The sequence below is a fragment of the Temnothorax nylanderi genome, unplaced genomic scaffold (genome assembly GCF_030848795.1).
Source record: "Temnothorax nylanderi isolate EJ_2023f unplaced genomic scaffold, tnyl_v1.0 TNYL_tig0269_pilon, whole genome shotgun sequence".
NCBI lineage: Eukaryota > Metazoa > Arthropoda > Insecta > Hymenoptera > Formicidae > Temnothorax > Temnothorax nylanderi.
This window is the reverse complement of record NW_027249331.1, coordinates 16,869-138,874: the sequence shown is the minus strand read 5'-3', so window position 1 is coordinate 138,874 and position 122,006 is coordinate 16,869. Positions and strand designations below refer to the sequence as shown.

At 37.9% G+C, this 122,006-nt stretch overlaps 5 protein-coding genes across 22 annotated transcripts; 3 read left to right on the top strand and 2 right to left on the bottom strand.

Moving 5' to 3' along the window:
* Window positions 1-559: 559 nt before the first annotated feature.
* On the bottom strand, window positions 560-13,784 carry Alh (coiled coil domain containing protein Alhambra). 6 transcript variants are annotated; one of them, XM_071718773.1, is made up of 15 exons: window positions 12,871-13,783; window positions 12,706-12,785; window positions 12,072-12,236; window positions 11,764-11,961; window positions 10,977-11,657; window positions 9,570-9,901; window positions 7,695-8,156; window positions 7,434-7,617; window positions 7,102-7,300; window positions 6,688-6,840; window positions 6,339-6,600; window positions 6,132-6,260; window positions 5,892-6,044; window positions 5,077-5,122; window positions 560-4,778 (listed from the first exon to the last, which is right to left on the bottom strand). In XM_071718773.1, exons 1-13 carry the CDS (start codon window positions 12,977-12,979, stop codon window positions 5,894-5,896), a joined length of 3,105 nt encoding a protein of 1,034 aa, XP_071574874.1. In that variant the 5' UTR covers window positions 12,980-13,783; the 3' UTR covers window positions 560-4,778; window positions 5,077-5,122; window positions 5,892-5,893. The 6 variants fall into 6 exon arrangements, with proteins under 6 accessions (XP_071574874.1, XP_071574876.1, XP_071574878.1 ...); XM_071718775.1 differs by lacking the exon at window positions 5,077-5,122 and having other exon boundaries at window positions 12,871-13,784; XM_071718777.1 differs by having other exon boundaries at window positions 560-5,122; window positions 7,102-7,297; window positions 7,494-7,617; window positions 12,871-13,784.
* A 1,321-nt stretch (window positions 13,785-15,105) lies between these two features.
* Window positions 15,106-110,062, top strand: LOC139780237 (adenylate cyclase type 5-like). Of its 5 annotated transcripts, XM_071718788.1 has the most exons (9): window positions 15,106-15,506; window positions 15,777-15,827; window positions 61,552-61,804; window positions 71,437-71,703; window positions 73,668-73,826; window positions 82,023-82,236; window positions 83,376-83,734; window positions 108,969-109,118; window positions 109,436-110,062. In XM_071718788.1, exons 3-9 carry the CDS (start codon window positions 61,649-61,651, stop codon window positions 109,454-109,456), a joined length of 1,326 nt encoding a protein of 441 aa, XP_071574889.1. In that variant the 5' UTR covers window positions 15,106-15,506; window positions 15,777-15,827; window positions 61,552-61,648; the 3' UTR covers window positions 109,457-110,062. The 5 variants fall into 5 exon arrangements, with proteins under 5 accessions (XP_071574889.1, XP_071574890.1, XP_071574886.1 ...); XM_071718789.1 differs by lacking the exons at window positions 108,969-109,118; window positions 109,436-110,062 and adding an exon at window positions 94,984-96,600; XM_071718785.1 differs by lacking the exons at window positions 108,969-109,118; window positions 109,436-110,062 and having other exon boundaries at window positions 83,376-84,055.
* Window positions 16,377-19,916, top strand: LOC139780239 (uncharacterized). Of its 2 annotated transcripts, none has more exons than XM_071718794.1 (3): window positions 16,377-17,457; window positions 18,360-18,648; window positions 18,854-19,916. In XM_071718794.1, the coding sequence occupies exons 2-3, from the start codon at window positions 18,376-18,378 to the stop codon at window positions 19,364-19,366; spliced, it is 786 nt and encodes a 261-aa protein (XP_071574895.1). In that variant the 5' UTR covers window positions 16,377-17,457; window positions 18,360-18,375; the 3' UTR covers window positions 19,367-19,916. The 2 variants fall into 2 exon arrangements, with proteins under 2 accessions (XP_071574895.1, XP_071574894.1); XM_071718793.1 differs by lacking the exon at window positions 16,377-17,457 and adding an exon at window positions 17,469-17,773.
* Window positions 20,712-23,630, top strand: LOC139780238 (arylalkylamine N-acetyltransferase 1). 3 transcript variants are annotated; one of them, XM_071718790.1, is made up of 4 exons: window positions 20,729-20,939; window positions 21,502-21,782; window positions 22,212-22,310; window positions 22,869-23,630. In XM_071718790.1, the coding sequence occupies exons 1-4, from the start codon at window positions 20,837-20,839 to the stop codon at window positions 23,247-23,249; spliced, it is 864 nt and encodes a 287-aa protein (XP_071574891.1). In that variant the 5' UTR covers window positions 20,729-20,836; the 3' UTR covers window positions 23,250-23,630. The 3 variants fall into 3 exon arrangements, with proteins under 3 accessions (XP_071574893.1, XP_071574891.1, XP_071574892.1); XM_071718791.1 differs by lacking the exon at window positions 20,729-20,939 and adding an exon at window positions 20,954-21,026; XM_071718792.1 differs by lacking the exon at window positions 22,212-22,310 and having other exon boundaries at window positions 20,712-20,939.
* On the bottom strand, window positions 23,909-120,407 carry LOC139780236 (uncharacterized). Of its 6 annotated transcripts, none has more exons than XM_071718778.1 (13): window positions 119,687-120,407; window positions 119,463-119,587; window positions 119,087-119,207; window positions 118,414-118,776; window positions 118,191-118,314; window positions 117,861-117,912; window positions 89,209-89,481; window positions 32,493-32,804; window positions 31,514-31,789; window positions 30,851-31,086; window positions 30,169-30,435; window positions 29,449-29,704; window positions 23,909-29,033 (listed from the first exon to the last, which is right to left on the bottom strand). In XM_071718778.1, the coding sequence occupies exons 8-13, from the start codon at window positions 32,749-32,751 to the stop codon at window positions 28,858-28,860; spliced, it is 1,470 nt and encodes a 489-aa protein (XP_071574879.1). In that variant the 5' UTR covers window positions 32,752-32,804; window positions 89,209-89,481; window positions 117,861-117,912; window positions 118,191-118,314; window positions 118,414-118,776; window positions 119,087-119,207; window positions 119,463-119,587; window positions 119,687-120,407; the 3' UTR covers window positions 23,909-28,857. The 6 variants fall into 6 exon arrangements, with proteins under 6 accessions (XP_071574879.1, XP_071574880.1, XP_071574883.1 ...); XM_071718779.1 differs by lacking the exon at window positions 89,209-89,481 and having other exon boundaries at window positions 118,414-118,657; window positions 118,725-118,776; XM_071718782.1 differs by lacking the exon at window positions 89,209-89,481 and having other exon boundaries at window positions 118,414-118,633; window positions 118,725-118,776.
* Between the last annotated feature and the right edge of the window lie 1,599 nt (window positions 120,408-122,006).

The following is a 122,006-nucleotide window of genomic DNA, read 5'->3' as shown; positions in this document are numbered from 1 at the left end:
CCCTCAGCGGAAAAATAATACCGTGAGCCGAAGTTGCCTTACACGACAGAACGAACAACCTCGCGATATATCTTCCTCTTGACTGTCCATTTGAGTCGATCACATATCTCTATTCCGAGATTGTAGCTCGACATTTAATACAAGTAATCCATATGTCGTAACGCTAAAAAAATATTAGAAAAAGCTCGCAAAAATTTGAATTAAACGAGACGGAATAACTACGTTTGACAAGTTCTTTCTTATATGCACATTGATAGAAAATAATTAATAAAACGCGCGAATATTTCTTGTTTAGTATAATTCCAGTGCCAAGTACATAGGTTTTGTGCGTGACGCTACATTTTCTGCGTAAAAACCATAGTTAACTAGTTTTTGGCATAACGCCATAACATATATGATGTAAATTTACATAGATATAAGTATATAATAATTGTCAATTGAAACTAATAATTTTCAACAAATGAATGTAGATTACATATTAATTGTACTGTCAAAAGCGATTATCAAACGAAAATTAAGAGAATTGTGGAAGGATTGCTGAAACAGGTCAGGATTGGCCTAGTGGTTTAGTTTTCTTTTATTACATATTCATATGCACATTTACATTACAAAATTGTATGCATAGCAATTTACATTCCTCGTTCTATACGGCCGATCGGAGAACCGAGCAACCAAAATTCCTAATAAAGACGAACGAGAACGGCGTATTCACTGCCTCCCGAACTCTTCCTTTGTCTAATCGAGAAGCGACTTAAATACATATCTCCGACGATCGAATTCTATATTAAATTTAAAGTACAAATGAAAAACGCTTAGAGCACATTTGGCGATAAATGTGGCAGTTTAATCCCAAAATTTAACGATAATTTCGACTAACCTCCGATTAATTTATTAAGTAATATCTTTGTAAATAAAATAAGTTTGCTTTAGATTGTTAATTGTTGTTTGACAAAAAAAAAAGTATTAGAGATCCTTACGAGTAAATTAAGAATTTATGAAGAATTAAGCAAAACTAAAAAAAGAATGGAAGAGACGGCCTCGGAAAGACGTTTCTTCCTGAATCTCGGGAACATGATTCGGAAACACGATGAAAGCGCACTCGTACTCGGAAAGTGACAATTTATTTGGTAAAAGTGTCCATTACATAAGATTTAACGCATCGCTCTTAGATGAGGTCTTATCTACGAAAGTAAAATCTATGCGCACAATCGCTACGTCGATGTGACCGTCAATGATGAATTTCTTCATCTTCTCCGCGCCGCGCCGTCGGAGAAGGCTTTGGATACGAAAACAGGAAATTACCTAATTAATTTAACGCTCGCGAACGCGAGAGCCCGATGCTCGGATGATTAGGAACACAATTGCTTTGCTTTGTATCTCTGGCAGTTGGAGATTGAACACAGAAGCGAAGAAACAACGATCGACCCTTCCTCTTTTTTTCCTCCTTACACCACCTGGCAGAAATGACGCGACACGATAGGTAATTCAACGGGGAAATTAAAAAAGAAAGAAAGAAAAAGAAATGATCAATGCTCGCAGTCTCGAAGGGAAAGAAAAGCCTCGCCGACTCACATATACACACATGCTGCACACACACGATGCGATGACGATGACGATGACGATGACGATGACGATGACGATCGACTCCTATCCGTGTAAATGACTAAAGAGATGTGCAAATAGAGATTTTTCTTCTTCTTTCTGTCTCGCGATATCGCCGGGTTCTTTCCTAGATTCTACGCGTACGCTTCGACATGAAAGCCTAAGGAATCGAGAAGTTTCAATGATTCGATTGAAAAAATTTGGCACTGATCCAGCTGTGAAAAAATATCATCGTACTGCTCTGTGACTTCAATTTTTTTCTTTTTTTCCCCTCCCTTTTCTTTTCTTTTTCGTCTCTTTCTCTCTGCTAGGATATCGTACAACTGTTATTCCCCGCCGTTTTATTTCCTATAATTGCCTCGCGCGCGCGTACCATATATATATATAATATATATAATATATCCCTTAACAATACAGTCGACTATATTGATAATGCATAAAATACTCTTCAGTAGTACAAACGCGAGATCGCGCCGTAGAATCACGCGTTTCTTCCTCTTTTTTTGTCTTTTTCTTCTTTCTTTTTAGAAATCCTAGCGAACTTTCGACAAGGTCGTCAATCATGAAATTCACCAAATCAGTACGAGCAATACGCATTGGAGTTCGATACCTCTCATCGTACATTCTTGAGAGGCTGTGAATATCGAGTGTTCTTCAAGAACATCGTAACTGGATTGTCATTCGAAGTACTCGCAGAGACTTTCCTGAGATATTCGTCAAGCAAAATTTTCAAACTCACATGGAGATGCAATGATGAAAAGATGCCTCGTAACAGCAATTAAAAGTCAGTTTTTATGTTTGAGTTTGCACGACTATTTCACAATCGTGTCTTATTAAACGATAAAAAATGACGCGATAATAAACGTGGCTCTCAAGAATGCACGATAATTCGACAAATGTTGTCACGTACTCGCGCGCACAATCGACGCCCACAAGGAAAACTCGGCAGAATTTTGCGTAGTAAACTGATTCTCCCTGAGTGGTGATAAGCTATTCTGTAGGTTTGGTGTTTTCATGTCTATCCCTCCCGCACCTCGCTCGTCGAATATACAATATTACTTTTATCATACAATTTATAAATCTAGAGATCCCTAATTAGTTTTCTCTTTCGCTTAAAAATTTTCCGTCACTATTCGCTAATCGGACTTACAAATTTAGTCGACAGTACAATCGATTCCCTTATTTATCTTATTGTCCCTCAACCACCCCAGTCGTGTTCCAGTCGATGCGAGCTAATACTTTTACGTAAAACGCAATTACATCTAGTGTCTTGTAAACAAAAATGCAAGGGGGAAAATTGATATATATCGATTTTGAGAACACATCGTCGGATTACGACAAAGAACACAATGCGGTAAAATGTTATCAGTCGATCCCTAGCTCTTCGTAAATCTCTGAACTCTTTTGTGCCGCTCGACAAGCAGTATATCGTAATCACTGGAAGGTGGTCTCGGGAAAATTTTAGTTTTGTACGACAAACTCGAACATACGTACGTATAATCATATTTATTATAATTTCGTTTAACTAGTTTTGCGAGGCTGAGAAATCTCGTATTATGCTCGTAACCACGGTGCAAAAATAAAGCGACAGCATGGGACGTATCATCCTGCGAGTGTACCCCCTTATTTCATTTTCTTTTCTGCGTTTTTCGACGTCTGCGAATACTATGCCATCCCCCCCCCCCTCCCTCGTCTTCCGCAATTTCAACGACACGAAGAGACGTTATCCGTGAATTATGCATTCGGGCCGATCGCAGCGGACACTTGTCGATCCTCTTTTTTCCCCCCTACCTCTACAGCTGTCCACTGTCGTTTTACATTGCATGTCATTCTGTGATTTGTTTGCGGTATCACATGCAAATTTCTTCGCCGACTTATAAACGAGCTAAATTATATTACATATACCGTAGCCTTTGAGCGAAATACCTTATGTTTTCTTACCAAGTCTTATATCCTAAAAATGTTCTACCGTACCGTCTAGCACTTTTGATTTTGCGATTTGCACACGGCGTCGCACGCTCTCGGAAATCATAGACACATGATGGTGCGAATAGAAAATCGAAGGCTATTTTCACGGAAACGCACAGCAAAACGAATTTCAATTCCGACATATACGAATATTACATCATTCTTAAGCAACGTAGCTCCGGCTTTATACGATCGTGCGTCCCATATCTTACACGATTATTCGCGTGTTTCGCGATCTCAATACATACACATATACATATACAAAATGTATCGCACAAGCATTCACAAGTTTTTTAAATATTTGCATTATCAAGATCTGTGCCGTGGTTCGCGGTCTTGTTTGTAATTTTTTATTACGCCCTTGATTAATATTACAACCATAATTTCGAGGCTGTAAGATTGCCGCAGAATCTGATTACTAAGAAAATAAAATTATCAAAACAAAACTCCCAATTGCTGTAAATACACAATGTCATAATTGCTCTTGTGGTTGATGCTGTTCCACATGTAAATTGACAGAATTGATTTATTAACGAGTTAAGTAAATTGAATTAAATGATGAAGAGTGGATTTAATTTATTTATAAAAATTGATAAATCAAAATTATATAAATAAATTATTTAATTTAGTAAATCAATTTTTCACTAATATCACAAACTTCAATGTACAAATTATATTATATGTGCAATTATAATTTTTTTTCTGCAAGTATTGAAATATTATTTATATTATCGACCACAGAGTCATTGTCACCAAATTAACATGCAATTAAGTAATTGATATAATAACATGATTGTCTTTAATCATGTTAAACAGTCGAATTGTCTTTAATGTTGTAGATCAAATGATGGCACAATGTCTCCTTCTATTTGCATTCCTCGAAAATTTATGCATAATGACGACACAGTACTGATGAAAACTACAGGCTGAAAAAGGGAAGTTGAATGGAGAGGGGGAATTGGATGACGGCAAATAAAGTTGAACGAAACGATTATGCATTCGTTAGAAAATGTCGAATTGGGATCAACCTACTTCACAGCTCTTGTTGGCGAAAGGCAGTGCTCGTCTTGTACATATTTGGGTATTTCCCCCCTTTTTTACGTGTATGTATAAGATTAGAATATACATTAAATTAGCTTTGAAATAGGTTGCACTCGATGTCATCATTGTCGTATAGTATGCACGCTGCGGTGCATAACGGTGGTACGCTAAAGAAATAGAAAAGCTGCATAAGTGAAGCACGTCAATTTTAAAATTACGATTCTTCGACAGAACATTAGTATATAACAAGAATTGTTGACATGCATGACAAATTTATCATAATTACTGCAACCAGTAATCTAATTTTCTCTTTTCTTGATCCCCGGTTATTTTTTTTCTCTTTCCTTTAATTTCTTGCAAAATTTCGGGTATCCTTTTGTCGCACCACCAGAAATACGCGCAGTTACCGTCGTTAGAATGTACACCTACCGTATTATTGCTATTTAACGCGATAGATTAACTTACAGTCTAAGATTTGTACATCTGTGGATTTGCTGTTCAATGATGATGCCTACAAAGAGAGATAAAGAGCATGTCTCAAACGTGCCTAATTTTTATAATTAAAGAAAAAAAATAAAATAAAATTGTTATGTTGTTATAATGTCCTAGCATAATATTTTAACATCCTAATAAATTATCAAAATTTAATAATTTTATTTAATTTGCAAAATATCTTTGCTAGAGAAATCTGCGAGACAAATCTTCCTAACTGCTTCTTCGTCTAGAATTGCAAGTTTTTTATTACATTATTATACATCTCCTATTTGAGTCTCTAGAATATTGTTACAGTTGCAATGTACATATAGCTCGTACGTATAAAAGTCCAACAAGATAAAAATAGAAAGATAGTAAAAAAACCTATAGTGAATACTTGATTTGATGCATACACACGAACACAGCGTTTCAATGAGATCCACGGTAAAATCGCTATCAGTATACGTACAAAATATTTAGATTTGTACAGTGTATATGTATATATATGATTGATATATATATGTAACAACTTTAAAATACTTTGTGAAAAGATATACAAATCGAGATATATGTCTGTACATTGTAAGCTGCAATCGACATCACTAAAGTGACATTTCTTATCAAGTAGGAAAACGGTTGCCGATAAACGTGGCGTAGAAAAATGTATATCGGTTAATATCTCGCGAAGAAGCGCAGTTAGGTCTCTCTTGCGGTGAGATTTGGGTCCTTTGATGTTGAATAATATACGTAGCAACGAATCTCGTTTTAATAATTAAGACTCACGGCTACGTCGAGTTTGTATCTACCTTCAGCTGGGCTTGCCCGGTGGCCCGTGGCTAGTCGGCGAGGGTCCATGCGAGTGAAGATTGTGAACTCCGCCCACTTGGTTGCTGGTGAGGCTGGACATGGTGGGCTGATACATCGACGGCATATAACTGCTCGATGGTTGCGACGCTGACCTGACAATCAATGTGTTACGCATAAAATTATGTCCGTAATAACGAGATAAACAGAATAAGAATGAGATGAAAATACTATTCACTTACCTCGGCATTCCACGCAATGGATCTGGCGTGACAGATGAATTTCGTACCACGCCGGAAGTGTTTGCCGGCGCCGGCGATACTATGTTGCTTGGTTGACCCTGCAGATATCCAGCTCCAGCCGGACTGTGCCTATATTTAATTGTGAGAATAAAGGATCAGTTTAAATCGATGTTTAACGGTATTCTACGCGAAGAACAAATACGTTACCTCATTGTTGGGCTTGGTTGAGGCGCAACCAATGATCCTCGGTGATACTGAGCGAGAGAAGCAGCCGCAGGCAGGGAAGGATCTGGCGGCAAACCGTTCTCCAATGTCGTCGGATGATTACTAGTACTGGAGTGAGGTATGTACGTGTTGTTCACTCGCGGTTCGCGACTCACTCTAGGTACCGGTGCCGGAGCGCCGGGTGGCACTTCCGAGTGTGAAACATTGGGATGAGACGGATTTACCGTTGGATGTATATTATTCACTGAAAATAACGAAAATATACATTATGCGCGTTGTCTTCTCATGAACGAGATACAAAAAGTATCGTCAAGTAGTTGATCTAACTAACCTGAATGTGAACTAGGTTGAGTTGTCAACGGAATAGCGAGTCTAGCATTCACAGCCAATAAATGGTCTCTCCTTTGCAGGAGATTATTTACATGTTCCTCTAGCCTAAGGTTCTCAGCTCTCAACTGATGTAGGCAGGAAAGCAGGGATGCAACTGCAACAGATTTCAATAATGTTGCTTTCTGTCATATTCTGAATACGTTTACTTTTTATTTGAGGCCAAAGCAATATTGTACCATTAAAAATAACAAATTTTAATTAAGACAAGTTTTTTATAAGACAAAAGTATAAACGTAAAGCGTGGCATGCAGCTTTTTTCGACATTATTGCATAAAATAAAAAACAAAGCATGGTCCTCTCACTTTGTCAAACCCATGCAACTTTAAACATGTTTTTTCCTTTGCCATACACTTACTGTCAAAATGTTGGGCTTGCTCCATTAGAAATTGACTTCCCTGCTCCCACTGTCTCTCCAGGAGCTGATCTAACGTTTGTGGGATCGCTCCACTACCTAAAACTCCACTGGTATTGGCTGTACTCGTAATGCCGCCGCTCGTGGAGAAAACCGAGGCGAATGAAGTGGGTGGGATGCTTTGTTGGCCACATCGTATCTGCTTAAAAAAAGAATAAAACATTTAAAAAAATTTATCCTAAACAATTTAATTGATAAAAATAATGAATTACACCATAAACCAACAAGATTTATGTTTCTTCGAATTCAATATGGCAATTTGTCTTTTTACGTACAGATGCTAGTACTCGATTGTGCAGCTGCGGTCCAATCATGTTTGTATTGGAGTTACTCGCCTCTGTAAATATAGAATGGGCCTCGAGCTCCTGCGAAAGTGTGTCCGACATCTTTTGCGCCATTGTCGAACTAGGATTCAACTGATTCCCCAACATGTGCGGTGCGCTGACTCCATTTTGAAATCTGAGAAAAAAAAGGAAGAAACATTCACATTCCTGCATTTATCCACGACAAAACGTTACTTTATTTGCAAATCTTACAGTTTTATGTTGTTCTCCTCCTTTATCATGGCGTTAGCAAGAACGGTCGGTGTAGTCGATGCAGATAGGGGTGGGATAGGAGTGGATGCGGCTGTTTTCCTCTTTCGTTTGCCCGTGTTACTACTCATACTCTCTGATCCAGGACTGCTAGGCGGTGATTCCTTGACAGTCGGCCCCATAATGCTCGCAGAGCAGCCTGCGCCACTGATGCTACTGAAGTGCCCGACAGTAGCCAATGCAGGGCCCTGAATAATTGACGACACCGGGGCCACCGTGGCGGCGGGTGGAGGAGTCTGGTGATTGTTCCTCCCACCCCTCTTGGACGTCGACACGACTGCGGTGCTGGATACAGAGGTTACGATTGACGGGTTTATCGTTTGTGACCTCGGCAGTGGTGGTTGGCTGTTGGACGAACCGCGCTTGGGTTTGCGAGGCTTCTCTTGCTTGTCCGACGATTGGGAACTGAAAGTTAGCGAACGATATCAAACGGTTAGCGTGGCGAATCACATCAAACTTGACACACATCTTCCATCAAAATACAAAACGTCCATTATTTTATGTAACAACTAGCTAACAGCGTGATAATAAAAAAAAACCCGTTACTTTAACACACGGCCAGAAATTATCCCGATGGAAAATACAATTCCCAAACGTTCTCAAACAGTTTAATAAAACAAAAAACGAGAAGATCAACGCACGCTGAGGCGGGTCGTCACGACGGAGTGCCATTTACGATGTCACGTTACACCTTTCCGTCGCTCGTTGCCCGTGAGGCGCCTTGCCGAGGAAAAAACAAACATAACCTCAATGCCTCCTGTTCGCCAAGACCCGCGCCTCGAGTACGTGAACCGAGTCACGGGGCCACTCAACACCGGGGTGACGTTTCCTCTTTCTCTCTCTCTCTCTCTCTCCCCCCCCTCGTCTTACCGAGGTTACAGCGTTACAATGTTAATATCACACACAAACACGTCGCGATGTATTGCAACAATTCCGCGATGCAATTATTATGCAGCGCGCGCGCGCGCACGCGAGCTCACTCGTCGAATGACCCCGAGTGAACTACCGTGCTCAATACATAGACTATAGACAGAACACTGATGTAAACACGCTCCATCTTCCGTCGCACTCGCGACTCGTCGAGCCTGCTTCCGCTCGCGGCACGAACGCGCGGCACCCGGACCCGCGTCCCGACTCCCGACTCCCGACTCCCGACTCCCCCGACGACCGTCCCTCGCTCGACCGATGGACCGCCCGAACACTCGTTCGGGCGAGCGCTCCGTAGTCCGTACTCCGTACTCTCCGTAGACGAATGGCCGATTCCGGCGTGGGAAGAGGTTAGAACCTCGACCACCTTGTTTACTAATCGCGCCCGCCATTTTGAACGCACGCGGCGCGTGACACTCCTGGAGCCGCGTGTCGTTTCTCCGACTGTCCCGGAGCATCCCTCACGCCTAAAACTCGAGGCACTTCGTGGCACGTCGTCAAATTTTTATGCACAGTCACTGCACAGATCTTCACTATAAATTCAATGTTCACAATTTCAATTGCAGTATTAACGGCAGCGATAAACAGAACGTGAGATACGCATTTTCCTTTCATTTCCCTGATATTCCCACTGCAACTTAACTAAACTCCAAATATAATTTCTCCGTAGCGATTTCTCCCTCTGCGGCAGATTTTACACAGTAAAAAAATATATATATGTTACAACACAATTACGTGATATAATTATACTTACAGCGAATACATTGATTTAATCTGTATTTTTATACACTTCCCTGCTTTTTTTAATGCATTTTTTTTTAACAAAGAATTTCTAATTGCAAATGAGCTCCCTCAATGAATTCCAATTTTGTATCTACGGCGAGAACTTACCGACATCGTTTTATCGGTGCATCCTCCGCGGCGAACTTCTCAGCGCTCGATATTGCACTCAATCGCAGCTCGGTATTGGCAGCCGTAGTGATTATGCTCTGCTGCAGCTGTTGATACATCGTCAGCGAGGTTGTCACCACGCTCTGAACCGCACTGGCGAGCGAGGTGGCAATCAACGGCACGGATACGACGATGCTGTTTGACGTAGTTGTCGGTGACTGGGTGACGGCCGAGGACTGGGACTGCGTCACCGTCATTATCACAGGCGTGGTGGTAGCCTCCGTGGCGACCGGCGTGCTCGACGACGATTGAATCGGGCTCTCGGCTTTCATCTGCAATCGATGACAAACAGAATGCGTTATCGCCACGTCTCATATCCCACAGCTAGTACGATATTTCTACAGATAAATGACTAATTCATGGTAGATGTGCTGAAGAAATACCGAGATGAAATAAACAGCGCGATAACTGTCTTCAATTATACCTTTGATAATCATTGAAAAGTAATGTGACGGTAATAGTTCTTTCACGTGTCATTACTGAAATTAGTTGCTTCGGTTAAGTCAGATAGGTTTGCACAGAGAATTTTTCTATTGAGACTTGCTCATTGCACTTATCAAATATTTTGTTAATTCATGATATAATTGGTATAATTTGTTCAGAGATACAATTTCCGAGCGGCAAGATCAACCGCTCGCTGTCGAATAAAGGATTTCCTGTTTATTTTATTTTTATCACAGGCAAGGTGATTCTGATGTGACATATCCAACAGATCAAACAAAAAGTGGTAAATATTTATATTTATGCATGTAAGACTGTACGATTCTGTAGACAATGTTTTCAATGTTTAATTTTTCATGACATTTGCTTTAAAACTTTATAAATTTATTCTTAATGTTTGTAATATTAGCATAAAAATTTAAAATTTTGATTATATTTTAAAGATAAACAATACTTAAGATAAATGTAAAAATAAACGTTTTTCTGGCTTATCAAAGATCACTAGTCAAATTTTGTTAAGCCTGTTGTCGCGAGATTTTGATAACAAACCAGTCAAAAGTAAACATAAGCAAATACTTATATAATGTTATATATGAATATCGCAAATCTCTCAAATTAATATTAGCTATTATTATATAATGTTACAATGTCTCTATAAGTTACAGTTAGACAATACAAAATCCATGTATGGTATATGGTATTATTTCATAATCGTTATTTTTTATGCAATCAAAATAATAATTAATTAAATATCGCAATCAGTTGTTCGCATTAGTTATACCGGCAATTTATTACAAACCATATAATCTTTATTATTGAAATAGACTAAAAAAGATCTTAATGTTCAAGTTCAAGAAGAGCAAGTGCTAAACCAATTCAATGTAATAACATATGTAAGACTTTTACCTTTTTCGATTTTTCCGGTTCCGTCGTTACGCTTAAGCTAGTAGCTTCGGTGATTGTCGGCTGCACATTGTTGCTCGGGACGATCTGCTGCGCCATAGAGCTGACCGTCATCACGACCGATCCGCTAGCTTCGGAGCTGGCCGATTGATTCGAGTTTTCATTCCCTATCACGGTCGGCGTACGCGCTCCGGTTTTTCTCTTCTTACTGGTATGACTCGTCTTGTTAGAAGTCGACGAGTTGGATTTTCCCTGGCCCCCAATGTTCTTGTGCGCCACGTTTGAATTACCGGCGTTCGTCTTCATTGCAGGGGCGGTTGCCGTCGTGGCGACGGTGGTGACAGTGCCGTTGCCATCGTGTCCGAACACGCTCTCCGACTGTGTGACAATAGTCTCGACAAAGTTAGAGGTCGTGAACTTGCTGGAACTTGTGGAATTGTCTTTTGGTGTATTACGACCGCTACCACCGCTCTTGTCGTCCGCGACGCCGTTTATCTCTAAACTGGGACTAGCATTGGATTTACTTTTAGAATTCGCACTTGACTTGGAACTCGAGCTTTTCCGCTTGCCACTCGACGATTTTATCGGTGTCTCCGCCTCTTTCTCCGGCGACGAGTCCGACGAACCGTTGTCGGCGGGTATTGGTTTGTATGGCGGTATCGTCTTCACGTTGCCGCCCTTTTTCTGTAAATTAATTAACGTTATCCAAGAAATTTTCACAACATTAATTAATACCTAATTAATACTTGATATCCGTTGATTAATACATACTCAATAGTGAATTACTCACCAACTTCGAATAGTGATGCTGGCAGTAACCGCAATATTTGACATTGTCGAGATAGTTGCCAGCTTCCTCGCAGAGCAAGCCCAGAGCCTGTGCACAGGTAACATGAAATTGCTGTCTGCAGCCCGCTTTGTTACATTGCATGCAGGCTCCCACGTTTGCTCTGCTACCTCTGCCTTGTTCCTCGCAGATGTAACATGTCTAAAATCATCAAATTTCTATGATACGAGGTATAATAAAGTATATGCGATATTAAACACAGTGAATAACTTGTTTCGTAGCCACATCTGTGACATCGATGAAAGCTTTACCTTGCTAAATCTTTCTGTAGGAATGAGCTCCAATATAATTGGTTCCATTGTAGTCACGTTACCGAATCGAACTTCCGGAATATAGAGAGCGCACACGACGTGCGCCCATCCAGCCTGGTTCGTTCTCTTAAGAGCTCCATCCCGACTCGGACATAACTCACAGCGCTATTTAAATTACATCCCCAACAAATTATATATCTCAATAAAAAAAATATTTATATTCTATCGTAATAAACAAAGAAATAGATTGGATATTTAGTCCATTATAAAGATAGAAATACAGTACAATCTCGGCACTATATTAAAAATCAGATTACACCAGATTAATGGATTTGCCGGGCTGCTAGAATGTAAGGGATATAAGAGTAAATAAAACAATTGGGAATTTAAAAATATTCTGAACTTACAGCACAAATAAAACAAGAAAAGCAGCGACGTATTTTCGCAGAAACATAAAGAATGCTTCATCGGCGAAGGTCTAACGGTCTCACGTATGAATAAATAACCAATACGTATAAGTGTTAAACTCGCCTCTCGCCCAAGGGGCCGCGGAAGCTCGCGATAGTGCCAGATTAACGAGATTTTACTGTACTGAGAAAAGCATTCTCATGCGCGAAGAAACAATTCTCCCTACCACTCGAGCGCTGCGTTCTTGAGACTCGCACTTCCTACAATACCAGGGTCCCGTTGGTACAGTGACGATGCCATAGCATGCTGTGAAACAATAACGCTTGTTACTCCTCAATCGACAAAGGAAAATGTAATAATTTTGCAAGGAGTGTTGACTGTGAACAAATACCTTGGTGCACAGCAACAGTGCAGCCCTGTCCATCGCAATACACCAACGGATTCTCTGTCCAGCCCCTCTCGTCAGAACACACGCAGCACCCTCCGAGCATCTCCTTCATGCTGTGCCCCAAGCAATTCGGAAGACGAGACTAGCATGAGGAGCTAGGCGACGGACCGCGGGCATTGGCTGCGTAGGGCGAAGAGGCTCGTGTGTCGCAAGATCGCATTCCGGAGTCTCCGCGGTGCGGCGGCAAGAGGTTGAAGAGGCTGCTCCCGTCGGCGGCCTCTCCTCTCTTTCTCTCTCTCTCTCGGACGGCTCTCGGTGGGGTCCCGCCACCACCGCGTGTCTTCGGCACCCCCGGCGCGACTCGCGGACTACGCGCGGAGCGCGCGGGACGCGCGCGTCGTCGCGCGTCGCGTCAACGAAGAGGCGAAGGCGAAGGGCGGAGGAAGGATGCTCTCTCGCGACTCGCGAGCGCGCGAGGATCAACGCGGAGCCGGAGCACGCTGAACGCGAGCGGGCGAGCAAGCGTGCGTGAGGGCACACGCGCGAGCGCGCGCGCGCGCGCGTTTTCGCACAGTGGAATCACGCGGGGAACGGATGCCGTCGGCCGAGCGGACGTCGCGGATTGCCGACCGCCAACCGGGCGTACGTCGCGCGAACCGCGAACGCACGTGCGAATGTAAGCGGCCCGGCCCCCACGATCGGAACGTGTTCGGACGTCTCGTGTAACTCGTGTTATTTACGACGGCGCTCTATTTGTTTCCTTGGTCGGCCATCTTACTTTTGCTTGTCGCGCGCGACCCGCGCACGCGCACACCCGCCGCGCTCCTCCGCAAGGCACGTCCGTATCTCGCGATATATTCTTACAAGCGAATCTCGCGTTGTTTCCGACGCGGCGCGTTCGATTGGACGCGGAATGATTCCTGCGTTTCTGAACGAAACGAACATACCGTTCATCTCCCTGGGCTGCGTTCGAAAACTTCACTTGGGTGCACACCAGCGTCGTTCTGTCCTTGTTCAACTTTTAGTAAATAACAAAGATAGAATGACGCGGGGTGTGCACCCGAGTAAAGTTTTCGGACGCAGCCCTGTGATATGCCGCCAAATTTTACGATTTATAATCCGCGTCAAATTTCAAAATAGAATCTAAATGATCTAAATTAGAATTCTATCATATAGTTTGGTATTGGATGCTTTTTTTAACAAAAGACACAGAATACAGTGTAACAAATAGGCATGTTTGTTTTAGCTGAACTTGTTGCACAGTTAAAGGGTCGACAGGAGTCATTTATTACTAGAATCGTTAAATCCGTATTTAATCTTTAATTCTCTTTTTCTCTCCAACGTGAGAAGAATAGCGCCCGTCAGTCCCGTCACCGTGCTTCATGCTGTTTTCGGAACGCGCTCGTTTCGGTGATTGGCATTCCTGCTTCCTCGTTTCGCGGGCCGCGGGAATAATTGCTACGCGAGTACGCGCCGTGTGCGTTCAATAATTAGCGAGTGTATAAGGTGTTTGTCGGAATGAATAACGTACGTGTCGCGCGAATCGCTCACTCGAGACGTCGAGGCGAAGGTATGTACGGCAATTGTGAACGATTTGTGCAGTTTCGCTGTGATATTCGCGGGTGATAGTCGCTCGTCCCGCCATGTCTGAACTCGCGAATCGCGAATGTGGCGTTCATTTATCTCGTGTCGTGTGCTTTGAACAACGTTGTGCCGGAATTGTCGTGTCGTTGTGATTTATCTCCGAGTCTCTTCGTAGGGAAAAAGAGGGCTGAGTGACAGTGTCGTATCGAGTGATTCGATGAGTAACGGAACGCCGTGATACATCGCGCCCGTTCGTGAATGCTTCATAATCTCCGTATTTCTCGCGTCGCGTAAGTTAGCGGCCGGCAGTCACGATTCTTCGTCGTGCATATTAATAATGCAGTTTTACTTTCGTCAGATTTACGAGTTTGATATCGTATGTGTATACTGTGAGTGCGATATTTAATTTCAATAGCGTATCTTTGATTAACCAAGTGCGTGCCTTTATTAACCGTCCGCTCGACTTGCGTAGTAGGTATCGCGCCAAGTTGCCGGACACCTTGGAACATTTCGTCGCATTAACGTAACGCGCGGTGATGAACGCGGAACAAATCGGGGCAATCGGCGTCGCGACTCCTTCAAATTTGCACGAAAAATTGTTACCTAGCTGCTTTTGTATTACAAAGTACTTCCTTCCCATGGGTACGACCTTGGCGAGGTGGGAAGGCCCAGTACCCAGTACGAGGATTTTACCCAAGCAAAACTCTTGTTCTGCTTGGATAAAAATCCAAAGACGGGGAAGCTAACGTACCCTCGCGTCCGTCGATTTAATTGAATAAACGAATCGCAGCCGATTCGTCGCGTTTGCTTCGGGAGTGCCGTTCAAGTAATCGGACTAAAGGACTTTTCTAAACGGGAGTGCCGTACAGTATCGCGCGAGAAAGACTTTTACTGTTTATTAGTCCGCGCGCGATTGTAGTTTATTATCCGCGAGTGTTTCTCGCGAGTGTCCTGTGCGGTGAGAGAAGGAGGAGAAAGAAGGAGGAGAGGCCTGACGTCCTGGGAGGAGGAGGAGGTCTGAGAGAGACATCGAGCACCGGCGGAGCAACCTTGGGGTAAGTATCATCTTTTAGCTACATAAAATTAATAATTTGTTTCTATTTATTCGAATTGTTTAATTTTAATTTTGATAAGTTAAAAGTAATTAAAGAAAGAGAAGTTATATAAAATTTTATTTTGTAAAGATCTTTTCTTTCGATAAACAGATAATTGTATTGCTAAATATTTTATTGAAAGACGAATTAGAGACGCGTAAGAATTAACTTTTCAAATGTTAATAATTTTGAGCGCTTTTTAAATTTAAATCTTATGTTTGTATGTTACAGTATCACCGTAGCTACGTGGCTGCATAACTCCGCCCGTTGCGCATCGAATCGGTGAGTTAATGCACTGAGAAACCCATTTCGTTGAATCAACTAAATCCTTGTTTGGATATGGGCAAACAAATTCTTTAGTTAAGGACGTTCTCCGGTCCTTATACTAGATAAAATCGATTTTCTTAGGATTTTCTTGAAACTGTGAATATACGTTAATTTAGGTGTGCTTTATGCGTGGTATAAATTTTAGTACCTCTTCCGGTATAAAAAATAAAGATACTGAGCCTCAAAGTTTCAAAAAAAAATTTAATTTTAATTTTTTTTAGTTTTGGCATTTTTTCCTTATAGAACTCGACGAGAGGAGCAACTTTGGTCCTCTTGGCCAACCTCGTATCTCTTACCGTTTGGCCTGAAAAACCTTTTCATTAGTAAAAGTTGAAACTTTGAGGCTCAGTATCTTTATTTTTTTATACCGGAAGAGGTACTGAAATTTATACCACGCATAAAGCACACCTAAATTAACGTATATTCACAGTTTCAAGAAAATCCTAAGAAAATCGATTTTCTCTAGTATAAGGACCGGAGAACGTCCTTAATATGCTGATATATGGAACTCGGCTCATTTGTTGGAACAAAAAACTATTACACGATTTATCGCCAACCCATCAACGGATAACATTCTATTATCATAACATATGTAATAATTATTTTATATTTTACGAGTAAAAGTCATGATCATTTAACTCTTAAGTCCAAGCACGATTTTAAACAAAAATTCGATGCGCTTTATCTCTCCAAGACCTATAACCCATGACTGATATAGATAATTTGTCAAGTAAATGATAAGAGTGACTATAGGCCATCTGACTGAAATTCCTTGCTGAAGCTAAAACTAAACATCTCGCTATCTCATTCGAACGACTTCAAATAACTGTTTTTGGCTAATTTATGACTTTCAAAATAAATGCTTTCCGCTAACGACTCTATCAATGTCGAAATTACATTGCACATTTCCGGGCTCTCGCACGATGTTTTTTTCATCGCACAGTTTTCATCGACAGTCAAAATTTCAAAATTAGCCATATAATATATGTTCTAATTGTAAGTGTATCTCCGCATAATTATTATTGTTAACATACAACTATAAATGCGTCATAAATTATTTTCTTGCATAATTAGTTACTCGCATATACGCGTCACGAACGTGCCAGTGCAGAACGTTCAGAACGTGAAACATTTTGATTAAGTTCGAGGAGGGGACTCATGCGTGTCTAATCGAGAGTCACCCATATCTCATTGTGAGAGAATGATTCTAACAATAAGTGAAGTGAATGAATTCTATCGAGCGGCAGAGAGAATGATGCCGCGCCGCGTTTCTTATTGCAATGCAGATTACATGTATATCCATCAAACAGAGGTCAATGTCTTCGGACAAAATAATCGGAGCCGCGATAGAAGGGGCTGCATAAACACGCGAACGGATTAAAAGGCCGCGGTGGCGAATGCGACGAGAGAAAGTGCAGCCTCTCGAAGAGCGAATGTTATTACGTCGCGTTAGAGTGTGTGCATTGCGCATTGTCAACATATACCTACTATACAATATTATCAGGATCGTGCTTATCTATAGGCACGTTGGATGCCCGTTTATACGCGTGAGACACTCGTAATCGGAGAAATCACTCTTTCTACAGTAAGTTGCATTTATTGCTGCTTATTATTATGTTTATTATTATCTAATGATACATATTTCTTTACATATTTGTTAAATACCTTGTGCTTGTTCCTCGGTTCCTCCGTATCTCTGAATTCCAAGCATTGTTGCGCCTGAGGCTAAATATAGTCTTGAGGCCATTAAAGAGTCGTTAACTATCATTATGGTATGGTACAACGCGAGCGCGGTGATCGGTAAATTTCTCAGTATACGACAAACGGTCACTGTGTTAAGACCTCCGTGTCGAAATAAAATAATATTCTTGACCGTGCTAAGATCTCCCTGGCAAAATGAGGTAATTCTTGACTGTTAAGTTGACGATTAGTGTGTTAAAGCATCGGAATTTAACTCAATTTAACTAAAGTTAAATAAATATAACAATTAGATCAACGGCAGATCGGAGGCACCGGCAATTGTATTTCTGAAGAAGTTTCCAATTACAATCGCTATTCTATCTATAATAATTTTTCTGAATATTTTTTACGTAATACTTTTAACATTATAGTTTCTGCAGCAGTATATAAAAATGTTATTGAAATATGTGGATTTTATAATTTTCCTGGTGGAAAGTATTTACGTAATTACTAGTGTAAAACAAGCTATCATTTGCATTTATCTATGAACTTGATACTCTTTGACTTGATGAACATGCACTATCGCTCACTGCATCAAGATCGCGTTATTTCATCACAATCGTCAAAAATTCTCCTGAAAAATCATGATACTTTTCGTTACCGCTATGTAAAATAAGTATGTATTTTTATGAGTAGCTCAACATGCATGTATGTCATCGAGGCCAATCTCACTCGACAGTGTCACTAAAATGTTTTTGGTTTTGCTCTCTTTGAAATAATCACAACGGAAACGCGCTTATATTTTAGCAAGACGCGTAAAAGGATGTCCCACTATCGGCCTTGGGGCTCGACGGAGAATGGTCAGATAGAATTCGAGTCCTTAACGGACGAGACCTTGGAGGGTGCTCTCGATGCGATAAGAAAGAGCTTTTTCCTCTACGAATCCGTATCCATAGGCGTGGAATTGAATTCTGAACCGGGAGCATCCGAAGAACTCGAGGAGCTCTGTTTATACGCGGCTAAGGACGGTGTGAGTGTCGTGGCTATCGACATTACTACTAACGAAGTTGTCGGTGTCGCGTTCAACAAAATTCAAGTGAGTGAGAGTGTTAACTTTTCAGTATAATGTTCTGTACTTCGAAAAGCGTTTTTTCGAATTATTGAAAATAGATTAGTTTCTATACTTTTGTATATAATCTATAATCAAAGCTTTGCAACACACGGTTAGTTAGCATTGATGTTCCTAGGTTGTTATACCTCAAGTGTTTTTGACAGTTATTCTGACTAAGCTAATTTTTCAGGTGTCCGCCAACAGCTCTGAGAAAAGTTTCTTCGAGCGCTTCAGTGACAACTGTCGGTACAAATCGTCAAAGGCTCTGGTGGACTTCATGATAAATGTAGATTCGCGAGTAAATCTCTTCAAGCATTATTACGTCGATTGCATCCTCGAGATTATGTTTCTAGCGACTTTACCCACCTACGGGAAACGACGTATAGGCGAGATGCTAATCACCTCGTCATTGGAACTCGGTGAGGAATTGAGACGCGATAAAAACGTGAGAATACCCATCACGATACACGGCAGTAACGAGGTGACGAACGCCGACGCGGTGCCGGCCTTAGCCTCCGCAATCATGACGTCCAATTACTCGTATCGAATCGCGATGAAACTGCACTTCGACGTGCTGTTGGAAGTCTCGTACGACGAGTTCGAGTTCAATGGAAAGAAGTACAGTGAGAGAGTAGGCCAGGAACATCGACAGGCAGTTTTGGTAGCCAAGAGACTCTCCCCAATTTTGCCAAAAAAACAATGATCGTGCGAGTAGTTTTATGGACAGAGAACATTCTCACATTGCGATGCTCAATCGAATTTAGGAATAACATAAATTAGAAATAGTAACAGATATTATCATATAGGAATAATAATTATAGATATTATTATATAAATGCGTATTATATGCGCTGCGTGCATATAAATGCATCACAGCGGAAGAATAAATTGATGCCGCGTTCTTGGAAGAATATATAACATCCGAATAGAATTAGGATAATGCTCGACAGATATATATTTTATGACACAGACTTTTTTTACGTAGTCAAAATGTGAGGAAGAATATATTGGAGTCATATCCTATAATATTATATATATAATGTATTATATAAAATATTTTATCGTATGTATTTACTACAATTACATAATATCATTTTTATGAAGTTGCACAATATTATTTGCAAGTTGCAAGAGGCAAAAAATACAACAGCATGTAATAAATGCTGTTGATTTAGCATTTTAGCATATTTAATGAATAATTTGACTCGGATATTTGATGAGTGAATAAAAATTTAGAATGGTTCTCGCAATAATTCTGCGATTCTTCTGTTTTCTTTGCAACCTTTTTTGATTAAACAATTGCTACCCGGCAAATCAAGATCCTTGCTCATCGAGGCTTCCACTTGAAGTTTATTTATAGATAATTCGCGTCACTTTCAACAAAATTTATGTAAGGCTGATGGCAGAGAATGAAACGTAGGCTCTTACGTCTATCGTAGTCATAGACGTAAAGCAAGGCAGAGAAAACTGTATACGTAACTATGTTCGTATCGTCACGTATCGACACGATAGCTTTTCATGACTTTACGTTTACGTATACGGTTTTCTTTGCCTTGCTTCACGTCTATGACTACGATAGATGTAAAAGCCTACGTTTTGTTTTCTGCCATCAGCCTAATATACAAACAATCATTAGAATATAACAAGCAGAATAGAACGTCTGTATGTAAAATACATATCAAAATATACGATTTTGATCTATATAATATATAGATCGAAATACTTGACATATAAAATTATAGATAAAATTATAGATAAAATTATAGATAAAATCTTATCTCGATATCTAACGTTATAAACGTTATAAATCTAAAGCGAACTTTGTCCTATACTCATTAAAATATGTTGCGCAAATGCTGCAAAATGTTGTTAATCTAAACAGCGCATTGTGTGCAGAATTATAACATTATTAAGCGAAATAAAAATCAGGTCCCCTATTTCACAAAGGTTTAATAAATCAGATCTAATCAGAATCTTGCATCTCGTTTCCGTCTTCACGGAAAATGAGATCTATCGGTGATAAGGCGCGAAATTTTTCTACGTATCTACTGTAGTAAAGTGATAGTGCGATAACGATAACGAAGAAGTTGGCGCTTTCCAGCGATTCGAATAGTCCAGTGTACGCGTAACTGGCCGATTATCAATCGCTGTGTGTTGTGATGTCTGTAATCAAATGAGACATCTACAATGGGGAGCGACTCGTGATGCAGTTTTTATCTCCCGGCGATACCCCGGCATTCCACCGACAGTAGACACCGCTAGCAAATCTCGACTCGGTAAGTTCGCTTTCGTCCGGTGCTTCAAAATGAGGTTTCGCCTTATGTTTCTTCGCGCCTCGGCCGCCTTCAATAAAACTTTTCTCCGTAAATCCAAAATTAATATAAAAAATTTGTACGATATATCAGATACGAAGAACGTGTGTGTTTCAAGAGTTGTAACCTACCCCGAGTTGGAATAGTTGGACGTTATAAGAAATGTGATAGAGCAGTGGGATACTTAACTCGCCGATATTTTTTTGTAACTGTATTATATCCTTTCAAATATCCTTCTTACTTCTGTTCTTATTTGCAACTAGCATTTAAAATATTCTGGATATAAGATTTTATACTAGAGTTCGTAATTATTTATACTACAAAGTGTTACGCTCAATAAAACGTTCGCGATTTAAGAAATGTCAGGAAGCAAACGACTTAAGAATCTCCCTCTCTTCCTTTCTTGTTGAATTCGATACGGCGGTTGATAGAAAAAAAAAGAACGGAACGGGATGCGCAAGACGAGTGTGATATAAACTTGCGCGTGTATCGATCAGCTATAGTGATGCCGTAGCGTTTCTTCTAGGCGAATCCCCAGGACGCATCATGCCCGCCTGCCTCGGCACTGATCGTACAGGCGCTCTCGAATTCAGAATGCTCACCAAGGACAGAATCGAGGATGTCCTGACCGTACAACAGTACTCCATGCGACAAGAGTGTATCGCAATCGGCATGGGCATGTACGAGGATCCTGGCGCTCCCGAAGAGATGCAGTTGGTCTTCAGGGAGGTCATCAAAGACGGATGCACGGTGATCGCGGTCGATCGATCGGATCGCGTTGTCGCTGTGGCGTTCAACAAGTTACATGCAAGTACAAAAAGCGTGATCTTAAATCATCGGCATAAATAATCGGTTTAAATATGACTTTATTTTTGGCATATCGCAGATTTTATCGTCGATTGCCGTTTGATAAATAATTCGCCGCGACTACGCTTTTGCGATTAACGACCCGCGATCGAATAATTTGCTAGATTGACATTCTTTCAATTATCACAAATGATTGCAATATCGTAGGGCGTAGGGAATGTCGGTGCTGTTAAAGATGATTAGCTGAAGAAGATATTGAATGTTCCATCATTCGTATATATAAATTACAGCATAACGTTTGTATATATATTTATACTGTATACATATATTACGGCATGTATTAAATTAAAAATGATTTGTCAAAATAATGGAAAGTTAATTGGCATTTTTGATTTCGCCGATCTCTGAAATGTCTATTTATATTTTCAGGTGCCTCCCCAGCCAGAAGAAACAGATCCCTTAGCATTATTTATAGAAAGTAACATTAAGCATCGCTCGTGCCGAGATCTGATTGAGTTCATCGACGACGTGAGTTCGTGATTTATATCGTTTTATACATCCTGCAATCGACAATGTCAACATGAGTGCTCTAATTTCCTTATAGATCTTAAAACTCTTTCGCAAATAGCGATAAGTACCGTAGCTATCGCGATCGCTTTTGCTTGTACTATTAATTAATCTTCAGAAGGCCGTAATTTGCACGTCTCGTTTGAAGAGTTTCTTGTTTGCGCATAATAATTTTCAGCGCCGACTTTCCTGTTAATTAGCAATCAAACTTAGCATTATCAATTACATTTGAAACAAGATCTAAAATACTCATTTTTCTTTTAATTTAAATACACCCTTACGATTCTACACATTGCAAAAAATTTAACAATAACAATTTTATTCAATTTTCTCATAAGACATAATTAAGAAAAATGCGTTGATTGAATTCACGAATAAATAGGTAAAGTTGCTTTCTCTCTCTCTCTCTCTAAAATCAAATAGTAACTTTTAATCATCTAATTTAAGAAATGCATTCAGCAGATTCTAATGAGCTTATCGCTTGTCAAGCATGCTAAATCACGTTATTCTCGTTATCAGATAGAATCGCGAGTAGACGTCTTCGAGAAATACAACGCGCGGAGTGCCATGGAAATCTTCTACATAGGCACGGATCCGAAATGTCAGGAGCGCGGTATCGGCCTAGAAATCACGGAGAAGAGCCTCGAGGTCGCGCGGGGCTTACGCGCTAGAAAACTGAAGCAGATCTGCGTAGCCGACAAAATCGTCAACGAGTACGTGCGACCGGAAGTGGCTTTTGCCGTCGCCGCCTCGATGTTCAGTCAACGAATAATGGAAAAGTTGAATTTCGAGACACTCGCCGAGGTGCGGTACGAAGATTACATACGTGGCGGCAAAAAGATGTCCGACAGGATAGGCAATGTTCACAAGACGGCCAAATTAACCGCCCGCAAGCTCTGACAACGTCGAATTTTATTCTGGATTTTACATAAACGTAGTCATTCGCTTTTATATCAAAATAAAAGCATTAGTATCTAAAATTCGCTCCAAAGAGAGGGAAAGATTGTATTTTAATTAAAAGGTTGTCAGGAGAACCAGAAATATTAAAAACCGCATAAAATTCAAAACAAACTCTTATAAATAATGTCAGCATGTAAATTTCTTTAATTATTTTATCAGTTAATTTTTTAGAACATTAAACAAAGTTCAAGATTCACTATAAATCATAAAATATTTATATATTGTATCTACGTACAAAGATCAGTGAAAGTGAAACTAGTTGGCGTGTTCACTGTTATGTAAATTGTTAAAAATGCATTAAAAATTATCTTTACTAGTTAACCTCATAATAGTAGTTTCACTATCCATCCCTTCGCTCATTTCTTCTACACTGTAAAAAGAATCTGTAAAATTCTATGCATAAGTGCAAAAATTGTTATTTTATACATTTGCATTGTAAATTATACCATTTTTGCACTTATAACTTTTACATTCTGTTACAGTGTGCTAATTGTAACGCAAACAGAGAAAGATTTAGTTAACCAATTTATTGTTAGCTGACATTGATGAAGTTAATTGTAACTGAATTTTTCGGATGGGAGAAAAGATATAACAATAACTTTTTATATAATTAAATACATATATATATGTATATATGTATATTAGTACATTTAATATATCATATTCACGACCGGAAGCGCTCACAACAGCGATATATGGAGACGGCATCACAAATTTTGAGCGAAGCTTCTCGTTTTTGTATATTACCTCCCACAAAATTACGCGACGCGACGTGACGTGCGTCGTTAACAAATTTCAAGCGAAATATCGGACGACAAGTAGCGTATATTATTTTCGACAATTTACAACGTCTCGACCGCGATTATTGCGATTACATCTACAGGTGCTTCGATAAAGCCGCAGAAGATGATAACAGTCATCATATACAAATAATGCAATGTTAGATTCCGCGTTTTCGCGGATATTAACATGTTCATAACAGTCGACGACGGAATCATTGTGTAGAAATAACTAGTCTATTGCTTACAACTTACAATATTCATCTTCGTGTTCGAGAAATTATCAGTTAATTACCATTAATGGCCACATTCTTTTTTTTTTTCTAAAAATAATACGCGCGTATTTCTCTGAAGGTTTTACAATCAGAACTTTGCGCAATGCATTATCGGGAAGACACCCAATATATAATTAGATTATTAATAAAATCACTTTAAAGCGTCGATATCTGAAGGGAATGCAGTAGAGGTACAATCATCTACTGTCATTCTGACATCATCGAAGAAAACTTGCTATTCCACTTCTTAATTTTCTTAATTTAGTAACGCTTTGTGTAACATTTTTGTATTATTGATCACGAAAATTCTCAAGGCATGAAAAAAAGCATTACGGAAATTAATAATTTGATAAAATGTTATAATAAATAAAGATTAAAGTACATTATCACTGCTATTAAAATGATTTCTTCATACCTTGCTTTATAATAAATATCCACATCTCTTGTCTTTCTAGGAAAGAGAGTTCTTTTGTTTTACATCTTTCGTCGTATAAAAAAAGCTATGACATGAGCATTTTCGTAGCTCATAGAAATTGGCAACGGATTAATCAGAAGCGTTATGACTTATGCATGTGTAAAACACAGGTACGCATTATTGAAGAGATCAACAATCCCAATTTACAAAATAACTTACAAACGTCTCTAATTTTTTACGTCTAAATTTTACTTAACATCGACGCATGGAGACGGAGGTAAAACTGACTCGAAATGTTGCGCCGCATCATAACGGAATACGTCAATATCGAAAGTAATATTTGTCGCAAAATTGATTAAGCGTATTTCCGTGCGGAGTCTTGACGAGAGGAAGTTAATATGATTTAATTATTGCATTTCAATGTTTACAATTAGTTATGTGGGGAGTCAAATGCATAACGCGAGTTTCGCATCTTCGCTTCAGTCTCGTTACCAGAATCGAATATGGACGAATGGGGGAACGTTGAGTCTAGCAATTTTTCAAATTGCGCTTCAATTCCTTTATCTGAACTCTTATATGTATATAGAGTATGTTAATTGTGCGACGTATATATTGGCATCTATAAATAAATTGTATCTCTATGCTACACGCCGCATATTCATTCAAGAATTAACAAATATATATATGTATATGTATGTGTAAAGTACATACGCACAGAAACGATTCTTGTACATGTTTAAAATTGAAGGGTTTGGCACATTAAGAGATTGTTTCAAATTTCACGAAAACTACTCTCTAAATTTGGGAACATGGATAGTTACGTGACGAATAAAGCGAAGACTTCGTTGGAAAACAAAAGTAACAGACTTTCGCTATAATAAAGAGATGCCAAAGTTTTTCTTTTCGCCAAAAAAGTTCATAATCTGATCTGGTCGATATTTTTTCCTGTGCCAAAGCCTTCGATTAATTATATTTATGTTAGACACAGCACAAGAGAGTATATTCAACTTCATTACGAGGGCTACTACTATGACATTCAGCGCCTTCAGCGGTAGTCGATTTATCGACGAAGCTACTGACTGCAACAAGGAGAGAATGGCGTACTAACTTTATTATCGTTGCACTCAGTCAGCGCCGTTAGTTAGTTACTTACTTTCCCTTAAAACGCCTCGCCATTACTGCTACTGTAAAAAATGTGGACGTATAGCTGTTTTCCTTCCCGTATATACGATATTGACACATATTTCCAACAAAGTTAATATCTTCTTCTGACTTACGGTCTACTTAACTTACAGCCTGAATTCAATAATCGCTGTCAACAAGCTACGCCGCGTGTCGCGATTCGACACCTGACATAAATAACGACACTTATATGTTATTACTATTGTTATTATCTTATCATCATCATCATTATTATTATTCGAAATAGTAATGCGACCACTATGCAAACGCGTATGGAATACTTAGCTTAAGTCGAGTCGTATGTGACTCGTGAGTTTTTGGCACGAATATTCTTTTTCTTTCATTCCGTGAAAATCGCTCTGAGCCGCTTTTGAACTTTTGATTTTTCTTTTTGTTCTTTCAGAAAAGTTTGATTATTTGGTTATTTCACTCCAGGGAGAAGGAAAAGTTCTAAAGACAGGGAGTAAAGAGTTAGTTCCACAAAAAGTTATGATAACCGACGGATCGCGGTGTGGCGGTTAAAAAGAAAGAAGTAGGTAAACGAGAAAAAAGTGAAGTAAAAAAATTATCAGAATAATTTTTTAATAAAGAGAAATACTAATTAATAAAATGGACAGTCGAGAAAATGTAAATGAAACATTTTTACTGACATCATTTCGAGAAAAATATCAACATAAAATGCATATATTATCAGTTAGCAATTTGTAAAAAATAAGGATGTGTAGAAAACTTGAAATATTGAAAGGAGACGTAATGTTAAAACAAGAGCCAGCGATATTTATTGTAATCCAACGGAAAAATAAGACGACCGTTCCATGAACGTAAAATCTTGTATCGACAAAAAGAAGGTAACACGTAGAAAAATTCTCGAACTTTTTCTCTTTGCTGTAAAATCAATACTTAGACAATTTCAATTATATTTATGAACGAAAGACGTGCCCTATGTTATAGTCACGCGTAATTGGCACTATGATTAGCGAAGAGGAAGACACGCCTTGGCAGAAATTTTTGCTAACGGCGCGTAACGGGCGGTTAACGTTATTTGGAAACTTCCATGGACGCGCAACGAGTTTTACAGGTTGATAGCAGGGCGAAGTTAACCGCGCGCGGCCAGGACCCAATTAGTTCGTAACAGTTTGTGCGCTCAAATTATTGATAGAGTAACTGTCTAATGTTAGCAGAAACGTAGTAGAGGGAAAATCACATACACATGCACGCATGCGTATCTCAGTCGCTCGCTTTATTACTTTATTACTTTATTACTTTATTCCCAACGTGGAAGCTGCAAACCGTGACTGCAGCCGTAACGGACCGTTCTCTTGTAAGTCTCTGTCTTTGACAAAGTGCAGTGTTGTCTACATCTGTGTGCACAGGGCTCGATGTGCGAAGCTAAGTTTACGATGCGATTTCTCAAGATTTAACTTCGTCAAGGGAATTTCTATACATATATTCGTTTCCTACTTGGCGATATCTCAGTAGTATCGTTTAGCAAACTCCACTGGGACGTTTAACAGAGATTAACTATTTGATTGGCACTGGACCTGAAGTGTCATTAATTAAATTAAATTGATATCTCCGATTTAGAAGTAGATGAATAATTGCGGTATTAGGAATAGTAGCGTAGATTCATTGTATCGTAACGAGATAGATCTTGTTTGAAAGTCATTTGTTATTCGCAAGTGGTTCATTTCTAGAGAAACATATATATATTTTAGGCAGAAATGGAAGAAATGTTCGAGATAATTCTTAGGATAATTGAGTGATTAAAACGTTTGTTAATTAGCATCATCTTAAAACTGGTCCTCGTACAAGTGTATTTCACTTCCACTTTTTATTTCCAAAACGTTGAAATTTGAGAATGACGACACTAAAGTTCGGAAGTCAGCGAGATTAGAACGCCCTTAAGGAACTCCTGTGCACACAGGTTCACAGCTAGAAACGTATTTTCTCGAGCCCTTTGCCTCGTTATCTTTCTACTCCGGTTCTCAACACGTGTAATTTGAACTTCGAAAATATATAAAACATCTCGTTATCAAAATAAAATATAAATCGGCTATAACGTTGTCGCGCGCCGGTAACGGCGCGTACATTCGCGTTTGGCAAATACGTAGGAAACATTGATCGCTTTCATTCTCCTTCCTTTCTCGCGCGACCACCGCCCCTTCTTCTTTTCGCGTATGAGTAGTTATCGATATTGCCGCTTTTTCTTATCATAAATGTGCGCGCGCTGTGAGCTCTCGGAAAAATGAATTTTACAGGCGCGCGCACGCGCGCATAAATTGCATTTAAAACAATAGCACCATTCAAAAATTTTCGGCTGATTTTTTTTAACAACGTCAACTAATCTTGGTTTTAGTTTAATTTTCGTTATGAAGATTTTAATCTCAACTAAATTATATTGACGTTAAGTTTATGTTTACAATAAATATTATTTAATATAATGAAAAATGCGATTAAAAGATTGTTTTAGAATAAATTATTCTCCTTAATAAAATTAAGTTAATTCCTTTTTAATTCTTTATTTTTAATGAAAAAAGCTAGTTGCATTATGACCAAAATTAATTGACGTCAAATCAGCCATTTGCTATTGATGCACGTGTATTTTAGCATGTGACAGAACATACGTACGCGGCTGAATCGAACATCTCATTTTACCTTGGTGACCTCGCGATCGAAGGAAAAGAGCATCGGTGCAATCTGGGAACAGTCGACAAAATATATCTGTCAAATGTACAACAATAACATTATTACTCCGGCTCAGTGAAATTTGTCTCGTTACGTCGATTCGACGTTAGAGCGACGGCTTATCTCATCAAATCGATTAGAATTTATTTCCGTGGATCATCGCACGTAGTGCGGACCTCGTTGCGAGGCCAGGCTAGATGCTAAAGAGAGATTCATCTGTGACAGGCCTCGTGCGGTTGGATGTCGGGCGGCTGAATGGTCTGGTAGGGAAGCTGGGTGTCTCTGAAGTGCGATCTGACGAGCAGGCCCAGACCGAGCAGTACGACAGGAAGACCGAGCAAGGCGCAGATCAGTTCGCCCGTCACTCCCGGTGACCAGGAGATGGAACCTGTTTCAATGTTTTCCTCAGAAGTTCGGCTTTTGCAATTACACGCTTATATCAATCGATCTTCGGAAAGCATAGCGAAGTCTCTGAGAAAATGACGTAATGTGCCACGTTACTCCTTATAAAATTGAGAGTTTAAAATCCGGATGTCTAATTTATAAATAGAACTCGTCTGATATATAATCAAATATCTTCGTAAAAAGGAACAAGTTCAAACAAATTTATTTCTGCTGCAATCAGCATCCGCGATTTTTGGAGATTATAATATTCGTAACTCCAGAAAATAAATTTCCATCAACCTTGTATCTCTATACGCGACTAGCTTCTGCTTTAATATTCATATGACGGAAAGTTTCGCGAGGCAAATCGCTGCAAAATTCAAGCGGAAGCTACAACATTCCATGCACTACTTATTTACCCCCGTGTAAACCGACGTCCATCCTGTAAATACTCCACCAGATACCAGACAGCGGGAGCGAGACGGTCGCGGTGGCCACGCTGAACACGGCGCTTTCGCACAATGACAGGAAATTGAGGATCGAGATCGCGAAGACGACATACGCGAATAGGAAAGTCCATCCGTGGCTGGAAACGTTCGTGCACAGATTGCCGCCTTTAAAGTGGCATATCAGTCCGCGCTCGACGGTACGATAAAGTTCTACGGGCGATAGACCCTGGAACACCATTAAAAGAAATTATTTTTATTAAGTAAAGTATGTTTAGCTGATATTTTCTATAGGGAACATATTTCTATGAAACATATATCTATAGGGAACAGAAAGGAAGATATTTGTTTATAGGTTTTAAAATAATTAAAGTTTTAAAATTCTACATAATAACGGTTAAAGATATGACGGATTCGGCTTTCCATGAACTTTAAAACAATGTGTTAGCACTTAAAATTCTAAATTAAAATCTACCAAATCTACACCATGAAAACATATGGTGTTTTAATTTTTAAATTTGTCTTTCTTTCAGTATACCTATAGATTTGATTACAAACTCAAGATAATTGATATAGAGTTATAGAGGACTAAAGATTTTTGCTGTTAAAGCTCTTTGGCTGAGAAAAATTCCCCAAAAATTGACTTGTCGGTAATGGGTAGATAAGCGATATGTCTCTTTTTATGCCACTCACCCTGCCGATGCCGGGCAAAGTGTCGAGCCAGCAGAGCGTCAGAATGGCGAAGAAAGTAATGACGTGTATGTAAAAAAGGGTTTGCATCACCGGTGGCTTGGGGTAGGTTTTCGGCTTTATCGTGGGATCCGGATCGGTCACGTGCAGCAGTCGGCCGCCCTCCTCCTCGGAGCCACGACGGCGAATATCGCGTGAGGACACCAGACGGGACACCGTGTATAGAAAAGAGCTGTGCTGCGTCGTCAACATCTGGCACACATTCTGTTGCTGGAAGCGGGAGATCACGGACGTCACTCGTTTCACCGAAACCAGTTTGTTCGGAAGATATGTAAACGAAAATCCGACGACCAAAAAACTAATATGTCAAACGAAAAACCCACGTGTCCGCAAATATCCGAGAAAAAAAAAGACATTTCCAGGTCGTCCGTAGCTACACAGAAACGATCTGCGATAAATGGCGATTCTTTCCATATTAAATATACATAATTAGCGAATAAAAAATCTTTAAACATTTTTCTTCTTCTTTTACTTAATAAAAATCGCGTTTCTTCGTTGATGAGGGTCGAAATTAAAAATTCTCCCGAGATTGATTTTAATAAAAATTGCGTCGATATATCATCAGAGAGCCCACGGGTGTTGCAAATACATCGCGATTTGCGCAAGAATGTCGATGATAAATTACCCCGGTGGTGTAATGGCGTTCGAGCATGGTGAAGAACATGGCGAAGGCGGCAAGAGCGCCCACGTAAACGAACGTCCAAACCGCCCGAGCACCCCAGGTTCCCCTCATGGCGGCTGTCGTGTGGGAAGAAACCTCCCTTCCCCGACAACGGAATTCGTCGCAGAGACCATAATCGACGCTTATGAATAGACCCACTATTATAGTCGTGCTCGAGAATATTCGCTGCAAGCTCATCACTGAAAACATTCGAGGAAAATACGCTTGGCATTCCGGAAATATGCATTCAAGGAAAGGATTATATGTCTCGGAAAAAAAAACAAGAAAAACTATCTCCCAAAAATATTCGAAGTTGATACAATTAAAAAAGAAAAAATTAATTTGAAAAAATAGCTTTTCTAAGGCTAACGTGCACTGTGCCGCAGAATAAATATTCAATTTCTTTCTGAAGCCTAATGCTTTCTGCATAAGTTATATATCTAAATATAAAATGCAATATTTAGTCTAAAATAATAATTGCATATGTTTAGCGAATGTTTCGTTGTGTAAAAAAAAAATGTCTACTGCGATTACATAAACACCAAGCTATTTTGTTCATTATGATAAGCTAAAGCGTTAATAACACTCAATATGATACGCAACATTCAATTTCTCTAAAGCACTCACTTTTCCGACAAAAGAAGAAGTAGTAGACGAGAGAGAAGACGAGGGTGATGCCCTTTATTGGATCCTGCAAATGGCACAGCACCCTATTCCGGTCGAGGGACAAAGTAATAAGGATTCCCGAGAGGGCGTACAGAGTGCTTATTTTGATCAGACCGCAGCGGGGTATCTTGATCCGCATGCTGTTCGGTATTAACGGCGGTGGTGGTGACACCCTGTCCACGGCGAAGTACACTAATCCCAAAATGCAGGCGGAGCACAGGGCAGTGAAAAGGAGTCCTGCGAGAATTGTGGGGACATATAAGCGCTTGAGAGACATCTTACATCGCCGCAAATTGGGCGAAAAGGTCGAAACAAAACCATTGTCACTAAATTAATTGAATCGTTAATATTAACGTCCAATTTCGGCTTTATTCTAGCCGAATAAATATTTCCATTCTCATGTTTTAGTCAATAACGTTAAAAAATAAACGAGTCAATTTTTAACAAATCAACAAGAACTATCAAAAATAAAAAGGATTAAGTTTAATTTTTATGTTTCGTTTTCTTGCATCTTTTAGCATATATATATATATATACATATATAAATATTGCGAGTTTATTAAAGATTAGGCCTCTGCTATTACAGTGCTTCGCGTAATTCGGTTGGTTCTCTCGTGATATTATTTCGCCAGCGCGAGCTGTAATTTTGGAAATGACGAGATCCCGAGAGTTATATGCCGCATTCATCTCACGGCATGTGGCGAACGTTCACGGATATAAATAAATTGTTTGCAGTAATTGCGATCCCGAGAAATTGATCCCCGAGATGTCTAATCCCGAAATCCCGGAATTGCGAGATCGAGCTTGGCCGCTCAATTTGGCGCTACACATTAATTTAGATATCACGTGTGCCTGCGCTGCTGCGATCCGTAAAGGCTATATCGCGTGTGTAGGGCGTGTGCGTTTTGGTACCCGCGTGTATACATATACATCTGTCTACCTGTATAAGCGCTGGAGACAGCGGCGACGCTCTCGAGATAAAGCGGATAGCTGATAACGAGTACGGTAACTGATACCGCGACGGACAGGAGGGTGGCCAGGAAACGGAGTTTCTGCCAATTTTCGCGATCCGTATCAAACAGCTTATCGCCACCGGCCTGATAAGCGACATATGGCGACTCCTCGGTGTCGGTATACTCCTCGATCTCGACGTCGCTGCCGGTGCAACGGAGCTCCTCCTGCTCCTCGTCATCCATCATCGTCGACACGCAGCTCGTTAGGCTCGCCAGCTTGGCGGTTACTCCTCGTTACTCTATCGAAACAAGAACGCCTGGCTCCTTCATTCTGCATCACGATGGCGAGTTATCAATACATCGAAATTTGATGTCAGAATGTCAGAAATACTGGCTCTTACACACACATACACACACACACTGGAAGTTATCTCGTGTACCTATTTTATCTTGTGTATTTTTAATAATCTCTATATTTCTCCATATGTAATTGCATATTTATGTTACGGGAATTATGCGAATCTCAAAACATCTGCCATGGTTTAAGGTGCTACTCTTACTAATAAATAAAAATAACATAGATAATTTTAGCGGATTTTAAAACCAACATTAGTAAACTGTTAAATTTTAATTCGTATATTAAATAAAATTTCCTGAATATAAAGCGATCTTTCATTATTTTTTCCTTAAATAAAAAACCTAATAATTTCACTTATTGTATGTAAATGTTTGATATTCATATTTGAAATATATCTGAATTATAAGCTGAGAATTAGACGGTCATATTTAAGTTCAGCTGTATTCATAGCATTTGAATTGCGAAACTCTGCCTTATTAGTTTGAAATATATGGTGAGAACTATTGAAAACGGATGTATGTGAATACTGAAAGGATTAATTCCCGTAATTCTAAGAGAAGCGCTCATTGTCAGATGTAAAATATAGAAATAATATAGATTCATTTCTTAACTATGTGAATATCTAATAAGCATGTATTTAAAATGTTATCCATAATTTACATTCAAATTTAACAATATTTGTCTGGAAATACGATTATTATCTTCAATAGTAATTATTATTGTCAATTTATAGATTGATATTGCATATTTATATTATTTTATTAAAATTATATTTCGAATAACTCGCGTCAGATGTCAAAATTTCAAGATTTTCGTTTATAACGTGAATTTATGCCGTGAATTTCGATACATGTGTAATTTAATATATTTTACATATAAATATGTTTCTGATTCTTCAAATGTTTTTTGATATATAAAATTGTAAGCAAAGTAATAAACAATTGCATACAAAATTCTATCCTAAATTCTGACATAAATTACAGATCTAAAGTGGGCTCAAAGTGAAACTTTCATGCGCGCTGGAATTAATTTCAGGCTACGACCCTGGGACCCATAGAGTTTCGCGAACCTCGCCCTTTTCGCGGGTACAAAGACTACAAAGCGATCCAGATGCGTGCAGCAGTGGAATGAGCGAAATTGCGGATTAGATTGCGTGCTGCTCGCTATCGTGCGTAAGCATACCGTGAGACTCAAGATATGAGGGAAAAAAATGTCCTTTCTGCATTCGAAATTATATATAATCTAAATGTATCGTTCTAACATGGTAGACAAAGCATTGGCGTAAAAAGTGTACTTTGTAAAAAGATATCTACTTCAAATAAATTGCTGTGGAACTGTAGATCTATCAGAATTTTTGCTTGAATAATTATAATTTCTTTTTGAAGCCCATTTTATATTTATGTCAGAATTCAAAAGAGAATTTTATTTATGATTTTATGCATTTTATAATATAAGAAAAAAAAAACAGAAAAAGAGAAGCAGGAATACATGTACATATATAAAATATATATTAAAATACATGCATTCGTCACAAAAGACACAGCATATAAAATTACGGATAAAATTATATCCTGAAATGCGACGTGAATTATAAATCACCTGAAATTAATAAATAATTAAATTATTGAATTATTCGGGCTTAAGGTAAGCAATAGAAAGTTTAGAAGTATAAAAACACAGGATATATATAAAATTATTATTAGACATAAGATCTCAATAACCAGAAATGTTAATATTTATTAATTTTATGTTGTATATCGGTCGCTATTTACTCATTAAAATAAACGATAAAATATTAATGTGTTCAACAGCGACATTATTTGAATTAAATAATGCAAAACTATGAAATATTAATTGATTAGATTATAGATATAAAGCGCAAGGTTTCAAAAAGTATGTTGGTACAATGTTAACTATGCCGATAAACAAATAGAGAGCATCAATTTAATAACAAACAACACGCAAAACAAAATAATCCATTCTTTTATGCGTTCTCTTATCTGTTTTTGTCTTATCTCATTCACTTGAAAATAATTAACAAAAAATTCAAGGGTTCTTGCAGCGACCAGAAAATTCAATTTTCTTTTCCAAAGAGAATTTCTTCGCTTATGGACATGGACCGTCAATTGCATTGATGCTTTCAGAGAGAAAGAAAAAGACACAGAAGGCAAAGAGCAAGACAAAGAGTGCACGCTGCTCCGAGAAAAGCGCAACGTAAACAAAGCAATGCCTGTCAACGGGAAGAGACGTAAAATCGTTTGAGCGTAATTAAGGCTTGATTACAGGCGGATAGCCATAATTGTTCATACGTTCTCTCTAATTACTGGATTATTCAGCAAGAAACGAGAAATCAATCGATGAAAGATGTGAATATTAATCGTAGTTGCATGGAATTCGGCGCTTGTGCTCCGAAATTGTCAGACTCACCCTTGGACGGGAACCTAACCTGACACCGCCCACCCTCGGTGAGAGCGTCTGACAACACCCCGGGTATCTCCTGTGAACTGTCGAGTCGCTGGCGCGAGACGCGTTCGCGATGCGGCCGACTACGACGATGACAGAGGCGGCGCGGCGGCAGCGGTGGCGGTGACGATGACGATGACGAGAGGCGCGCGTTAATCGCGAATGTTGCGTCGCGCGATAAGGCAAACGAAGCAACGACTTACCGCGACTTCATCCCATTGTGGGTGACGGCGAGGGGTGCCTCTTTGTGTCGCGGCACTCTCGCGGCCTTCGCCACCAACCTGCCTCGCCAGGACCGTAACCGGCGACTCGATAAACGAAGTCGAAGCCCGCCCACGTGCGGAGTTCGTATTAACGAATTATATCGAACGCGATATGCATCGAATCACAGGATGGAAATGAGACGAAACGAAGTTAGTGTCCCTACTGAATCCCACCACTGTGGGATAGATCTTTCGCGATATTTTGATGCATTTGTTTTTATATTATGCGCCTTGATAATTCAATTTTTAACGATAAAATTAAATTTCTTTTAAGCAACTCCTCTTTAATTATCTTTAATGTCAAGATAAACACATCCATATGATATATAATATGGGAAACTTTAAACTTTGCGTTAAACGAGATTCTCTCGCGATCGTTTATTGTATGTCTACTCTAAATATGCAATAAAGTCCAAGAGATTATTCGTTTTCTCCCATATATTAGTAGAATTATGCGATTTGAGAAATCAATTCATCTAAAGAAATTTATTTAAAATTTCCAAAAGTATTTGGGATCAAAGAAAATATCTGCAAAAAAACCAGGCTTTTCTTTCTCGCAGGTAATAAAGCCCGAACAATGAGAAAGACAATGGCGTTGGAGAATGAAACAAAAGGAATCCGAAACGATGGTGCCTTTCGCAATATGTACGGTCTTGATTTGGCGCATGAGCGTAAGATGTGCGCGACGCAAGTCACGCTTTATGCGCGCCGCTCGGGGATTAATTCCAAAAATTCTGAATTATTCGTCGCGGAGTATTGAGAGTAACGTGAGATGTCAGAAACAGAGTATGTTACGTCATTTCCCTAATCTGGTCCTAATGGACATCGCGCGGGCAAGCATTAATCATCATTATCCGCAATGGAACACGGCGAACCTACGGTAATTGAAAATGGAGAACTGTAACATAAGATCATTACTTGATTAATCTTTTTTCAACAGAAAGATTTTTACAGAGTAACGTTTTACGTATGGCAAAGTGCAAAGGAATAAAGTACAAATATTTCTGTTTATCTCCAAAATTACGTTTCTTATATGTAGAATAGAATATCATTTCAATTTCGATACACATAATTATCTAAATTAATTAGAGGTTTATTTAATTGCATTTATTTAACAGTACAGAATTCTAAAATTGAAATATTGATTATTAAAAAGCATCTCTTAAATAATTTTAAAATTTTAAATGAGATGCAATGGTAATTCCTTGGACCTTGGAGCATCCAATCAGATCATAGTCGCGCTACAGTTTTAGAACATCAAATATATGTCTGTTCCATTTTAAGTTTTATTAACATAGCAAATATATTTTTCAAAATCTTGCACAACTTCGTTGCTAAAGCTAAAGTAATTATAAATATTAAATATCTTGGAAAGAAAATCGTGATTTAAACTTATAATAAAATAAATTCCATTTGAACTTAAATAATAATCTTTTAAATTATGACAATACGCGCCATGAGCTTGATACACAATGTTTTTTATTAAAAAAAATTGACTGTAAAATAATCGTGGAGTCAATAAAATTAAAGATGAAACGTGAAAGCATAATACGTTACAAAACAGGATGTTAATTTTCGCGCTACCTGTTTTCTGTATTTAAGAGGCTGTCAGGTCTGTCATATCAAGGTGTAACAAGCGGTAATATGCACGTGCTATTCACGGATGATTGATACGAATGCAAAACTGAACTTGGCTAACTAGCCGAGTTAGCAAGCCTCGCCAGGTTCTGAAAACTCATTAGGAAATGTCCGTTAGGAAATTGCGGGATCGGAGTCGAGTGATCGCAGGAGCTGTGTGTTCAGTCATCCAACACGGAAACGGAAAGACTAGGGATCTGCACGCATAGACGTTCCGCGTTCGAATTACGTGTCGCGTGCAAACACTCGAATTCTGATTTTCAGTCACGACCGGCATTCGCGTCTGAGAGGTGTTAATCGCTAAGGAACATTGGCGCTTTTATAGACTTGCGTCTCTGTTTTGTGTGTGTGTGTGTGTGTGTGTGTGTGTGTGTGTGCAATATATTTGAATGTTGCACAAATTGACTGTGGACTAATGCAGATTTTTGAAAAAATTCGATCTCAATAAAGTAACAACGTCTAACTCTCCGATTGTTGCCTAGATAAATCTTTTTATTCTCAAGCATTACGAACCTAACTTTTTGACCCATAAATGTTTCTATTAGCAATGTAATTATAAATCTTTAAAAAAATTAAATCGATTATACGGATATCAATTACATATATTGTCTCATGTATTTTTTACTGTATAAAAAATTGGCTAAGCTCTTTAGAATTTGCCAATTAACGTCGTGTTAATTTTATTATCGGATTTAATTTTTGCGTGAGAAGATCAACGCAATCATGCATGAAATCGTTGATGAAAGTAATTAATAGATACTATGTATATCGCACACAGATTACGGTTGGTTCACGACGGCGATTACACCAGAATGTGTTCTACATATCGATGAGATTACTGCATCCGCTTCGGGATGAAAACCGGACTTAATCAATTCTACATTGTACGGTGTCGATCTCATTACGAAATCCGGACGATCCGCGACGCCGGGATTACGATAACAGATCTGCGTCTTATCCGATAAAGTTGAATTTTCCGTGAGATCGTGCATCGTTCTTCATACTAATCATATAACTTTCATCGAACGTCAACAAAAGTCTGCCCAAAGCAAATTTGTTTTTTTTTGTTTCGCGTTGTACGTGATATGGAGCTCGGCAAGAAAAAGCAGTTCGAACAAAGGGAACGAAAAGCGCAAAGTTAGTCGGACTCACGCGAAAGTTTATAAAAGCAGAAGCCTGCTTCGCGCGGTAATTACCGTTATAATGTTATAAATCTAGCCATTATCCTATTACGCGGCTCATGTACACGCGTATTTCCGGATTTAGAAACTCTGCCTCTAATGACCTGCGTGTTGACGTAAGTAAACTACGTAACATCAATAATTCTTCGTCAAGCAATCTTACGTCAATATCGTAAGCTCGATATATTTTTTCACCTCGGAGAGGAGTTCTTACAGTAATGAAAATCTTAAAGAGCATGATTTTTAATTCTTATTTGTGCACGCGCACATAAAAGCTGCCCTACAATTCAAAACCTTAATTTTATTTACAAACTTCATTCTCATGTAAATTCTTTCTCAAAATAGAAAACTTTTCTCGAACTAAGTTTTTGCCTGTCGCAATTAAGTAGGAAAATTTTACTTCGTTACGTTAAAGAATTAAATTTGTTTTCAAATCGAATAAGAATATTTATTACGTCAATAAATAATTAACAATTAAGACTTTTTAATCGACTCGATTGGTTATCATTGTCATGACAAATCGACCATTGGTTTTGGTCGTCTTGACAATTAATCCGACCAAAACCAATGGTCGATGATAGCCAATCGAGTCGATTAAAAAGTCTTAATTGTAAATTTATTTTATTATAATTTTTAATTAATACATTTATTTAAATTTTAAATCTATATATATGTAAACAAATGTCCTTACTGACTGACTCATCAACGCCCAGCCCAAACCCCCAAACCTAAAAACATGAAATAGGTATATTCCTTCCATGACGTAAAGTACCCACGATGAAGAGATTTTTAGAAATTCGACCCTTAACGGGGTGAAAAACAGTAAAATGTGTTTTCACGGATTCACTTAAGCTAGTATAATACATTTTAATAAAATTTAAAATCAAGCAGATATATGTACATTCGACGTTTTATAAACTAACTGTAGCGGGGTTACCCCATTGCAGTCGCTCGAAATCGCGATGGGCAAAACCATTTCCATTGCATCTCATTTAAGAGTTTACAGTCGCTCGGTTCGCGCTTCTTATGGTAGAGAGCTCGAGAGGTATCTCTTTTATTTCTCAGCAGGATCAAATCGAAAGAAAGGGCGTCCCAATATTGGAATCGTCGGTGAAATGGTTCTTCTAACAAAGAGTTAGCGAGGCACCCTGTACATTACTCGCTATACCCGTATTTACTCGCCGCCCTTTTTAATTAAAACGTAGCCCGAATTAACTGTCTCGACTTTTGCTCCGCTTAATTCGCCATATCCGTGGCGTCTTTGTGATCCACTTTACGGTCTCGCGCGATGTTGTCTGTCGCCGCCGTTTAATAGGAATATATCGGGCATTATATATCGAGGTCGATTGATAGGCTTCCGTTATTTGCCAGCCGAACTTCGATTATCCACCGGCTGTCGGCTCAATTAGCCAATTCTGTCCAAATAATAGCGATACGTAACGAATCGTACACACCTAATATCTTCAGCTATTGTATCGTATTACATCTATTACTTTTCGTCAGATTCAAATACAATGCCAAGTACAGGTATTTTCAAATATGTGGATATTAATGTCATTTTGCTATTATTTATACTTTAATTTTTATTTGGCTGTACTACAATTCGGTCCATTCTGTATGTACTTATTGTTAGGTATGTAAATTTATTCTCTCCCCTCTAGATTTACGGGCACTGTTTCAATTCACATAATTAAACTTCCGAAACACTCGAGAAATAATAGTTTCTTCCGAATAATAATTCTTATTTTTCTCGTTTCTTTCTCTCTCGCATATCCGTTCCAACGATTCTTTTAATATCGCATTTCTTCTCCATTCAGTACTCCTAAACTCGATTCTCGTAAGACCCGGGCTTAAATTGCGCTATTGAAAAACGCATATAACGCGGTTATTATAGACTGAATAAAACCAGCTTTCCTCACAATTCTTCTTCAATCTCAGTGGCTATTTCACTCTTTGGCCTACTTTTACATAAATTCTTTTAGTGACTTGCACGAGAATTAGACATAAATAAATGAAGAGAGAAAAAAAAAGAATTTTCTCATTCCTCTTTCCAAGAGTTGTTAGATGCAGGCGAAATTTTATTTTTGCCTCGTTAGATCCATTCCGAAAGATATTCGCGTAGTTTCTACTCTCGCTTTAAGGAGACACACCCCCTTGAATGGTGAACTCATCCTTCCTTTTAACAGTTTACCGATATCCGTCGAAGGCCTGTCAATACTTAACATCGGCAATAAATATATCGATCGTGTTAGGGTTGGCTCCTCGAGGTCGGCGAGCGAGAGAGGCCCGTCTTGTGCGCGTCGCGGTGCGGCGCGGCGCGGCGCGTCGCGACGTCGACGGAGCAGCGCGTCACGTGACGACGGAAATCGGCGTGAAACACGGGACCGCGCGCGCGGCATCGTCGGTCAACCTCAGTCAGTCGGCGCGCGGCATCCGTGTGAGGCGTATCGCACGCGTTTCTGCACTGAAAGGTCGGTCGATCGAATCGGTCGACGAACCCTTAACACGAACGCTCCGCGAAATCGTTTATTCCGTCATTCCGGAGCTGAGGAATTGAGTAATCCCGGTCGGTTTTGCTGGTCCCCAAGAAAACACACGTAACGCGAACGATCATCGATCGAACTAAGTGCGATTTATTCCTCTCGATCAAAGTGTATCTTACTTGAACCAGAGTGCACCGCGTATATTCGCGACAATCGTGACGAGTGATCGACTTCCGGAAGTAAGTCCTTTTGAGGAGACAGAGCGTCCTGCGCGAAAGACCGATGGAGACGATCGCTCGATCTTTATCGGATGCGGGAATTCGTTCGAAAGTAATCGTTCAAAGTGTCGATTAATCGTAACGTTGGTTTCGATCAATCGTCGATCGAAGAGAAAAGTGGAAAGGGGACACAATCTGGGAAAGTAGAGAAAGGCATCTCGGTCAGCCATAATCTCTCGATCCGCACAGCCATCGCGCGCGTAAGACGATAATCGTCATACGGTGGCACGCACGTCCGTGACTGCACGCATTAGGGACATTAAGGGAACGCGTGTTGCGAGCATTAAGAGCCGAGCATCGAGAACACTTCGCGAGGAACCGAACGCCAATAATCGGGATCGATCTCACATCGATTAAATTCAAAATCGGGCCAAAGGGAACGCCGGAGCGGAGTCGAGTAGTTGCGTCGAATTGCGCACGAGTTTCAAATTGCGAACGATATAATCCTGAAAAATAGAACAAAAATAACGGGATAATAGAAGGGGAATTAAAGAAAAATTGGAGAAGAGAGCGGCAGAATTCTGGATATATAAGAAGCAACGTCTGCGAGCGTTTTTCCTTTCATTCCATTAATGTAAACTGGATTAATATTTCAAGATATGATCGCGATATCAATATCGTAAATTTCAGATGAGGTTTGAGAACCTCGCGTGAGACTATAAAGAAAGGAAAGCAGAAGAGTCGCTACGAAAAAATGAAACGATCCCGGGTAGCTGATGGTATCGCTCGAATTAAAATTTCCGGATACATATTAGACATTATTTAATTTCGTGAAAAAAACAGATGGAAACTGGGGAAGATCTTGAAAATAGCTGATAACTTTGAGGATAACTCGGTGAGACAATATCATCCTCGCTCGAGCTCACACATGTGGAGTCGTTGTATTCCTGCGCACGCGGAATCTTGAGATTCTCGACGGAGGTATCTCTCGGAGGTTTGAGAAATTTGTAATAACAATACTCGTGGGATAGAAAAGCGAGGTTCCACTCCTTCTCGGCTACGTACTCACTGTTCTCGCGGGATTCGCGGATAAAAAAAAGTCAAATGTAAGAATAATAAGCTAAAAGAGATAAAACACATAATCTCGGAGAACCAGCCCGGAATTTCTTTTCTGCTATCGTACACGCTTAGTTTGCTGATGCGCGATCGAAATGCAGGGGCCATCTCGCTGGATCGCGATCCGGGTGATTTACATGTAAAAGCGACTGGTCGACGGCAAGCATCAAATTCGCGACTTCGTGAATCTGACTTATAACTTGACGCGCTTAAATGCCACCATCTCGATGCGTGCATTGTCGTTGCACTCGAGATCTCTCTGTCCGAGACACTTGACACGTGACGCTCGAACACTCGGGAGATAAAGACGACGCGACCTTTGTGCACCGTCTTGCGTTCGCGAATTCGAGGAAGTCCGCTATGCTGTCCGCCACTGTGCTTGAAAAAGCTCGACACGCCTCGTGAAAGGCTGATTCGCCATCCGATAATCGTGGAATGTTGCCGAGAAGAATCTGAAGTGCGAAAGAGAGAGAGGGGGAGAGAGAAAAAGAGACAGAAAAGAAGAGATAAGCCCATAATGATGGAAGACGCGTTAGGGTCCAGCACGATGCGAGGTAAGCATCTTTTCACGTCCTTCATATAGGAATTATTGAGATGATAGAAAACAGAATGCCGAAAAAAAATTTTTCAGATATAATATACATAAAAAAGGATAAGAGAATTTTCTAAAATATAACGTACATAAGAGGATATAAAGAATAATATACATATATGTACAATAAAAACGATATAGAAAATATACATTATGTGTGTACGATTTTGAAGTCAATTTCAGCTCAACAGAATTTTAATTTGTCGCGGTTTTTACTTCTCGAAGTCGAATAATTTCAATAATTAATATTATGTTGAGTAATCCTTCATATCGGATTTATTGAGATTATAGACAGAGTGATTTAAATCTGATAAAATCGGGGCAAGAATTTGTTATTACTACAAGAAGGGTATTATTAAATTTTTCATTGCCGTTAGCTATTACGCAACGGTGATTTTCAATTATTTTTATGCAACCTATCAATCCTGACGAGAGTTAGCGGACGTTTGTCACTTTATCGAGAAGGCAAAGGCGCGCGAGAGAACGCGATGTGCTGAATTCCATTAAAGTTTCCATTACTTAAGAACTTACGACGGGAATGAAAACTGCGTTTCACCTCGGGGATAACGGTAGACAGTCCGCGTTTGCATTATAAAGTATTTAATGACCCGATATTCGTGCTTATTTATATCGCAAAAACGCATTGACTCCAAAGTGTCAAAGAGAATTGGAAAATGTTGTAGAAAGCGACATTCAATTAGGAAATAATTAAGAGACTAATTTCATCGCTTGATAATCAATATGCAAAACTGCAGATAATCCCACGACTCGCAAATAAAATTGCGAGTTTCAAAATTCAATTATTCGAGCATCAAAATTGTTTTATTATTTGCAGCCCCTTTGAATTTTTCAAATCTACACAGAGAGAACGATTTCTTTGGATTTAATAAATTTTATTAGATTCAAAGAAATTTATCTTTTGGAATAGTCCAAACAAACAAATTTTTGATTCAACAAATACGATTGTTTGATTTTTCAAAGAATATATATCTTTGTCTTAAATAAAAAAATTGTTTGAAACGAAAAACATATTCTCTATCGCTTTAATAATACTATTGTTTCATTTAAATATCAATGCTTTATAAAAAATGTCTTAAACATTTATTTATTATTTATTTATTTATATATATGATATATGTGGTAGTCGGTTGACTGCTACATATATAAATAAATAAATAATAAATAATTGTCATATCTCCATCACTCGAGTGACTGGTGTGATGGATTCCAATGATGTGTACAACTGCGAGTGATAGACGCTTTCGCCGTGGGGCCTTATATACAGTCTCTGGTCGAATTTGACTTACGAGTTTAGCAGCCGCCTAGCGGTGAAAACGCTTATTACATTTATTGTAACCAAATAATATATTATTTGTTTGGGAGATATTACTTCAAATAATAGTGTCTTTTCCGTTAAATAATAGAGTTTTCTTGAATAAAAACAAAATTTTTCCATTCAAAAAAATATTATTTCGTCTAAGCATATGTTGTTTCAATGAAAGAAATGTCAATCAAACAAATAGGATTACTAAATCCAAAGAAATCGTTCTCTCTGTGTACACAAGATCGGTAAGATCATTTTCTATGTCAAACTGACGACAATCGAGTAAATTAATGGAGGTAACTATAATGTATACAAACGTGTCAAGATCAAACATTGAGACAAAATAAGAATGCGCGAGTTTTACCACCAATTAGTGCATCGGGCTCGCTAATCGCGTTCGCGAAGATACACGAAAGCTATGAACACGCGCAGTGTCACGAACAGCGACAGTAAAGCGATTTCTCGCTGATAGTCTCACAAAGAAACAATTTATCTTGCGATAACCAGGCTGCTTATCCTATTTACAATAGCAATTGTGTCAAAAGTTGCTTTTCTCGACTCAAGAGTAAAGTAATGTTTTTAAAACAGATTGATTATATTATATATTTCAAGCCCCGATGTCTTATAATTTTGACTTTACATTAATATGACTTTATATCGCATCTAATAAATCATATCATAATTTTAAATATTTGCATTTAAATTTGAATTCCTATTTCTCGTCGGAATATTTTATTAGCGTACGATAAAACATTTTAATTCAATATTCACTGGATAATTAAAATCTCTACATCTAAAATTTCTTTCACAGTAAAGAATTTGTGACCGGCTTACTTTCTAATCGCGATTTTGCAGTGTCCTGTAAAATAAAACAATTATTGCATGATACCTCGATGTTTGTAATTTAATTGTTATGCTCTCATTTTCCTCGAGGACGTCGGTTTTATTTAGGTCTCGCAGCAAAAATTCAATTTCCTGTTGAATCGAGAAAATCAAGTTTTTCTATATATAGGAACACGCCTGTGCGGGAAACGAAATATCAGACTACGTTAGCAATCGAAACTTTTCCTTGGAAGCGCCACGGAATTTCGTCGAGAATCGAGCGGCGATCGTGTTGGAAGTGGCCGGAGTGGCCCTCGCTGTCGCGTCGCTAACTTCCGTCCGTCGCGTGTATCGTGTCATCCGGTCCTGTCGCCGGGCGTCCCTTCTTCGAGGCGGAATATCGAGTTGGGGCTTGTTGCGCGGAACTGATCTCTCGGGCCCTGCCTGGTCTCTCGGGCCAATTGCGGCTCGACATGCCGCGTAGTTACGTGGTGCCTTGAAACACGCTAAATTGCATTGTGAATTCGGATCAGGTCTTTTTACGTGGTCCGATTCAACGCGAATTCAAAACTACGAGCGTAATCATTTTTGCGACAAACGCTATTATTTCAATTTGAACAGCACGGTGGCTATTAATTGTTCCCAATCTCACTGCAGGTCGAACAAAAGGCCCTTAAAGAAATAATCACGGCCTCAATGAATATTTACTGAACATTTGCGAGCGAACGTGACTTTAGCACGTGCTTTCGCTCGTTTACGTGCGATTCGAACCGCGCGCGTGTAATTAATATTAATTGTAACACCGGAACACCCGCGGTGCGCCGGAGATTCGGATTTATTCTAACAACATATCGGTCGCGCGATACGACCGCACTCACGCTGTTTCGCCGTGCTGTATCTCCTCACCGTCGGGCAGATTACATTACCGCTAACCGAATTCCGGCATACGAGAGCACACAATTCGGAATGGAGCTCGGGATTGAGTGCGGAACTCCATCTTGGTCATTTTCGCCTTCTACAATTGCCACGTGCTTGCGCGCGAGTGATTTAATGCCTCGTTTCGTAACGCTGCCTCCTCGGTAACGCTTCTCGGCTTCCTCCCTCCGATATTTGTTCTCGTAACATTCTCCCTCGCGCACTGAATTTATTTAATTCGTACGCACACGCGCGCGCCCGCTCATGTACACACGTCACACACATATGTAGACACGCCGATGCATGGCGCCGGTAATGTTATTATACACCTGTTTTACGCGCCTCGATCATTATTGATAACCTTCATGCGAAAATGCAGTTTTAATCACCGCCCCTAATTAAATCAATCCTGGTATGTTATTACAGGCGAACTGTGTAAGATAATAATACGGGCGGGGTGTGGAAGTTTCCTCTTCCCAATAATTCGAGCTCCGGCATCCGCAGCTGTATCGTTGTTACACGTATTATGAGCTATCATCGTTACATATTATCGTATTTGTTGTAACGTGCTATTATTATTGTATACAGATTATTATCGGAAATTATTATTACAGATCTTTGTTTTAGAACTGACGATGCAACAATTTCGTCCACGTATAATTATTGTAAATATATATACATATATATGGAAGACTCCAGTGCAATTTTCTATAAACAAGCAAGATTTAATTATAAAATACTATTCAAAGTAAGTCGCATAGGTGACCGGTGAGGGAGAAAATCCTGAAACTGATTATTATCCTTTCGACAAGTTATTTAGGAACAACTTAATATAACAGTGAGCGAGTCTAGTTAAGTTTTAATTGGAGAATGTCTATATTAACAATGTCGTTAATTGGATATAAAAGGGCAATGTAATTATATATAAATATATTCATTACTAACTAAAGTCAATACCAATCTATTATAACATATAATTTTATCGTAGATCATATCCCAATTAATATACTTTGTTGACGCGATTAAATCATGAATGGATAGATTTAAAAAAAATCACACGTGTACCTATAAAAATCAAGCAAATAAAAGTTGAATCAAACAAGAGAGTTCTATGATTTTTTTTATAAATGTCAATAATATGAAAATATCAATTTGACCGAATAAAATCTCGTGCTTTTGTAAAACAACAATTCCTCATGAATTATGCAATATCTCGTTGTCAAGTACGCTCTTGTAATTATGACGCAAATGTCGATATCGCGATATAGTTTTTCCCGATAAATACCGCCTATATTGTGAGTTCGCCAGTAGTATAGTCAGGCCTTAATCGGACGAGGCTACACGCGGTGGCCATGAGGGTACCTGCTTTCGCGATCGCGCCTTGAGCGAACGCGATTTAAGTGCGATGCCACGCCGAGAGAGAAGGGCATTAAAATCGACTCAATGGCGGAAGAGAACGTTGGCCTCGGTTCGTGACTCGTCAAATTGAGTTGAAGGAGACGTCTGAGTAACGCGGTCGTGTCAGTCCGATACGTATCGACAATACCGATGCGAGCTTATTTCTGATATCGAAATGCAGATTATACTTGTTCAATAATACATCACTGCATCACGAGATAACGATGGCATATCAAATACCGTCAACGATATTACGTTGTATGTCAAAAGTTTGCATATCCCGGTAGATTTTTCACGTTGCAGGCAATCGCCAAAATATTACTTTCTTCTCTTTTCAACGCAAAACTATGTCAAACATATAACCTGTATTTTGTTTCGAAAGAGAAAATAAAAGACCTGCTTCAGTTTTACCCGATACAACGCGATTTTTTACACAATGTTTCGCGTGGATGTCACTTGATATGTAAATTCCGTACGTGAACTCGTATTATGATATATTTCAGTTAAAAAAAAATATGTGTGTGTGTGTGTGTATACTGTATACTGATGTATTTCAGTTGAAGAAGAAAAGGAAATTGCGCGAAAAGTAATAACAAATGGAGCGACAGATCGACGATCCTCCTAATTTATGAAACGGTAAATTAACGTTTGAATGCTGCGATATTTCAGTAAAACGAGCGCCACTTAATTGAATGACACAAATTGCAAATTATTTTGTCGCTTTGACGAAGTAACGCGCGTCGGCGACAGTTACGACACTTCATTGGCGTGTCGGTATTTTCTCGCGATTTTGCCGTTCAACGATATGCAAAAATAGCGTCAATTCTGCTGGGTTACGTGTCCGTAACGAGGGAAAATCGCGACCTGCTGCAAACGTTAATTAATCATTGTTTCGCTCGCCCGATTAAATTTTGCATCGAGATAGCGAAAGGCGCAAACGCGTTGGTTCCGATATAATTAAATATCGTTATCACCGAAGTGGGGCGTAATATGGGTATCTTGTATTACATTAATTGAGCTGGCGTCACGCGTTCGCTAAATGAAGTTATTCTTGTGTGGGAAGCGCCATTGATGATCCTTTCTCAAATTTTGTTCGATGAATCTAGAGTCCCTCTAATAAGAGTCTGGCCATCAGACAGCAACTTTTGATTGGTCCGGCATTTTTTGGCAAAAGCAAGAGAACAGAAAGAGAAAGAGATATAAGAGAGAAAGAGAAAGCGATATGAATGTATATATGAATGTATATCGCTTCTCTCTCTTTCTCTTTCTCTCTTATATCCTGAACTGCAAGCTGGCCAGAGGGACTCTAGGTGAATCTATGTATAACGCATTAACAGTCTATGTAGCGCATTCCGCTCGTTACTAAACGGGACGTAAAACGCTAGCGTTAAACAACCTCGCGATCGAAAACGCGATCGAAACGTGATAACGGCTTGAAGCTGACTCGTTAATCTTCCTTAGAGCGGACAACCTTATCGCGTATCGACTTCCGCGTTTAAAGAATAGTCACGTCTACCTAAACGAGGGATGGAAGTGTGCACGATGGAGGCACACTCGCCGCTATTTGACAGCCATCGAGATTCCGCATGCAGATACCAGCGTCCGGCCGCTGCGTGTTTACTCCGTGTGTGATTTCAGATCGGAACACCACAATTAATCCTAGAATACGTAATGTGTGTCAAACCTACTATATTTACTTCATCGTCCGGTATCGTCTATATATTCAATCTAATAAAGTTTATTAGTTAAAGAAAATTAACAACTAAAATTAATGTAATTACAATACATAAATATATTATTTTTTTTAGTAATTCTTTTTAAACTATCATTTTAGAAGAGGCAAATTTTTTCCATAAAGGATCAGATAGTAAATATTTTAGACTTTTGCGGATTAAAAAGCAAAAATTACATAAGTACTTATATAACAAAAGAGAAAATTTTTTATTGACAAAATTTAAAATAAAATAATAATTACGCGAGTTATAGTTTGCCGATTGCTGCTTGAGAATATCTAGATTGAATATCTATGATGTTCACTTTTACTCTGAATTTTGTTCCTCTTTCGTCGAAACTACGAACTACGCATTACGAACTATGCATCGAATCTTTCAGGTGGTGCGATTTTAGTTTTCCTTACTTCTTTCTCGCCGAAGAAATTAATTTTCCCCGTCCGAGAAATGACTACATCTTCTACCCTCCACCCTCTGGAGACCCGTTCAATAAAACAAGATCGGGGAAGCAAACATGGTTCGAGGCAGGAAGATCACGCATGTTGTGCTGTCCTGCGCCACATTATCGCGCGTCGGATGGAACCCTCATCGGGGACCCGTACATATCGGCAAACAAGCAAACAGAGCATGCCGGCGTAATAATTCTCTTATCGCCGATCGTCGCATAATCGTTCTCGCGTGACTCGCTCGAATCGCTTAATCCAATAACTCTGTTCCGAATTCTCGTACGCGCGAGGGTCTCTTCCGTTCCGAGAGTTTTTTTCGGCCGCGAAGGGTACATTATAATGCGATATGACGCATAATGCAAAAGAGGCGAAAACAATGTACGCTCGAGATTAAAAGTGGGATGCATAAAGCACTCCAATCTCTACGCTTCATTAAGTTTCATTAAATTTCAAGTAATTAATTAATTATATTTATTATACAAAAAGATATATTTTATTTTTACTAAGCCATAAAATTAAAGCCACATACGCGCGGTTATTCATCAAATAAGTTTTGTTAAACTTTTATACTGTGGACATGGTGCACAGCTTCTTCTTTTTCCTTTTCTTCTTCTTCTTCTGTTAAATCTACAGCCCTTGGATAGGTTTTGGCCTTCTACATGGTAACTTAATGATTAGAATATTATAAAAACTGAAAATGCAAGCGACTAAATTAACAGATTATTCTATTAATTTACGTTATTTTCTGTGAAACATGACAATGGAAAACAGATTGCACTTCAATTGCATTCGTGTCAATTAGATACAAAATTATGCGAAGGCACGAATGACATTATTTCGCGCATCAATCTCCAATGGATCTCGCCGCGCAATTTTCGTACGAAACGTACAATACGATTGCAAATGGGATCACGATCCAACCTTCCGTGTCAATTAATTAACTAATTATGATGTGGAGATCGAGACTTTAATTAGCATTATACAATGCCGCAATCAAGTGCGCGTAAAACAATATATGCGACACGTGATACACGTAATGTATTATATGTATATTGCCTAATAAATCACCGTGTCGTAAAACCGATGGCGCTCGATGCATCGTAAAACGTGCTCCAGTCCTGCATCCTGTTGCACTAAATCGTTAATTTATTTACCGTCGTAAAAAAAAATATTTTTTCGAAGCAACCATTCGGTTATCGGCGTCCATCATCAAATTTCCATTATAAAAATGCACCGTGCAGCACAGTAAATTACGTTTATATTTGTTACATGTTGGTTGTATGCCTATCTCATCGCTTTGAATTTTACTTATCCGACTACCGTTTTCATTCAGCTTTAACAATTCTCTTTGTGTGAAGACTTCTGATAAAATAGGAACTATACTCTGAATTTACATTAATCTGCTTCTTACAAACTGAATTATTATTTCAATCTAGTGACATTTAATTTAAAATCGCATAAATTACTTTTTCATTTTAAAAATAAGTTCTTTTTCGCGTGACGCTACATTTATAAAAATTTCACCGACACTGAATTTAGGAGTTTACGGACCGCGATAAATATTTAAGGTATTAATGTTACCGATGGAAAAAATGTATCATTATACTGACTTGTCCCCTAAATTCAGTATAAAATTCTTTGCGTTGTCGCCAAGATGAATATATACTGGGTTTATAATTTAAGTAATTGAGTTTTTAGGATATTTTAGCTAAAGTAGGTCGCGCTGCTACTCTTGTATTTATATATCTTCTTTTAGATTTTGGAATATTCACTTTTCTGTTATTTTTTCCAATAAACTATTTGGTTACCTGCATGGTAACAAGTCTCTCAACGAATTTCTGATATGCGCGCAATATAGTACGGTAAATAAATATAAATAAAAGAATAAGATTTCCTCCAGCCGCGTCTTTTCTCACATTTCACTTGCATGAGATAATGGCGGCAAGGCTCTTAGGTAAAGGCGCTCCAAGAGCCATAAAGCCATTACGTCATTATTTATAACGTTAAACGCAGAGTAGGAGTTACAGGAATAGAAACTAGATCACGAATGTACACAGCCGCGAGAAATAATTATGGGATTTTGTAATAGCGAAATTTATATCCTCGACCGACCTTGCCGATATTAATCACCGCTTGTCTCGACCTCCCGATTTCCCCATCGATTGCGAAAAATGAGCGTTATCGGAGCGACGCGACGTGGCGATCGACGACCCCATTAAAACCCATTGCAACCTTGTTCTTTTTTTTCCTTCCTCCTTTTTTTCTCTAAAACCACCCTTGCGGAACGGATCGAGTGATATTCGCGCGAGCAATCAGGTGAAACGAGTGATTTCTGAGGCCGCGGCGGCCGCGCGATTCCGATTTATCGGCCAACAAATCACACGTCGACGCTCGCCGCAATTACAGCCGAATGAGGCTGAAATTTTTGCAAGTCGGTCGGTCGACTTTGCAATAGCAAAAGCGGGATTAAAATAACGTCGCGTGAGCAACTCGGCGTCGGAAAGACGGCAAGCCCCGGGCTTCAGTTTCAGTTAATTCTACGTAGATAATTCGTCTGTTGCATGTCCCGAGAGCACCCGCGTGCTACTGTTATACAAGTTGCAAATTTCGATTGTAGATTATTATTTAAATTATTACGTAACTACGTTCGGCTTATTTCACCGAAAGATAAAGAATAGCTCTTGGATCTCTCGTTAAAAAGCAATCAATTAAAAATCTCTTCGAATCAATCAATGACGATTATTACTGCAACACGTTTAAATAAAAAAATAAAAGTAAAAAGGGAATATAATGATATTTTTTGCAAAATAACTTTTATTGAAGAAAATCCAATCGCTAATTCCAATCAATAATTCGTACGAATATGTACCATGCATAGGCGGTCTCTTTTTGTCATATTAATGACTATTTTCCACGGAACGTTCTATTCGAAAATGAATTTAATTAATACACGCACACATAGTGACGTCAATACAATCGCTGGGAACACAACGGGAACGATCATTTCGATTAATCAAGCCCCAATTATTAATAACGCCTCATCCGGCGTGGTTCTCTCGCGCTGGTTGATCCCGAATAAGGTCACGAGAACGGAATACGAGATAAAGAACCCTCTTCTCTCTTTATTATCCGATCGTGTGTGTGTCCGCGTGTACGTGTACGTTGCGCGCGATAAGCTCGCTCACTCTCGATTGGCCGATTACCTCGTGGTCTCGCATGTGCAATGAGCCTTAAACTCGCGATCTCGTGTGCGACAAAAGCGTATCGCGGGCTTTCGACCGCGTCGACCGCGCGCTAGAAAGGCGGGAACCCGTATCTTCAGGTCGCATTTAGCGGCGCTAAGTACAATGCTCTCCGGCGGATTCTAAAACCCGAGAATCCGAGTTGAACAACCTCCGTTGTGTTTGAGACAATATCCCACCCTTCGGCATATTCGGAGAGAAAATATTCAACTTTTAATTTCATAATTCCATATGATGATATCATAAAAAGCTCGATTTCGATCTGTAATTCAGAAATTAGGATACAAATATCTATTCATAATTTTATGACGTGTAATATAAACAATATTTTAAAAACTATATACACGGAATATATATACACCTATATAAAATTAATATTAAAATAACGTATATACTAACATCAGCATACACATCAAAATACACGGCTATCTTTTTTAACGCGAATTATAGATTGTCTATTATAAAGTGGGCTTATTTTTGTGCTTTAACTTTGCCTGAAAAGCTTCTCCAAGTAGCGTTAGTCTTTAGAGGTAGAAAAAATATGGTGTCAATTTTTATAATTTTTTACGCGAGTCATCAAAAATCTGCTGCCAAATGTCAATCTAAATATATATCTAAAATGAGTAGAGAGTCGCATGCATGCGGAAAGATGCATATTCTGGACCGTCTGATTAGCTTCCTATTTCGAGACTTAACGTCACCCTCATTTGGCGGAAATTTACGATTGCATCGGCCCTTACGTGTTAATGTTATTTACGTGTGCATCGGTTTTCAACCCAGAAGTGGTAGGGTGCCTGCCACTATGCGTCCGTCGAACTGGGTTATAACGCGATTTTCCGACTTAACGAGCAGAAATCCGATTAGCGCCAAGTCGCCGATTTTTCAAACCGTCCGTTCTGCGCGCGACTGATTACGGCGGAAGTTCGCGGAACTTCCTCTTCGAGCTTCCGGCCCGGTTCGTTCGATTCCGCCCGCCGAGGCCGCTCGATTCTACCACCGATTGTGAACAATCCTCGTACATTAGCGTTATCATAACACTTTGCCGCAAATGCCGGTTCTGATTGGAGAGTCCGATAGAATTAAATTTTACTGACATATATTGAAAATATGTCAGTAATTGTATTTTAATATTAAATATAATTATACGGTTAAGTTAAACAGAATAAATAATTTGAAATGCAATTATGTTAAATGTAATTACGAAATAATTATAAATTGCCAAAATATTTAAAATTGTATATAACATTCAAAATTTACGACTTGCTTTTTGTCAGATTATTATTAATTCATAAATAATTTATGAATGACTTTAATAGAAAATTTTCTCAAGATTCTATGAGTAACATTTTAACGGAACTATTTTCATTTTAGTATAAATTTTAGTAATTTTACTTTTTATGAAAAAAGAATGTAATATTCCATAACTGTCGTAATGTACATATATAATTACATACACAAGTTACTGGATATGGCTTATTGCAAAAATCAGTTCGGCTGAAGCCAGATATTGGGTTAGAAATCTCGAACAATGATGGAATCAGTAATAATGCAAAACCAATGTATCAGTAATAATACATAATACAGATAACAGGTAGAGAGCATTTGAAGACTAATAAACAATGAGAAATTCTATCCCACTAACTAAATTATAATCGAGCGTCAACCAAACGTACATTTGAAAAACTCAAAAGTAATGAATGACCAAAATTTTTAATTTTTTGATGCAGAATTCAATCACATTCTTCAGACTGCATTTTTCCTCAAACGGTATGCTATAAAAACCCCTGGAATCGTTAAAATCAGAAGAATTTTACAAACTGATCAAATATATTCGAAACTCGCTCATGATGAATAAAAATATCCCGCTAACGCTGCCATTCAATTCGTATCCAATTCCGTAGTCGATTCCCATGAGCTTTCGATTGCGAACGATAGCCATTTTCCATGAACGCACAATTGTACGCACATATGTCGTAACTAACGCGAATAGGCACGGGACTGATAATGGTTGGCGTGGATATGGACGGGCGATGATAACTCGACGTATCGATTGCACGTGGATCAGAGACCTCGCGATTCACCTTTTTAATATTTCACCTCCGTTGTTATTTTCTTTCTGATAAATCCGCGATCCCGCAACGAACTCACCTGTCAACGGTAGGACCAGGCATTCAAGTCGCTTAGGTTACGAAGAGATCGATTCGAGGCACATATACACGGGATTTATTTATAACTCCGGACACTTGGTCTCTCGGCCGAGGGTCGTTCACTCGTAAGTGTGTTATCGACTATGGCGAAAGTTCGGATTGTTCATTTGAAGCCCAAACTTTCGTCCCCGCCCAGTATAATTGCTCATACGACAAGTAGCAAAGCCCTAAGTGAAACTTAATCGAAGACATTAGGCTTTCTCGGTTAAATTCGGGAATTAATAATCGATACGTCGGAACTTGCGAGAATTGTGCAAATTAATCCAAGAACGTTAATTACCTTTTTCTTATGGTAGTGTAATCTACATCTAATCTATTGGAAAATATGTAATGTATATCTATACACACATGTAATAAATCTTTAAAGACGGAGAGAGAAAAAGAATTTAATAACAATGCGCATCACAGAATTTATTTTAGTAATATGCGCGCGCGATATTATATTTTATATATAATATTATATAACTTAAATAAATAGGATATTAATTTCACGGGTGCGGTAACTCGATTAAATGACTTTTATCGATCGGTGGTTATTTCTTGAGAAAACTAACAGAAATAAATAACACTTAGAAATTATGGGATTAAAGGGCAAACAAGTTCGGATCGCCAAGTTTTAAAACTAGACAATTCCATTAAAGCGTTCGAGGAGAATTGATCTCGTTGTAACGGATCATAAGGAAGTTGGAAGTTTTAATCGACTTTATTAGACACTTTCGTTAATTAATCGTTCCGCGCTTCCGTGAGGAAACTGTTCACATCACGCGTTTCTCTCCCGCGCTCTTTACTTCGTTCTCGTGTGTATCGAATTATGCAAATAAATCGCACGTATAGCGCGACAGTAAATTAGAAAAAAAAGGAAATCTCTGACTTTTAATCAAACAGGATTCAAATAGAAATCCGATCGATATAGGTAAACGTAATCGAGCAGCGTGAATTCTCCGAGTTACGCAAATTTCTTGCTTTCATTACATCGAAATAACGAAGACAATGTAATGCCGCGCGCGCTAATGTATATTTGTCTAATGGAAATTTATCGTTTTCACCGAGAAATATTCCCGGCGTGAACAGTAATTACGAAGTAGCTCGTGCAAATTTAAAAGCTTCGCTTCCGCTCACCTGTATAGAATAACTTTCCAACGATACGTGCGTATGTTCGTGCAACTAATAAAAATCAGTGTAATGAAAAATAATTCGCAGATTTACATATATCGAACAATTGAACGATCTAATAAGTATCGGATAAAAGCTGTTACGAGGATCGAGTTTTCGATCTGGAAACCCGAAGAGATATCTTTAGTACTCGAGAAACTAGAAGCGGAAGCGGAAGAAAGATGGAGCGAGAAGTGGTTGAATCAATATCGTTAAAATTAATACTGTTAAATTAATCGCGTGCCGCTCGAGAATTGCAGAATTTCGTTAGACGTTACGATAGCTGCCAACAAGAATTCTAACGGACAGAACTCATTTGGGAACTGTCAAAGTCGAATCATTCCGAGCTGTTACCAATAATGATATTTATCATTTATATATTTATCCTCAGACAACTGTAATGGAACTGAGGAAGTTTAACAGCTTTAAGAACAATATCCGTGTGCCATACTGTTCTTCATTGTTTTAATTATAAAAATAAAATAAATAAAACGTCCATATAAATACAAGAATTTATTTTGTTTTCAAAACAGCTCATCAGCTTGTCAGTAATAATACTGAGGACACGAAATCCTTCATATCCTCGTTAGTACATACATCAATTTTTAATACGCAATTCTTATACGCATATACTGAAAATGTTCACGATTTTCAAAATAGGGAGACGATAATTAAATATATATATTTAATTATTATATATTTAATTATTATAATATATATTTTTTCACATGGATATTATTCTTTGACATTACCCTCTTAATTACAAGAAATGTAATTATATATTTGTACATACTTTTTTTTGTATATGGACATATCAAATATAAGGATAATATTATCCATATGGATAATATTTTGGTATCTGATATGTCCGCTTTCGGAAATCCTGAGAGCTGTCGATTCTGGTGATACAAAAAAAAAGATAGAATCTATATATGTAGAAAATTCGAATAGACACCTTTCAAATTTCACTGATGATAAAATATGTAATACGCTCTTTGTGGCATATTCAAAGGATCTATTTGAATATTTTCTGTGATAGTGTATGCATCGTAATTACGGACAGTAATCTGTAAATGGTAACGTTACGCGTGTCAAACGTGCACCGAGACGTTATCGTTAAGCATAATCGCGGCGCGGCGCGTCGCCGCTCCAATACGATGCCAAAGGTCAACAACCGTTCCTGTTAGACGATGTTAATCCTTAATCGAGACACGGGTTCGTGCTCGCAGGGCGTATTCGTTCGGACACGTCAGGTCCACTCCACTTAACTCTCGCTCGCACAGATAAAGGCGTCACGATTATGATAAATGCGAGTTCCGAGCACACGGGAGTTAGGTAGAATTTAGCTTATGTAATGGGTAAAACGGCGAATTTTATCTCTCCGCGTGTATACGAGGCCGAACGTACGATTTAAACGTTTTCCTTTGGCCTCCGCGTATATCTGTCTGTAATGTAACGTGGTATCCCGCACCAAATTACAAGTTACACGAAGCTCGAGCTCGAGCCGAGATGTTAAATGCTGCTGCAAGTTCCTACCCCGATACGCACGCGATCGTGCAATGGTTACAGTTTTTGCGTTCCAATTCCGTTGCGATCTCGCCCGTCGAGATTTCCAAATCAATCGGAGCTTTCCGGCGCAAAACGTTGGAACACATTTACTTTGCATCGAGGACACTTTCGGAATCCTCGTTGCACGAGGGAACGTTTCCGTAAAAGGGATGCCGAGCGCTATTATTAGACGAGAACGCGGGAGATTTATCGATAAGATACGAGAGACAAATGTGCCGCCGTATACATGTTATTAACATCGGAATTCCGGAAGCTACGTCGACGCGAAATATTTCACGTTTCCGCATGCTTGTTAGTCGTTACTTGATTAGGAGCCAATTAGAATGCACACACAAGCGTCCCGCTTTCACAGGCAACCGTGCATCCACGTGCAAATTTGTAATTACGCATGTAATGTAATGCTTCTCGTAGCCGTAAATTGTTTCTTGGGGAACAACATAGAATGCTGTAACAGCGCGAGCAAGAGTATACGTTGTTCATGGCGTTTCTTCCGTCGCGCGTCGTTCGTCCGTGCTTACTTTTGCATCAACCCCTTCGGAACCGTGCACCGTGTCATGATTTATCTACGGAAGGATTTGAATTTTTCACGAATTGTTTCTACGTGGATATAAGAACTTTATGCAAATATTATTAAATAATTCAATTTCGTGTCCAATTGTTTTTTATCGTTGTAGTTGCTTTTTATTTTAGTTCAAGTTCGCTTTAGACAATCTGCAGTTCATATCGTATTTCAGGATAAAATTCTATTTATAATTTAGCATTATGCATTTTGTGTGTGTGTGTTGTGTGTGTGTTCTTCAGATCTTTTTCATATTACGATACGTAAAATTATAAATAAAATTCTGTTTCGAATTCTAACAAATTATAGATCGCCAAAAGTGTGCTTTACATCATATGAATTTCATCTATATATATGTTCATTTATTAAATATGAGTGCACGCGTGAAGAATATGGCAAACAAATTATTTGTTATTCCGCTCGAAATATCATGCAGACATAAAATTTCTATTGTACCCCGAAATAAATCCGCGAGACGGAACAAAATATTACACAGAATTTCGAAACGTGCATATTGCAAATAAATAGGAATTATTATGTCGGACATAGTCGAGAGTAAGAACGTGTTGATATTGCGACGGGGAACAACACGCCGTATCTCGCTCTCGCGTCTGAAGGAGCTGCGTCATCGTATCGGGCTATCGGTCAGTAATTGAGGCGACGATAATTTATGCGTAGGGTAAAGTGTGCGGCATCTCGGCGGCGGCGGCGGCGTAATAATTTATTCCGCGGAGAGATTTCGCGGTCTAGCGGATTAAAGACGAGGGGAACGATAAGACGACTAGACTTTGCGCGCGCCGAGACGCGCCGAGACGTGGCGCAACAGCAGCGCGAACTGACGCGGCAGGGCGACTCCACAATAATGCGAGCTGACACATCTCCGCGCGACCAATCATAATTATTATTCACGAGCTCAATTAGTGTGTCACGTCGTTAACGAGGTTGGCCACGGCGGCAGCAACCGGCCGTTCCGTAGCTGCAAGCCTCGATTTAACAATGTCGCGCCGCGCCGCCGATCCCGGCGACGCGACGTGATGGTAGCAGTGGCGACGGCTTTGAAAGTTAATTAAATTTGTCGTTGAGCCGCGTTCGGTGCAACAAACTGTCGCTGTGACCGGCACTTTTGTCCTCGCGGCCCGCGCGGCCGATGCGCGCGCCGCGAGAGGGAAGACTTAATCTCGCTTCATTCATCATAACGTCCGAGTGTGCGCAATTAATTCAATGGAGGCTGAATCAAGCGCGTGATTTCGTGCATAATAAATAACAAAAATATCTGCGGTTGAGATCGATACGTACCGTAGCAAATAACGAATTTGCGGAGATTTATTATCGAAACTGTCACGGAATAAATCGAAATATATCAATAACTTGCACGATGTTAAGAATCGATATAACATATGAAGTCTAATAAGAATAATAAGAAAATTATAATATATTGTAAAAGAATAATTAAGTTAGATAATATATTAAATGAGTAATAAAGTTAAAAATTGCGAGGCTGTTAGAGGTACACATATATAGATCATTTTTGCGAACGTAAATAACATTACGGCGCGAATTGCTATAGAATTCGTCGCGACAATTGGAGTCCTGATCAGGAAAAGGAGTTTCCGAATAAGCGCGTTCGAACAATAGGAAACCAGAGAAATAATGGAACAGACGGAATAAATTATACCGGCGACACAGCGGCCGCAACTTCGCGAGCCACGCGGCAAATTACTTTCGTCTATCGATCCCGCGCAGTATACCAGTACGCCGAGTTCGTGCTGTAATATAATACACTTTGGCTATCGTTGATATTAATAATTTCTCCGTTGCAATATCACGCGCGCATCCCAATCAACGCTTTCGGGAAGTTCGCAGCACGTTGCGCGCGCCGACGACAGTCGAAATGATTATATTTGTCGTAGCTAACGTCAGCGGTGGAAGTGCAGTGTTAGGAATAACAAGCCACGAGATTATTGCGTATTCAATACCGCAGACACCGCACCGCTCGTATCATTATGACGTTTTTATAACATAAAAACAATGCTATCATTAAAGTATTTTACATTTATTCTAAATTTCTAACACGTAGCTATTTTATTTGTCCAGCCTATCAAAATTATTTTAAAACAAGTTCGAAAGATGAAATTTTATTAATTAAACATGATCTTAAATACTTGATTCATTTTTCTCTCTGTCTTCTTCCTCCTCTTTTTTCTTATTCTCTTTGTAATTGCATTCGATAACAATACAATAAAAAATAATTTATATTTCAAAATACCTTGATTTCAAAAAATATATCTTCTGTCGCGGATAAAATGAAAGAAGAGTGTACAATATTTATAAGATCGTAAATTATACATCGCATGATATATCACGAAGAAATATCAATATTACTCTTTCAGAAACAGTGTGCGGTTTGGATTTCTCTCTTGGGAGAATGTAAACAGTAAAGACGCCTGGAAATTATTTGTCTAGACACGCGATATGAGCTCTGTGAACGCACGTTACAGGTCAAATGAAACTCGCCGAGTAAAGTCGTCTTGAAATTTTGTCTGTTTGACGATTACATTGTCCGCAGGAAATTAGATTTCCTTGTCAAGATTTATACACACGTGACTACTTAAATTATCTTTTTTTTTTTTAACGAATTTATATTAATTATTTCAAAGCGATATACGTACGTTACCGATTTTTAATTATTAATTAAAAATTAAATTAAGCTATTAATTAAAATTGAAAATTTAGATTTTTAATTATAAACTCTTAATTAATTGTGCGAGAATTTGATGAGTATTTAGTGATAAATCCAGGATACTTGTTTCGAACAGTTTGAAAATGTAGAGTACATATTTATGTAAGGGTATTCTTAAAAACAATATTAGCTTCATAATGTCTACTATTAAAGATAAAACGAGATTGAAAATGAATATTATATGATGAACGTAACTTGCATAAAAGTTAGAAAGAAGTATATTGTTATTCAGTGCTCGTAGCACTAAAGACTTAATAAAAATGACCTAACATCTTATATTGCATCTTGTATTATATCATAAGCTTGCTTGAAAGCGCATTTCATTGTTTCAGACGCCTCCATCACTTTTTATTAAGCTAGATGCGAATATTCCACAATTAACGAAGAATACGTTGTAAAGTGCATTGATCCATGCATATCGCATCGCTGCAACATTGCACTCTACGTAAAGCTTATAACAAAATGCGGTATCTAAAAGCTCTTCGCGGCGGTACGCGAATTATTAATGACGTTACCTAGAACGTTAAGTTGCGCAACCAGTATTAATTAATTTGAGGCGCGATCGAAGCGAAAAGCGACGGCGAAGGAGAAAGAGGATTTTGGTACACAGCGAATTTTCTTTCTGCGCAGGAGAAACATGAAGTAACGGACAGCGACGCATTTTGCTGCCCCGAAGGGCTCCTCAGCGTCTGGAAGCAAAAGACCGGTGGACACGGAGAAATACGACATGGATTTCCCAAAGCGGGAGTGGAGACACAGGTTTAGTCTTCGTGGTAGCCGAAGGGCTCACGAGGCGGTGGACACGGAGAAATACGACATGGATTTCCCAAAGCGGGAGTGGAGACACAGGCTCAGTCTTCGTGGTAGCCGAAGGGCTCACGAGGTAACTATTTCGTCGAGAATAGCGTTTTTTGCAATGCAAACGGACTCATACGCGAAACATGCTCCGGCGAAACGCATTAAATTGAAAACACGTGCCGATATCTCGAATCCTTCAATATTTCGTCGTTCAAAATGTCAGCGACGTCAAAATTAAATTGCCACGCGAAAATCATACCGTAACTAAATTTATTAACAAGATCTTTTCCCTATTTATATTTTATTTAATTAAACGCGTCAGTTTTTAGATATGCAGGGATTGTAATTTATAATTTCTGAAAATTATTAAAATACTAGTTGGTGTCTTGGTTGTAGTTGCTTTCTCCTTGACTGCATGTCATGCCGCCATATGCTGGTGATTACGCATAAAAGAGAAAAGTAAAGATTGTGAGTTACAGCAAGGGATGCATGCCCTCGCATACATTATTCATAAACGAGTTTCTAGGCGAGACTGAGCGTTCACGTTGCTTCGCGATATCGTACGTCGCTTGCATGGGCATATAAAAATACCTTTCTACATATCGTCACAAAATATCGTAGTTGTGAAAAGGTAAATTAAACGAATTCGCCTGCATGCATTATTTCGGCGTAATTGCGTTACGTTATATATATATATATATATATATATATATATATATATATATATGCACACTTCCGGCAACGATAATTACGGATTGACATAAACGTAATTTAATCGTTGCATATGCACATTTATAATAAAATTTATATTGTTATTATTACTTTACGCGTCGATATTAATGCCGACAGACATATATACATATATTCGGAAGCGCAGAATTATTTTATACACGATGACGTAGAATAATATACATTCGCTATTAAAATGAGGTGTGCAGCAATAACGACGCTAAAGGTCTCTGTGTACAGAATTGGATTTACGAAATCCGATATTCCGTTAGTTGACAAAATTAAAGGAGAGGAAATACGTGAATCTCGATCAAAGAAACATTATTCTGCTAACAAATCGAGATTAGACCGCGCACATTTTCAATTGTTACATTGAAAACGTCACCATTGTCGCGAAATTTAATTTTAAATTGGTCTTCACCAAAGTCACGAAATTTCTCCGCAGTCACGATATAAAACGGAGACGATTATTGATCTCTCGCTGACATAACTCTCTCATTACGAGCAGTGATATATTCGGCGGTATAACAACGTGCCAGGTGGCGTGTTATCAACCTCTCGCGGAACACACATAGCACGCATATGTTAGGAACACAACGACGGAGAATGGAGGCATACGGTACCAACTATTAAATACTTCGAGTGTTTAGAATTAGATCCAATTTCGTCAGAAGACAACGAACGTCCATTAGAGCGTTTCAGTCAATTTTATCGTTGCATACGCGTGCCAAGTGGCACCCACATATATCAAGAGGCGCCTCATGAATTTTTGTCTCGCAGCATTTTGAAACACCCCGAGTAATCCGCGCCAGCGACAACTCTCGCTCATAGAGATAATATCGCAATATTTTAATATTATGATAAGATAAAGAATCGACGAACTTTAATTGAAAGAGCGATTTCAATTCAAAACCGTACCGCGCTTTGTTATAATCGTATTCTCGAACCGCAGCTTCGGAATTTTTTAATTCCGTGCCAAAGAGAACGAAATATCATAAAAAAGCTCGTTTCACGTGCCCATGATTTGACAGATCAAATGAAATGCCCCGTAGAGCAGATTGCCTGCTATGCCAAATTCGAATGCAGCAGTGCGCACCGATGCACATTAAAGGCTGTCGTACGTAAATTGACATAAAGGCGTATGCATAGTAATGCTGTATTATCATACATAAGCAGTTGGATCAGCAAAATATATGCACTCGGCATAACTTATCGCATTGTCGGATGGAGAGAATACATGTCGGGCATTTCGTCAATCAAGACGCTTATGCTTTTACATCCAGACGAATTAGCGTGCAATAGGCTTTAACTGGTGCGCATCGCCCGATTGAATGCGCTATTAGATGAACTACAGGCGTGTATAAGGTGATAAACGATAAGCTGAAACTAAGTAGCTGTTATTTCGTAACGAGTGGACAGAATGAAAAATGAATATAATACCGAATATGTAATACCGTAGAGGAAACCCGTCATTTTTATTAGTGCATACTGCAAAAGTATAATATACTTTGTAGTTATTAATATGGGTCAACAATTCGGATGATTGCATAACTCATTGTCACGCTTTCGAAGAATTGTCTGAATTGACGTAATAATCTTGGTGCATTTGAAAACTATTTCTAACTTTAACAATTTTCTAACATTAATAACTATGTCTTTGAAAAATTACAGATAAATTTCTCTCATGGAATTGGCTGCTGAGAAATGGTTCCTAAATATATTATTTAAATCTTTCATTTTTGACTCTCCCTTTTTTACATCCAGGCCAATTTATTTTTACAAGTCCATAAAAATGTGCAGTATTTCTTTTTTATGTTAATTTTCTTATAACAAAAATGATGGGTTTCTTCTGTAGAATAATGTTTAATTCATTTTATTCTACTCATTACAAGATAACAGCTATTTCAATAATTTCCCAATTGTCATCCGATATGTTTAATAAGATGGACTAATTGTAAGATAGAGCCACCTACACAATTGCGACGAGGATTCAAGCGGAGAGCGGTATATAAATGAAAATATTAAACCTGCCATTATAAATGGAAATATAATGCGCCAAAAATGGAACTCAGTAAGATCGTGATTAAATCCACGACTGTTAAACGGTACGTTTAAATGACGTTTACGGCACTTGCAAACGCGCGAATTACCTTCCCGATAATCGTGCGCCGTTCTCACAATGAGACGGCATTATCATTTTAACGCCCTGCTCTTTATAGGCGCGTTCCCGCGTTACATTCGCGATTTAATGCGTCCGCGCGGGTAGTATTGTGTGTATGGCCAAGGAATGCGCATGGTGCCTTAATACTCGCTCGAACCAGCTTTCTAGTTGGAGGATGCAGTCCGGGATAAAGCGGATTTCGTGCCGAATGTGTGCGCGTGTGTAATCCACCGCCGTATGTAACTAAACTGTCGCGCGCACAATGCATCCGCGATGCAGCGTATACGCGGAATACCGCAAGACGTATGCACGTGTACACACGGTCGGGCAAGAGCTCCCCTTAATGCATTTCACGCCGCGCAATCTCATTTACCGTCACGATCTCATTTACCAATATGGAGAACGCTTGAAAAATCGGTTACTACGGTTATTACGGACGTTAATAAGTTGCAACGGAAAATAATAAATGTGACTGATTTGAAATATGTGTATATAAGAAAGATGTGTACACATAAAATAAATTTTAGGCATCATATGTAATAGTGTACAAAGAATTAATATACGATATTAATTAGTTAATACATAAGCAGTTTGTATGTATAAAATAAATTCCAAACGAAGTATTTAACAGAGTGTAAAGAATTAACGATGCGATCAATAGAATAAAAAAAATTACAATTACATCAGTAGAAGCAAAGGATGTGTGAAAAGCGATCCCATAGGGTGTAGCAAAAGTTATGATCAACTGGGAATTAAAGAAGAAACGTTGGAATAAGATAATAATCGAGTAACATGACGTTTAATTAGGGCTTGTGCAATTAAAATAACATGCAGTCGAGCGCATTTTGCAACACGCGTTCTGCTCGATTATCTTAAGAGCACAACTGCAAATGTTAAATTTCGTGTTATCTCGTCTTTATGCACCGTTATCACTACCAATGCAATTGACAATAAATTATACTCTGCAGATAAAATAAATTTATACTTTTTTCTACATAGTTTTTTTTTGGATATATCTAGCTAACGCATAGTTCTCAGAAAAGAGCTGTTTGCAATTTTATGCATCCTCCCATTCGTTGCATACATCCTCCAATCACATAAGAGCCATTTATTGGTGGAGCGGCGAGAAACGTATACTACACCCGTGGGTAACGTGGGTAACGCAAGGCCGATCTATTTCCATCGCTTTCTTCTCGAACGTTTTGGTTCGAATAATGTACTCGATTCACCTATAATTCAGAATACTCCGAGCAAATATTTTCTAGGAATATTTTTCGCTAGCTATATGTTTCGAATATGCGCATACATGCACACACGCACACACACACGCTCCACATATATTTTTGTATACACATTTTTCCTTAATAAAGATTATGCATCATTGTTTCTAAAAACGTTTTTTGCCTCACAGTAGATAATTATAATTGTATATAATCTGTACAGTTATAATTATATAATTTGTGTTCCCTAAATAATTATAATTATATATAATTATATATGGTTATAACTATATATAAAATTATTATTTTTATTTTCTAATCATATATGAATATGCGTGCTGCATTCGCCGGCGGTACCGCTGTAATGGATATTTTTCTGGTGAATTCAGGACGCAACGTGGTAACAATACTAACAATGCAAACGAAGCCACTCGTCCGCTAAAACTTGAAATTAAGGAATTCAAGAAAATAATTTGCTCGCCTATTTAAACTCGAGTATAGAGTTTCAGTTATAAAAATATTTCGTAATTATCATACGTATGTCTATATACATATATTAAAACTCTCTAATTGTACTAAAAAAGTTTATTTCTAATTTTTATAAATTCTTATAGCTCCTTAATAATTTTTTAACAAATAACTTTACTTACAATAGTACCTATAATTTTCTTAATATTTTTTTACAGATGCCGAAATACGCTTCTCGAATTATTAAAATAATTATGATATTAAAATATTTTTATAGAAATGCTTGACTTTGTGTTGTTGTTCTAGAGAGATATTTACTACGAAGTACATTTCTTACAGTTAGCTCGATACTCGACCGTTACAAATTAGGTTCGTGTTGGCGACCGGAATGAAAGAGCGTACGTATTTACGTCGTTAGAGGGTTAGAATAGAAAAAAGAGAAATATTTCGAATCAGACGTGTCGAGAAACACGACTCTGGTAATATGTGGTAAAATATAGCGGGCACGTTCACGGGGTCGTCCTCGCTGGCCCGCGTCGCGCACATTTCTTAGATCCTTGCGTGCGAGCCTCCCTAATTAATCAGCACGAACGAGTACCCGCGGGAAAGTTGTCGTTGAATAATTTAAGGAGCGGTGCTCGCTGACAATTTCCATCGGCAATTTCCCACGTAACGACAGGCACGAGCAAACTGCCTCGCACGTAATAATCGATTATGAACCGATTCTGCGAGACAAATGGGTCTAACAAGAAATTGATTATTCGATTTGTTCGCAAAAAACATCGTATAATTTAAAAATATCGTTTAGGATAAATATTAAACAAACGTGAATTTTCAACTGGAATACTGCAACTGCAGAAAAATTTTTTCGTTTTTTCAAATTTTGGCCGTAAAATGTTTCGACCAAAGCTGATTTTTTATTCGATTTTTACACAGTATATATTAAATGCTGTGTAAGTTATGTTTTCATATGACATAAATAATTTGCTACATAATCAATACTATGCTGACTGCGATATCGACATGTCGCGTTCGGTCAGCCGAAAGCAATCTTTCTGTTCAATAAACGGAATTAATATCTTCGATATATACTCAACATGATTAAAGTTCATTAATGAAAATATGAAATAAACGTGCACAAGGATAACCTATCTAGGATAACCAATCGTCGCTGTCCGTGTAAGTGAAATTACGGCTGGCATTTTCGCTTAATCAACAGAGTGCAAAGTGTGGATAGAAAAAAGTACCCTCGATGCGATTACGAGGAGAATTATGTGAGTAATTCAGAAAAGAAAGCAAACTTTATTTTATTTCATTTCTTGCATTAAACACGTCACGCTTAATTGTTCATTCATGGAAACCATGAATTAAAAGGATTAACACAAGAAATGTTACATCTCCTTTCTCGTAACTATAACTGAGATTTCATTTCGGTAATTCCATTAAAACTGAACAGTATAATTTTACGTTTTACCTTTACGGTAAACCGAGAAATTTAGAAGGTTTTATTTAATCATCAAATGCACATACAGTTATATTACGCGTTAAAGCGAAAGATTCACCGAATATATAGCGACGCAAAGTAAACGCACGTCAGCCGAGTATGAATTTTATATCTTTCTGCTAATGAAATTCATTAACAGAATGTGGAATAATACTTTACACGAAGACCAGCGACATTTAAGTGATACATGTCAGTGTATGCTCCGACACTCACTCGCCTCACAAAAGTGGAACAATATCGGATTTTCTGCGTTCTCTCTGGGAACATTGTCAGTCATAATAGAACGATTTTCGTAACACACGAGATGAAAGAGCAGACGGTACGAAATGTCGAAGGGCTTACATCGCGGGAAAGATTATGAGGCGTCAATCGTGTATTTTATTCATTTAGAATTTGGAGAAAAACCGGATGGAAGAAAGATCAGTTTAATCTCTGTATGCCAAGTAAATGTCAGTATGTAATGATATAATATTATATAACATTATATATTAATTAATGTTTATGCCTTATTTTAATTACATAAAGAGAAGTAAACAAAACCTTGCGTGAAAATTATCCTCGCGATAGCGATCGATCAAAATGCACTAAAATTAAGGATGTTATAGAAAATGATGACGTTAATGGATATTTGACTAGAAAATATTTATTTTGCGTTCAAATATAAAATCATTATTTTTCACCTTTGCGAAACAAACTAAATGTCATGTATCGCGATACCGGAGCAGCGTTAAGAATAAGAAGCGCATTACACCGATGTATCGATAATACCGTTATCGCGAAAAATACATGAGCCTGTACCGACACGATAAAAGTTCCGCCGTTGGAAGATTCGCCGAGCTGAAAACTGCCTAGTGAACACCGAGATGATACACAGATGATACACGAAAAGAAGCGTGAAATCGAAAGAAGGTACGAACGTCTGCGAAGGCGTATAGGACGTATGACATGTATGTGTTAGGTGAAAAGTCGCACGTTTCAGTTTCAAAAGAAAGACGGATTTAGTTACTTTGAAACAGCGCTTTAAAAGAATAGCGAGACGACTTGCGTATCAAGAATTTCTGTAATTCATATTTTTCTTTTTGTTCTACATCCTTATAATCTTTATTATACTTTCTTATATCTTTTTAATAAAAAATAATAGTTTTAATTCTATATTAATTTAAGCTCATATCCTGAATTAATTTTATATGTATCTTCGAAATTTAACATAGAAATGATTAAACTTCAATCCATATCTGACTTAATTTTATTCTAAAATTATCGAATAAACATTCTCATTTATAAAGTCGGCTTTTGATTAGCTTGACAAAATACACATGATATTCAATCGGATTTCTCGCTAGACATCGGAAGCTTCAAAGAAATCTTTCTGAAGCATTCGAACCCATATAATACATGAATAGGTAAGAAAAGGAACATTACTCGCGATTGGTCCTTAATCCAACTCTGGCCTGAAGAAAGCGTACATGGGGTGTCTTCAATAAAACTTTTCCACGAATCCTTCAACATGAAAGGATTCGCAAAGGATATTAGTGTCACATTAAGGTTGTTTTTTTTAATACAAAAAGTAAAGTCCGAGTCTCCATTTCACTTTTTCGTTTTACATTTTTTCTCTTTTTTTCGCTTCAACATTTGAGGATTGTTCTAGTTTCGTGAGAATTCGATTTACAACGCAATAATTGACTAATAAAAATGCGACATTGATTTACGACAAAAAAAAAGAAAGTGCTTGATCGAAGCATTACGTATTATTGATTATTATTATTATTATTATTATTATTACAATATATGTACATATATTTCATTTTTTAGACTTTCAAATTTTTAGTTAAATGTTAAAATATGTTACTAAATTCTCAAGATTAATGTATGCGTTGTCATGAGATACGTAGGTTATATTAAATATTAAATGCAAATGAAGATAAAGTTACAAATATATAAATTACATTAAATCTTAAGATTGCTAAACAGCTTTAAGAACCCAATATATGATAAAGTTTCATTAAAATTAACACTCAAATTACTTTTGTACACGCTTTCAAAATTTAATGCAACGATCAAATCCTAATTTAATGCTCGATATGCAGAATGTTAATTGAGCAAGTGTAATCACCTCCCGTATCGTACTGGCGTAATTAAGTGTGCTACGAATAATTTAACGCGGGTCCGTTCTCAGTCGTTTGTGCACCGTGATAAGACGACTCGTGCATATCTATGCGAGCCACATGACGGTGGCTGCATACGACATGCAAGGATTCTCTCGTATACCCTTATCCTTGTTCGCATGCACAGATTGAATGCATCGTTGCGCAAAACGCCGCATTGAAAACGGGGTGAAGTGTTCCGTTCCGCGAGAGAAAGATACGGGAAGCACGCGAAGCGAGAGCGATGCGGCTTGTTTACCAGGGCCACAGTTTCAGTTCCTATCCCCGTCGTTTCGGGGTTGTCATCGATCCTGAAAAAGCAAGTCTCGCTTCGCGAGGTTTAACTGCCGTTTTCCGCGTCGACGACTCGCGTTTTCACGGCAGACGACGATCACGACGATGAGGTGAACGCGCGTACGTTGGATTAGACAATGACTACGTTGAAATCTCTGACAGCTCACGCTTTATACTCCCAAGTCATTTTACGACAACATCATTTCCGGTTTAAAGCACACATCCGGTACTATCGCGTCTTCGTTTTTTTTTATGAATGTGAATTCCTCAGTAATTTGAAACCTATTTCTTTTTTGCACACGGAAAAAAATGATGTATCAACAGCATCAGTGTTATTGAGATAAAATTTATTGATGCAACATCAATATGAATGAACAAAAAATACCAGATAATTGTTTTAATAATTTAAATATTTGGCCTAATAATATCCAATTGAATTAACTATACATACGCTTGTGGCAGCCCGTGACGTCGACGTTTAATTGAAGCAACTTTATTTTTTTCCGTGCAGGGTGTTTCAAGAGAAGTCATTGTTGGAATATTCTTCGGTACTTGATACGCATACTTTGATATTCATTGCGTTTCAAATACATTTTAAAGATATTTTCGTAATCTCGCGAATGCACGAAGACGAGACGAGCGACGCGCTCGAAGGTGGAAGATTTTGAGAGAATTTTGACGTAGTTCATGCACGACGTTATGCATTGTAGTGCAAAAACGTAGCTTCACGTTTCTCTTCATACTGCAATTTCCGGGCAGAGTTGCGAAAATTTACGTAACGGGTGTCGACTTTCTTTTGACGCTCCTCAGGCCGTTTCACCTTCGCTTTGAGCAGAACCAAGTAGATACTTTCGATGCCTGAGGCAACATAAATAATGGCGTCTGTGACACAACACTCTTTCTGATCTGACATTAAAAATATCTTTGAAAATCTTTCCCGGTAAAGTAGAAAAATGATATCTAAATTCTAAATAGCATAGCGTCAAAATAATTATTTTTCTATTATCTTTTCGTTCAGTTTAATGTTTAAATAAGTTTAGAATTTTTCGTTCGTTGGTTTTTTTAATAAAAGAAGATAAGATAATGCGATCACAAATATAGTTTTTAAGGAAATTTTGTGAATATCGTAATTAACTAACGTCGAGTCGATACCGTGTTTTGTCAATCGAGTGATCGTGTCTTTTCTCATTCCATTAGGGCGAAATCGGGCACAGAACTATAACCGGGGCTCCCAGGACCACCAGAAGATGGGCGAGCCTCAGGCAACATGTGAGCAGTGGCCATGACGGTGGTAAACCCCGCGTTGAGTTGCTGTTCAATACATCGGGTTCTAAACCCTCCACGCCGTCCTCGCAACCGCACACCCCTAATACACCGAAAACGCCGCACACCCCGCCCATCAAGAAGTCCAATTGGGAGGTCATCGAGCACTTCACCGGCGCGCCGCGTCCCTCCATCATCACGGTGAGTTCTCGCGCTTTATCGAATATGTTATCACGGATAAAGATAGGAATAAATATCACCGCGCTCGCGATTATGACACTAAATAAATCTTATTTTTTAGATTTCACATAAAATAATACAGACAAAATAAAATCCAAAAATGTAGAATGTTTTTAAAAGTTAAAATGTTACAAGAGTAAAGAAAAATTGGCAGTTATTTAATATGTTATAATCTGAGAAAGTGAATGTCGATTTAAATGCTGGATGATTAGCATAGCTTATTTAAATAAAATTATAAATTATAATATTGAAATATGATAAAAATTCCAGCGTACATTTTTTTTAAACTGCTTGAACTTTGTAAGAAGAGATAAATGAGTAGGTGGAGTTATATATATTTTATAACTTTGTGCACTTTGCGTAATTTATTGAGCTGCAAATGTCTCGTAGCGTTAATTAATTTTTCAAATAATTAAACAATTGTCAAATGAATATTTATAATTATACATATATTATATATTATATGTAGATATATGTATAGCTAATAGATGATATTAATGTTCAATATTATAGACAATTAGTGGCAATTAATATAAATATTTTATATATGTACTTTGATACTTTCTCGATGTTTATTAAATTTGGTTTGTTATTACGCAAGTTTACGTACATAAAAAAATGTGACAGATTTCCATTTCAAGATAATAAATTTTCTGAAGACCCATACGAAATCATCAATAATTTCAATAAATTTGAAAAAAAGATGGTATTCGCAATTTGCATAGATTTTCATGACTAAGTTATAATTAAATTAATTAAGAGTAGTTGAATTATAAGAAAGTAGAATTACATGTTACGATCCTGTATTTTCAGCAAGTCCTCCGACAAGTTATCATTATCCGTGAACAGCGTAATTTTCGACATCGGAGAATGTTATTATAGTTCGTTACCAAACGGCCGGGTAAAATTTCGAGTATCTACGAGAAAGAGTACATTCTATTAACAGCCGCGCGCACGTGATCGTATGAGTGATACGTTTGTGCGATGCACGCGCATCACGTTTCTCCATTACCGCGACCGAGTCTCCAGCAGGAGGACTGCGAATCGCTGAACAAAACGGAGAAACAGGAAACTGTGCGGAAAGGCGAAACCACTTTGTCAGATCCCTTTCCCTTTGATACATCCGCTCAATTTTCAAGGTGACGGCGCGACATCGTGAAATTACACGATTTTCCAGTATTACACTTTGCCAATAAGGTCCGTCTCTCCCTCGATATGAATCTCGTTTAACTATTTGGTCGCATTTTTACACTCGCGTTGCTACATCTTTACGAACGAAATTTTTGTTATTGTAAAATTGCCATTTTGCACGACGAACCGTCGAAAATTGATGGTGCAATCCTCGTAAACACATTACAGAAAGTTTTCTCATCTAATGAGAAAAAAATCGCGATATCATGGAAAACAGAATGAATAAATAAATCGTAATAATTTTTCAACAGCACGGCGGCACATATACGTTTCGTCTGTATTTCATGTGTTTCATGATCTCTCTCGGAATGGGTGGGATTATCGTTACGGAAACTGCTCGCGGCCGACGTATGTACAAACAATTGCGCTGGGGTAGGCAACGATTATCGTATTACGGGCAAACACTAGCAAACACGTCCGCCGGCTACAATGTGTGCCTTTCGTTAAATCACATTTATGCACCGTGCGTTGTACTGTTTGTGCGACGAATCGGGACACAGTGATACTACCGGGTTCCCCGAAATTAACCAAAACGTGGACGGCACAACGTTGCGCGCGATGAAATTTGAATTATCGTTCTTTTATTAACCTCAAATATACGTTTTCGATATATTTGCAATTAAAAGTCCGCGATTAACATTCATATCAACGTTTGACACTAAATAACGTTCGAATATTTATCCCTCCGTCTTCAAAGTTTGATTTCTAAGGCATAATCGTCGCTCTGTTCGCAGATGGCCAGAGGATCGGAGGTCGGCGTGGCACCGACAACTGGAAGGGAGTCTATGTCGGAAGCTGCAGCGAACGTAGGAATCACGCAGCCCACGCGGAAATGCGCTCTGAGCAGATTCCTGAGCTCGCTATGCCGATCTCATCATTTCAAGAACCTGCAGGTAGGAGTGGCAACCATTTTCTGCGGCGCGCGTCCGTCTTTTCTCTTCCCTTTTTTTCCGTAATTACTCGAATATTACGCTTTTAATAAGAGTGCCGGATACGTAATTACATCGATCGCAGCCAGTGCACAAATATTGGCTGAATCCGATGTAGATTTGCATCAAAGTAGAAACGATTAGGCGTTCCTGGCGTTCGCTGGTCTGGCAATCACGATGTCTGACCACACGTGGCTGGATCTACTGTGTACCTACGCATATTTTTACGGACGACTTTGTTTGAAGTTAAGTCCGATGTCTAACGCTGAAAACAGCGCATCGTAATTACGAATTAAAACTGCGCCAACGTAATTCTTACTAAAAAATTGTAATAAGTATCTAAGTTTCTGTAAAATTAGCTAATTGGAATTGTGTAAAATGTTGAACTTTGCTAGTATCTTGGTGATATATTGTCTGCTATGATAAATATCCTTATTTTTTATATAAAGGTATAGTTTCATTAAAAGTAATATCGAAATTAGTGGTTTGTTGATAATGATAATAGAATTTATCTTTTCAATAATCATTTATGCAGGTTTCTCTCTTACTTTTCCAATAATTTCTGTGGTTTATAACAATAAGTACTCTCGCGATTTGCAATAAAAATATATGAAACTAGCATCATTTTCGTCAACCATAATTTTATGCGTTAGATACACTTTTTGTCTTAAAAATATCTTGTCAATCTACCTACTTTTCAATCTCGCTAATGATGTGATTTCTCGAAAAATCCGCCGCTGACAATGAAGGCCACGCCGACAAAATCTCGAGGCGACGGCGACGTCTTAAGCTGACGGTAGTGACATTCCTCGTCAAATTCTTGTCATGCAAATCAATGATGTTATCGGAAATTAATCTAAGTTCGTCATGCGGAGGCACGCACGAGCAAGCGAAGCGCGTCGGCACCGTCGATTGACGTGCGTTGAGCTGCGTAGGAGTAACACGCGTTAGACTTGGCAAACTCAGGCAAGCTGGAGAGAGAGAGAGAGAGAGAGAGAGAGAGAGAGAGAGAGAGAGAGGGAAAAAGAGAGTAGTTAACCAGGAGAATAAAATGTTGCGCAACAAGTTTCGGCCTTCGGAAATCCGCACCATGCCATAAAATGGCACGAGGCGAACAGGTTTGCGACAATTTCGAGCCCGAAACTCTCTCTCGTTTGTGAGCTGTAATAACGCGATTCTGCCGCGAAACCGACAAATTGTCTCTCCCCTCGTAGGCCGCATATGTGTCTCGGACACAACCGCTGCGTTTTGCGGTTGAATCGTCGGTTTTGTCCGATAGAAAATAGAACGCGGCTGGCGAAGATACAGTCGTTCGTGGTGCCCGCGAGGCTGCGAAACTCGATGGTCTGGTGGCACGAACGATGTGGTTAACGCGCTAGCCAACCACCCCTTTGCCAGTCGTAGGGCTCGAACAGAAATATATCGAAATGTCTCGCCCGTCAAACGCAGCGAACACTCTAACAAGAACTTCGATATATGGAAATATCGCGGAGGTGTTTTAGAATATTGAATATTGGAACACTGCTGTCGAGGAATATTCCAAGTCGTATTTACTTTAGATTGACATACGGTCATACCTACGGTAATTTATAATTGCAAAACTGGACCACTTTACAACTTTTAAAAGAATTAACTTGAGAATTATTATATATAACAAATGTTATATTCTTTAACGTTATATAATTGATTATAAACTCGTGTATTCATGAAGCTATCAGTTAAAAAATTTTGAAAGCGATACATTATTTATAGTCTTCTGTGTTTAAAATTTTAACGTATAAATTATTGAGAATTGGTAGATAAAATTGCTGAAATTTTGAATCTTTCTCCGTACAGAAAGAAAATTAGGACATATTTAACTTAATCGTTTTATTATACAACTAGTTATTTAAAAAAGTAAAGAAGTTTTTTTACAATGCATCGCACGTAATGCTGAAAAATATCTTCAGAACTTACTGATTGGTTTTTTATATAGCAAAGAAAAGCGACACTTAACCATTTATCTACCAAAGAGTTTCTCCTACGACTACTCTTAAAAGTTTGATGCATCACTGAAAACGCAGCGGATGCATTTTACATTTCGCTTCGTCGTTTCGCGTCGCTCTGCGCCAAACATAAACCTATCCTCACAAACAGCAAGTTGTTAATTTTTGTCGTAGAGTAATTTTCTTTCGTAAATTTTTACATTTCGTCTGTTGAGAATTCAGTGACACACAGAACTCACCTAACATTAATAACATTAACTTAGAATCCGGATCTTATGAATTTCGTAAACTCACTGTCGACGATTGGGATTCTTCGTAATTAGATAATTGAAGTTTTGCCTCGTTAATGGATCAGTACTGTTATCCATTATCCGCCATAGTTTACCTACATCCGTTCTATTGCGAGAAGTAGCTCAAGTAAATCCTAAAGTAAACTTATCTACTTCCAATCAATAAACATTACAGTGGCGTATCGACACTTGTGTCTTCTTTCCTGCACATACAAAATCGATCTGTCTTCCTACAGAACTATTGCTGCTCCTCTAATGGTTTCTTTAATGGCATTGCATCAAATGGATTAATAGCGCCAAGTATAGTAAACAAGAATTAACAAAATTAATATATAATTAATAGATAAGATTTATATAGATGTCATTGAAAATTAATAATAATAATCATTAAAGACACTTATAAATTTATAAGCATTTAAATATAAAGTTAAATATAACAATTTCGGGAGAACGTTTTAAGCGTGATCTGTAGCGCGATTAATGCAGAGATTGGAAAAAAATAGCCTGTAAAGCGGTTTCTCGCTTGGAAATCGGTACGGGTTTACGAGAGTCCTTGTATTACACGTGGGAATTCGAGGGCGACGACCCGTGAATTTGAAAATTGGCTCGCGATTGTCACAGAGAACGTGACAGGATAACCGGAAAACGGCGCGAATTACGATGTTCTTCGTGCGATTCCCACGGGAGCGACTTGCATTGTCTGGTCACGTAGAGCGTAGATCGGAAAGCAGGGTTCCGAGTCGACGGGAGTAGTCGCCCTCGTGAGCGTTTTTCGCGTGACACGCGTCGATTTGATTGCGTTTCACTTCAGCGATATTCCCGTCGGCGATACATCGCGATACGCCTCCGATATGATGGCCATCATTTTTCCATTCGAGCGAGCGAGTCCGAAGGGAATCCGTCATTCTAACGTCCACGTCGCCGTGTTGTGCTGTCATATATCTGACGAAATAAATATCCTTATCGATGCGTTAAAGAACTGCGGTAATATAGGTGATATCGTGGCACATTTTCGTTAATAGAACGGCCGACACATGTTCATTTGAATTGTATTTGTGTATTATAAAGTGTATCTAAGAAGTGTATTATATACAGAGAGAGAATATAATAGCAAATAGTTTTTTAAATAATATTAAAAAATTTTCGTTTACAAACGCTGATTAATTTGGATTCGAGTTTTAATCAATAAATAAATGTTGGAGTATCAAGTTTGTAGATTATAAATAAAAAATGTGATTTAAAAAATCATAAGTTTTCGCGCAAATTGATTTTCTAGAAGGCAAATAGATAGCGAAGTCTTATAACTACTTCCAGCTGCACGAGATAAATTTCAAGTAAAAAAAGGTTATTTAAATTACATTATAATAAAAACCGGAGTATTTAAAATATATATAGCAGCAATAATTATGATGAAAAAGGCGCTCGCAATTGCGAACATTGGAATACTAAATGTCTGTAATACGAGCCTACAGATAGGAGGAAAATATTTCTTTGGAGAAAAACCATGTAGCACAAATGTATGCAAATGACGAAAATTCTCAACAAAATTATTCATCGCGCCTGGAGGTATCACGGTCACATGTGCGTGATTATTCATATTTTGTCGCATGGTGGTTAATTGGTTTCTTTCTTCAACGTTAGAGATAAAACGACGCCGTCGTTGTATTTAATTATTATCGGCCATTTAAAGACTTTCGTCGGAAATATTAATTACGCGTGCAAGAGAAATCGAGAGACAACGTTTACAGACGCTTTGAGAAGAATGGTAATTTTGTTCGGATATCGACAATTTTCGAGAAATTTTTAGAAAAAATGTTTAAGTCTTAGGATATTTACAGAAAATCTAAACAGAATTTCTATTAATTTCTCGACAGTTACATATACTGATTCGGGAATGTATAATGCCAATTTATGGCGGCATAAAATATTAATTCTTTTCAATCTATCTTTGCTATAATTCTTCTTTTATTATTATTCAAGGCAAAAGACGGTATTTAATTTTCCTTTCCGTCCTTCGGGACCTTCCTTCACAACGAAGGAGAAACTCTGAAATTACAGCACCGACAAATGCAGTGAGCGAGGCGACTTAAATAAAATTTATTCCGATGGTACATACCCCCGGGGTCCGACCGACTTAATCCGCCCAATATCTGTCATTCTGTCGCGATCGTTCCCAGCTTACAATCGTAGCCGCAAACCGAATGCAACTCCTTGAATCGCGGCAAGATTACATCGAGACGGAAGTCGATTATTCAGGAGTCGGCGGATACGACCGGAGGGAGTAAGGGAAGAAAAGAGAGAGAGAGAGAGAGAGAGAAGCGATGGAATGACGAGATTCATGGAGGGTGAAAGGATCGACGAGAAAAGAGGATAGAGGTTTGTTCTACATGTGTCCTTTGGTCGCATTTGGTTTGCTTTTTCAACTCGACGTAACCCGCAAAACTTTACGACACCCTTCGTTACGTCGTCATCGCTGGCCCTCTCGACAGAACCGTCATTTTTCAACCATGGTAAAACCAGACCCATGAGAATATCTTGCGTGTATAAACGGGCAAACAAGGATATACCGGGAGTTAAACGAAGTGCATCACGATTTATGCTCGGGATTTACGTCACAAATTTCCGCGGGGCAAGCTCTGTCCCTTTATAACGGAACAATGGATTATGCATTACGCTCACATATGAGAAATATCAAGAACATCGTCGAGACCAAACAGAGATAGCGGAAAACGTTGAGGATGATCAACGTTTTTATATCTGTTATAATTTAAACTAATATCGTATCATATAATATTGTATTATGTATTACAACAAAGACTTTCGCGGTATACAATAACATGTAACAAAAGAGCCAGTTTGCGAACGTCGTCGCTTGAAAACCGTATATGTTACACCCATATCGGAAAGCGGCGGTTGCGATTCCGGCTATATTTGTAACGTTGCATTGTTCGCATGCGCTTCATGGCATAGTGAAAGATTAAAATATTAACGATTCAATGCAACGATAACGCGCCTTTGTCGATCGCTATGACTACTGATAGCCAATGGTCACCAGGCTTTCCGATTGCACCCGATGACAGCAATTCCATCCGGGATACGATAAGATCTCTTCTCTCGCCAATCCTACAGAGAGAGCAGCGAGAGAAAAATCGCGTTGCAACCGGCTATCTATCGATTAGCGGCTGTTATCTATCAGCATCCCCTCGATTTTTCCCACGTGACTCGCGCCTCTGTCGAATTCGATTTAATCAAACCTTACTCTTGCGCTCTTGCAATCCGAAAAATTCGCCTAACGTTAGCGGTATTTTATCGCACGGATTACAACCTGCTGCGCTGTAAATACGAGCGTGCACCACGACAAACACGTGGCACGCTTGTTGTGAACAAACGAATGACGATAAATAAATTTTGTTGCATTAATTTGTACTAAAATAAAATTGCTTTAAAAGTCTTATAATTCGCAAAAATTTAGGATAGAATTCCACATATAATTTTATATATCATAAATTTTGATATATATTTTAATACATATGTATGTGTCTATTATGTATACACGGAGAAAAAGGATTTGCTATTATAGGGCCAACTAACATTTTTTGCTGCGAGAACTATAATTTAGCTATAGTAGCAAAATCTTTTTGCAATTATTACTAAGTAGCGAAAGTTCAGCAAAACTTTTTGCTATTGTAACAAAAGGTTTTGCTATTATTGCAAAATTAATAGCTCTCGCTGCCAAAAATGTTAGTTAGCCCATTTATCTATTTAACGGAATAGATTTGCTATTGTATCAAATCCTTTTTCTCCGTGTATGCTTCACATAGAATTATATTCTAAATTCTAATACAAGTTATACCGTAGTCATTAAATCGACTTAATTTATTTGTTGCAATGCATAAGAAAGAAGCATTAAAATCATAATATTCCGATCACAATGTACACGACGATGAATCTAACAATTTAAACAGTAAATATAAAAATCGATATGACGATACGTAGGTACAAATTAAATTTTACTGCCATATATAAAATCGTTTCAACATTTTTTTTAGTAAACGAGTGACATTGCCGAAGCAGCGCCTGAAGGGAATATATAATGCACCTTTCAAACGTATTGCTGCATTGCAGGCAGATAAATCAGAAATATGCTAAGGAACACGGAGTACGAAAGCACATAAAAATAAAATTCAATCGTTCCGGGATTTTCCTTCCTCACATTGTTTGATCTGGATTTGATTAAGTTCCATTTTCGACAGACGGTCCACAATTCTTCGCAAACAGCTCGTGATTCGCGCTACGTACAAATTGCACCAACCGCGCAGAATAACGACGGTACGCCACGTAAAATTCAACGCTAACAGTAACGTAATATGTCTGCGCGCAAGTCTCTGCAAATAGATACCGTTGTGATGATATAAATTTCAAACCGCTTCCCGATCTTTCCTGCGATTTCTAGGACACTCTGTTCATCCAATAGTATATCTACTCTTCCTATATAATATAATGATCAATAAATAGAACATACATATCATTATCTCAGCATCGTTTCTTTCTATCTCGTGTCACGGTTAATTATATTTTACACACGAGGAATTTAAGAAATAGTATCGTGTATTATCGTCCTCGTTATTAGGAAAATATTGCACATATGCGTCTCTACTGCTTGTGATGCTCACATCTCATATCATAAAAAAAATCGTAAAATGTATATATTACTATATATATCATAAATATAATATAAAATTTCGTCAGACAGATATTTCTCTCTTTATCAAAGCGATATCAAGCGCGTTATCAAAGGTATTCGTTTAAGTATATATCTCAATCATACTTCATATAGAATTTATAATAGAGTAAAATATGATGAAAACTCGTTATAAAATGCATTGTAAGCAAAATGCAGGTCACAGATTGCTCCAACCGCTGCACTATTAAAAATGCACTTTAATGCAGAGTCTGCATGCTTAAAAAAAGAAAACAGTTTCTAAAATAATACCTCTTAAAATAATGGGAAAAAATTAGCGTTGCAAGCAGTCGCGAATCGATTTTACTTACATCTATATTATCTCAGAGAAGTTTTCACTACTTTTTCATATATTCTAAAATAACTTCAATATAAGAATATTATATAATTTCTCTTCCACTTTTATTTTAATTAAAGAACTTCGAGCCAACTTGATATCGTTGATAATGATAATAATCGAAAGCGTAATTGTTTGATAATTCGAGTAAAAATATATAAGCAATCTTGTCCTTTTATACAAATTGCACTTTTATTGGGTATTATTGGTACTAGATGTATTTTGCCTAAGTTTTGTTCCGAATTTTTCTAGATGAATAGGATTTTACTTTCAATTTTAGATGCAATTTTATCCGGTGAAAATTGGCTAACCTGTAGCGAGACCCTCCATCACCGATTTTAATCGGCGATCCTCCTTTTTTTTTAACGGTAACGTTGCACAGTGTAACAATTAACTTTGACGAGATATTTCGCGACATATATATTTTTATCGACATTCCGAAATAGAATAGGCGTATTGCTCGTAGATTGTAGAATATCTACATACAACTATGACCTAATATAATCGTATCGATACGTTGCAGTAAGTGTTTTATTTAGTGGATAATTTAAATCCAGTAACTAACAACTATATTAATTTATCGCAATAATAATTTGTAGTAAATTATTTTAATAAATAATATCTTTAAAACTTCTATCTCTATAGAAATATTTTATTCATATGCATCATTCCAAAATCACAGATTTGCGAGTTTAGTAGGTACTCATTCGCATTCACTTACGTGACATACAAGATACAGCGATATCAGTTTACCGACGAATTCTTGATTAACACGACATGTATAGCAAATCTGTGGTCATGTTTCAGGTTGAAATGCTGTACCAGCGCTACTTCCTACGTATGAATCAAAGCAACATGACACATGTGCTCGGTCTACTGGTCGGTTTGGCGCTCGCATTGGGCCTACTACTTATCATGAAGTTAATGCTAACCAACGACCAGCCGATCTTCACGCTGCTACAGAAACCTGAAAATCTTTCTCTCGCGATCACTCTGGTAACCTGCATCGCTATTTATGCCGGTAAGACTCAATCTTTTCGAATTAATTTTTCACAGTCAACGATTTTCATTTCTCGGCGGTGAGAGATGTCAAAATTAAGTTTACATCTGTTTTAAGATTTATCTGAAGATAACTTTGTACCTGTTTAAGAAATTCACTTAAAATATTATTCTGGAATTGAAAAAGTATTTAAATACTGCTTCTCTTTCCGTCCACGTATTCCTGAATCGATTTAAAATTTACTTTCAAATTTACTACATTTTTAATTATAATTAAGAAATTCTTTCGTAATTAAACCAAAAATACATTTTTTATGTATATGTAAAAACTTATTTTTATTAAAATTACAATTATATTTAAATTTAAGTTATATTTAAAATTACAGTTATACTTCTCTAAACTTTCGATAAACTTCCAGATACGTTTCCTTTTATCGAACGAAAAATCAAATCCAAGTTGCTCGAAATATTTGCGAATAAATGGAAAAGAAATCTAATCGTCCAACATATATTGCGTCAAAAACCTATTTACAGGGAAATCTCGAGCTTTTATAAAATATGCAGTTTGAACATTACTGGAATTGCATCGAAAGAGCTCTGTAGTCAGATGTCGCAAGCGCTAAAAGACGTACATTCTTTCTTATCCTATCCCCTATGTACAGAGAGTCTCTGTTTTCCGTGAGCCGCGATGTTTCACGAGATCCCGTAGTATCAATAATGCATGAGAATATTGTCTATAAGTGCTGTTTCCTTTCGAAAGCGTCAGGACGCGCAACAAGATCTGCTTTGTGCAACAACTCGCGTGTAGCTCTTTCCTTCCACACACACACACACACACACATCATCCCTTTTAACGGAACGAGCTTTGACCGAGTAATGTCGCAACAGTAATTTTCTATCTGAAGAAGCTTACTTGCATGTAGAATGTATAATGCAGAAACTTGAAAAGCCTGCGATAAATAATAAGCCTCTCTCTCGACATTTCCGACGCGGAAGAGAAAAAAATTCCCAAATTCACGGGAATCTGTTATTGAAAAATATCGCCCATTCTGAAATCTATATATTAAACATTCGTGCCATTTCGTATCGCCTTCGTATTTCTAAATTCTCCGAACACTTCGAAACGTACGATTCGGTAATGAGCAACAAATTATTTTCCAGCTTTGGTGGCAGCCATCTCCAGACCGGGCATGAATGAGATATGGCTGGCGGGTGTTAGTGGCGCGGTGCTAGTCACCCTGCTGGCCCTACAGGTGACCCTGAGCATTCATCTAGCGCGGCTGCACGAGGTGGGGGGTCGCGAGAATACCGCCGACACATCATTCTCCTCTAAATCAAAGGACCTTCGAACCGGGGGACCCCTTGCCGCCACCTTAATGGTCTGCTTTTTCATCTATATGGCCTACGCTCTTTTGCCGATCAGACTCAGGCATGCCTGCATCGCCGGGATTGTTTTCTCGGCCGCTCATCTTATCGGAGCCTTTCTGCTCTATCCGCATTATCCATCCATGATGGCACACGTGAGTCTAATCACTAAGTCTAAACCACCATTAGCAAACTTCGCTTATTTAAGAGCCTTCAAAATCTCTTCACGTATTAGATTAAAGAAAAGCGCTACGATATTTTCTAATTTTCTTAAATGTGAATCCACCATAAAATGCAAATTTAATGAGATTGATAAGGCGCTCGTAAAAGTTTTTAATCCCTTGTAAATAAGTTCTCTAAGTTTCTATTTAAGAAACATCCTCAATGTTGCCTTTTTAAGTTAGTAAAATTTAAGAGATTGTATTTTTTATTGAATGTGTACAATTAAGAATTAAATTTTGTATGCTTAATCTCAATTTTGTATGCTAATTAGGTCGATCCTAACATTCTAACCTTTCAGCGGTTTCTAAAAATGGTTTCGTATTTTGTGTCGTAATAATTTTAAGAATTGCGAGTATTGATTACACAGGCCCACAAAAAAAGAAAAGTTGTCTGCGCCATGGACTAGACCATGGTATTCCCATGTATTTTTGCCTGCTGAAACCGAATATGACCTCAGTTTTGCCCCTACACGTCAGGATTTTTTTCTACAGTCAAAAACAAGATGTTTTGCCCACGAAACACCTTTTTTTTGGCTGTAGAAAAAAATCCTGACGTGTAGGGGCAAAACTGAGGTCATATTCGGTTTCAGCAGGCGAAAATACATGGGAATACCATGGTCTAGTCCATGGCGCAGACAACTTTTCTTTTGTCTGCACCATGGTCTAGTCTGTGCACAGGCCCACAAAAAAAGAAAAGTTGTCTGCACCATGGACTAGACCATGGTATTCCCATGTATTTTCACCTGCTGAAACCGAATATGATCTCAGTTTTGCCCCTACACGTCAGGATTTTTTTCTACAGTCAAAAACAAGGTGTTTTGCCCCCTACGAAACACCTTTTTTTTGGCTGTAGAAAAAAATCCTGACGTGTAGGGGCAAAACTGAGGTCATATTCGGTTTCAGCAGGCGAAAATACATGGGAATACCATGGTCTAGTCCATGGCGCAGACAACTTTTCTTTTTTTGTGGGCCTGTGTTATTTTAGACCGCAAAGAATCAATTTTCTGAAAGTGTTCGATAATAATATACTAGATAATCACAGATATTCGATGTTAAAAAGTTTCCCGCTTTGTTGCAGCACATATGACAATTATAAGCTGTAGATTCGTGTTAATTAGCGATCGAGTTTATACGTATACTACGTTTGGTCCAGCAATTAGCGAAAGTAGGTTACGCGATGATATTAATTAATCGATGTTACGCGGGGCTCATAGTGCATTGTACATTTCCGGCGTGTGTTTCTCATATATCGCCACGTGATTATTGGTCTGTTTTTCAGTCAAGATATCGCTTATTACAGTATTGTATCTACATACATATTATATTATACAACATATAATAATCTCTCATGACAATCAAGTCCAATAATTCTTTGAAATAATCTTCAAATAAGATATTCGAATATAAATAAAGCAGATTCACGTGTACATATAAACATTAGTTTCTTTTCTTTTATGTTATATAGAATATTCAGAGCTAATATAGGCAATGTAAATAAATTAAATTTTTTAATAAAAATTAAAGATCATTTAGAAAAAGGTCTTTTTGTATTTCTTGCATTTATATACATGCTGCATAAACGAAATATATAATTTAAGTCTAAAATCACGAAATAGATGATATTTCCGTAACTTCTATTTCTTTTTTGTTTTTGATATATTTATTATAAAAAAATCACCTAAATTCTAGATAAATTTAATACAAGCTCCTGATAAACCTTTTATCAAGTATTGAAAATATTTCTTTAATATTATATAACGTCGTTATACTTCGTGATTATCGGCGCTGAAAATGACGGCGTGAATAACAGTGCAATTATTAGCAAAATTGGCACTGTAATCAATACATATCGTCACAGAAATGGTTGGAGTTCACGAAGTGACACAATACCCGGCGACCGTACACGCATCTATTTATTAACGTTGCACAAAGTGGGCATGAATGCCCGAAACGAGGTGTGTTGTTCACAAATAGCTGGTGAACTGAATTGGAAATCTAATTAAAGCGGATCTCGATCTGCTTCGATGTTTGCCCGAGCACGTTTTGACATGGTATTAATTTCATTTCTATTGTCGGATTTTAAACATAAGTGTTCGCGAAACATAAGCGTTCTTCGGATCCTTTTTATCCCTTCTTTTTCGCATATGAAAGAAAAGAGAAAAATAAACACCATAAAAAAAAAACTTTGGGAAATCTATAACTAAGGAAATTATTAAATCAGTTCCGTAAAACTAATCAGACGAGAGTTACAAACATAAAAGATCAAAGAAATATGGCATTCCATGATTTTTCAAAGAGAGCTTTAATAAATTTCAACGGATTTATTCAATGACTTTAGTTATGATGAAAAAAACGTGAAAACAAGTAAACAAACCAAGCGTCAAGATGGCAATCGGGAAACTAGTTTTCTTACGACTGTATTCATTACAAATCTCATTAGCTTTTATACCGTGATCGGAGAGCATTGGCTGACTGCCTTGATAAGGGATAAGAAAATAAATCAATGCTGCGGAAGAAGCTAAAGAGAACATCGTGCTAGATGTCGACCCCGCTTGTTGTGAAGTCTCGTGGAAAGGGTTTGGTCTTATTGCATCTCCGTCCGCGAATGGACGTTCCCATCCATCAAGTTTCCCGCCTGGATTCCCCCTTCTCGCGCTCTATTTAAGTTTTATTACGTCGAGAACTCAGGATTCCGCGTAATTACGAACGTATCGAGACCGCGCTTTGTCGCCTTTTGTCGTCACCGAAGAATCTAATCGTTTTTTAAAGGGCAACACTATCATGGTGGATGCAAATAGATCTATTATAACTAAAGCTGATAAACTGGATATTAATAAAGTATATAAATAAAATTGCCCAGTACGTAATAAAATATATAAATAAAATTGCTTAATTGCGCAATAAAATATTTCTACCAAATTATTATAAAAGTGCCTTAAATTGCTGACATAAAATAACAGACTTAATCACACTGTTTGTTTCGTATAGTTGTTCATATTCTACTTGTAAATATTTATTGTTAAAAAATTGCCATATATAGAAAAGCATTTCGAATATATCCTCTTAAAATATTACAAAATAATATTTCAATGCCTACGCATTCTTCAGCAACCTTTTAATAAATAAAAGCGCGAAGAGATATAATTATCGAGAGATGTGCGATTTAAGGTATAGACGATATGTTTAGGATATATAATATAGGTAGATCAAATTAAGCCATGAAATAGGCTGGCGAAAGCCGATGATTCGAACAAAGTGAACGGATTGCGTATCGTAATCTCTTTCAAATGTAGTCTCTGTTGGAATCCGCGTGGCACACCTCGCATGTCAGCGCATTAATAATTCATCCGGCTCGTTATTTTCACATTCGGGAGAGTAATATCATTTCATCGGCCAGGCACACGCCACGTCCCACAAAATCTACCGTAATTGCTTTTCTCGCCGCCGCGCCCGCGCCCGCGCTCGCGCAATACATACGACGACCCCGATATAACGTTAAAGGCCCAGTGAAGGGCTTACGCTTTCAGATAATCTGCGTGTTGCACCTCATACAGAATGAAAAATAACGTTTTAGTTACTAAAAGAAGCTCTCGTTAAGCTACATAAAGCGATGTGTCTGAAAGAATCACGCGCGATTCTACAACGTGGTTAATTAACGAATTGCAGCAAGGGAGTCACGTTTGCAGGAAACGTTTTATGTACTATCGCGTAAAATCAAATTAACTCTTGGAAACTGTCAAGCTATTATAATTATATTCTAAAAGAGACACTCGTGTAATTTTATAATTTTCAGTTATCTTATTGTCATTAGTACTGAATATTAATGTACGGAAAATTATTATATTCTTGCGGTTTACATTTTTAATAATGCATAGAGCAATGATAAAAATAATTGTTTTATATGTATGTGTAATTTCTGAAATAATCGTCTTTGTTCGAAAAATAAACCAAAGTTGCTAAACTTTGAAACTTAAGAAAAGATGTAAGGTGAAGCGAGGTGAAAGAAACACAGCTAAATAAAACTCCGAACGGTTTATCATGAATTAAGGATGCTCGTAAACCGATCCTTATTACGGCGAACAATTTGATCCTTTAGGATGAAGTATCGCGAGGTTCTTTCACTGAGCCAGGGAACCAGGGATCGACTAAAAATCGTAAAAATTTCAATAAAGTTGCCAACAATAAAATATCGCAGCCACTTGCGGTTACATTGTCATCATTAACTTGTCGTATACTGCGCTTTACTATCGTCGCAAGGGCAGAATTTGTAATGCTAAATTTGCGACACTAAATTGATTATTCAACAAATTGAAAAATATATAATAAATTTACATATTAAAAAAAGTAAAACTAAATATTCAATGAGAGACCTTGAAAAAAAATAATAATAATCTGCCACCAGGATTCATAGTCCTACCAAAAATGGCAGGAGATAATTATAATTATAAAGTTACTAAAATTAAATTGACAGTATAATTTCACAGTTTCTTGTAATTTTACACTTGTTATGAAACTCTCTTGCAAAAAGTGCTTCAGTAAATTACTGTGTCTTAATTGTTTTCTTAAGCTTAGATATAAATCACGTGAACATTCTGTAACGTTAAAAATAAATTGTGTAAAGAAATTGTACGCATAGTATGTACACCCGCCGTAACTTTAATCCTGTAAACTGAGAGTTCAGCGCATTTTTCGTTTAGCTTGAGCGAAGATAAATTGAAAGATGGTACTTGGCTTTATACTAATCGGCTTATTGCGTAAACCATTTGACGATCATTCTGGGACAGTATCACATCCACTTAGGAGAGTGTAATTATATTAAGAACGCGACTTCGTGATTGATCTATGTATGAGAAGTTTTCTCATTTTATACTATTATTTTGCTCATCCTTGTATACGAGCATATGCAACAAAATATGCATAAGTATTACGAATAAGCTGCTTTAGCAATAAACATTTTATAATAAGTAGCTTGCAAAATACACACACACACACACACACACACACACACACACACACACACACACACACACAAAGAGAGAGAAAGAGAGAGACTTTTTAGAAGATTTAACTTTTTTTCTTACCAAAATATATTTCTGCGAAAAGGCCAAGCCTTATCGTTGCGATTTTTCTGTACAAATCATTCATGTATCAAAATATCATGCTGCTGATATCAAAGAAATTACTAGTTGCATTCTCCAACAACTGGGGCCAACAGCAATTAAACATTATAGACACGCGCTGAATGTAATTCCTCGCGAGGCAAACGAGGAAACTTTCCTCGATCTACTCGCAAAGGGAAAGTTCACGGGACTGCGACGTCCGTTAACGTATTCTCGGCGTTAATGTCCTTATCACGTGTCCGAGTATCCACGCGATAGGCTCGGTTAACTTGTTGTCACTATACTCACAGTCCGCAAGAGCGAAACTCAACAATAGTCCTCAAAGGTCCTTTGAACCACACCGGAGATGCAGTATTCGACGAAAGATGCTGCCCACCGACACTAATGGACACAGACATCACGTTCTAGAGGTTTGCTGATTGCATCGACTGTTTCGCCTTTGGAATTCAGTTCTGGCGAATCACATCTCCGCCAGCTTGTTTCGGATAATTGTCGCTTTTGGAGGATCGGATGCTCTCGGGTAATTAGCGTCTCTGTTGTGTAAGGATCTTCTAGACTGACCTATTTTCAAATGTTACGCCAACGTTACGTGTATTCTCGAAATAGTGACTGCTAGTTATGTCTTATTGTTAGGTTTTACTTTTCAAAAAATTTATAAAAATTACATCAAATAAAAAATTAGAATAGATTAACTTTGCTCACTGTGTGTAAGTCAATGTTTTTACTTTATTTGCCCTCGTACTAAGAAATTTTGACTTATTACTCGAGCACCAGTTAATATAGAAATAAAACTGTAACTCTTTACAAACACATTAAACTACCGTGCGCAATATATCCTATGTTTCATATTCAAATTATTCTACATAAAATTTTTATACAATAACATTTTTTTATTTCATTAAAATTTCGAAATTTCTGCAAGGATATATCACTTATGCATGTGAATCGCACGATATATTCGTAAGTTGTCTATTATAACATTCCTTTTCGTAATATTTCGTCTTCGGCAAATCCTTATCTCGATCATTCGAATATAACCGTTACGTATCGATATATTTTTTTTGTCGCGTAAAAACATTAATAACAGTCGCACGCGTGCGTATGTCTTTATGAAGGTTTATGGCATATACAGAAAAAAATGAAAAAAACTAATACGTATTCGAGGGGTGCAGTTTATGGCGCAGTGCGGTTCTTCGTGATAACGTATCTTCTTACGGTTGCACGAGATGCAACAGCAACGCCTGTATCGATCATTTTACGAGGGCAAGTTATCAATGTAATAATTTTTTCTCTCGCTTTTATGAAGACAGAATTATACGGTATCCAATAAACTTCTCGAAACGGGTACGCGCAAAATCTTATTTGCCTCACGATGTTTGCTCGCGGTAATTAGTACTTAATTAACTCGGAAACAACACAAAGTTTCTTAATTTTTATCTCCACTTTACGAGATAATTCGCTGTTCGAAAGCTATTGGACTAATTGGGTCACAAACTGTCAGTAACTATTTCTCTTATCGTAGCAGATATGCTAAATAAAGTTCAAAAAGGAGGATCCTTTCGTTAAGAACTTATTTACATATCTTTTCTTACTATGTTTCTAATAGTTTATATAGTAAAGTAATTGGCGGGAATCCGTGTTTCTATATTCTATACATTTCATTTTGAAATATATATTAGGGCCGAAATATGGGGCATTTATACACACCGCCAATGCAAGCCGATGCAAGCCAAACCCATTACTCGATGCACTCGCGTCGATAATTATCCTATTTGTATATCGCAATTTTCTGTACGAATCGACGGATTTGTCCGATCGATAGCCATTTCGCTAATCCGGACGAGCGTGCGCTCACAAATATTCCGTCGGATACTTTAACAATTTGCAAAACGATTTTCACGAACAGCTCGAATAACAAACCGAAGTAGAGACCCCTCGAATACGTATTAGTTTTTTTTCCATTTTTTCCTATATATTTATCGGCCCAGAGAGAAGTGCCACTTGAAAATGTGTATTCGTACAATCGAGCGCATGTCGAACTTTGCCTTCAAACGTTGTAATAGTAAAATGTATTTTTGAAATAAGTAACGTAAAAGAAAAATTGAAATGAAAGAGTTCGTTCTATCTAAAGCGAAGGTGATGTAGACTGAAAATAACCACGACGAGAGAACCTTCAAAATGCAGAAACAGATGTTACTCATGTTACGTGTAAACAATCACGAAAGTGTTACCAAATGAAGACGTGCTAATCACGCTGCATGAATGTTCTTTGGTCCAGATTTGTTCTTCTCAACCATCCATCATGTCGCGGAAAAGGGGTTCTCCCCTGACGTTACATCACATGTGTCATTAGGTACAACACGGATTCGACATCGTGTATTTCTTTTCTTTTTCGAGGACAGAAAATCCACCCGGATTGTCCCCTGGTAGGCACGGACAGGTGGATTCTCGTAAATAATGGCTTTATTTTCTCGCCCCATAGCGAAGGTAGCCGGGGGATGTTTTATTCAATGGCACCGTACGAGATTTTCATATTGATGACACAGCGCTGAATTACATCGATAACCAGATTTCCCTGAATGATTTATGAACGTTTATTAAGCTGTCGTAGCTATTCATAGAAAAATCGGCAGATACGAAAAATATTTCAAAAATAAGAAACTTCTAGCGACAGAGACGAGATAACGGTGCCGTGATACGTTCGTTATTTATGTGGGTTGTATGTCGTCGAGGAGTAATCAAGAAGCCGCGAGGAAACATGAACAACCGTTATCAGCAAATTTCAAACCAGAAGTTGTGTAACAGTGTTTCCATTTTAGCAAAGACATTAATAACGCTCAGTGACACATTTATAGACGTAGAATTGCGCGCGGGACGGGAATAAATAAAATTCATCGTTCGTAGGAAACTATAAAGCGGAACGATCTGTCTAGAAATTTCACACGCACAACAAGACAAGTGACGCGCCACTTCTCCGCGTAATCACGATGAAAGCCGCAACATTTGGCGCAGTTTATCTCGCATCCGTTTGTCGGGACCACTCAACACCATCAGAGATCGCGTCAAAAGTGCCTCTTTGTAGCGCACGAAATCGCTTTGCTTTCAAGCCGGTATACACGAGAGAAGCGTCGCATTCTGCCTAATCGACCGGAAATGCGAAAAGAGACAATTCGTGATATTGTACAGCTGCCGTTTATTTGCGGAGCGGAGGAGCAAGCGACGATGAAGACAGCGGAATCGCAACGTGGTATATAGATAACGACGAGCCCCATCGTTTGTCTTCTCGACATAAATATTTGACGGAAAATGTCGCGAAGCGCGAAAGCAAAGCGAGGAAAGGAAATGGCAAAAGACGAAAAGAGAATCAGCGTTGAACTTTCTTCTCCGCGGCGCAGCTACAAGCTGCATCCTTGTCGATTTTGCAGAATTACGGAATATTATTAAAATACAAGAAAAGAAAATGACATATTTCACAAACAAAGTTAATTAATTGTTTATTAAATTTTTTACTTCGTAGGAGACGTAAAAATGATTCGAAAGTATATTAACGCAGTCGCAGATAAAGAATTTCCAACGCAATTTGTATAATTAAAGAAAAATTGCAGTTTTCATAGTAGCATCTTGTCACTTTTTTTTTTTACTAACAATGAGATATTTTTTGTTCATTAGCAATGTAACAGATAAAAAATTAGGATTATTTTTTACAATTATACCTGCAATATTGCTCGTCTATCATATGCATCATACATATATGTATATTATAATACTGTATTTGATGGACAGAATAATATATTATATACTTAGCGCGAGACGTTACTGCGTCCCTTGATAAGACGCGCGTGTACCGGAAGTTACTTATAAATAGTTTACGTTGAAATTTCTTTACTTTACCTTGGCAGGGATTTATTCCAATAACCTTCCCCTAAAGCCAGACTATTTAATATTAAATACCGAAAGCTGAAAAGTTTGAGTGGGAAAGTAAGACCCGAATGAAATTTTCATCAAAACGATACCAGTATATCTCATAAGGCGCGGATGTTTTATTTAAATGTTTGCAAGTGTAACAAGTTTTAAAATGTATTACAAGGAAAAATTAAATATCGTTTGAAAATGATAAACAATGGACAAAGAATGATAAGAACGAAGTAAAAAAATGGCAAACAATGGATTTTTAGACACAGTTTAAATAGAATTCTCTCGGTAATTTTTGTTCTATGTTATTTTCGACGTGCACTATAAATATATGAACGTGATGAAAAAGAATATGAGAAAAAATAAAACACGGAGTTCAAATTAGGCATAGTCTGATTTAGAAAGTCCTGATTTATAATATGTTAAAGTAACATATATCTTGTTCTGCATAAAAAAGTTATAGCTAGAATTTATTATAAAATATATGAACTACACTACACTATTCTATTTATTATATTTTAATCAATTGTTCTGTCAGCAGCCAGATATACATATGGTCAAATCTATTGAAGTCTGTTACGTTCGTTTCTTCTTTTTTCCCCGCGATCAATCCAATCCTGTGTTCAATTTCCGGCGATTTTGGTAATTGCGCGACTACATCGCGAAAATGTGCAGATTTTCCATGAAAAACGGATATTAACGTGGAACGCTGCAATTTTAATCGAGGCTGCGGAGTAAATCGCAAAAAATTCGATACGAAGAATTCGCCGACGTTCGCGTAACTTCCACGCCGACGAAAACAAATCGTACGAATAGTTCGGATGCGACTGGCGTGGCGCAATGCCGGAAAAGTGATGAAAAGATTGTCATAAAATAAAAAAAACAAAGGCCTGGTAACGAAAAATAAAAAAGAGGAGGAAAAAACAAATAAGCTCTAAATAAAAAACAACGCGTTCGGTACGTTAAATCGTTTAATGAACGATCTCTCGATATAAGTTCCGTATTTTCCCGTTTTGTCATTTTATAGAATTAAACGCGAATTTTCTCCGACGACATCGCGATTCGCTCAATTCCGCCATCGTTGCGTTAATTAACTTCGAATTAACCAGGGTTGCGTCGCTTTAACCCTTTGGCTGCGAGTCCTACTGATAGGCGAGGAACGGCTGAATATCCGCCGAACATATTCTCGCGAATTTGAATCCAGTACACATACTATTTAAATGATTTTTACTTTTCTTTAGTTTACATTTAATAAAGTATTGTCTTCTGATCGTTTTCTCTCTTTAAAATTTTATATGCTAAACTATAAAAAATTTGGATCACTGACATGATGGTCAGTAACGCGCAGCGAATGGGTTAATTAAGATACGAGAATTAAGACACCGTAATATTATGTTGGAAGAAGTCTTTGGTTTGCGGAATAGAATTTTTACCTCTTCGTGCGCGCCGAGTCAGAATATTTTCGCGTGATTGCCGCGAAACCGAATCTCCCGCGAACGACGATGACGTGCTCGATCAATCACACTCGATCTTCGACATCGGATCTACGGAATCACGAAAATGACCTAGATACATCAAATCATTGCGAGCGATTACGAAGGTACTTGCAAAGTCACGTCGTCAAAAATACTAAAACGAACAGTCAAGAGTACGTCATCCTAAAACAAACACAATTGTTTTTTTTTCATAATTAAAGAATTGTTTCTACAAAATTTGATTTTAGATCATTAAGATTTTGGACTCGTCTCTTACATCTCACATCTTCATGATAAGTATGTCTCCCTTATCCGTTAAATACTGAAGTATATGAGAAATACACAGGTATTTAGTTGCGTTTCCGCGGGGCAAGTACATACACAATCACTTTTAGCGAACAATAAGCCTTGCACTGTTTCGTAAATCTTATTTTAAAAATTTACGTATTAAAGTCTTTCATTTTACATTTTCCTCTAACTAAATTACGAAATTGGTTAAAATCTGTCGACACTCGCAAGCAACTAACAGCATCATTTTTCACGTCGTGTCTACTTAAAGACTAATAAGCGAAGGGAAAAAGCGGCCCAAGGGTTATTAAGTATTCCATTCTCCTGCGAGAGACGACCATCACCCATTCTAGCTGTAACTTTTTTTCCTTTTCCGTCCGTTTCTTAGCATGAAGAATGAAGGGGATAGTTCGCGATGGAACGGAGAGGCAATCCGGTGTCGACCCTTATCTTGGCTATCCGGCCTACAATCTTTTCCACTCCAAAAGTGTAACGTGACCTTGCGTCGCTGTGGACAGCCTCACTGACGACCACGAGGCTGAGGATCATTCCGAAGGGTCGACCCGTGTGTATCTTAATAGCCGCAGTAACTATCGATTTTGTTACTAAAATAATTCGGCTCGAATATAGCCTACGGTGTAAACTACCCGCGCCATGACGTAAATAGCTATTTCTCCGGTGTCATCTTCAAATAAAGATAAACAGCCGGCGATAGGCGGAGAAATTGGCGAGAATGGCAATCGTGCTAGTCGAAACATTGTAGCGAGTTAAATGGAATGAAATAATGGAGAGCCCGACGCGACAGCCGTAAGCGGCTCTTACCAATACGAAGCGAATACGAAGCGAAGGGAAGATAACAGCGATGAAAACGATGGAAATACAACGATAGTGTAACAATGACGCGAATTAGATATTCAGCATTCTAAAATGTTTAATACTTATAAAATATGAGTAATAACTATCCTATAAAAAGATGACTTTATTCTTTAATAAGGAATCCAAATAATCACATCAACATTGTATCTGAAAATGCAGCCAATTTGTACGAAACAATTATTTCAAACATTTAATTTTACTTATCTGAGAAGCAATTAATTAATTTGGAATAGAATTATATTAAAGAGCATATACATCAAGAGAAACCTTGAATTTTAGGATTAATACAGAGTTTCTCGGGACTGGCATTGTGTGGTTAGTTCTATTTGCGTTTCCGGAACTTCAATTTATCCCGGCAGCGTGCAATCTTAATAACATTTACGCGAGTGAACCTATTCTAGTTTCGGTGTATCGCCGAGATGCTCTCATCTTCTGAGAGCCATGACGTGCGCGCGGTAGCAAAAGAGAAAAATAATTAGGTATTTCGAACAGTTTTACAAATATGCAAGGTCCGTTATATGTCAGACACACAACGGCGAGTTCGGGGCAAATTTTTCTCTTTTCAAACAGGATATTTCTCTCAAACTAATTTTCGTGATAATATGCAAGAGAGCCTTATTTTCACGACGAGACTGGGTTATACGCAAACGGTTATTGTATGTTTCGTACGAGCGGCACAAAGTGCAACGTTGGTGTTGATCACATCGACGAGACGCACAGAGAGTAAATGTATGCGCGCGCGCGTGCGTGCGTGCGTGTGTGTGTGTGTATGTGTGTATGTATGTGTATTTAGGATGAGAAAAGTAGCAAAAGGTTTTGTCGACGCTGTCGTGGTTGCGTCGGTAATTTCGCCAGATAACACGCAAAGACGCTAGAATGCTCTTCCACTGAAATCAGAAGGGAATGGGTAGGGAGGTTAATAGAAAGAAGAGAGTCCCGACGAAAACCTTGTCCTGACGCGTTTCCATCTCGCGAGATTACCATCGATTCTCGTACAATCGGCCGCTCGTTCGCGAAAAAAGTTACGACGGAGAACATTGGTTCGGCAGCCACTCGCAGGAGATTGGTATTAGGGAATTTTCCGAGTTTCCTACAGCGCACGCTATATTATAATGCCTAATCAATCACATTTTCGGTGTGTTATTCATTTATTCCTTCATCCTTCAGTATAAAGTTCAATCAAGTTTACGATATATTATGCACGTTATCATATTCAGTAACTTGCTGATGGTTTTACATTTTGATCAGATAAGTGTCATTCTACTGTACAGTTGTGTTTTCTAAACTTTTCGGATGCTGCAAAGATGGAATGCATAGAAATTATGTAATAAATAATTTTTTTGTCCTAATAAATAAATGAAAAAAAATTAATATTTTATTTAAAGCCCAAAGTTAAATATTTGTTTTATAGATAGTTTTATTTGTGCATAACATCGTGTCGATCTTCGCTAGTGACTTATCTTCCCAAGACGAATGAAAGCATACAAGAATTTCGAGAGTAATAAATTTTACGTTACAATGAGCTAAATTGAGTTCGCTATGGAAACTGATTATGTAAATTAGGCGGCAATTACGTGCATACTTGTGCGCGAAATAACACATCTCCGGGGCAACGCATATTTGTTCATGCGTGTGCGGAATAACGCGCGTGAAATAATGCATTACTGCCGCGAACGAACGCGGACACACAAACACGAATGCTCGAATAAAAACGAGGGTACAAAGGACCGAATGAAACAGCCTCGCCGAAAGGCTGCCATTTTGCAAGAACGTTCATTCGGTCGTTCGCTTTTACCATTTTGAGCTTAAAAAAGCACAATGCGCGACCACACAGAGGGAGAAATCTTTCGTTGCGGCACATAAAATGTCGATCCTGCGAGACTCTTGCATAAACGAGTACATGTTAGTTGTTCAGAAAAGAGTGGGGAATGCTCGCGATTTTATTGCACGAACGTTGGTTGACTTTTAATCTATGTTTAATCATATTCTTTGTCCATTCCCAAAGGCACAAAAAAGACAAAGAGTGAATTAAACCGCGGTTAATGCAACGTTGATCATCTCTCCTTGTAAAACGTGACATAATTACGAAACTCATGTGGCCGTTTCTTTGCGTGTACATAATACCTCTCAAAGGCAACTCTCAAACCTCAAAGAACATTTCGCGAGTTTCGCGTTTTCGCAAAAACATTTTTGGAGCTCGCTACCTCTGCTCTTCAGTCAAACGGACATTCACAAACGTGAACTTTCAAAATAACTACGTCCGTGGCCCGCGCACGTTTAATTAGAGCATCTGAGAACGAACTGAACGGAACTTGGTAGATCCCTACTGAAGTATGTTACTGAGGTATGAGAACTTTCGCGATGTCGTTATGATCGTTGATTTATATTTTCAATGAGGTCGGGAGAGAGAGAGAGAGAGAGAGAGAGAGAGAGAAAGGCTACCTACGAAAGTTGAAATAAACAGGAAGCTTTATCATAAAACGTAAACTCCGTGTTGATGAAAAATAGATTGCCAGAGGCGGAATCGACTCTCCTCGACGATGTGCTTTTTTATTTATACACTTTTAACGCATGCGTTGATGCTCCTCGTATACCCTTTCCGCCACTGAAATCAGAGTAATTATTTTATTGCGTATTTTACTACATATTTAAACGGCCGATTGTAGCTGGCTCGTGGCGTCGGTAAAAATAAATACGCGTTTCGATTTTATTCCGAAATTTCTGAATTATCCGTGTATGAATAATATCGCAGCGAAATATCCGCGAATGATGAACAATTTTGGTAATTGGTAATGTAACGAAGAATTTTTTTAAATGACAACGCGTACTTTCTTCCTTATATAGAGATTGTTATTAATGTTGCAAGTGTACAATTAACGTAATTTCTTAAAAAGAAAATCAGACACAAATTATTTGAAGAAATAGAGTCATACCCTTTTTAGCTGCATGCTACGAAGAACAACTCTAATAACATGCAAACGCGTTGGTTACGTGTACAACCCACGTAAACCGCAATGGATGCGGCATTAAATTTTTATTGTCATAAATTACTGTTTTTCTCTTTGTTTCTTCATTATCTTATTTCGTTTTATGTTATCTTTTGATAGATATTAATCAGTTTTTAATTAACGTAATGGAAAAGGGTTATATATATATATATATATATATATATATTATGACGACGTCACGCTAAGAGTAAAATTATACCGCGTTGCGATCATATAAATATAAACACATCAAAAAGTTACAATAAACAAGATTTTTAGAAATTTAATATAAATATAAAGATACGGGTGGCTATTACCATAAGTTCCAAAAATCACATTTTAATAAAATATTAAGGGAAATTGTAACAGAATTATTATAAGAGTCAGGAAGGTCTAGAAACTCATGAATATTACGAGGATTTAATCTAACATGAAGAGTTCTCGCAACTTTTATATCGATAATTCTCCAGAGTAGTTTCACTTGTTGCAGAAATTGATACGCAATTCACTCCTTCATTACATTTCATTAAAAACATTTCTTTTATTTAACATAAATGTTACTTTAATTGTAATTGAAACAGAAAACGTCTTCGCGTATCTGTCAACTGCTGACAGTGCTGATAAACATTAATGAACTACTTTTCTTGTATCAAAATATTGAACTTACACTTTTTAGATATTACGCAATACCTCGTAGCATCGGAATTATGTCATTTTAGATTTAAAAAATCGTGCTCGGAAATATGTGCAAGTATCATCGTTCCGCAAGCGCACATTCGGTAAGAGAAACGCATTATTTAACGTTGCTCTTGGAAAGCACTTACAAACTTGGAGCATGTGGTTGATCTCGACACGTGGATAAAGTGTCTCCGCGTTCCGCTAATAGCGCGGAAATGTATTCCGCGTTGCGTTAATTGGTACGAGTGTTGCAGCGCTGGCGGAAGTTATGAACGGAACAAAGAGAATCCCGTCGCGTCGCGCGGCTTGATCCGCTTAGGAATTAATTGCGTCTCATCGGAGTTCGCCACGATATTATATCCAATCGGGTCAATTAACGTGCCGTTTTACTTATAAATAAAATTCGAAGAATCATATATTCGTCAGTAATTCCTCGCCAACAATGGGATTTTTGTCTTTCTGCGAAAGAGCTAGTTGATTATCAACTTTTAATGAGACGACGTGTCATCAGATAAGAGGCTTTAGTAACGTCCGTAGCTCGTCCGTAGTTTACTTGATTTGATTTGCGCCAAGTTTATTGTGGCGACGAGAAACTATAACGTTTCAGTTAACAGCTTTCCTACATAGTTACGTCTGTGTCAAGTGGTAAAGTAAACCTGCGGAGACTAATGATGTAGATAAGCTAGGGCACGACTTGTAATTGATAGGGATATAATTTGGAGTTTATTAAGAGTAAGATTACTAATTAGAAATATAGAGACGCTGAACCCACTGGACAAAGATCGCGTTTCGATAAGGGGAGATTTGTAGTGTCCAAGACTGTCCGGTGCAAGCACTCCTTTAATTACGACACAATCCCATGACAGAAAACCCGATCACTATGTCCGGTATCAAGTTTTCTCTGTAAAATCTGTCCGCTGATTTCAAGGAAACAAAGGCAGAAGATAGAAGCTGAACGAGCAAAACGGTCAGTCGACATCGAGATAACGGTGGTCTTTATGAGGAAGAAATACAACGTGAAATTATCTTCTCACAAGACCGAGCAGGAATTAATTACATAATATAGAAAAGCTCTTAATAACTGAATTATAATGAAGTTGACCTAAATTATTAGTTTACAGAAATGTCATATCATGCAGCCTAAAGAAAACAGCAACGATTTTATGATTATTAATTGAAACTAAGCCGACATAAATAATAATCAAAGTATAAACCCTATACATGTTTACGATATATTTGCTCAATGCATCAACGCCACGTCGTGAATTTATAATAAGAAACTATATTAATTTCAACGATTGCACAAACATCACGTGCCATGGTATTTCTTCTCGAATAACATCCTCAGGGTAGAATAGTTGTTTACCCTTATAGACGAGAACTTGGGGTAATCGTAACGAATATCACATAATGAGCGACGACGAGCGCGTATATTCATTTCAGGAGCGAAACGTGAGCCCTGCTCAAGCGTACTTCCGCGGCGATCACGTGCACGGGACTCGAATCGATCGACAACGCATCTCTCGGGGAAGTAAGTTCTCGCGGGGTCGGAAACGGAAGTCGCATGGGTGCCTCGGCTCAATGAGGAGAACGCGAAGACGGAAGGAGGGGAAAAAAGCGAATCGATATCTCCTGCACGCTCGGGAGCACTCTTCGACTCTCGTGTCTCAGGTCGACCCCCTTGTCGATGCGGCTACCAACCCCGCGACGAAGCCCCCGACGACGACGACGACGACGACGCTCTAATGACGCGGACGGAATAATGAACGGACGGAAAACATCGCGCGAGGTCGACTGCCGTTTGCTTAATTGCTGCTCTCGGCGAGACACAGCGAAAATTAGGAAGAACTTAATTGCACGCGAGTTATCATTTTTCAACTGAAGCCGCGAGTTTGAAAAAAGGAGTCTTTTCACGCGAGCCGCTTTCAACAGCGACTACGGTACATTTGTGCCACGACTCGTCGTCCGAAAGCTCCCATTAATTTTCATACACGCACGAACGTGATGCCGCAATGGCGAACATGCCGTTGAAAAGTGACTTGTAGACAAACGGAGATTTCTGGTTCAACTGGAAAGTTAGTTGCATTACATAAATCTTGATTTTATGTGAACTTCTCGATGTAAATTGAAGAACGTGATGGTGAAATGAAAGAGGACTACGTAACAATTTTCTCACGTTAGAAAATATAATCTAGTCGCATCAAGATTCTATTTCCAATAAATTCTATTTCCAGCATTCACAAAAGGATGAACGATACATTAAAGCTGCAAATGCAATGCGAAAAGCGTCAATGTATGGTGACATGAAAGAGATGCGATTTTTCGACTCGAAAGCTGCGTATTATCGACATACGTGCATCGACTACGCTGCCATCAAGACGGCAACATGTCCGCTTGCATCAGATTCATCGATAACTCTGATGGATCACTCGCCGTAAAAATGCCCGCGTCAAAAACGTGTTTCGTTACGAAGCAAACTTGCATCAGGGCGATAAAAAGTTTAAGCATTATAAAAAGTTGAAGTATTGTACAAAACAATTTTATTTACAATTAGTTAAAACAAGAATGTAATGATAAACTATTTAATTATAATGTATAATTATTTTACGTCTAATTTCTCTTACGTTGGAACGCCGAATTGTAAATAAGACTCTTTTCTCTAGTAAATTTATTTTAACATTTTCTATTAAAAATTTCTCTCAATAAAATTTTAACTTAAATTTCAATTTTAATTTTAATGAAGACTTGAAAAAAATTACTATACAAATTATAGAGATTTTTGTGAGATGACGAGAAATCCGCTGTTGCAATCATCATGTATTATTTAATCGCAAAACAATTCTTTCAACGGATTTTCAACAAAATAGCAAGCATACGCGTTTAAATGTACTGGAAACAGATAGCTGTAAAAAATTTAAACGGATTGTTGCGAGCGAACATAAATTTCCGTCCCACGTTCTAATGTTCTATCGTCTCGCGACAAAAACAAGTCGAGGTAGTATAAAGATTGTAAAGTATAAATGTTAAAGCAAATATGCGTATAAAAGCAGCATATGTTTATTGAATTAATGCAAATTACATAAAAATAGAAACCAATGTTTTCTCCATAAATAATTTAAATTTCATAATTTATTTGTAAAAAAGGTACCTCTCTATATACATATATACATATGTATGTATATATTTCATAAAATATAGATATTTTTTCTCTTTTTGACTTTCTATTTATATAAAAAATTATTTATTTAATTACAAGTTGAATAAAAGTATTACGGCAATATGAAATATTTTGAAGAAATTGCGTTTTATGATTTTTTAAGAAATTCTTATCTGAGAAGAAAAAAAACATGAAAATGGAGTGAGAACGCGAGGAGAGCGCGAATATCTTTCAGTAATAAAGGTGCGAGTATGCGCAGCCGAGAGCTACGCTCAGGCTCAAGTAGTAGAAATCTGAATACGGAGCGACAGGTCGCAGTAGTTTGTGCGTTTCTCGTTTTCCTCTCGTAAGTTCGCATTTGACTTCTCGGCCGATAGCGAAGAAGTTCTCCGTAGAATTTTATTGTTGGATGGTTCGAATTTACTCGAATTGTCAATTAGAGCAATTGAAGCAATTTCTCGTACTGAAACAATAAAACGATATGCCAATTCTGTGCAGCGTTATTAAATGCGATTAATTATTGTATAATAATAAAAATGTATTATAAAATTATATTGTAAAGAATACATATGTGAATATATATATATATATATATATATATATATATACACTCTATGATATAATTCTATATAATATATACATTTCTATACGTATTCATATTTTTAATATAGCTATATTGATAAAATTTTATGTATATTTACATTGATTTTTTTATATAAAAATTTAATTTTGTTGTTTATTTTCGCTTAAAAATCGCTGACTTTTATACGCGATTTTCCGTTCGTGTTACAATTGAAAATTTTATGAACGGAAGACTTATTAAGAATACACGAATTATATCAGTACGATGATAATTCTGGTCACAACGTTGTAAATTCATAATAAAAGTTGTAAATACATGAAAAGCTGCAAATTCATGACATGATAGGAAAGACAGAGAAGCAAAGAAAGAGATCAAGACCAGCCGTGCGGCGAGCACAAATCAGAAAATTCAATTGGCGTTTGAAGTCAAGAGGGTTTCGTCGCTCGAGCAGAAACAGGAAATATGATTGAATGAGAGTGCTCCATGAAAACTGTAAGGAGAGTTACATATATTCGACTGGAAAAATATTGTTCCCTACTCGCCTCATCTACTTGCGAATTCCATCCGACCCGTAATTGGACACAATCCGATACAACATGATTAATAAGAATCCCCACTAGTTTTAGCAATGTCTTTGAAGTCAACATTACCTATACGTAAGCTATATCGATAAATGTGCTATCGAAGTATTCAGAACAGCCATCGATGGAAACGAGATTTAATGCCAATTAATTCACGAAGAGAATAATTTATACAGCTGCTTTGATGCGACGTCTTATAAGTTGCAGTATAAAGATTATTAATATAATTATTATATTAAGATTAATAATTAATATATTCTAGTGTAATGAGTATTATTATCAAGATATAAATTATATGAATATTTTAAGTATTCTGTACATATTTTGTACTATTATTGAAGCTGTATTTATATATTTGATATTAATACTTTATTGCTCATGTTTATGTAAATTAAAAAGAGTATTAAAAACATATTGAACCGTATTGAATAGATTAATAAAAAGCTGAAATATTATGTAATTGATTTCATAACATTCTTTCATCAATCTTTTAAAATATTATTAATAATTCACATTATTAATTGTTATGTTAAATTTGTATGTTTTAAACATAAAAAAGTCTGAGAAGACAGTAAATGTTCTTAAAATAAAAAATTTTATATTTTTATAATTTTTTAAATATGTTATAACTACATCATTATCTGTAATTGATTTATATTAGGCTTCTTTCTCTTTCCTTCCTTTATCTTTTTGAATTCTTGTTTGTTTGCGATCAACAATATCATATGCACCTCTATCTTTGTGCGAGTTCATCGAGTAATATGCAATTCCCTTACAGACGCCGTTATATGAGCCTCATGAAAGCATTCTCAGTGCAGTTTTCAAAGCAGCCAGCTGATTATGAGGCATAAAAAGCATTTCTTTAGCTCGGCGCGCTTTTTAAATCCTTCTGCGAAACTCGACCTCCATTACAGCGGACAAATCAGCCGACGAGGCGACGTTTCTCTCTATTGCGACCTTGTACCTTTGTTAGACATATGTGAGGCCGGCCGTTTTCCCGCGACATGCAATATTCAAGCGGGTCTTGTAGAATTCTCCCTTAAATTCGCAACGATCTGACCTGCGGATAACGCAGGAGAACCGCGAATCTCCCGAGAGACCGATGTAACTCTCTAAATAATTAAGTTCAGAACCGCATCTACGTACATACTCTGACTTGGCGGAATTCTAATTGACGGGAAGCAAAGTATCGTCTATAGCGGCCAAAAGTTAGTGATTCTCACTCTCTCTCCCTCTCCTCCCCCCTCCTCCTCCTCCTTCGCCCTCCCTCCCTCTATCCTTCCTTAAACCAGAATTTCACATAATATGGATACTATGTTCAAATACAAATCGTGTAGAAATAGAGGAGAATACTTTAAAATATTCTAACATTTCGACCCGCAACAAAACCAAATTTAGGAAAGTAATTTTTACATTTTTTCATAAATTTTTGCGCAGAATTTAATGTTAATATAGATATGTATTCAGTACAAAAGTATAAGAATATCCTGATGAAAATTAAAGAGGATAAAGAGATTAAATAATGCTTATTCTTTTATTGAGTCGATCTTTTTAATATAATACTTCTAGAAAAATAAGAACATTCTAATGAAAATTAAAGAAGATAAAGATATTATATATAACCGTTTTATTTTTTAAGAAAATTTAAAAAATGCGACAAAAAATGCTGTTTCACGCAAATTTCTATGCTACAGGTATATATATTATCATAAAAATATCTTTGCTCTTGAATACTTTCTTATATCACACAGAGATGATATTTCCGGGAATAAATTTTTCTAAAATTTCTATTAATATTTTTCTTCGTAAGAAAATTGTAATAGTTTTATCAGATCACGTAGAGAAATATTGCCGTGAAGCTCTGCAAAATACCCGCACCAAAAAATGTAGCTCGTAAAAAGAATAGCGAATCGAGGGGTCCAAGATGACGATCCTACAGGTGGTTGCGAATAAATCCGCCTAAGATTACAAATAAGTTATATAGCCACCTGAAGCAATTCCACGCAGGATCCGATAATCCATTTTGAAGATTCACGTAGGACAAGAGGTTGGCCGACCCTTCGCAGATAGTTGACGTACCTTCTATGAAGATAGATCAAAGAGCCGCGCACGGTACAAGCCACCATACAAGGTGTCCCGATAATAACCCATCAGAACTTGGGTTTCATTAGACGGGAGGACTATGTATACAACGTAGGGTTGCATGTAATTGTGTGCGCTGCAACAATCTCTTCGAAACACTGTGAGCAAACTCAACGAGCAGTCCCTTTGATAGAACGCGCCCTTTACTTCGAAATTTTCCTATTTCGCGTAAGGACGCGTAAGGACGAGAAATTTCACTGTCGCGCTGTTTCGGTAAATCGCGGCGGTTTGACTTCGGCTGTTAACCGCGTAATCATACTTCAGAGTACCGCATAGCTAATGTATAATATTAATGCCTTTCAATAGCGCTTCATCATGTCTCTTGACGCCATGTCTTGCATTAACCCTTAAATTGATAACGGCAATTATTACACGAAGCTTTATATTAAATAACAAAATAAAACTATATATGTATAGTGTTTAATATTATTTAGATGTCTAACAATGAGAATAAGGATAAAGATAAAACAAATTTTTTAAACTTTTATATAAACATTTAATATATAAGCGTAATTTTGTTAAAAAGCAAAAAAAATTTTCTTGAAATTCATTTTTCAATCTACGCATCTCTTTGATACTTATTAAAACTGAGAAACTAGTTAATTATGCTTTTATTATGACTTATATTTTCACACAGTAAAAATGTTTTAATACGCAATTGCCTTAATGTTATGTAAACCATCGCGATGGCATTAGCATAAATTGATTAATCTGTCAACAAACTTTAAATTAAAAAAAAAAGAACTTTCTTGTAATTTTATCATTATATGTCAGACCCTATGGTAAACAAAGAGCGGCCATTCAGCCAAGGCACGCAACTTTTAAGATCTTATTTGCTAAAGAACTCGAGACAAGGACGTGCTACGGACATACCAGCCTAAAACGTTTCGATACCAAGTTTCTTCAGGAGCTATAAGTATACTGGGACAATAAGGGTTCCACAATGAATACTAACAGGAGCTTATTTAAATATTGACCGATACGTAAACGAGTTTTGTCAGCGGCGACCGGAAGCGAGCTCTCATGAGTCTCATGTCGTCGTGGCGTTTCTTCTGATTCCTCCGAAGCCCAGCCATCGATTTTCGTCGCCGCAAAGCTACCACCCCCTTAAATACCCATCTCGCCACCACGGCGTGAAAAAGAAAGTGAGGGTCGCTGCTAATCCTCTTCCATTTCACATTGTGCTTATTGGATCGTGTAACGAGAGCGTGTTAGGGCTCGGGGTCTAAAAATAAGGGCGATGTCAATCGGTGGCTGAACCCCGCGAGAGATATTTATCGAGAATGAAACACTTGTCTGTCGTTTCCTACTTCAACTTCCTGCCACTTTGTTGATATAATCAATCTCACACAATATTTTAAATGTATAGGGTATCAGATAAAGAAGAGATAGAGGAAGAAATTGATGTGATTGATAAAACTGTAGAGATTTAACTAAATAATTGCTCAATTGATTATGTAACGGCAAATAATGTTGTTATAGATAAAATCTCTCACCAACATCGAAGTTTATTTCTCTCATAATCTCTTCTTTTTCGTAATACTTTAATGCATATTTATATAAAAACTAAATAATCTACAAAATACCATAATTCCTAGCTTACGTTCCCAGAGCACACAGTAACGATTATAATGGATGTTGTTAAAATATTCGTTAGATTAATAAAAACCCCTGTCTCTTCATCCTGGTTTCAGACCATGTACAAAATCACGATCGTGTAAAGCCGTTTCTGTCGTTCCTGCGCGCGAAATATGCAGTTTCTGCAGTAAATTCAATTCTACGTCTACATTGATTTATAAGAATGTATTTATCTCATCGTCGTTCGGTTCCTTTTGTTAGACAATTCACGCCGCGCCTGGCAAAGTCTGCAAATGTCGCGAATACACGATACAATGTGCCGGATGTGTACTGCACGTGCATCGTTGCAGCTGCACGTGCGATGCATTCGCGAGCAAATTTGCCACCGATAAAGCCGACTGAATCGTGAGCAACGTCGATGGCTTACAAAGTCACCCATACGCGTGATGGCGTTCGTCGATTGTGGGATTCGCGTCCATATGCATTTTTGTCGACAGAGCCGAAGGGCCGCAGCTAAATTGATTCTGATACGCAAAGGTAGAGCTTACACAACTGGTAAAATAAAAACCGTCACGCGCATGTGTAATATTCGCTGGTCAGTTTAGCCCCAAACCAAATATTGTCAAACGTGAGAGTGACAAGCGAATTCTGGTTAACGACAAAAAGTTAAAAATATTACTTCCCGAATTAATGCATATATCCTCGAGTAATATTACTTCAACTGTGTGTATTATTAATAAAATTTTATAATGTATATTTTATGTATCTAACTTATATAACAAAGAAAGAGAAAATTTAAAAGTATATATAATCCATTATTCGCGACTGAATGTCGTAACAAATCACGATATATAGGTATTATCGAATTAACATTCGTAACCGCATCTCGTCGTCTAATCTCTTTTGTTATTTTCACTAACGCTTTTTTCATATTCTTCAACGCTTACAAGATATCTTTTTTCATCCTTCTCCTTCGACTCTTTCCTTTAATCTCCACCCTTCCACTTTGCTAATCCAGTATTAAACTTTCTCTTCCTGCTACGTTCCTTTCTACCCGATCCTCGGCTTATAGCTACTGATCCAGCATTAAAACTCTTCTTAGCAGTCTCGTTCTCGATCCTCATCTTGTGACACTCGTAATCCACTCGTTCTTCCTTATCCTCGCTCATGGATACGCATATGATTCTTTCGTTACAATCGAACAATTATAACCCATGTCATTGTAGATATTTCTTCTGTTTTATGAAGACAGAATTACAAAATCTTTCAAGAAAAATGCATTACCAAAATATTTAGATTATTGAAGTATTTAAAACGAAAAAATACTTTGTACTTTTACTTATTAAATTTCGAAAATGCAGATATGTAATTCGTTCTTTTGTTTCTAATGTACAAGAGATAATTACCGAAGAATTTAATATTAGAATTATGAAATTATGAAAACTCCCTTTAGAAACTTTTATTTAAAAAATTTATTTCCAAAGTTCTTCTAAAAACGGATATTAGATACTGTTTCTTATACATTACTTTGAGAATATTTAATGGCGACATAAAAAAAATGTTTCCTTATCAAATTTATGAAATAAAAACCATACTAACATAAAATTTCTATAATAATGTTCTTTTTTTTTTTATTTAATGTAACTAACATTAAATCTTAATTTCGAAAAAATGTAGAAAAACTAACTAGAATTAACGCAATTCAAGATCTGAAATACTAGAAAAACGATAATTGAATTCAGTTAACTGTAGTTGACTGAATCTAACTGTAAAACTTTATTTCTATTTTAGTTGCTGAGCTCGATCGTAGTAGTCGGTGGGACGAACGTAGCTGGCGCACTGACACATCACCCTCGGGAACTGGCGCAAAGACAAGCATTCCTTGAAACTCGACAATGTGTCGAAGCACGTTTGACCACGCAGCGAGAGAATCAGCAACAGGTATGCTACTGCATTTGCAAAAAGTTCGTATTTGACTCGATTAAAGAATCAAAAAACAAAACTGATAAAATTATATATTTGCAAGAATTATAAATTTTAAAAATAAAAATTTATAAATATATGTTTAATAATAATAAAAATAATTGTAAAAATTAAAAAGATAAAGATATTAAAAATGTCTAATCATTTATAAACTATTATATTTTAAGAAAAAACTTCTGAGTATCGAATTTTTAAGAAATGAAGGGTACTAAAATAAAGCAATAAGAAAAAGATTAATAAGAAATAAAAAGGTAATAAAGAACAAAAAATTTCAGATCTCTAAGAAATTAAGTTGAAGATTAACTTAAAGGACAACGATGAAACTCATTTATCGATAAGGGGAAGAAAGCAAGTAGAACCGTGATACACGAAGTTCGAGACGTTAGGAAATCTGATTTTTCTTCACAGATAGCTATGATAATGTCTCTATTGTTGGAGTCACTAAAATCTCGTTTAGTAAAACCTCATTATAGTTTGAAGTATTATAACAAGATAAAGCTAATATATTTGACGACATCGAGCCAAATTTTATCGGCGTATATCTTGATGATTAAATTCTGATACAAAGAAAATCATTCTTTGATTGAAATTTATATAATTATAATGATCTTATTTATTAAATAATCTTATTTATTTCCAAAAAAATGTAACATGTGTCACATTGCAAAAGGTAGTCAAAGTATATCAACGTTTTTAATAGCAAATAAAACTGTTCATCTAATGGCAACATACGTTTATTTGCCATTTAATATTTTACAACGATCTTATTGCAATTTCTCTCATTTTATCAGTATATAAAAAACATAGAAGTTCTTCTTATTAAAATAGTTAATGACTTGTATTAGTATTAAAAATATATTTATTTTTCAATGTAAAACTTTAATAAAGAATATGCGATATGCGGATCTCTTTCTGTTTCGGTAGACTATTTTCGTATTTCTTTCATAAATAAATACGGTTAACTTATAAATGACACAATTCTCTATTAATGGTAAGGAAGACGATTATCAAGAGACACGGTAGTGTCTCGTGCCAAGTACACGCGGAGCGAGACCGACCGTGACTCTTTTACGCGACGCGACGGGTTGCGAGTACCCAAGATGTTGAGATCTCGATAACGAGTGAACGGATCAAGTTCTAAGTAGGCTTGATCGATAGCTTGGGGTCGACTTTGGGGGGGTATCTCCTATAATATTTTCCGCTACGTGCCCTACGAGCGGAGATATTGCGACGCAAAGTCCAAATGTGAAAATTTATTTTTAAGATACGGAGATACGTCGTCGTCTCTCAATCAATATAACATATATATATCAGAAAATGTCACTTTCACTTTTTCGACGCTGGCGGCGCAGGTATCGCCAGTTTCGATATCGCGCGCGTATTTCGATCGATCTAGTAGGCAAATTAAATAAGGTCGATAGACTTATCGGTCAGGAGGAAGATTTCTATTTAGGTAAATTAGGTATTAGGTATATAATACATATTGAGTCAATTGCTTCATGTTTATCTGGAGAGATTTCGTATCCTTACATCGTATTACCACCGCTGCCGGAAAAGAAGGTTCTCTACGCTTGGCAGAAAGTGCCGCTAGGGAATTTTTAAGTCGATTCTTATGAATCAAGCTTGAATTCGACGTCTAGGTATCCCAGGTTGCCGATGACGAGGTCCAGATAGTGCGCTTCATAGTTTTCGGTGTCCAGGTGTAATAATACGTTGAATTCGATGTCTACGTGTCCCAGGTTGCCGATGACGAGGTCCACATAGTGCGCTCCGTAGTTTTCGGTGTCCAGGTGTAATCGTACGTTGAATTCGATGTCTAGGTGTCCCAGGTTGCCGATGACGAGGTCCACATAGTGCGCTCCGTAGTTTTTGGTGTCTACGTGTATTAATACCTTGAATTCGATATCCACGTGTCCCAGGTTGCCGATGACGGGATCCAGATAGTGCGTTTCATAGTTTTCGGTGTCCAGGTGTAATCGTACGTTGAATTCAATGTCTAGGTGTTCCAGGTTGCCGCTGACGAGGTCCACATAGTGCGCTTCGTAGTTTTCGGTGTCCAGGTGTAATAATACGTTGAATGCGATGTCTAGGTGTCCCAGGTTGCCGATGACGATGTCTAGATAGTGAGCTCCGTAGTTTTCGGTGTCTACGTGTATTAATACGTTGAATTCGATGTCTAGGTGTCCCAGGTTGCCGATGACGAGGTCCACATAGTGCGCTCCGTAGTTTTTGGTGTCTACGTGTATTAATACCTTGAAATTGATGTCTAGGTGTCCCAGGTTGCTGATGACGAGGTCCAGATAGCGCGCTCCGTAGTTTTCGGTGTCTAGGTGTAATAATACCTCGAATTCGATGTCTACGTGTCCCAGGTTGCCGATGACGAGGTTCACATAGTGTGCTTTGTAGTTTTTGGTGTCTAGGTGTATTAATAACTTTAAATCTGAATGTAGGACACGTAGATATCGAATTCGAGGTATTAATACACGTAGACACCGAAAACTACGGAGCGCACTATGTGGACCTCGTCATCGGCAACGTGAGACACCTAGACATCAAATTCAACGTATTATTACACCTGGACACCGAAAACTATGGAGCGCACTATCTGGAACCCGTCATCGGCAACCTGGAACACGTGGACATCGAATTCAAGGTATTAATACACCTGAACACCGAAAACTATGGAGCGCACTATGTGGACCTCGTTATCGGCAACCTGGGACACTTAGACATCAAATTCAAGCTTGATTTATAAGAATCGACTTAAAAATTCCCTAGCGGCAGAATTAAAATTATGTCATGACATAATAAAAATTCGCTGAATTAAAATTATGTCTAGACATAATAAAAATTGGACGAATAATAGTAATCTTTCGGAAGTAGAGGTTTTAAGCTTGAAATTTAAATTTTATTCATTTTTAAAGATAAATTTAGTGTTCCTTCAATTTTTGTGAGAAATGTATAATTTACTTTTACTTAAATATTATTAATTTTTATGTATTTGTTGGTATTGCTAATTTTGTGAATAATTAAAAAATAAAAAATAAAAATGTTTTGCAGATCCTTGCTTAACACTACAAAATAGGTGATATCAGTACAAAATTACCTTTTTCAAAAAAGGTAAAAAAAAGTGCCAAGTACACGCAATGTATTTTGTAAATTCAAAATTTAACCTAAGTGGTAGCTTTATATCTTTTTCACAAAATTATATTATCTAACTTAACTCAAGTGACATGTATTTCAAAAAAAAAGATGTAAAATCTTTAATTTCTTCTTCACAAAATTATATTACCTAACTTAACTCAAGTGACATGTATCTAACCTAAGTGGTAGCTTTATATCTTCTTCACAAAATTATATTACCTAACTTAACTCAAGTGACATGTATTTCAAAAAAGATGTGAAATCTTTAAATTAAATTGCGCCAATTGTAAAGAGAATATGTATATTGCTTTGAAAGATAATTGTTATGCAACTACTTTAAAGAAATAAAACCCAAGTGGTATCTTCGTATTCCTATTCAAGGGTCTTCCTATTCTAAACCCAAGTGATAATAGCTTCTTAATTCTCTTTAACAAATTTTTAATATTACAAAGAATCATTTTAATTACAAAGAATTAAAGAAGTAACAGTACAAAATAAAAATATTTAATTAAAACAAAATAAATAAATTTTTCTTGTAAAAAAACTTGGCGCTGCTTTTTTACTCCTGTCGCATTCTTCCCTAAATTATGTTTATTGTTTTTTATTCAATCAAAAATCTTAGTACTAATGTTTAAATTTTAATGTTTAAATTTCAAAGTCTAGCAGCGCCAAGTTTTTTTACAAGAAAAATTTATTTATTTTGTTTTAATTAAATATTTTATTTTGTACTGTTACTTCTTTAATTCTTTGTAATTAAAATGATTCTTTGTAATATTAAAAATTTGTTAAAGAGAATTAAGAAGCTATTATCACTTGGGTTTAGAATAGGAAGACCCTTGAATAGGAATACGAAGATACCACTTGGGTTTTATTTCTTTAAAGTAGTTGCATAACAATTATCTTTCAAAGCAATATACATATTCTCTTTACAATTGGCGCAATTTAATTTAAAGATTTCACATCTTTTTTTGAAATACATGTCACTTGAGTTAAGTTAGGTAATATAATTTTGTGAAGAAGATATAAAGCTACCACTTAGGTTAGATACATGTCACTTGAGTTAAGTTAGGTAATATAATTTTGTGAAGAAGAAATTAAAGATTTTACATCTTTTTTTTTGAAATACATGTCACTTGAGTTAAGTTAGATAATATAATTTTGTGATATCTGGAGACGTCGCGGAGATCACAATTGAGAGATCTGTTTTAACGTCAGATCCAATAATCTTCTAATCGACATTGATAAAACCATGTCATGGAAGTAACGATTATTATCATTCCCGCGGCGTACCATTCTACCGGAATCTCGAGTAATTGACGCCTTTATTAATTATTAATGATGCCATCAATGTAGACCGCACGTGAATGCACAAAGAGGATTTGTGTTCTATGTTCAGAAACCGCGAATATGGCTCGAATAGTTCAATCAGAAAATAACGTACATTTAAAAATTCTTTCCCACAGAAATCAATATAGAAATTAAAACTATTCTAAAGTTAGATTCCAATTAAAGAAACTTTTTTAATTAAAGGAAAAAAAACTTTAATTCTTTTAACAAATCTAGCAATTTTGCATATGCCTGGAAAAAGAAAATATCACTTAACTGATGTTAATAAATATTAGTAAACGACTGTCAAGTTAATGGATTATGAAATTTGATTTCCTGATTTTCCATATTACACTATAATATGTCATAATTTGCAGTACGAGTTTGGTAAATAAAATGTTTTTAGGTTTTAATTCACACAATTAAAAATAGTAGTAAAAGTTTCGTGTCAGTTTCCCGTTAAAATGCGCAAAATCACTGCCTTGGTTACTTCAGTTGAAGCACTTTCGCAAAACTCAAACTAAGTGGAAAGCATTTATATACATACGAAAAACCTCACAGAATCGATCCCTTTTGAACTAATTGACGTCTTTTCTTTTTCGTAGTACAATACAATATCGACATAATTCGGATTGGAACATGTTAAGTAAAGACGGCTTTAAAAAAATATGCTAAATAAAAATCATAACGGTGAGATTTCGTTAATTTTCCGAACAAACTTCTTAACGCTCTCAACAAATTGAAAATTTACAAAAGCGACTAAAGTACGTCAGATGCTATAGTCAGTATAGTCAGTCGCACAATATCCAGCGCGAAGTCACTCATCTGTGGGGTTCGAAGATGAAAACGCGTCGCGCTACAGATAAATCTCAAGACTCGTGTATAATATCGTCGTTGTCGGACGCGCGATTAGAAATCTCTTTCACAAAGAATTCAGGGTATGGCGATAACGAGCGATTCGATTTGGACTTCCATTCGGAGATCCGAAAGGATTCGCCGATGGAACATTTCACGAACGATTGTCGTCGAGCGTATATAGGTGAATGTATGTATAGAAAGTACTCAGAATCATTGTGCATTCTTTCATTTCTACAGATTTCCTGGTAAACTCGCAATCAAGTTTTCCATAGCGAAAACTCGAACAACGATTTTACAAATAAATACACAACCTTTCATGAAGTCATATTTGGATTTTTCAAATATCGAATTAATAATATATGATAGCATGACATCAAATAAGAATTTTTTAAATTAGTAAATAACGAAAAATTGCGCTATTTTTAGATATGTAAAAGAAAATGTTCAATAACCGCGTTTATATTATCTTTATAAGTGAATAAAAAATACGCAAATTTTCCATAAATTATATCTCACGCTCAATCTGACAAATAATTAACGGGAGAGCAATAGTTTACGGAAGTTTACGTAACAAAAAAAAAGAAATGTGTACGACCAATGTGCGAAATCAAACTGCGTGCTCATTGAATAGCTGGAATATCACATGTTCAATTCCTTGTTGTCGATACGCGTGTTGTTTTTAACACGCCCGTGGTCCTGTGGTCTTTGTGAGAATTTTATCCCGCGGGAATGTTAAACGATATTGCAGTATAATTATTATTTTACGATGCCGCGGGCCCAATATTCTCGTTCTGCTTCATTGTTTATAGAACTTTGGCATTGCGCGTATTAAAACAAAACGACGTCTGCATTGAAAAGCGTGCGAATTTAGCCGAAATACGGCGGTCGGCCAACAAAGCCCCGGGGTGAATTTATTTCGCGTGAACGTGTTGTCCAACAGTCGGAAAATAATGGACAAACTGTTTGCCGAGGCACAAGAGCTTTAATAAATAGAGTGCGCCGATTGTTCATCAACTATTTTTTTTCAACTCTCACGTATTATCACTCAGCCCAGTTGAAGCACCTCCTCCTAGTTAAAATAAACTATTTAAACAACAGCGGAATATACTTCGAAATAGAGGCAACGCTTCCCTTATTTCTGAGACAAATGAACGAATGTAATGAACAGGCAGCTCTAACTTTGTCATTACTTCATTTCACTACTACTACTACTTCCTCATTTGTTGTTAAGACTTTCTTTTGCTAAGACTTATTTTTATTTATTTTTATGCTTTTTATTTATAACTATTATTTAAGTATTTGTGTTAAGTATTTTATCTCTCATTTATATTTATATTTTTACTTATTTCGTTGTAGAATATATAATACTGTAACTAATATCAGTACAAAATTACCTTTTTCAAAAAAGGTAAAAAAAAGTGCCAAGTACACGCAATGTATTTTGTAAATTCAAAATTTAACCTAAGTGGTAGCTTTATATCTTTTTCACAAAATTATATTATCTAACTTAACTCAAGTGACATGTATTTAAAAAAAAAAGATGTAAAATCTTTAATTTCTTCTTCACAAAATTATATTACCTAACTTAACTCAAGTGACATGTATCTAACCTAAGTGGTAGCTTTATATCTTTTTCACAAAATTATATTACCTAACTTAACTCAAGTGACATGTATTTAAAAAAAAAGATGTAAAATCTTTATTTTCTTCTTCACAAAATTATATTACCTAACTTAACTCAAGTGACATGTATTTCAAAAAAAGATGTGAAATCTTTAAATTAAATTGCGCCAAGAGAATATGTATATTGCTTTGAAAGATAATTGTTATGCAACTACTTTAAAGAAATAAAACCCAAGTGGTATCTTCGTATTCCTATTCAAGGGTCTTCCTATTCTAAACCCAAGTGATAATAGCTTCTTAATTCTCTTTAACAAATTTTTAATATTACAAAGAATCATTTTAATTACAAAGAATTAAAGAAGTAACAGTACAAAATAAAAATATTTAATTAAAACAAAATAAATAAATTTTTCTTGTAAAAAAACTTGGCGCTGCTAGACTTTGAAATTTAAACATTAAAATTTAAACATTAGTACTAAGATTTTTGATTGAATAAAAAACAATAAACATAATTTAGGGAAGAATGCGACAGGAGTAAAAAAGCAGCGCCTAGTTTTTTTACAAGAAAAATTTATTTATTTTGTTTTAATTAAATATTTTTATTTTGTACTGTTACTTCTTTAATTCTTTGTAATTAAAATGATTCTTTGTAATATTAAAAATTTGTTAAAGAGAATTAAGAAGCTATTATCACTTGGGTTTAGAATAGGAAGACCCTTGAATAGGAATACGAAGATACCACTTGGGTTTTATTTCTTTAAAGTAGTTGCATAACAATTATCTTTCAAAGCAATATACATATTCTCTTGGCGCAATTTAATTTAAAGATTTCACATCTTTTTTTGAAATACATGTCACTTGAGTTAAGTTAGGTAATATAATTTTGTGAAGAAGAAAATAAAGATTTTACATCTTTTTTTTTAAATACATGTCACTTGAGTTAAGTTAGGTAATATAATTTTGTGAAAAAGATATAAAGCTACCACTTAGGTTAAATTTTGAATTTACAAAATACATTGCGTGTACTTGGCACTTTTTTTTACCTTTTTTGAAAAAGGTAATTTTGTACTGATTATGATTACAATATTGTTTACTTTAATTATTTTTTATTTTATTATATTTTTTCATTTTTCTTATTGCATGTATGAAACAATATAAATATTTTATTCTTTCTATTTGTTGATCCCGAGATATGAATATCATGAGTAAACTTAAATAAGAGCATTAAATTAAAAAGATTTTAATTTTTAAATCTTTATTTGTATTCTACTTTACTTTCTTTATTTTTTATATTTGTTAAAAAAATTATGTTATGTACATATATATATAATTAAAAATTATATTATTTGATTCTAAATATTAACCAAATAACATTATTAATTAATATAATTATTAATAAATAATATTTGATCCTCATGGTATTCACAATTTTCCGAAAAATTCTGTCTTTATACACAGTGTATGCATACGAGTACATTCTCGTATACATCCTAAATTAATCAATAAATATAATAATAAAAAGACATCCAAGATTAAACTTATCCTAATCTGTTTTAACTGATTCATTTTAAGGCAACAGATGTATGGAATGCTATAAACTTATGTTATCATCAAATTGCATACGTTTATCTAGATATGTGGTATACATTTAAGGTATACATTTATGTGGAATACATTTTTCGTGGTATATATTTCATAGGTTGCCACACATCCCCGTTACCTCAAAAAATATGTTAATTCATTACTCACCGACCACGATGCGCAACAGCGGAATTACATCTGCCACGTAGCTACGTTGTATCTGTAATATACAAACATAAAATTCATATTAAAATGGTGTTCAAAAAACCTAATGTTTTGAAACATAATTCCTATGTGGATCAAACTTTTTATTATTCAATTAGATATTAATTTAAATAAGGAAACATTTTACGAAAAGGATCTTTACAAGGATAAATTTCTACAATATTAAATTACTTCTTTTCTTCTAATTATTATTTCTAAATCACGGGGAAATAAAACAACTCGAGAATAAACAGGAAAAATTTACTTTTACACGAAATAAAAAATAATATTTACCGCAAAGTTGTTCCGCTGGCGCCCGATGCCTCTCCCAGGCCTCCTCCTCCTCTCAGGCTGCTCGGGATGTCAGCTTCGCAGGATTCCCTCGCTGCTCCGATGTCACCTTCTACGTCGTTATTTTCTGAAATATTCAAATGAACGATTCGATTAAGTAAAGACAGAACAGATAGAACATTTTTGGACATAAGTAACATAGTACGTAAAAATCAATTACACTCACCACTTTCTTTCCTGCTGTTCCGGCCGCAAAATCCACCTCCACCTCCGGGTCAGATAGGAGTCTCGAGCCACATTGAGACTCGTGGCAATGCAGTGTGACTTCATCCATTAAGCAAGAAAAATCAAGAAGCCATTTCGGCTATATTGCATTAATTTTACGACGTTGTTGCAATATAGTCGAAATGTTTCTTGACCTTTCTCGCTTAATGGGAATGTAATTACTGAAAATAATTAAAAATTATTCCCTACCTACGTTTTAACTATGTCCCTACCTACGCTTATTTCTCCACACTTCCCTACGCTAAAACTCACCGACACCAATGCGCAGCAGCGGAGCTGTATCTGCAACGTCGCTACGATGATTCTGTAACAATCAAACATATAATCCAGATTAGAGCAGGGAAGAAAAGAGACAGTTTGTATTTCGAAAAATAATTACCGAAGGTAAAACACGGAATTCTATATTTCTTTTAATTAAATAAATTTAATAAAAAAACACGTTTAATTTCTTGAAAGTATAATCTATTTACTGAACACAAGAATTCAAAATAGAATTTAAAAAATTAAACTCTTTTTTAATTTCTACTCTCTGACTATCTTTACTATTCGATTGAAAAACCGATTGGTTAAACTTTCCGCGAAAGACACAAAATGTATAAACCAATTATATTTACCGCATGTTGTTCCGCCGGCGCCTGATGCCTCTTCCAGGCCTCCACCTCCTCTCAGGCTGCTCGGGATGTCACTCGTGTTCCCTCGATGCAAAGATGATGCTCCTTCCAGCGCGGATATTTTCTGTAACATAAAAATAATCGAATCGATTAAATACGTGTCACGCGCATCGAACATCTTATTCGTTATTCAGATTAATATTATATTTTAAATTACTTCTTCGAAAAAGGTTTCTACGTTAGAATCAACTTGAATCAAATTTTTCAAAATATCTTTTTTTACTAATTTAAATTCCGAAACACGGTTTAATGTAGGAACTGAATAAGTACAAAGAGGGATTCTATAATATCTTTAAAAAAAATAAAAAGTAATACTTACCAGAAGTGTTGGTACGCCGATGCCCGATGCCTATCCTAGGCCTCCTCCTCCTCTCAGGCTGCTCGGGATGTCAGCTTCGCAGGATTCCCTCGCTGCTCCGATGTCATCTTCTGCGTCGTTATTTTCTGAAACATTCAAATGAAGGATTCGATTAAGTAAAGACAGAAGAGATAGAAAATTTTATGACATAAGTGACATAGTACGTGAAAATGAATTACACTCACCACTTTCTTTTAAGCGCTTCAGGCCACAAAATCCACTTCCATCTCCGGGTCAGCTAGGAGTCTCGAGCCACATTGAGACTCGTGGCAATGCAGTGTGATTTCATTGCCATTAAGCAAGATAAATCAAGAAGCCATTTCAGCTATATTGCATTAATTTTACGACGTTGTTGCAATATAGTCGAAATGTTTCTTGACTTTTCTCGCTTAATGGAAATGTAATTGCTGAAAAGAATTACAAATTATTCCCTTGATGATGTCTTTTGCAGACAAGATTTTTTATACGCTTAACTTTATGAGCGTGATGTCTCGCGGCGCGGAGAGACCCGCGACGGACCGTATAACCGAGCGAGGCGTGTAAATGTCCCGCGGCGGCGCGGAGGGACACGCGACGGACCGTATGAGCGAGCGAGGCGTGTAAATGTCCCGCGGCGGCGCGGAGGGACACGCGACGGACCGTATGAGCGAGCGAGGCGTGTAAATGTCCCGCGGCGGCGCGGAGGGACACGCGACGGACCGTATGAGCGAGCGAGGCGTGTAAATGTCCCGCGGCGGCGCGGAGGGACACGCGACGGACCGTATGAGCGAGCGAGGCGTGTAAATGTCCCGCGGCGGCGCGGAGGGACACGCGACGGACCGTATGAGCGAGCGAGGCGTGTAAATGTCCCGCGGCGGCGCGGAGGGACACGCGACGGACCGTATGAGCGAGCGAGGCGTGTAAATGTCCCGCGGCGCGGCGGAGGGACACGCGACGGACCGTATGAGCGAGCGAGGCGTGTAAATGTCCCGCGGCGCGGCGGAGGGACACGCGACGGACCGTATGAGCGAGCGAGGCGTGTAAATGTCCCGCGGCGCGGCGGAGGGACACGCGACGGACCGTATGAGCGAGCGAGGCGTGTAAATGTCCCGCGGCGCGGCGGAGGGACACGCGACGGACCGTATGAGCGAGCGAGGCGTGTAAATGTCCCGCGGCGCGGCGGAGGGACACGCGACGGACCGTATGAGCGAGCGAGGCGTGTAAATGTCCCGCGGCGCGGCGGAGGGACACGCGACGGACCGTATGAGCGAGCGAGGCGTGTAAATGTCCCGCGGCGCGGCGGAGGGACACGCGACGGACCGTATGAGCGAGCGAGGCGTGTAAATGTCCCGCGGCGCGGCGGAGGGACACGCGACGGACCGTATGAGCGAGCGAGGCGTGTAAATGTCCCGCGGCGCGGCGGAGGGACACGCGACGGACCGTATGAGCGAGCGAGGCGTGTAAATGTCCCGCGGCGCGGCGGAGGGACACGCGACGGACCGTATGAGCGAGCGAGGCGTGTAAATGTCCCGCGGCGCGGCGGAGGGACACGCGACGGACCGTATGAGCGAGCGAGGCGTGTAAATGTCCCGCGGCGCGGCGGAGGGACACGCGACGGACCGTATGAGCGAGCGAGGCGTGTAAATGTCCCGCGGCGCGGCGGAGGGACACGCGACGGACCGTATGAGCGAGCGAGGCGTGTAAATGTCCCGCGGCGCGGCGGAGGGACACGCGACGGACCGTATGAGCGAGCGAGGCGTGTAAATGTCCCGCGGCGCGGCGGAGGGACACGCGACGGACCGTATGAGCGAGCGAGGCGTGTAAATGTCCCGCGGCGCGGCGGAGGGACACGCGACGGACCGTATGAGCGAGCGAGGCGTGTAAATGTCCCGCGGCGCGGCGGAGGGACACGCGACGGACCGTATGAGCGAGCGAGGCGTGTAAATGTCCCGCGGCGCGGCGGAGGGACACGCGACGGACCGTATGAGCGAGCGAGGCGTGTAAATGTCCCGCGGCGCGGCGGAGGGACACGCGACGGACCGTATGAGCGAGCGAGGCGTGTAAATGTCCCGCGGCGCGGCGGAGGGACACGCGACGGACCGTATGAGCGAGCGAGGCGTGTAAATGTCCCGCGGCGCGGCGGAGGGACACGCGACGGACCGTATGAGCGAGCGAGGCGTGTAAATGTCCCGCGGCGCGGCGGAGGGACACGCGACGGACCGTATGAGCGAGCGAGGCGTGTAAATGTCCCGCGGCGCGGCGGAGGGACACGCGACGGACCGTATGAGCGAGCGAGGCGTGTAAATGTCCCGCGGCGCGGCGGAGGGACACGCGACGGACCGTATGAGCGAGCGAGGCGTGTAAATGTCCCGCGGCGCGGCGGAGGGACACGCGACGGACCGTATGAGCGAGCGAGGCGTGTAAATGTCCCGCGGCGCGGCGGAGGGACACGCGACGGACCGTATGAGCGAGCGAGGCGTGTAAATGTCCCGCGGCGCGGCGGAGGGACACGCGACGGACCGTATG

Coding starts and splice junctions, on each gene's coding strand:
- LOC139780239 (XM_071718793.1), top strand. Junction 18,649..18,853: donor TCGCGTTCAACAAAATTCAA/GTGAGTGAGAGT, acceptor CTAATTTTTCAG/GTGTCCGCCAACAGCTCTGA.
- LOC139780238 (XM_071718790.1), top strand. CDS start 20,837: ATGAGACATCTACAATGGGGAGCGACTCGTGATGCAGTTTTTATCTCC. Junction 21,783..22,211: donor TGGCGTTCAACAAGTTACAT/GCAAGTACAAAA, acceptor TTATATTTTCAG/GTGCCTCCCCAGCCAGAAGA. Junction 22,311..22,868: donor TGATTGAGTTCATCGACGAC/GTGAGTTCGTGA, acceptor TCTCGTTATCAG/ATAGAATCGCGAGTAGACGT.
- Alh (XM_071718775.1), bottom strand. CDS start 12,979: ATGAAGGAGATGCTCGGAGGGTGCTGCGTGTGTTCTGACGAGAGGGGC. Junction 12,786..12,870: donor CACTGTTGCTGTGCACCAAG/GTATTTGTTCAC, acceptor ATTGTTTCACAG/CATGCTATGGCATCGTCACT. Junction 6,045..6,131: donor CCATTGCGTGGAATGCCGAG/GTAAGTGAATAG, acceptor ATTGATTGTCAG/GTCAGCGTCGCAACCATCGA.
- LOC139780237 (XM_071718785.1), top strand. CDS start 61,649: ATGGATTTCCCAAAGCGGGAGTGGAGACACAGGTTTAGTCTTCGTGGT. Junction 61,805..71,436: donor GTAGCCGAAGGGCTCACGAG/GTAACTATTTCG, acceptor TCATTCCATTAG/GGCGAAATCGGGCACAGAAC. Junction 82,237..83,375: donor CTGCATCGCTATTTATGCCG/GTAAGACTCAAT, acceptor ATTATTTTCCAG/CTTTGGTGGCAGCCATCTCC.
- LOC139780236 (XM_071718778.1), bottom strand. CDS start 32,751: ATGATGGATGACGAGGAGCAGGAGGAGCTCCGTTGCACCGGCAGCGAC. Junction 30,436..30,850: donor AACGCCATTACACCACCGGG/GTAATTTATCAT, acceptor TCCCGCTTCCAG/CAACAGAATGTGTGCCAGAT. Junction 29,034..29,448: donor GGACGTCGGTTTACACGGGG/GTAAATAAGTAG, acceptor ACATTGAAACAG/GTTCCATCTCCTGGTCACCG.